At 39.8% G+C, this 144,179-nt stretch overlaps 4 protein-coding genes and 1 pseudogene across 7 annotated transcripts in view; 2 read left to right on the forward strand and 3 right to left on the reverse strand.

Annotated features, from left to right (window-relative positions):
- The first annotated feature begins 10,170 nt into the window (after window positions 1-10,170).
- On the forward strand, window positions 10,171-61,970 carry LOC133639746 (uncharacterized). The gene is made up of 10 exons (XM_062033330.1): window positions 10,171-10,217; window positions 10,323-10,349; window positions 10,468-10,658; window positions 10,861-10,978; window positions 11,132-11,223; window positions 60,465-60,542; window positions 60,632-60,706; window positions 60,806-60,946; window positions 61,151-61,221; window positions 61,897-61,970. The coding sequence occupies exons 3-10, from the start codon at window positions 10,496-10,498 to the stop codon at window positions 61,903-61,905; spliced, it is 747 nt and encodes a 248-aa protein (XP_061889314.1). The 5' UTR covers window positions 10,171-10,217; window positions 10,323-10,349; window positions 10,468-10,495; the 3' UTR covers window positions 61,906-61,970.
- Window positions 21,899-51,635, reverse strand: LOC133639728 (oocyte zinc finger protein XlCOF6-like). Of its 4 annotated transcripts, none has more exons than XM_062033294.1 (5): window positions 50,705-51,625; window positions 46,904-47,100; window positions 30,503-30,700; window positions 24,941-25,225; window positions 21,899-21,989 (listed from the first exon to the last, which is right to left on the reverse strand). In XM_062033294.1, the coding sequence occupies exons 1-5, from the start codon at window positions 50,734-50,736 to the stop codon at window positions 21,949-21,951; spliced, it is 753 nt and encodes a 250-aa protein (XP_061889278.1). In that variant the 5' UTR covers window positions 50,737-51,625; the 3' UTR covers window positions 21,899-21,948. The 4 variants fall into 4 exon arrangements, with proteins under 4 accessions (XP_061889278.1, XP_061889276.1, XP_061889275.1 ...); XM_062033292.1 differs by lacking the exon at window positions 21,899-21,989 and adding an exon at window positions 22,223-23,527 and having other exon boundaries at window positions 23,612-25,225; window positions 50,705-51,635; XM_062033291.1 differs by lacking the exon at window positions 21,899-21,989 and having other exon boundaries at window positions 22,224-25,225; window positions 50,705-50,789; window positions 51,077-51,626.
- Window positions 61,971-68,942: 6,972 nt separating the features above from the next.
- On the reverse strand, window positions 68,943-99,597 carry LOC133639726 (zinc finger protein 14-like; annotated as a pseudogene).
- Window positions 99,598-121,709: 22,112 nt separating this feature from the next.
- LOC133639737 (gastrula zinc finger protein XlCGF57.1-like) lies at window positions 121,710-133,352 on the forward strand. The gene is made up of 3 exons (XM_062033319.1): window positions 121,710-122,110; window positions 123,157-123,423; window positions 131,460-133,352. Exons 1-3 carry the CDS (start codon window positions 122,017-122,019, stop codon window positions 132,602-132,604), a joined length of 1,506 nt encoding a protein of 501 aa, XP_061889303.1. The 5' UTR covers window positions 121,710-122,016; the 3' UTR covers window positions 132,605-133,352.
- Window positions 133,353-141,567: 8,215 nt separating this feature from the next.
- The window catches only part of LOC133639742 (gastrula zinc finger protein XlCGF48.2-like), a 13,784-nt gene continuing 11,172 nt past the window's right edge, over window positions 141,568-144,179 (reverse strand). The window contains exon 3 of the mRNA XM_062033325.1: window positions 141,568-143,447. Within this exon, the coding sequence (XP_061889309.1) occupies window positions 142,693-143,447 (755 nt within the window). The 3' untranslated portion in view covers window positions 141,568-142,692. The remainder of the gene's footprint in view (window positions 143,448-144,179) is intronic.

The raw sequence follows: 144,179 nt of genomic DNA on the forward strand, positions 1-144,179 counted from the left end.
CCCAATACGGGCCAGTCCCCCTGCAAGGCCACAGTGTCCAAATCTCAGCCGTGTCATAATGACTTGCTCCCTTCTGTTTCCCAGGGTGATGCTTCCTCCCCTAACACTATTTTGAATATTAAAATAAAACCTTCCTCTTGTTTCCCCCTCCCATTCTCTTTGCCACCTGATATTTAACTCCTCCTTTATTATGGAGCGGTACTCTGAAATACCCAGGGCGACGCCCACATCCACCTCCTCCCTGCTCAGGGCCTCTTTGGCAGCACCATCAGCAGCCTCGTTGCCCTCAACCCCCACATGAGCTGGAACCCACATGAAACCCACTCTACTTCCAGCTTGGTTTACTCTGTAGAGTGCGGTCAGCAGCTCACAGACCAGATCTGGTCTGACCTGTGACCTCCCCCCCTGCAGAGCCATCAGCGCAGCCGCCGAGTCCGAGCAGATAACTGCCTGCTGCGGTCTCACCTCCTCAACCCAATTTACTGCCCATATCAACGCCACCATTTCTGCCGTAAAGACTGAAACCCCATTTGGCAGCCGTCTGCTCTGGGTGATCTGCAGGCAGGGAATGTGAACTGCAAACCCCACCCTTTTACTATTTGGGTCCATGGAGCCATCTGTATAGATCTGCACATGGTCTGCCCATTCCTGCTGCATCCTCTCCCTCACCAACTCATCTGGGTCTCCACTACCCTTCTCCCTCTTCCTCTCTGCTATCGTGAAGTCAACCTCCACACTTGGTAGCAGCCATGGTGGAACAGAAGGCCAGACCACAGCCGTACCCCTGCGCACCCCACTCAAGCCGAGCTCCTCTTCCTCTGCTCTGATTTTATGGACAAAACTCCTGCTTTCCCCACCTCCCAGTTCCCAGCACTCCTCCAGCAGCTGCTTGCCTGGATGGACTTGGTCATGCCCATATAGTTTAGCTATGTGGTGTAAGGCCAGCTTCCTTCTCCTTAAACTTAGGGGTATCTCTCCCATCTCCACCAGCAAAGCTGGGATTGGAGTTGTGCAAAAAGCCCCACTACATACTCTTAACGCATTTGCCTGCACCCTATCCAGTGAGCACTAGGACCATGTGGAGGGCACTAGGACCGCTCTTTGTGGCCGCAGGAAGAGAAGCAGGAAGTTTCCCTGGAGAAAGAAATAGGTGAGTAACTAAGCTTTTTATTGTATTTTTATTTTGTATTTTATTTATATATATATATATATATATATATATATATATATATATATATTATATATATATATATATATATATATATATATATATATATATATATATATATATATATATATATATATATATATATTTATTTTTTAATTTAAATTTATTCATTTACTTTTTCCCCAATGGCTGTGCTTCGAACATACTCCTAATACGTTTTTCCTATTGTTCTTCTTTTCTTTCTCATCAATCAGAAGTGTCGCCAGGATGTCCCCTGGCCCTAACACTCCATGAAGGACATTTACGGGCATTGACTTCCATCTTATATGGACATTCACATGGACATTGTTAACATCCATATTATTAACCTTTCTGTTTGGTCCTTGTGTGCCAGCTCTTTAATGGCAAATGTTTTTGAAGAAACTGCACATTTTCTGTTTTGCACATTTTACATTGATCAGGTCCGCCCGATTGTAGCTGAGATAGGCTCCAGCGCCCCCGCGACCCCAAAGGGAATAAGCGGTAGAAAATGGATGGATGGATGGAGGATTTATTTTATTTAAGTATGACGTTTCGAGCAAGCGCTCTTTTTCCCACTGCTGTGGCGGTGTGTGCGGATCTTTCTTTCTTTCTTGTTCTTGTAAGTGTTCCTTTTTTGATCCAGCACCCATCCCAATTGGGATTTTTGATTTTTTTCCCCCTCTGTTTTGCACATTTTGAAAAAACAAATGTATGGTTGAAGAATACAATTGTGTTGTGATTATGGTATGAATAGGACTTACAGTAAGTGCAACAGTGGTCTAGTGGAGGTGTAAAGTTCATTTTTCTAAGCATTTTGGCATTTTTAAAGCATTTTCCAAGCATTTTTTCAGGCCCGGACTGCTAGGGGACACCCAAATTTTGTAAGTGACACCAAAAATGTTCCGACCGCCCACGATATGTCCCTTATTTCAAAGTCTGGGTGTTGGCAACCCTAATGGTTTGAAATAGGCATTTGGTCGCTGATGCACTTACTGAGTGATAAAAGTATTATAATATTTTAAGATTTCATTAAGTACGACCTGCAAATAGACAAAAATATTTTAAAAAATATATAAAGGCTTTCGTTCAAAATATTCTAAATACAGCATATCATCTTTTTCAGAACTCTTTTCTAACCTTTCTGGGCTTTTGGTGGATGGACACAATATTACAGATTTGAAACTCTGACATTAGACATCCATCCATTTTCTACTGCTTGTCCCTTTTTGGACACAATTATTATACTATTTCTTATTTGCTGTATTTTCTCTGGAACAAAACAAACAAACAAAAAATACTCATAACTTGAAAGAATCCATTCTTCCAAAGGCAAAGGCGTTCATAAAAAATAAAAAAAATTACCACTTAAAATAATCTCAGGATGTTGTTTTACAATTGATGACAACACTTGTTCTTTCTGTGATAAGAAATAAAATAGTTTATTTTATGAATGTATGCAACGTAAATCTCTGTGGGATGATGTACAACATTCGCTTTTGCCTGACACTCCACACTTGTTTTCTGAAATGTATATTGTTTTGGGGATGTTAAAAAAGAAAAAAAAAACATACAAAATGTTTAAAACACAATAATGAACATTTTTGTTTTATCCATAAATGTAAGTTTGTAAAAACAAAACCATCCTTCCACAAACAAATCAGCCATTTTGTCTCACTTTTATATTGCATAAAGGTCTGGGGACATACACTACCGTTCAAAAGTTTGGGGTCACATTGAAATGTCCTTATTTTTGAAGGAAAAGCACTGTACTTTTCAATGAAGATAACTTTAAACTAGTCTTAACTTTAAAGAAATACACTCTATACATTGCTAATGTGGTAAATGACTATTCTAGCTGCAAATGTCTGGTTTTTGGTGCAATATCTACATAGGTGTATAGAGGCCCATTTCCAGCAACTATCACTCCAGTGTTCTAATGGTACAATGTGTTTGCTCATTGGCTCAGAAGGCTAATTGATGATTAGAAAACCCTTGTGCAATCATGTTCACACATCTGAAAACAGTTCAGCTCGTTACAGAAGCCACAAAACTGACCTTCCTTTGAGCAGATTGAGTTTCTGGAGCATCACATTTGTGGGGTCAATTAAACGCTCAAAATGGCCAGAAAAAGAGAACTTTCATTTGAAACTCGACAGTCTATTCTTGTTCTTAGAAATTAAGGCTATTCCACAAACTTTTGAACGGTAGTGTACATATAAAACAATCACAACACAATCATCATATTACAAAAGAGAGTAATAAAGATAATTAATCAAATGGATTATAGAGACCCAACAAATAATTTATAAAGTCACACATTTTAAAATTGTATAAAAGACAACTGCTCAAATGATGTATAAAGTAAATAATAATATGCTTCCTGAAGTGGTCCAGAAGATGTTTCAGATGTGAACCAGTACATATGTATATCATATAAAGGTGCTAATCTATGGGATCATTAACAATTAGAAATACAAATATGCCACACTTCAATATTTCTAACACCTATAAAAAAAACACTATTATGAACAGTGTTGGGACTAACGCGTTACAAAGTAATGCGTTACTGTAACGCCGTTAGTTTCGGCGGTAACTAGTAATCTAACGCGTTATTTTTTATATTCAGTAACTCAGTTACCGTTACTACATGATGCGTTACTGCGTTATTTTACGTTATTTTTTATGTAGTATCGGCTAGAAACAGAAGATCTGAGTGTGTTTTATTGGAGCGCTGCGGTGTCGTCCTTCTGAATGTTCTTGTGTCACAAGGAAGAGACGCGCTGTGTGTGTGTGTGTGTGTGTGTGTGTGTGTGTGTGTGTGTGTGTGTGTGTGTGTGTGTGTGTGTGTGTGTGTGTGTGTGTGTGTGTGTGTGTGTGTGTGTGGTCTAAAGGGAACACAGTGTGTGTGGTCTAAAGGGAACACATACAAAGAAGATACATTTAGGCAATATAACATAACAGGATATGTATAATGTTATATAATATACCCTACAATGTGTTATAAAACAAATATACAAACAAATGTACATGGACTATTAAATACTTTTTATCAGTCATATTGTGAGAGTTTGTATTGTGTGTTTAGCTTCTACGCTTTTCTACTGCATTTGCAACTTACACATGTTTAAAGTCTTCCTTAAAAAAGGGAAGCAGGCACACATACAGCAGAATGTGTGGCATTTTCTACAGACAGAAATAAAAGAATAAGACCAGGACATACTTTCACACATTCATCAGTCAGTCACTCTGTTACTGCAGTTATCATGCCATATAAACACTATGATTGCTGTGTGTATTTACTTGTGATGAACAGGACTTTCAACGTGTCTTGGAACAATTGGAGCCACGCCAACGGCAGGTGGTGGAGGCCAAAATAAATGCTAATAATTACAGCAGCAAAAAGGCCTCTCTCCAGGCTGCCAAGGTCTGATGGCGTCTTCTGAGGAGTTTATTTAAGCTAAAGCGAGAAGTTACAAATTCCTCAAGGAACGTTTCGAAGCTGAGATGTGCACCTATCGACGTAGAATGTAAGGAACGTAGATTCTACAATCTGACATTACAATATTGTTAAGTTTAAGCCATCTCCTGCAGTGAAGTTGCTGCAGACAGAGCGAGAGCTTCAAATTGAGAACGCGCTGCGGACAAAGCGAGAGCGAGAGCATCAAATTGAGAACGCGCTGCGGACAAAGCGAGAGCGAGAGCATCAAATTGAGATAGCAGAACTCAAGGAAAAGGTATGACTAGAGTGGGCTGATAATGAACTTTAATTTGTAACTTGTATTTCTGTATCTTGCCTTAACCGAAACAACGGCAACAACTTGAACTCCAAACATAGCTTAGAAAAGGCGGACCGCCGCTCGTGAGTATTTGTTTTCTTATACTTCAACCTGGAGAAGCATTTTGTGATAACTTTGTTCTCCACAGCTCAAGTTCCCGGAGAGAGAAAGAAAGATGGTGGTGAAGGTACCAGCCAGGATCTGGAGGCCAAAATGCTGGACAATTTGTACAGCAGCAAAAAGACCTATCTCCAGCTTACCAAGGACTCTCTCCGAGCTCTGATGGAGTCTATCGAGGAGACTAGCGAAGCTGAAAAGGAACGTTACAAATTCCTCAAGGAACGTTTCGAAACTCAGATGTGCAAGCTCGATTTTAAATGTAAGGAACGATGATTTAGGACTTTCAACGTGTCTTGGAACAATTGGAGCCACGCCAACGGCAGGTGGTTGAGGCCAAAACAAATGCTAATAATTACAGCAGCAAAAAGGTCTCTCTCCAGGCTCTGATGGCGTCTTGCGAGGAGATTATTGAAACTAAAGCGAGAAGTTACAAATTTCTCAAGGAACGTTTCGAAGCTGAGATGTGCAAGCTCGATTTTAAACCTAAGGAACGTAGATTCTTCAATTTGACATTACAATATTGTTAAGTTCAAACCATCTCTTGCAGTGGAGTCGCTGCAGACAGCCCGAGAGCTTCAAATTGAGAACGCGTTGCGGACAGAGCGAGAGCTTCAAATTGAGAACGCGCTGCGGAAACAGCGAGAGCAAGAGCTTCAAACTTAGATCGCAGAACTCAAGGAAAAGGTATATCAAGATACAGGTGATGGAATTCCTGCTGGGCATTGCTGCCTGACGCACCTCCTCCAGTGCCTTTTGACAGGTGTGCTGTGACACCTCACCGAACACCTCTGTGGGCATAAACGGGTCATCAGCTGGGGACCACCATTCATCAACGTTTCGCTCCTTTAACCCCAGAACGTCTCATGGTGGCGGAGCGATGGCAGGGATGTCTCCCTGCCACCCCCTGCTGATGTCCTAGGTGTTTGCCCCCCAACTCTTATGCTTCCTCCTCCTTAGCCACAGCCAGAAGCTGCCTTTGTCCGCCTCCTCGGCCAGCTCTTTCATGGCTTTCCGATGCCCCGCTCCTGTGCATCCAATGTCTCGGAGTAGGCGGGCAGTTGAGGAACCCACGAAGCCCCTACACCCCACTTCCACAGGGCAGATGACGGCTTTCCAGCCAGCCTCCCTGCACTCTGCTGCCAGGTCAGAGTACTTGGCTCGCTTCCGCTCATAAGCAGCCTCCAACCCCCCCTCCCATGGGACAGTAAGCTCGACCAGAAGAACCGTCCTGCAAGCCTCTGACCAGAAGACCAGGTCTGGCCGTAGCGATGTTTCGACGATCTCCCTGGGGAACTGGAGCTGCTTCCCCAGGTCAACCCTCATGCTCCACTCATTTCCTGGTGAGAGGAGTCTCGCTGTAGCTCTCTGGTGGGGGTGTTTGGCACCATCCCCAGCCCTCGCGAATTGGATGAGATGTCTGGCTGGAGCGGAAGGTCTGCTATTAGCCTCCTTTCTGCAGGTCTCTGACACCTCTGCCAACTTTTTCAAGACTTGGTCGTGTCGCCATCTGTACCGGCCTTGCGACAACGCTGTCGAGCAGCCCGACAGGATGTGCTGGAGGCTTGCGTTGATGGTGTTGCAGAGGGGACAGGTCTCCTCGGCACCAAACCATTAGTGGAGGTTTCGGGGACAAGGCAAGGTGTCGTACGTTGCTCTGATCAGGAAGCTGAGCCTGGCTTGGGGGATCTTCCACAGGTCAGACCATGACATCGTCCTGTCTGTGAGACCTTCCCACAATGTCCAACGACCTTGCTGGCCCTGGGACACCGCTTTGATGTTTAGGCGTTCCTGCTCATTTCTTGCCACTTCTGCCACCACCATGGCTCTCCGGTCTTCTTTGGAAGCCTTTGACCAGAACAAGGGAGCCTCGCCCCTCCCAAGGCCTGCTCGACCTTCCTGAACTCTGCTGACCACTTCACGGTGCTTCAGCCTGCTGATCGCCGTGTCAACCTTTTCTTGGGCTTTCCACTTTCTTCCTGTTCTTATCTGGGTGCCCGCTGCTCTCACCAGCTGGTCAGTGGATTCCCTCAGCTCCAGCACCAGCCGAGCCTTCTCTTGCTTGTATCCCAGGCTGATGGATCGCAGTGGTAGTTGAAGAGCATTCCTACCAAAGAGGCCTACGTCTGAGAGGCACCTTGGTAGTCCCAGCCACTTTCTGATGAACGAGTTTGCCACCCCGTCCATCTTGCTTACCACTGAGGAGGGGATTTCGCTCATCTTCAGTGGCCACATCACCCTTTGGTACAGTATGAACTGGTAGCACCATACTTTGTACTTCCCAGGGAGTTGGCTTTGATTGATCTTGGCCAGGCCATCTGCGAGCTGCTTCCTCACCCTCTCCCCCATCTGCCTGTCAGAGAGCTCTGTTGTGTAGGTGCGACCCAGGCTACGAACAGGTTGATCTGCCAGCAATGGAATGTTCTCACCGCCTGCGACAAAGATGGTGTTGTCACTTCTGACTCCTTTCCTGATAGACAGACTGCGTGATTTGGGGGGTTTGATCTTCATCCTCGCCCAGCCCACAAGCTCGTCGATCCTCTTCAGCAGTCTTGTTGTACATGCTGCTGTCTGAAGTATGGTGGTGATATCATCCACGTAGCCTCTCACTGCTGGTAGCCTCTGTCCTGAAGGCAGTTTCACTCCTCCGACCATCTTCCTACCCACACAGCAGAAGACTGCTATACGGATCAGCCTTCAAGTCGCCCAACCCGCGTTACTGTCACATTCGTTTTGGCTCCGCCTAGAGGATACAGCTCCGCCTCTGAAAATTGTACGGTCAGACAGCTGATCCTGAGCGGACTCGTGTCTGATTCGCATACGCGGACGCGACAAACTAAACCGGCGCGCGCCGCCTAGAGTTATAGGCTCCGCCTACGCGCGCTGAGCCGACCAATGTCTGCATCCGCAGACGTGGACGCGCCTACTAGCGTGTACGCGCATGAGCCAAGATCTCTGGACTTTCTTTGCTGGAACACGAACGTAAGTATAGATTTATTGATTTATTGCTACATTCGCAGTAAAGATCGGCCTTTGTGTTTCCATCATCATTTATGTATGATTGTAATGACGTTGTTTGATATTTGGACTAGCAGTAAAACTTTATATTCTGTAAAAAAAGGCTTTTATTTCCAGCGCCGCCTCCCAGAATGCTTTGCATGGGGACGTGCGTCTGACGTCACGTATTCAGAAAATTCGAAATGGCTGCACGCGGGAGGTGAGGCCCGAGCGAAGAAAAGTGGAAAAGAGTGTTATTCGTCAAAAAACCCACACAACGACGGTCATTTTTTCGCCGTGCTATTGTAAAATTGTTTTTTATCTGTGTTTTGTGAAGCCGGTGAGTAACGTTCAATACAGTTAACTTAGGCTATCTTTTGTTAGACGCTGTGAATGTGTGTAGGTTACATGCTACGACATTCCACATATTTCCAACTGGTTGAAACGAAAGCGTATTACTTTATTGTCAGTGTTGTTTAGGCCCAGGTCGCTATTACTTCGTTATAACAACGTAACGTTAACAGAGTGGAAACAGCCGTTCTTTGCTATTAATATGAGTGTGTATTATTTCTTTCTTTGTTCTTTAGTGGAGCTCGAGATCCTGTTTACTGTGGACTAGCTGTGTGTGACGCCATGTTGTTTTTGTTTCCATTACAAAAAAAAAGGTATGTCTACGTGTTTTTTGGCATAGTTAATTGTAGAAAAAATACATAAAACGAGGTGATGTGAGTGGGAAAAATTGCTGCACATATTAAGGATCCTTTTTCTTGATCTATATTTTTGTTATTTGCTGATGTATATATTTTATATGCTGTTTTTTATTTAATTAATTTATTAGAGACTATTTTATGCTTTATTTACCTTTTTTTATTATTGTTATTTTATTTACTATTATTATTATTTCCACATGTAAGCATAAATAATTGATCATATTAGTACATTGTTTGATTGCTTTGCTTAATGCATTCCATAATTTAATTCCACATATTGATATACTGAAGGTCTTAAGTGTTGTACGTGCGTACAAATGTTTTAAATTACATTTCTCTCTAAGATGATTTTTCTCCTCTTTTTTTGAGAAGAATTGTTGTATATTCTTGGGTAGCAGGTTATAGTTTGCTTTGTTTATAATTTTAGCTGTTTGCAAATTCACTATGTCGTGGAATTTCAGTATCTTTGATTCAATAAATAAAGTGTTTGTATGTTGTCTATATCCAACATGATGTATTATTCTAACTGGTCTTTTTTGTAACACCGTTAATGAATGAAGTGTACTTTTGTAATTATTTCCCCATATTTCTACACAATAACTCAGATATGTAACACTAGTGAGCAGTAGAGAATATGAAGTGATTTTTTTGTCTAGAACATGTTTTGCTTTATTCATTATTGACGTGTTTCTTGCTACTTTATGTTGTATAGTTTTTACTTGAGATTTCCAGTTCAATTTATCATCAATCATTATACCTAGACATTTGGTTTCATTTACTCTTTCAATTTCTATTCCGTCTATTTGTATTTGTGTTTGACTTTCTCTTCTACTGTTACCAAATAGCATTATTTTAGTTTTACTGAGATTCAAAGATAGTCTGTTTTTGTCAAACCATCTTTTTAATTTGTTAATTTCTTCTGTTATTATTTGTATTATCTTCTGTGTGTTCTCTCCTGAACAAAACGCTGTTGTATCATCCGCAAATAATACTAACTTTAAATCTTTTGTAACTTTACAAATGTCATTTATCTAGACATTGAATAATTTAGGTCCTATATTGATCCCTGAGGTACACCACAGGATATACTTAGCGATGTAGACGAAACCACCACATTAATATTAAAGATATGGTTAACATTCTTAGTGCTAAAGATATTCCCCTCTCCTTGTATCCCTTCTCCCAGCTCCACCGTCTCGCCGAGTGCCAGCAAGAGTCATGAGTACTTGTCAACTCGACTCCTTAACTGGAGATAACTTTCTAGGTAAAGACTGATCTCCAAAATAATATCTCAGCATCCAGTAACCATGGTTAACAGATCACAACCATTTAATACCAATTTATCTCCCTTAGCACCTCACCATGGGGAAGGATGTATTCATATGCCTTCACCAGCACCTGCATTAAACATGCAGAGAGTTACACAAGGTAGGGACTGATCTCTGTATACACTACACCCATCATTTCAAACCCTACTTTACGATTGAGCTGAAGTTCTGACTATTATGACCTGTACTTTTACCTTTCTTATAGTTCTTACCACCTTGGGGCACCATTCAGGTAAAATCTCAGCTCATCTTACTTGCTTATTTGTATACACTAACACCTGTGCATGCTTTTGTCCACGTTGTTCCTTTGACGATGAATAAATACCCCTTTTCTTTCTTTCTACAATAAGGGTGCCTTTTCATCTGATTAAGTTTATAATGAACAGGGACATTGCGGTTGTCCCAAGTGGATGGTATGATGATAGGATGGTTTTCTGGCCCAGCTATAAAAACACCGACAGAATTGAAAGGGCCGCTTTAAATGAGGAGCAGCATGAGCCAAACTGGCCAAGATTTGACGTTTCTGTTGTCCGAACTTGTGGTATGCAAATTCATAATCTTCTTGTTTAAAAATAACGTCATAGTTGCTTCTCTTTATGCTTGGAATAACCTATTGTGTCTATGTTCTGACCAGGTCTCTTGTAAGAGAGAGACCTGATTTATCATCATCAATAATAATAATATCCTGTTCAGCTCTACAGCTAATTTGAAACTCATGTTCATTTTAACATATTCAATTTTAGACAACTACAAAGACGCATTAAAAATAATGCAACAATATGGAAAGGGCTGCGACACCTCAGACCTGCAATCTGAGGCAGAGAACGAGGAGCTGCCAGAAAAAAGGAACAGGAAGCCAGTGTAAGTGTGTTCCGTCTTGTTTTTGTCATGTTTCTACAGTAATAGGAAGGTTATTTCCGGTAGCATTCAAAAATAGACCAGAGATGCTTGTACTATATGTATATTTGGCAATTTTGGTATTGCAATAATCCTAATGATATGGTTACCCAACAGCCATCGTCTCGGGGACTCAGATGATAGCGAAGAAGACCCGGGAAATAGTGACCTCACATCTCTGGGGTTGGCAAGCCAATTGCACAGGCAGAGTAAGGAATAATCTCTTAACATCGAAAACAACAAAACCACCAAAAGATATGGTTAACATACTTAGTGCTAAAGATATTCCCCTCTCCTTGTATCCCTTCTCCCAGCTCCACCATCTCGCCGAGTGCCAGCAAGAGTCATGAGTACTTGTCAACTCGACTCCTCAACTGGAGATAACTTTCTAGGTAAAGATTGATCTCTGAAATAATATCTCAGCATCCAGTAACCATGGTTAACAGATCACAACCATTTAATACCAATTTATCTCCCTTAGCACCTCACCATGGGGAAGGATGCATTCATATGCCTTCACCAGCACCTGCATTAAACATGCAGAGAGTTACACAAGGTAGGGACTGATCTCTGAAATATTAGTGTATAGATAGGCCCCTTGGGTATTACCAGTCATGGTTAACTGATGGCTCTCTCACAATGCCCACCTGAGTAGGAACGGCAGTCCCTCCTCGACTCCCTCCACCCCCCTCACCAGCAGCCCTCAACATGTGGCAGACAGAGGAGCCTGGATCCAGCCTGGCCTACAGGCCAACATGGCGAGGGGGAAGAATGGCCGACAACATTTCCTGCTCTGGTGAGCAATAACTGACAAATACCGGATGGTCATTCTGTGCCACAAATTTTGGAAAAAATTCAAATTCACAAGCAATCACATATTTTCTTCAAACTTTGTCAATAACTTTTGTCATTAACTAAGGTCAATAGCTAATGTGAGGATTATGAGTAATGAGGATAAACACTGAAACATGTTAATTTTATACTGCTGTTTGTCAACAGCGCCTGAGGTAATCCACATCCTTAGCCTGCTGGAAACTATTAAGCACAACCAAGACCAGCTGATTGCGAAGGTAAACTTCGTAAGCCTTGAATAGGTCAATATTTCATAACGACATTGATTTTGATTCATTATTATTTTTTAAAGAAAGAAACAGCCTACATGGCAGCTTTGTGTGATTAGAGTAAACATTGCTACATTTTCTTGTTACATTTCACCTGTTTGCTCTTTAAATACCACTTTTAATGTTTTTTATTTATTTCGATCATATTTTTTAAAAATGTGCCCTGGGGCCGTTAAAAAATGACCTGCAGCCCGCAAATGGCCCCCGGGCCGCACTTTGGACACCCCTTGCCTACACGAATACAAACATAGAATGATAGTACAAATATAATAAGAAAACAATGTCAACCTCCCAAAGTTGGGTTATGGATATTTATTTATGCCCCCCACCCCCAACCCCCCGCCGTCGTCATCCAACAGAGCCAAACAAGTACTCTGATCAAGGAACCAAATAACCATATTGTTTAAACATGTTGGATGTCTTGCACACCTATACCCTGATCACAAATTCATAGTTTACGCACCTTATTTTAACCACCTCCAGTAACTTTAAGTCATGTTTTTTTTTTCAAATGTAATCTCCTTAATACCTATCACATATTTTGTATTGTGTAAGCATACTTGGCTTTGGATGCTTCCTACCATAAACATAAACATATCTGTCTTGTAATCTTGTTTGATTACAGTTGCTGTGAGTAAAAATGTGTTGACAAGGTCAGCCACGGACGCCGAGGTCACCAAACACGCCATCAGGTGGTTCAATTATACATGGTAAGTACACACACACAAGTGTCTTTTTTTAGTAATAATCTTTTTTTTTTTATTCCATTTTTTCAGTAAGTTTTTCTTTTTTTGGTGACGTATCTTAGCAAGAATGTCATTTGTTCCACATTGTAAATAATCTCATTTGTTGTTCCCATTCTGCAATTGTTGGGGCTTCTTTTGACAGACATTTATTAAATGATTGCCTTCATACTACTAGTCAGTAGTACAGTATCTTCATACTACTAGTCAGTAGTACAGTATCTTCATATTACTAGTCAGTAGTACAGTATCTTCATATTACTAGTCAGTAGTACAGTATCTTCATACTAATAGTCAGTAGTACAGTATCTTTATATTACTAGTCAGTAGTACAGTATCTTCATACTAATAGTCAGTAGTACAGTATCTTCATATTACTAGTCAGTAGTACAGTATCTTCATACTAATAGTCAGTAGTACAGTATCTTTATATTACTAGTCAGTAGTACAGTATCTTCATATTACTAGTCAGTAGTACAGTATCTTCATACTACTAGTCAGTAGTACAGTATCTTTATATTACTAGTCAGTAGTACAGTATCTTCATATTACTAGTCAGTAGTACAGTATCTTTATATTACTAGTCAGTAGTACAGTATCTTCATATTACTAGTCAGTAGTACAGTATCTTCATACTACTAGTCAGTAGTACAGTATCTTCATACTACTAGTCAGTAGTACAGTATCTTTATATTACTAGTCAGTAGTACAGTATCTTCATACTAATAGTCAGTAGTACAGTATCTTTATATTACTAGTCAGTAGTACAGTATCTTCATACTACTAGTCAGTAGTACAGTATCTTCATACTACTAGTCAGTAATATCTTCGATAAATATCTCTCCCCTCTTTTTTCATTTGGTATACTCCCTAGCAACATTAAACTCACACATTTGAATGATCTTGTATAAAACACCACTGCTCAAGTGATGTATAAAGTCAATAATAATATGCTTCTAGAAGATGTTTCACATGTGAAGCAGGAAATATGAACTAAGAGGGATTTATGTGTACTCTAAAGTATGAACACATGTAAAACAAACATGTATAACAACTAGGGATGTCCGATAATGGCTTTTTGCCGATATCCGATATGTCGATATTGTCCAACTCTTTAATTACCGATACTGATATCAACCGATACCGATATCAACCGATATATACAGTCGTGCAATTAACACATTATTATGCCTAATTTGGACAACCAGGTATGGTGAAGATAAGGTACTTTTTTTTAAAAATGAACCAAATAAAATAAGATAAATAAATTAAAAACATTTTCTTGAATAAAAAAGAAAGTAAAACAATATAAAAACAGTTACATAGAAACTAGTAATTAATGAAAATTTGTAAAATCAAATGCAGATACTTTTTCTTATGCCTTCTGATCTCTCTCTCTCTCTCTCTCTCTCTCTCTCTCTCTCTCTCTCTCTCTCTCTCTCTCTCTCTCTCTCTCTCTCTCTCTCTCTCTCTCTCTCTCTCTCTCTATGTCCACTACTTGATGTCCATATCCTACCCCCCCCCCCACCCTCCTCCACACCCCTGATTGTAAATAATGTAAATAATTCATTGTGATTATCTTGTGTGATGACTGTATTATGATGATAGTATATATGATAGTATATATCTGTATCATGAATCAATTTAAGTGGACCCCGACTTAAACAAGTTGAAAAACTTATTGGGGTGTTACCATTTAGTGGTCAATTGTACGGAATATGTACTTCACTGTGCAACCTACTAATAAAAGTCTCAATCAATCAATCAACTGTCAAAGGTTAGTACTATTAGTGGAGCAGCAGCACGCACAATCATGTGTGCTTACGGACTGTATCCCTTGCAGACTGTATTGATATATATTGATATATAATGTAGGAAGCAGAATATTAATAACAGAAAGAAACAACCCTTTTGTGTGAATGAGTGTAAATGGGGGAGGGAGGTTTTTTGGCTTGGTGCACTAATTGTAAGTGTATCTTGTGTTTTTTATGTGGATTTAATAAAAAATAAAAAATAAACGATACTGATAATTAAAAAAACTGATACCGATAATTTCCGATATTACATTTTAACGCATTTATCGGCCAATAATATCGGCAGACCGATATCGGACATCTCTAATAATAACTTCATTAGCTGCAACCTTTACATCAAAGGAAACATGAGTTATGGTAGTAGTTAAGTTGACTTATGATAGTAGTACAGGTTGAGTTATGGTAGTAGTTAAGTTGACTTATGGTAGTAGTACAGGTTGAGTTATGATATTAGTACAGGTTGAGTTATGGTAGTAGTTAAGTTGACTTATGGTAGTAGCACAGGTTGAGTTATGGTAGTAGTTAAGTTGACTTATGGTAGTAGTACAGGTTGAGTTATGATATTAGTACAGGTTGAGTTATGGTAGTAGTTAAGTTGACTTATGATAGTAGTACAGGTTGAGTTATGGTAGTAGTACAGGTTGACTTATGGTAGTAGTTACGTTGACTTATGATAGTAGTACAGGTTGAGTTATGGTAGTAGTTAAGTTGACTTATGGTAGTAGTACAGGTTGAGTTATGATAGTAGTACAGGTTGAGTTATGGTAGTAGTTAAGTTGACTTATGGTAGTAGTACAGGTTGAGTTATGATATTAGTACAGGTTGAGTTATGGTAGTAGTTAAGTTGACTTATGATAGTAGTACAGGTTGAGTTATGGTAGTAGTACAGGTTGACTTATGGTAGTAGTTACGTTTAAGGCTGCAGCTAACGATTATTTTTCTATCGATTAATCTATAGATTATTTTTTCGATTAATCGGTTAATCTATAGATTATTTTTTCGATTAATCTATAGATTATTTTTCCTTTTACCGATTAATTTTTTTATTCAAAATGAAGATGAAAAAATAAATGTAGGCCCGTTTTTTCAAAAGGCATGGCTTTTATTTACAAAAAAAAAGAAGTATGGCCACTCAGTCAACATTGACAACAACATGACTAAATATTCTGTAACAATGTAAACATTTAAAACTTTTAACATTTAACAAAATTAAAAGTAGCTTATTTGCTTTTTAATGTGCAAATATAAAAGTCAACATCCAGTGCAAATCTTAATATTCTGCAATAGTATAAGCATTTCAAAAGTAAAAGTATTGCTTATTTTGCTTTAAAATGTGCAAAAATAAAGATAAACATTCAATACAAAAAAGTGCAAAACGAAATATTCTGTAACAACAGTGTAAACATTTCAACAAAAGTGAAAGTATTGCTTATTTGCTAAAATGTGCAAAAATAAAGATAAACATCCAATACAAAAAAGTGCCAATCTAAATATTCTGGAGCACTGTAAACATTAAGTATTGCTTTTAAAATGTGCAAAATAAACATCCAGTCCAACACAGTACACAATAACCAATTCTACTCATTCCAGTGAGTGACTAACAGTTGTAATGAAGAAAGGTTAGCATGTTTACATGCTCTGGTTCTTTTCTTGTTTACAATATTCCCAGCAGCTGAAAATAGGCGCTCAGAAGGGGTCGATGTGGCTGGAACTGAGAGGTAATTAGCCTTCACCTCAAGCCAGGACTGCGAGTGAGCTGAGCTGCAGTTTATATTTCTAGAAGGTCAACGGGCTCATAGTGATGTTACTAGTAGTTGACTGGGAGGTGTTTATTATCATTTGGGGAGAGTCCGCTGCCTGATGCTCACCTGCTAAACACCTATCTGCTCCACGCTGAAGCGCTGACTACATGCGCTCTGAATACGCACTGCTGATTGGCTGATAATGGTTCGTGTGTACCAATCAGATGGTTGTGTGGGTGGGACAATGCTGCGTGTGTACCAATCAGATGGTTGTGTGGGTGGGACAATGCTGCGTGTGTACCAATCAGATGGTTGTGTGGGTGGGACAATGCTGCGTGCTGAGACAGACGCAGAGGAGCGAAGCAGCTTGTTAAGACTTTAGCAGCTAAAGTTAGCTTTAGCTTAGAAACTCGTTCGGTACACCCCCGTGCCGAACCGAAAGCCCCGTACCGAAACGGTTCAATACAAAACACGTACCGTTACACCCCTAGCAGATATAAATGACACATTCATGTTTTTGTGTAATGATGACAACGTATGCTGGCGCGGACGATTGACTAGTTGATGGTTTTCTTTTCAAATGTTCGTTCATAGCCGTTGTGCTGCTATGATAGGCCATTTCCGCTCGACACAGTGTGCATACAACAACATTATTAGGCCGTTTATTGAAATACTCCCACACTTTTGGCCACTTTTGGCATGCTTTTCCCCCCTCGCTCGCACCGCTCGCATCGTCTTCTTTGATCGTCTGCATTGCGGTCCGCCATGACGGTAGTGTGACGTAAATATGCGACGCGTCGACGCACAAAAACGGCGTCGACGTATTTACGTAACCGATGACGTCGACTACGTTGACGCGTCGTTTCAGCCTTAGTTACGTTGACTTATGATAGTAGTACAGGTTGAGTTATGGTAGTAGTTAAGTTGACTTATGGTAGTAGTACAGGTTGAGTTATGATAGTAGTACAGGTTGAGTTATGGTAGTAGTTAAGTTGACTTATGGTAGTAGTACAGGTTGAGTTATGGTAGTAGTTAAGTTGACTTATGGTAGTAGTACAGGTTGAGTTATGGTAGTAGTTAAGTTGACTTATGATAACAGTACAGGTTGACTTTTGATAATAGTACAGGTTGACTTATGGTAGTAGTACAGGTTGAGTTATGGTAGTAGTTAAGTTGACTTATGATTAGAGATGTCCGATAATGGCTTTTTTGCCGATATCCGATATTACGATATTGTCCAACTCTTAATTACAGATTCCGATATCAAGCGATACCGATATATACAGTGGTGGAATGAGCACATTATTATGCCTAATGTTGTTGTGATGCCCCGCTGGATGCATTAAACAATGTAACAAGGTTTTACAAAATAAATCAACTCAAGTTATGGAACAAAATGCCAACATGGCACTGCCATATTTATTATTGAAGTCACAAAGTGCATTCTTTTTTTTAACATGCCTCAAAATAAGCAGCTTGGAATTTGGGACATGCTCTCCCTGAGAGAGCATGAGGAGGTTGAAGTGGGCGGGGTTGAAGTGGGGGGGGGGGTATATTGTAGCGTCCCGGAAGAGTTACCATGAATTGATTTACGTGGACCCCGACTTAAACAAGTTGAAAAACTTATTGGGGTGTTACCATTTAGTGGTCAATTGTACGGAATATGTACTGTACTGTACAATCTACTAATAAAAAAGCTTCAGTTAGTGCTGCAAGGGGTTCTGGGTATTTGTTCTGTTGTGTTTATGTTGTGTTATGGTGCGGATGTTCTCCCGAAATGTGTTTGTCATTCTTGTTTGGTGTGGGTTCACAGTGTGGCGCATATTTGTAACAATGTTAAAGTTGTTTATACGGCCACCCTCAGTGTGACCTGTATGGCTGTTGACCAAGTATGGATCGCATTCACTTGTGTGTGTGAAAAGCCGTAGATGTTATGTGACTGGGCCGGCACGCAAAGGCAGTGCCTTTAAGGTTTATTGGCGCTCTGTACTTCTCCCTACGTCCGTGTACACAGCGGCCTTTTAGAAAGTCAATCAATCAATCAATCAATGTTTATTTATATAGCCCTAAATCACAAGTGATACATTTTACTTTTTGAAACTGATACCGATAATTTTGAAACCGATACCGATAATTTCCAATATTACATTTTAAAGCATTTATCAGCTGATAATATCGGCAGTCCGATATTATCGGACATCCCTACTTATGATAGTAGTACAGGTTGAGTTATGGTAGTAGTTAAGTTGACTTATGATAGTAGTACAGGTTGAGTTATGGTAGTAGTTAAGTTGACTTATGATAGTAGTACAGGTTGAGTTATGGTAGTAGTTAAAGGCCTACTGAAAGCCACTACTACCGACCACGCAGTCTGATAGTTTATATACCAATGATGAAATCTTAACATTGCAACACATGCCAATACGGCCAGGTTAACATATAAAGTGCAATTTTGAATTTACCGCTAAACTTCCGTCTATGTATGATGACGTTTGCGTGTGACGTCAATGGTTGAAACGGAAGTATTCGGACGCCATTGTATCCAATAAAAAAAGTTTGGTTTTCATCGCAAAATTCCACAGTATTCTGGACATCTGTGTTGGTGAATCTTTTGCAATTTGTTTAATGAACAATGGAGACGGCAAAGAAGAAAGCTGTAGGTGGGATCGTTGTATTAGCGGCTGGCTGCAGCAACACAAACAGGAGGACTTTGAGGTGGATAGCAGACGCGCTATCCAACGCTAGCCGCCGACCGCATCTATGATCGGGTGAAGTCCTTCGTCGCTCCGTCGATCGCTGGAACGCAGGTGAGCACGGGTGTTGATGAGCAGATGAGGGCTGGCTGGCGTAGGTGGATAGCTAATGTTTTTAGCATAGCTCTGTGAGGTCCCGTTGCTAAGTTAGCTTCAATGGCGTCGTTAGCAACAGCATTGTTAAGCTTCGCCAGGCTGGACAGCATTAACCGTGTTTTTACAGGCCCATGGTTTAATAGTATTGTTGATTTTCTGTCTATCCTTCCAGTCAGGGGCTTATTTTTTTGGTTTCTATATGCATTTAAGCACGATGCTATCATGTTAGCTCCGTAGCTAAAGTGCTTCGTCAATGTATTGTCGTGGAGATAAAAGTCACTGTGAATTTCCATTTTGCGTTCTTGACTCTCATTTTCAAGAGGATATAGTATCCCAGGTGGTTTAAAATACAAATCCGTGATCCACAATAGAAAAAGGACAAAGTGTGGCATCCAATGAGACCTTGTACCTAAGTTACGGTCAGAGCGAAAAAAGAAAGTCCTGCACTGCACTCTAGTCCTTCACTCTCACGTTCCTCATCCACGAATCTTTCATCCTGGCTCAAATTAATGGGGTAATCGTCGCTTTCTCGGTCCGAATCTCTCTCGCTGCTGGTGTAAACAATGGGGAATGTGAGGAGCCTTTCAACCTGTGACGTCACGCTACTTCCGGTACAGGCAAGGCTTTTTTTATCAGCGACCAAAAGTTGCGAACTTTATCGTCGATGTTCTCTACTAAATCCTTTCAGCAAAAATATGGCAATATCGCAAAATGATCAAGTATGACACATAGAATGGATCTGCTATCCACGTTTAAATTTAAAAAATGTCATTTCAGTAGGCCTTTAAATTGACTTATGGTAGTAGTACAGGTGGAGTTATGGTAGTAGTTAAGTTGACTTATGATTAGAGATGTCCGATAAAAGCCTTTACCTTTAAGCTGATACTGAGGGCGACTGTGTTGACTAGTTTGACGCGTGCAAATGATTGAATGTCCAGTACTGTGTAAATACACTGCTCAAAAAAATTAAAGGAACAGCTTTTTATCAGGGTATGGCATGAATTCAATTGCACTTTTCTGATAAGGTTTTGGTCAGGTATGTGGCAGAGGGGGTTGTTAATCAGTTTCAGCTGCATTGGTGTTGATGGAATTAACAACAGGTGCACTAGAGGGGCAACAACGAGATGGCCCCCAAAACAGGACTGGTTTTGCAGGTGGAGGCCATTTCAAGTTCCTCCCTCTCGATCTTTTTTAACTGTTTTTCCACAAGTGTTGGCTTTAGCTAGAGTCATTATCACGACTGGGAACATGAGGCGATTTCTTAACCCTCCTGAAGTTGGCAGATTGTCCTACTCCTCCAGGATGGCACGTCCATGCGTGCTGTTGCAAGAAGATTTGATGTGTCTCCCAGTACAATCTCCAGAGCATGGAGGAGATTCCAGGAGACAGGCAGTTACTCTAGGAGAGCTGGACAGGGCCGTAGACGGTCCTCATCCCATCAGCAGGACCAATATTTGCTGCTTTGTGCAAGGAGGAACAGGTTGAGCACTGCCCGAGCCCTACAGAATGACCTCCAGCAGGCTACTGGTGTGAATGTCTCTGCCCAAACAGTCAGAAACAGACTTCACGAGGGTGGCCTCAGGGCACGACGTCCTGTAGTGTGCCCTGTGATCACCGCTCAGAACCGTGGAGCTCCATTGGCATTTGCCATAGAACACCAGAATTGGCAAGTCCGCCACTGGCGCCCTGTGCTTTTCACAGATGAGAGCAGGTTTACCCTGAGCACCTGTGATAGACGTGAAAGGGTCTGGAGAAGCCAAGGAGAGCGCTATGCTGCCTGCAACATCATTCAGCATGACCCGTTCGGTGGTGGGTCAGTGATGGTCTGGGGAGGCATTTCCATGAAGGGACCAACAGACATCTACAGGCTAGAGAACGGCAGTCTGACTGCCATTAGGTATCGGGATGAAATCCTTGCACCCATGGTCAGACCCTACGCTGGTGCAGTAGGTCCTGGGTTCCTCCTGGTCCACGGCAATGCCCAGCTTCATGTGGCAAGAGTATGCAGACAGTATCTGGAGGATGAAGGAATTGACACAATTGAATGGCCCTCACGATCACCTGATCTAAACCCGATAGAACACCTCTGGGACATAATGTTTCGGTCCATCAGACGCCGCCAGGTTGCTCCTCAGACTTTACAGGAGCTCACTGATGCCCTTAGACAGGTCTGGGAGGACATCCCACAAGACACCATCCGTGGTCTCATTAGGAGCATGTTGTCAAGCATGCATACAAGCACGTGGGGGCCACACAAGATATTGAAAAGAATTTTGAGTTGCAGAAATTGAATTTAGGCAAAATGGACGAGCCTGCCACATCATTTTTTCACTTTGATTTTTGGGGTGTCTATATACTGAGCCCTCTGGAGGCTGAAAACTTGTATTTCCATCTAAAGATGTGGCATCCTTTTGTTCCTGAGACATTAAACTGTCCATATCAGTATAGATATCCGACCTTTTTTTTTTCACCATTGAAATCGGATGTGTTTTTAAAGTGTTCCTTTAATTTTTTTGAGCAGTGTATGTTTGGATATGACAATCCCTTTATTTTAAGCTATGCAAATGAAATGTAGGCTATAGAACATAATGTATGCTGACCTTGAATGGAACATTGTCACGGCACACACGGCCGAAAACTGTTTGTGTCCTCCATGCCATCCCTGTCAACACTTCCTGGTTCTCAAGAGGAAGTGGGCGGAGCAATCTGCCGAAAAAGAATTTCAGCATGAACAGAGGCCAGCAATCAATTAGAGAAAACAAAATAAAAACAATATAAACAAATAAGGACATTTGGCTCCTACAGTATGCAAAGTAAATGTCTGTGGGATGATGTACAATATTGGCTTTTGCCTGACACTCCGAACTTTGATTGATATTGATGTTGTGTTGGGGATGTTTAAAAAGAAACTACATTAAAAATGTTTAAAACCCAATAATGGGAATCTTTGTTTAATCCACGAATGTAAATTTGTAAAAAAATAAAATAAAACATCCTTCCACAAACAATTCAGCCATTTTCTCTCACTTTTATATTGCATAAAGGTCTGGGGACATACATATAAAACAATCACAACACAATCATCATATCACAAAAAAAGAGTAATAAAGATCATTACTAAAATGGATTATAGAGACCCAACAAATAATTCATAAAGTCACACATTTTAAAATGGTATAAAAGACAAGTGTTCAAATGATGTATAAAGTAAATAATAATATGATAAGATGTTTCAGATGTGAACCAGTAAATATGTATGTTATAAATAGGGGCTAATCTATGGGATTATTAACAATTAGAAATACAAATATGTAATATTTCCATATTTCAAACCATCTAATCTATAAATGTAGTAGCATATTAAAAAGATAGTTACACAAACAACAATGTCACACATGTTATATGTGCTGATGTTAGAAAGTAAAATAAATAAATGGTTGTACTTGTATAGCGCTTTTCTACCCCTTTTTAAAGGAGCCCAAAGCGCTTTGACAGTATTTCCACATTCACCCATTCACACACACATTCACACACTGATGGTGGGAGCTGCCATGCAAGGCGCTAACCAGGACCCATCAGGAGCAAGGGTGAAGTGTCTTGCCCAAGGACACAACGGACGTGACTAGGATGGTAGAAGGTGGGGATTGAACCAGTAACCCTCAGATTGCTGGCACGGCCACTCTCCCAACTTCGCCACGCCGTCCCTTGACGGCAAAGTCAACATTAAAGTCTTGACAGTTTATTTCAAATCCTGCAGTTTCATTTGCTGCTGCTGTTCTCACCAGCACACTTGTGTTTCTTACACTGGTACTTATAAGAGAATCTTTCACCACACACACTGCAACTCAACACTTTCTCTCCTGTGTGTGCTCTCATGTGTGCTTTCATATGTTGTCTTTGTGTAAAACCTTTACCACAGGTTGAACAGGAAAAAGGTTTTACACCAGTGTGTGTTCTCACGTGTGCTTTCATATGTTGACTTTGTGTAAAACCTTTACCACAGGTTGAACAGGAAAATGGTTTTACACCAGTGTGTGTTCTCATGTGTACTTTCAAATGTTGACTTTGTGTAAAACCTTTACCACAGGTTGAACAGGAAAAAGGTTTTTCACCAGTGTGTGTTCTCATGTGTACTTTCAAATCTTGACTTTGTTTAAAACCTTTACCACAGGTTGAACAGGAAAAAGTTGTTTTACCAGCGTGTGTTCTCATGTGTGTTTTCAAAGATTGCCTAAGTGTAAAACCTTTACCACAGATTGAACAGGAAAAAGGTTTTTCTCCAGTGTGTCTTCTCATGTGTACTTTCAAACAGTGACTTCGTGTAAAACCTTTACCACAGTTTGAACAGGAAAAGGGTTTTTCACCAGTGTGTGTTCTCATGTGTACTTTCAAATCTTGACTTTGTGTAAAACCTTTACCACAGATTGAACAAGAAAAAGGTGTTTCACCAGTGTGTGCTCTCATGTGTACTTTCAAATTTTGACTTTGTGTAAAACTTTTACCACAGATTGAACAAGTAAAAGGTTTTTCACCAGTGTGTGTTTTCATGTGTACTTTCAAATGTTGACTTCGTGTAAAACTTTTACCACAGATTGAACAAGTAAAAGGTTTTTCACCAGTGTGTGTTTTCATGTGTACTTTCAAATATTGACTTCGTGTAAAACCTTTACCACAGATTGAACAGGAAAAAGGTTTTTCACCAGTGTGTGTTCTCATGTGTAATTTCAAAACTTGACTTTGTGTAAAACCTTTACCACAGGTTGAACAGGAAAAAGGTTGTTCACCAGTGTGTGTTCTCATGTGTACTTTCACATCTTGACTTTGTGTAAAACCTTTACCACAGGTTGAACAGGAAAAGGGTTTTTCACCAGTGTGTGTTCTCATGTGTCTTTTCAAACCTTGACTTTGTGTAAAACCTTTACCACAGGTTGAACAGGAAAAAGGTTTTTCACCAGCATGCGCTCTCTTGTGCACTTTCAAATATTGACTATGTGTAAAACCTTTACCACAGGTTGAACAGGAAAAAGGTTTTTCTCCAGTGTGTCTTCTCATGTGTACTTTCAAATATTGACTTTGTGTAAAACCTTTACCACAGTTTGAACAGGAAAAGGGTTTTTCACCAGTGTGTGCTCTCATGTGTATTTTCAAATATTGACTTTGTGTAAAACCTTTACCACAGATTGAACAAGAAAAAGGTGTTTCACCAGTGTGTGTTCTCGTGTGTTTTTTCAAATTTTGACTCTGTGTAAAACCTTTACCGCAGATTGAACAAGAAAAAGGTTTTTCACCAGTGTGTGTTTTCCTGTGTACTTTCAATTTGTGACTTTCTACAAAACCTTTACTACAGATTGAACAGATAAAAGTTTTTTCACCAGTGTGTCTTCTTGTGTTTGTTTTCAGATCACTATGGTATTTAAAAGTTTTGTGACAGTGAGAACATGTGAAGTGAGTGTTGTCAGTGTGACATGTCTTATCATCTTTAGAGTGTTCATCATCAGTGTCAGGAGAGTGTGACGTTGTGTCCTCACTATCTGATAGTGGAGCTAACATCTTGTCTGCTTGTGATCCTCCACAGTGGTCTCCATCACCTTCTGTTGTCATGTGTTGTGTTGAGCTGCTGCTTGGAGGCTCCGCCTCTCTCTTCTCCTCACGCTCACCTTTGACCTCATCATCTTCACTCTTCACAGGGACACCAGTCACTGGGAACTCCACCAGTCCTTCAATATGATCTCCCTCCTGACTGATGCTGTGTTCCTCCTCTTCCTCTTTAATGTGGGGGGTCAGTGAGTCTTCCTCTTCTTTTTTACAGGGAAGGGTCTGTGTCAAAGAGGAAAAGAATACACCAGAGGGTCCGTGGTGCCTGGTCTTCCTCTTTGGTGGATCCTCCAACATCCTGAAGCTACTCTCCTGTTTTTCAGGCAGAAGTTGTTCTTTACAGACATCTGCAGGACACAAAATGACAAACATGCTTGAAAAATGTCCAGATTTGCTCAGTCACATGAGGCATTCAGTAAGTTTACATGTACTTCAAATAACAAGTTAATGTACGAATTGGCCTGAAAACAAACACACTGCTGTTTACAACATTATTCACAGGAAAAGAAGACCACTTTTTATGAGGGGTGGGCAATATGGCCTAAAATCTGTCTTGCCATAAATTCCCTTCTGCCTGAGGTATGATGTATAAACTTGGAGAAAAGATTAGGTCGTTTACAGTGTAAATCTGTATTCCGTATTGTTAGCTCTGCTATGGCGCTATCTTGTGGTCGAGTTCGCTCACTGCGAGTGCAGTGGGTTGAAAGTGCATTTCCTTTTGCTACGTGCCATAAACCCGAAGTATGGTTTCTTCATTTATCTCGCCAAGCAACGTTTGTAAGTGTAACCGGGGATTTCCACTGGATGTGGAACGGCGGCACCACGGTGACAGACTCGTTCCATTTTTTGTTTTTAAGTCAGTGTGTCAGTTTCCACCACCTGGCTTCTATATTTAGTGGTCGACACAACAAGGCGATTCAATTGAGCTAAAATCTGCTCGTGTGGGACAAGAAGTCATGCATATACACAAAATAAATGATCCAATGTACTTTCAAAGTAGAATATTCTGTTTAAGGTGGATGGTATTCTACACTCCATTGCAAGTGGACTTTTATTTACATTTATGAGTTAGAATTAGGTCTGGGCGCGATATCGAATATACTCGAAATATCGTGGGTTTGTCTCTGTGCGATATAGAAATGGACTATATGGTGATATTGGAGTATATGTTCTCACGCAGTTGCTTTTAGCTGCAGGCATTACACTACAGGCTCTTCTCACTTTCTTGTCTCTCCTTCTCACAGAGACATAAAACAAGTGCACCTTCTTACATACGTCACATACTGTCACGTGTGCAACGTCATACACTCTCACGGAGCAGACAGGTAGTGGCATGGTAACGTTAGCTGTGGTGCTAGTGGTAATACGAGAGAAAGAAGGGAATCTGGTAACAAATGAAGGAATAATTAATTCCCAAGACAAACAGCAGTGAGTCCATCATCTGGCGGTGGTTTGGCTTCAAGGGGTAGATGGTGAACAAGTATGCTGCAAAAGCGTTGCTACAAAAAGTAGTAGCACTACTAATGTGTAGCATCATTTGAAAAGTCACCCGCTAGAGAATGAAGAGTGCTTGAAACTCTGCATGTCAACATCTCCGTTCGGTGCCACACCCACAAAATGCCCAAGCAACCATTTCCAGATCAACAACGTATGAAACAAATAGTCAACAACAGAAGGAGATAACGTCCGCAGGAACCTACCACATAGTGAAGGACATACACTATTTGATTTCCTATTATGCAGCTCATTTTTATTTGACACTTATTGAAATATCTTGTGTGACATCATGCACAAAAGTGCACTTTATTTGTTTTAAACTATTGTAGTGGCGTTCTGTACAAAAAGCGCACTTTAATTTAGTGTTGTTTTGATATGTCATCTTAGTGACATCATGCACAAAAGTGCACTAATAGCTTGTTTTAAAATGTCTCTGACAATCTTGCACTTTCTGTTTTGAAATGACATGAATGTTTGTGTCACTGCTTAATAACTGTTTAATAAATACACTTTTGCTAAATTGACTTAGTTGTGATTTCCCTCTCTGTATGAAAGTTTAAAAGTAGCATATATTAATGCAGTATGAAGAACAATGTTTTAATGTAGACTAGGGATGTCCCGAGACAGGTTTTTGCACTTCTGATCCGATACAGATGTTTTTGCACTTCCGATCTGATACCGATACTGGCCTATCCGAGCATGTATTAAAGTTTAAAGTTATTTAGCCTACTTAGTTGTGATTCATGTTGAAAAGGGTTTTAGTACTCTTGATAAAAACTAGCCAGCTGAATTAGGTGAGTTTGAATAATGGTTGGTAACAAGAAACTGACATGTTTATTCAAGGATAAACACAAAATAGACACAATTATACATGACAAACAGAAATGGCATCATTGAACAGTATAAAGTGCAAATAATGCTGTAAACATTATTAAAAAAAAGCAAAACACACAACCTGAGTGGGATAAAATGTCTATAACTCAGCATCAATACTTGCTCTTGAACAAGTGTAAACTTAAAAGAAAAAAGATCTACACAATCCCTTCAATTGTTTGCCCCCCCCCAGACTGCAGTCTGAGCATAATGGGGAGATTCTTTCTAACAAAGACGAGCACTTCAAGATGCTCAGGTGTCAGCCTGCTCCTGTGTTCATCAATGATGAGTGAGGCTGTGCTAAAAAGCCTCTCACTCTCAACACTGGTGCAAGGAGCACTGAGGAACTTGGCTGCTGTTGCTGCCAGGGCGGGTAGTCGAGACTGATTGTCTCTCCGGTAATGAAAAGGATTGCTCTAACGCCCAGCTGGAGGCTCACTGAGGTAGCTCTCCAGCTGAAACACTGCCCCTGGGGTGATCTGCTGCTCAGATGGAGCTGCTGTGCAGCTCTCCTCCAGTATCTCGTCAAAGTAGCTGCCGAGGCTGCTGGTTGAGCTTCCAGCCTCCATTCCTGGTGTTGGCCTTGCTGTCTCAGCCTCAGCCACACCTTCTCCAGAGGGCGTGGTCTTCAGTTCTTGTTCCATTTTCATCACCTCTACCTTTAGTGCCTCCTTTGCCTGATCCAGGTTGGTAGCATTAGTGAAGAACCTTAACATTTGGATCAAATGTAATAAAGATATATCAATTATTTTATATTGTTTCAGCCAGTCTCCACATATTCATGTTCAATGACAACAAGTAACACACAAAATAGATCACAAATGATCAACAGTGACCTTCATTTCCTCACCCATCATATAACTGAAGGAAAATAAGAATAATAACAATAATAATAAATAATATTATAATAATAATAACAATAATAATACATTCCCATCACCTTATATCTATGAAACATTAGGCTACTGAAATACTGACAAAGAAATAAATGCCAGCTGTAGAGTAAAATATTGTCAATATAGTACTGAAGCTTATAACATGCTCAAATAATTATAAAGCACTTACTTGTCTTTGTAGCGTGGATCTAGCATTGTTGCCACGGCATAGAGGGGTTCAGTTTCCACATGGTCATAACGTGTGTGCACCGCATCGAGTAAGGTGGCCTTCATGGTTTGAATCCCTCTGTGTTCTTCGCTCTCACTGTCTAGAAAGCGTGTCAGGACACGGACAGATGGGATAACATCGGCTGCTGTGGCGGAGGCGTCGAAAGCCCACTTTACTCACGAGAGATAACGGCTCATCATCCAGAATTATTTCCTCGGCAATGACTAGTTATCCCCTGGGCTTTAGCACTGTTCAGTGGGAGTATGTCACGCTTCGCCAACGTTTCTGTCAGAGTTAGTTGGGTAGGACCTTTCTTTTTCTTTTCGTCAGTTTTCTTTAGAAATTCTTCATATTCTTTACGGTGGGATTTCGCTAAATGCTTGATCAGATTTGTTGTATTAAAATGTCTTACAACTTTACCACCACGCTTGACTTTATTGTGGCAGGTTTTGCACTCCACCTCTTCATCTTTTTCGTTTTGTAGGGTAAAATAATCCCACACAGCTGACATTTTTACCGGTAACTTCCGCTCGCCTTTCGGAACCATGAACCGGCCTCCCTTTCCGATTAGGACGGTTAGGACACAGACCTGTGGATGTGTTGAAGGTGTGCTGGCAAATGCGGAACGGAAATTAGGGAGCAGCAGAAAAGTGGAATGTATTATTTAAATTGGTGCGTTGGAAAACACGGACCGGAATTTAAAAAAAAAACTGGATCTGGATCGGCATTTTCCCATGCCTTGCGGATACGCATTTTTTGGCAAATATCGGTGGCCGCTCCGATCCAAATATCGGATCGGGAAATCCCTAATGTAGACACATAGAATCATCATACTGCTGTGATTATATGCATCAAGTGTTCATTCAAGGCTAAGGCAAAATATCCAGATATATATGGTGTATCGTGACATGGCCTAAACATATCCACATATATATGGTGTATCGTGACATGGACTAAATATATCCACATATTTATTTATTTATTATTTATCATATATATGGTGTATCGTGACATGGACTAAACATATCCACATATATATGGTGTATCGTGACATGGCCTAAAAATATCCACATATATATGGTGTATCGTGACATGGCCTAAACATATCCACATATATATGGTGTATCGTGACATGGCCTAAATATATCCACATATATATGGTGTATCGTGACATGGCCTAAACATATCCACATATATATGGTGTATCGTGACATGGACTAAACATATCCACATATATATGGTGTATCGTGACATGGACTAAACATATCCACATATATATGGTGTATCGTGACATGGACTAAACATATCCACATATATATGGTGTATCGTGACATGGACTAAACATATCCACATATATATGGTGTATCGTGACATGGCCTAAACATATCCACATATATATGGTGTATCGTGACATGGCCTAAACATATCCACATATATATGGTGTATCGTGACATGGACTAAACATATCCACATATATATGGTGTATCGTGACATGGACTAAACATATCCACATATATATGGTGTATCGTGACATGGCCTAAACATATCCACATATATATGGTGTATCGTGACATGGACTAAACATATCCACATATACATGGTGTATCGTGACATGGCCTAAACATATCCACATATATATGGTGTATCGTGACATGGCCTAAACATATCCATATATATATGGTGTATCATGACATGGCCTAAACATATCCACATATATATGGTGTATCATGACATGGCCTAAACATATCCACTTATATATGGTGTATCGTGACATGGCCTAAACATATCCACATATATATGGTGTATCGTGACATGGCCTAAACATATCCACATATATATGGTGTATCGCAATATGGCCTAAAAATATAGAGATATTAATAAAAGGCCATATCGCCCAGTCCTAGCTAGAATGTGATTTTTTTATTTATTTTTTATATATCCACCGTTGTGTCTTTTATAATGATTGTGAACGATAGAACAATTCCCCCCAAAAAAGTGCAGTTCCCCTCTAAATTCCAATGATTAGATTTAAGACTTGAAGTGTATGAGCATGAAGTGATGAAGCCTACTTGGATGAGTCCTCTAAGACAAAGTGAACAGTCCAGTTGTGATGGATTGAATGCCCTGAGAATAAAATGATATGTGCTTACTTGGACTGTGATGAAGCTGTGAGGACTCAGGTGCTTTGTCTTCATGCTCTTCAGTCTTCACAGAGACAACAGTCAGTGGAAACTTGCTGACATCATCCTCCTCCTGCCCTACAGGACACCCTCCCTCCTCTTCCTCTTTCATGTGGGGGGGCTGTGGATCCTCCTCTTCCTCTTTCATGTGGGGGGGCTGCTGGACGTCTGTTGGGTAAATAAGTAAATAAGATAAATGATAAGAGATAAAGAGAGAATATAAGTAGTTTTGGACTGACACTGTTAACACAACGAGAGTATTTGTGTTCTTATGTGTGTTGTGTTAAAAGTGTGTAGCAAAACAACCAATAAAAACACAGGAAATACCACCTTTTGTCCTAAAATTAATTAAAAAGTGGTACAGTGAGTACAAAAACAGACTTGGAAATTTGATGGGGGTCAATTTGAAAAGTTTTATAAGTACGAGACAGCATTGATTGAGGCATTCTTAACTTCACTGATGTAAAGTGTGTAAATATTGAGATTGTCATTGCCATAACTTAAATATCATGGAAATTAAAAAAAATCTAATTCCAAAATCACTTAAAAAAACATTCATGGTATGTTTTTGTTATCATGCAGAATACTTTTGGGTGGTCATTTTGTTGGCTGGGCCAAAAGGAACTTTTACCAAAAACATGTTTTACTATGTGGTGTTCTATGGAGTATCTCCATCAACAATTCCTCTTTAGGAATAGGAGACCATCTACAACACGCTGACAGAAAGCCAGTCACCTTTATGTTCTTTTACTAATTCAAGTGTTGAATCACCGGAGTGCTCGTATTTTAATTCTCCGCGGTCGTCCGGCCGAAAGGGAAGAGGATTAGCAGTCGTTTTTAAAAATGACTTTAAATGCCGTCAGATCCGCCTGCAATCCTCCTTTTCAAGCTTCGAACTATGCATGTTTGAACTGGGTCTTTCTGATGTCGTCCTGTGTGCCGTCGTCTATCGACCCCCCATGTACCAAAAAGACTTTATAAATGACTTTTTTGAATTTCTGGCGGAAAATCCTGCCCAAATATGATCGTGTCCTTATTGTTGGTGATTTTAATATTCACACCTGCTGCCCAGACGAACCTCTATCCAGGAACTTCCTGAATTTCATTGACTCATTTAACTTTGTACAGTCTGTGTCTGGTTCGACACATGAACGTGGGCATACACTAGACCTCGTACTGTCTTATGGTTTTAATGTTGACAATGTCGTTGTTGGTGATGCTGTTTTCTGATCACAGTCCTGTTATGTTTAATTTAAGTTTTGATCCTGATGTAAAACCACTTGCCGTGCGTCATGGGCGTGTTATTAGGTCTGACACGGCAGCCACCTTCTCCCCTTTATTCACTGTGTCCATGCAGAGTATACCACACTCTGAACAATTGATGTGCTCTTTTCTTTCCACATGTTCTGAGATTCTGGATAGTGTAGCGCCCCTCAGAGCTATACGTCCAAAGCCAATACAGGAGCCTTGGCTCAATGAAACCACACGCACAGCTTGGCGTGAGTGGCGAAGGGCGGAGCACAAGTGGAAAGGGGATCACTTGGAAGTTTCTTATCAAATTTTAAAAGAAAACTGTCAGAATTATCAAAGTGTGGTTAAAGCTGAGAAAACAAAATATCTGTCAGACCTAATTTCAAATAGTATTAGCAAGCCACGTGTTCTTTTTAAAACTATTAGTTATGTTCTTAATCCGAATCCAACCACTTTACTGGAGATGACAAGTGAAATTGTGAAAAATGTATCTCCTTTTTTAACGACAAGGTTGCTTCTATTCGGGCAAATCTTTCTCGTTCTCCATTGAGTTTTAATGTGGCCACTCATTGCTCGGCTGTGTTTTGTCAGTTTGAGCCTGTGTTTATGCTTGAGCTTACAGGAATAGTTGACAAACTAATACACTCGTCCTGTCCCACAGACCCAGCCCCCCCTCGCTTTTTTAAAGAAATCTGGGACACTATTGACTTGTCTGTTAGGGACATCATCAACAGCAGCTTGATTTCTGGCTGTGTCCCCTCTTTTTGTAAAAGAGCTGTTGTCGAGCCTTTGATTAAAAAAACAGGTCTTGATCCTACAAGTTTGTCAGATTATCGGCCCATTTCCAAATTACCTTTTGTGTCAAAAATTTTGGAGAAATATGTTTTGGCGGAACTGCAGCATTTTTTAGATGAAAATAGCACTTTAGATCCATTTCAGTCTGGATACAAAGCTTTGCACAGTACTGAATCTGCACTTTTAAAGGTTTGTAATGACTTGCTTTTAATGTCTGATTCTGGCAGCTCTGCCATTTTAGTGCTTTTAGATCTTACAGCTGCCTTTGACACAGTCGACCACACAATTCTTTTAGACCGCCTGAGAGACTGTGTGGGTGTCAGGGGGACTGCATTAGAGTGGTTCAGATCCTACCTGTCAGAGAGGTCTTTCTCAGTCAGGCTGGGGGACGCCACCTCTTCTTCTGCTCCGCTTTACTGTGGTGTCCCCCAGGGATCTATTTTAGGCCCCATCCTGTTTTCACTATACAGTCTCCCTCTTGGAGAGATTTTTAAGAGGCATGGAGTGTTCTATCACTTTTATGCAGATGACTGACAAATTTATATGCCAATTTCAAAAGGCCACGGCCCCCTGACACCCCTTCTCAACTGTCTATGCCACGTCAAGGCTTGGTTAGCCCAGAATTTTTTAATAATGAATGAGGGAAAAACGGAAATTTCAGTTTTTGGTCCGGCCGGCCCTCACTGACTTGGGACCATTGCAAAATGATGTGCGTCCCAAAGTCACCAGTCTTGGCGTCACTATAGACAGCGATTTTAAACTTGACAAACAAGTCAATGGCGTTTTAAAATCGTGTTTTTATCATCTTCGTCTTTTAGTAAAGGTATAACCGTTTTTATCTTTTAACCTTTTTTGAACAAATGGTAAAAATGGTAAATGGTTGTACTTGTATAGCGCTTTTCTACCCCTTTTTTTAAGGAGCCCAAAGCGCTTTGACAGTATTTCCACATTCCCCCTTTCACACACACATTCACACACTGATGGCGGGAGCTGCCATGCAAGGCGCTAACCAGGACCCATCAGGAGCAGGGGTGAAGTGTCTTGCCCAAGGACACAACGGACGTGACTAGGATGGTAGAAGGTGGGGATTGAACCAGTAACCCTCAGATTGCTGGCACGGCCACTCTCCCAACTTCGCCACGCCGTCCCCTGTTAGGGGAGAAGAAGATGCTTTTATTTCAAGTGGCCCGGACTACTGCAATGCACTTCATGCTGGCATTAGCCAAAAAGCTCTCTCCCGGTTGCAGTTAGTCCAGAACGCGGCAGCACGACTTTTAACAGGGGCCAGGAAACGCCAGCATATAACCCCAATTCTTCAGAGTTTGCACTGGCTCCCTGTTCATTTTAGAATTGATTTTAAAACCTTGCTGTTTGTTTTTAAAGCTTTACATGGACTGGCACCTCAGTATATCTCGGACCTCATCCAAATTTACACTCCTACGCGCGCTCTGAGGTCCGAGAGCCAGCCCCAGGTCGTGGTGCCCAAGACCAGACTTAAATCCAGGGGAGACAGGGCCTTCTCTGTGGTCGGCCCTAAGCTCTGGAACACTCTGCCCCTCCATGTTCAAACTGCTCCCACAGTGGAGTGTTTTAAGTCTCATCTTAAGACCTACTTTAAGACCTCTTTGGCTTTTAACACTACGTGAGTTGTGTGGTCCTCTGTTGTCCTCTTGTGTTTTTTTTATCAATTTTGATTTACTGTTTTAATTGGTTTTTCCCTTTAAAATCGTTTTTAATCATATTTATTTTTATATTGTTTTGATATTGGTTCTATATGTATTTATTTTTTGCTTTTATTCAGTCATTGGGGGAGCTAAGGATAATATTTGATTATTGTTTTTAATATTGTTGTGCAGCACTTTGGAAACATTTTTGTTGTTTAAATGTTTTATATAAATAAAGTGGATTGGATTGGATTGACTACTTTGGTTATTGAAAATAAATGTTTACTTTCACTTATTGTTGCATGTAAGTCAGAATCAGGAAGTGAAATTATAACTTTAATTAGATTTGATTACAGTGTAAAATATAATTGGTGAGTGTGTGAGGTTGTGTAAACATGTTGATACAGGTTTACATCTTCTTGGGGACTGGAACACAGATATGTCCTGAAAGGATGCACCCATTTTTAAAACCTTCACTAAGCTGTGCCACCAACATTGTCTCACTTAGCTCATTAAGCAAACTACCAAGGTGAGTGAGTCCTTTTAAACCTTCATAGACCTCGTTGTTACTTCTGACCCGTCTAAGATCTCCACAAGTGGAACTACTGTATGCGGCTTAAGTGATCATTCCAGGATTTTCTGTACCCATAAAAAACATAGAACTGAGGCTGAGGAGTTCCGGTGACGTCACCAAGCTGAATGGCAGCTTAGAGTAACATCTCCCCCGTGAGAAAAGTTATTTCGCCCCGTTAGACCGTAAAAAGCCACATTTTTAGATAATCTTTGAACAAACAAAAGGGGCAAGAATGGGGAAAACCAGAGGAAATCGAGGAAATATTGTTGCAGAGCCTGTAAATGAGGAAAGCTCTGTGTCCGAACAGCTCACCTGTAAAGCTACAAGATGGCGGTGCTAATGCTAACCCTCGCTCAAAGGAGGCGGACGCCAAAGGTTTAGTCCAAGTTCTGGAGGAGATTCGGGACTTCCGAAAAGACATAAAAGAACAGCTGAACGATATTAAATCTGAGCTCACCAACATTAAACAACAAATAACAGACACAGAGGAGCAAATTGAGAAGGTGGAGGACCGGATTCAAAACGTGGAGTATGTGTTGAACAACATGACAAAAGTCATTCATCAGCAAGAAAACAAACTACTCGACTATGAAGGGAGATCCTAACGCCAGAACTTGAGGATATACAATGTTCCCGAAGGAGCCGAGGGACCGTACATGCCAGACTTTGTGGAAAAACTACTGCGGGACATGTTGGAGATCCCCGCAACTACGCAACTCGACATCGAAAGGGCGCACCGCGCGCTGGCGCTGAGACCCGCCAGAGACAGAGAAGACAAGCCGCGGTCAATAATAGTCAAATTCCTCCACTACAGGATGAAAGAAGAGGTCTTGCGCAAAGCATGGGGAAAGAAGATTTTTCTGAATGGGAGCCTAATATACTTTGACCAGGATTACCCCCCAGCAGTCCTGCAAAAGAGGAAAGAATATGCTGAAGCGAAGCGAGTGTTAAAGCAAAGAAATATTCACTTCCAGACTCCGTACCCGGCCAAACTACGAGTGTTCTATGAGGACGGCACGCAGCTGTACCGGACAGCAAAGGAGGCGACAAAAGACATGAAGGACAGAGAACTGCCAATCAGCGTGATTACGCCGAGGGAGAGCCTGCTGGATCAGCTGTCCCGCTCCACCTGAGAGACCATGGGAGGAAGGAGCCGGGAGGGGACAGGTGAGGAGCCAGAGAAAAGCATCAAGGAGAGACTACAAGCCTTCAGAAGACAATCATCGCCTTTTCCGGAGGACCTGTTAATTCTGACTGACTTCTTAAAGTGTTGGTAAGATGAACAGAACCAAAACAGGTGACTTTAAATTCACTCCAAGACATTTGTGTTTATATAATAACCCCAGCTAGATGAGAATATATACAAATGAGGGATGTATCTATGTAATGAACAGAGATTTTTTTTCTCTTTCTACCAAGTGCCATGATGGGGGCCCTCAGCCCATAGTTGGGAGAGGATTTCCCCCACAGCTAGACGTTTTATCTAGCCTAACTCAGGGTCATCTATTAGAGACACCTGCCTTGGAACTACACTTTTCTTTTTTAATTTTCTTTAGTTATTTTGCTTTGTTTTATTTATGTTATTTCAGTTGTTTTCGTTATGGGAGTAGACTTACTAGGTTTTATTTTGAATATTTTATTGGTACACTTACAAGTAAATACATATGGTTAGTGACAAAGTAAAATGTGTATCGTTTAATGTTAATGGGATATTGAACCCAATTAAATGCAATAAAATATTATCGAAGGTGAGGACAGAATAAACCCACATAGTATATTTACAGGAGACCCATTTGACTGACAAGGAGCATGTAAAACTAAAGAGAATGGGCTTCACTCATTTGTTTTTTTCGTCATATAAATTAGGACAGAGGAGAGGAGTTGCAATCCTCATCTCAAAAAAGCGAAATTTTGAAAAAGTACTGGAATTTGGTGATAAGGAGGGTAGATTTATTGTAGTAAAGGGAAAGATAGATGGGAACTGTGGATAATGCATATGTTTAAGAGCTATTTCTTTATTCATAATCATGTTTGAATCAGCTCATATTTTTCCATGTATACTCTGTATACTAGTTTCTCTTTGTCTTCAGATTGCCTGTTTAGACAGGGTCGTAAACCATCAGGAATGTGAACACAACCCCCAAGTCTCTCTTCTTATCAGTGTTGAGAGGAGGGGTGGGGGGAGATGGGGGCTTTCTTTGTGTGAAAAGAGTTGCTTTTTCCTTTGGAATGCCAGATCAACTTGGGCTACGCATTTGGATGTGTTGTTCGAGGCTGGTCTCTATTCTCAAATATTTGACAATAAATTTCAAAATACCTATTCTGTGCTGGGTGGTACCTCTGAGTTCAGTTATATGTCATCTAGGGAACTTGGGACTGACCAGCGTTTTACATCCTACTTGGAGGAACATCTGGTCAAACGCAACAGAACCCAATCACCTTATTGAATGTCTATGCACCCCCTGGGAGTGATATTAATTACTTCCAAAAAATCACCAATATTATGGTAACGGAAACCGAAGGTCTTTTGATTTGTGGTGGGGATTTAAATATATATTTACAGCCAAAATTGGACTCATTTACTATAAAAATACATAACGTTAAACCCCTTAATAAGAAAAAAAACACACTTTTTGAGGAAGTAGGCTTAATTGACATATGGCGAGACTTTTTCCCAGACAGAAGGGATTATACTTATTTCTCTGCTCCGCATTGTCTTTATACAAGAATAGATTATTTCTAACATTTGGAAAGGATAAAGATAGAATGTGTACCTGTGAAATTGGGACGATAGATCTAAGTGACCATGCACCTATATACCTATCTATTGACTTTAATCTGAGGGCAAAAAATAATACATGGAAACTAAACTCAAGTCTGCTGAATGACCTATCATTTAAAACACAAATTACATCTGAAATTAGTCTCTTCTTGGAGTTCAATGACACAGGAGAGGTTGTCGCCTCCCATGTTATGGGACACCCTGAAGGCTGTTATAAGAGGGAAAATTATAGCAATATCTTCATTTAAGAAAAAAAATGAGAATACAAAATCAAATGGCTTAAAAAAAAAAACTAAGAGAATTAGAAAGAAAACAAACTACATTTGGAACAAGATACATTAAGGGAAATAAGAAATACTAGGAATGAAATTAACAGTTTTGCCACACAACAAATTTTTAAAAATCTAATGTTTTTGAAACAGAGACACTATGAAAGTGGCTCTAAGTCTATGAAAATATTGGCATGGAAACTAAAAAAAAAGATAGCGGAAAACACAATTCATAAAATCGGGGATCCAAGAACAAAAGAGATAAAAACTAAACCAAACGAAATTCAGGAAGCCTTTGAACATTTTTATAAAACTTTATACTCCGAGGTCTCTAGTAGGAGCATAACCCAAATTGACAGCTTCCTGAACTCCCTGGTTTTACCTATTTTAGATGAAAAACAAAACCAAACAATATCTGCAGATATAACTGAAAATGAATTAAAAGTTGTAATTAGTAGGCTTAAATTAAGTAAATCGCCAGGATCAGACGGTTACACGGCTGAGTGGTATAAGGAATTTAAAAAATAATTAATACCTGTTTTACTCCCCACATTGAATTGGGTCTTAAAAAAGGCACAAACACCACTTAGTTGGAGGGAGGCAATTATCTCAGCTATACCAAAAGAAGGCAAGAATAGAATTGAATGTGGATCTTACAGGCCAATATCGGTTCTCAATGTAGATTATAAACTATTTACTTCCATTATGGCCAAACAATTAGAAGATTTCTTACCTATATTGATACATAATGATCAAACAGGTTTTATACATCAACGCCAAACACAAGACAATACCTGTATAAGAAAGACACTACATATTATGGATCACATAAAAAGAAAAAACATCGAAGCAATTGTTATAAGTGTGAAAAGGCCTTTGATTCGGTCAATTGGAATTTTCTTTACAGAGTTCTAAATAAATTTGGCTTTCAGGATACAATCATTAAAACTATACAGGCACTATATAACAATCCTACTGCTAGGATTAAAGTCAATGGATACTTATCAAACAGTTTTAACCTAGAAAGGGGCTCTAGACAGGGATGTGCATGGCAGAAGTGTGGACTCGAGTCACATGACTTGGACTCGAGTCATGAATTTGATGACTTTAGACTCGACTTGACAAAATGTAAAGAGACTTGCAACTGGACTTAGACTTTAACATCAATGACTTGTGACTTTACTTGGACTTGAGCCTTTTGACTTGACAAGCCTTGCTACTTTCCCCAAAACCCAAAGATTAAAAAGTTATTCAGGAGCGCTCCGTATCTTCCATTTTGTACGTCTGTGTCTATCAGCGTGTGTGCTGCCTGTCAGCGTGTGTGCTGCCTGTCAGTCCAACAGCCAATCAAATTACATCCACGTTGTTTTCATCCCACAGCATTCATCCAATCAAATTGCAGGACAACCAACGAAGAATTGCTCTCAAACAACGCGCCAGTGAGGAAAAATTACGCCAAAGATAGTTTCGTTCTGGTATTAAAACTACGACTTGGTCAACAAAAAACTAATCTTCCAACTTCGTTCGACATTTGAAGTTGCACTAACGTTTATTTTCTAAGTAACGTAACTTTTATTTGCTGTGCAGTTAAATCAGTGAGGCTGTAAACTCACTGCTAACGCTATAAGCATTGACATCTTATAAGGGTACGCAGCATCGAGCGCTAATGCCTACTGGCGCTGACGAGATGTGGGGCCGCCATCTTGGAGTGGTGATCCGCTCCACTCAGTGAAATTCATTTGGCAGGAACAATGAACTGTCAGCACATTTAATTCATTTTACCTCACTGAATACCACTGATTTTACACGCTTTTTTGTCATATGTGTAGCTATGATAAAGGACACATGTTTTGGCGTGTTTTATTATTCATAGTTTGCTTAACAGTGATAGAATATTCTTATATGCTATAAGTGACCAGACGTCCGAGATCAAAACTGGGAATATAATCCCAGAGAAGGGGGAAAAAACGGTCAGCTATTTTTAAATTCAAGAAACAATATGATGAGGTTATATATACATGTTACATAAACAATGTATGAATACATTAGATATCTATATATCTTATAGACTGTATCTCTGTTGCAGCAGCAGCAGTCAGTTTATTTTGTCTTGACACTTTGTATTGATATTTTGTATTACATTCTTCCCTTAAATGATCATGTTTACACTGATTGTTTTATATGTATTTTTTATGTATGTCTCTTTGGATAAAAGCGTCTGCCAAATACTTAAAAATAAACATATATAAACACCTGAAAGTTTTTATATCAGCTAAAACCACCAATCTGTTTCACTGGATTCAGAATAAAACCAAATTCTGTCTTACCCAACAATGTTAGTATTTGAATATTGTTACTTGAAGACTTATTCCTGGTTACAATTATACTGTTAAGAAAGTATTGTCTTATATTTTGCCTAAAATGAGAATGCATCATAATCAAAGGCGGCTGGTGAATTTTGTTTTAGGTGGGGCTGAAAGTTTGTAAACAAAACCCCTGTAGGGGCGTCATCCTCCCCCAGAAGATTTCTTTGTGATTTTCACATACAAATATTGAAGATCTTTGCTCCTTCTCAACTCTGTGCTAATATTATTCTCACAAAATACAACCAATAGTACGTTAATGTTCGGCATGTACGTTAATGTTCGGCATGTACAGCATCTTTGTTTTTTACCTGTCAACTGTCAGTTTAGGCTGCTCGCCGGCTCCTCATCACCACTTCAAGATGGCGGCAAAATTGCTCGCGTCACAGCAGCCAATGCTGCGTCTACTTATAACATGTCTATGGTTATAACGTCATTGCAAACACGGCAATCTGTTGCGTCCACTGCAGTTCGCTACCTTATTCATACTTTTTGTCAAATTATTATTTTTAAGCAGGGTTGCATGAGGTACCTATACATAACGTTACGTTAGTCAATGTATCACACACAGTAACGTAACGTTAGACGGCGGTCAGCAGCACCGCGTATTTTAGCCACCTACAAAAAGACAAACAGTCAAATAAAGGTCAGTTAAAATGTATACTATGTTAAAAATATGTGTACATATTGCATAGGGCCCTGACATCTAAAAAGTACAACTCTGTTCATTGTTATGTTCATGTATTTGTTATGTTTTCCATGTGTACGCACACATCAACACACATACAGTATGAGATGAGATCAATGAGATGAGGTAAGAACAGGATAGAAACTGCTGTGGAACTAGTTACAATGCAATATGCCATGGAAATACAATGTTAACTCTTTTGTGCAAATAAGTACAGTTGCACTTGTTTTTTCAAATGTGTTTATTCTGTAAAGGAATGAGTTAAATGTTTAAAATGACTGTTTAATAGTGCTATTATGACGTGCAATGTCAGCACTATTTTTATTCCTGCAATTTCAAATGCACTTGTTGTAATAAATAAATAGAGCGTTTTAAAATCATATACAATCTGTGTAAATATATTAGTCTGTGGTTAAAAGGATTTGAAAGGACTCGAAACTCAAAATGCAGGACTTGGGACTTGACTTTGGACTTGACTCTGGACTTGCCTGTCTTGACTCGGGACTTGAGGGCAAAGACTCGAGACTTACTTGTGACTTGCAAAACAATGACTTGGTCCCACCTCTGGTGCATGGTCACCATTACTCTTTGCATTATATCTGGAGCCATTAGCTCAGTCTATCAGACAAAATGAAGATATTAAGGAAATCATGATTAAAGGAAGAGAGTATAAATTGGCCTGCTATGCGGATGACATTTCGGTCTACCTCGGACACCAAACATACTCGCTCCCTAAATTAATGCAATCATTTGAACTGTATGGTCAACTATCAGGATATAAAATCAATATCGGTAAAACCCATCCACTCTCATATAATTATAACCCACCAGGGGAAATCAGAAGTAGTTACCCTCTGATATGGCAAACAGAGTCTTTTAAATACCTGGGCATTAATTTGTCAAAAGATCTAACAAAATTATCAGAATACAATTATCTACCCATACATAAAAAAATAAAAGATGACATAGCAAGATGGAACTTAATTCCTTTTTTAGCCTTAGTTCTAGAATTGATTCCATTAAAATGAATGTACTGCCAAGACTGCTGTACCTATTTCAAACCCTGCCAATAGAGATTAACCAAAACCAATTCAATGAACTGGACAAAATGCTATCAAGGTATATATGGCAAAGTAAAAGGCCAAGAGTTCGTCTCAAAACTTTACAATTGGTCAAACAAAAGGGAGGATGGGGTTTACCTTGCCTCCGATATTATTATTTTGCAGCCCAGATGAGAGCAGAGATATGCTGGTGCAACCCATCATACATTGCTCAAAGGAAAATGATTGAAGAAGAAATGCCCTCCATCCCCATACAAGCAACCCTGGTGGATAGGAATTTACAAACCCAGATAAATAACACTGATAACCCATGGGTGAAATGGACCCAAAGTGTGGAAAATGATCATAAAGGAATACAAACTCGAGAGTGATATTGCAGTTCTTAAATGGTGTGCCTATGATACAGAGTTTACACCTAATAAATTAGACTCAAGATTTAAGGACTGGATATCTAGGGGTATAAAATCTTTATGTAGTGTAATGAAAGATAAAAAATGCTTAGTTTTGAAATTATTAAAAGAACATATATATTAGAAAACCAAGACTTCTAGCGATATTTGCAGTTGCGACATTTTGTTAATATGAAGGTGAAAAGTGTCACAAAGACGAGTATATGTTTGATTGAACTGTTTACAAAAGCCTACAATTCAGAAATTATTGATAGAATTGTTTCATGCTTGTATAAGGGTCTGTTGAATATGAAATCCTATTCAACTTCATATATTAAAAGAAAATGGGAGAAGGAAGGAGGGATAACTATATCTGAGGAAGAATGGACAATAATATGGAAATATCAATGGACTTGTACCAGCTGTTTCCAGTTTGGCTGGAAAAGTTTGATCAGATTTTTTATTACACCTTCTCAGAAGTGTCACTATGATAACAACTCCCCTGCCTGCAGGAGAAATGGTGGGAATGTAAATGCAAACCACTAGCATGTTTTCTGGGACTGCTCCATCATAAAGGACTATTGGAAAGAGATAAACCAAGCTCTACAGGATATTTTCAAACGTGACATACCCCTTGAAAGTAGGGATGATACTCGAAACCGGTTTTCCCGGTTGTTTGATAAGAAAAGAACCGAGTCCTCGGACTCTAATCCCTTTTTGAGAACCGGTACCCGTTATCGAGACCACTATAGTAAAGAAAAAGAGTTGGTTCTTTATTCGAATCGCTGGGAACGAATCCCGTCCCCACCAGAAATGCCCCTTGAGACATCACAAGAAATTACGTCACGTAGCTCAGTCATTAGCCGCAGATAGGGAAAGCAGAAAGCGCTCCAAGGTGTAATAAAGTTCAAAACAAAAGGTATAATCCAATGAATCACTTTACTGAGAGATATTAGCAGGGTACAAACACATGACCAACACTTTTACCACCAACCGGAAACATAGCAACCAGGCTAGCAGCGCACCTCCTTTACGGCAGCTGTCGCAACGTTCTTACAGCAACCGCAGCACATACATATATATGACATCTCCCTTTTTTAACTTTTGTTTTTCTTTCCTTGTAAACGTTACAAAATCACACTGTATATGTCTTGTCTGTCTAATTATAAATATAGCAGACAAGGCGTGTTGGCTGAGTTCTTGACGTTTACTTTCACAGCGTGCTCATAACCTCATTCTTAGCTGCCGGGTGACGACACTTTTCGGGGCTACTGCACATGCTCGTCACTCCCGTTGCATGCTGGGTAGTGTAGTTGTTATATTCCCTAGCTCATAACATAACATCACATCTATCTATCTATCTACCCTATAAAGAAATAATGTTAACTCAATAAAGTGTATTTCTTTTTTTAGCTTTAACTTTTCATTGTTTAGCATTGTAACCACATTTGCAAACAACTTTTCTCCTCATAGAATTTTCTTTCAATAAAGAAATAAAGTTCAAAAATGTCAAAGCATCATAACAAACAGTTATGTCAAATAGCAGCAGAAGTGCACTTTTTGGAGAGCTGTATTATTTTCAGTTTTGTGCCCATGGGACTGATTTTATTTATACACCTATAGTGATCACAGAGACAGGTTGTTTTTGTGTTGCTGTATATATTTGTTTTTCTGAAAAATCCCACTTAATATACTTTGGGTAACAACAGTCAATATTTATTTATTTTATTTTTTTAGGGGGGTAACAGTCAATATTTATTTATTTAATAGATTTTATTTTTTTCCAGTATCGGTATCGGATCGGAAGTGCAAAAACAACATCGGTATCGGATCGGAAGTGCAAAAACCTGGATCGGGACATCCCTAATGTAGACACATAGAATCATCATACTGCTGTGATTATATGCATCAAGTGTTCATTCAAGGCTAAGGCAAAATATCCACATATATATGGTGTATCGTGACATGGCTTAAACATATCCACATATATATGGTGTATCGTGACATGGACTAAACATATCCACATATATATGGTGTATCGTGACATGGCCTAAACATATCCACAAATATATGGTGTATCGTGACATGGACTAAACATATCCACATATATATGGTGTATCGTGACATTGCCTAAACATATCCAAATATATATGGTGTATCGTGACATGGCCTAAACATATCCACATATATATGGTGTATCGTGACATGGACTAAACATATCCAAATATATATGGTATATCGTGACATGGCCTAAACATATCCACATATATATGGTGTATCGTGACATGGCCTAAACATATCCACTTATATATGGTGTATCGTGACATGGACTAAACATATCCACATATATATGGTGTAATGTGACATGGCCTAAACATATCCACATATATATGGTGTATCGTGACATGGCCTAAACATATCCACATATATATGGTGTATCGTGACATGGCCTAAACATATCCACTTATATATGGTGTATCGTGACATGGCCTAAACATATCCACATATATATGGTGTATCGTGACATGGCCTAAACATATCCACTTATATATGGTGCATCGTGACATGGCCTAAACATATCCACATATATATGGTGTATCGTGACATGGCTTAAACATATCCACATATATATGGTGTATCGTGACATGGACTAAACATATCCACATATATATGGTGTATTGTGACATGGCCTAAACATATCCACAAATATATGGTGTATCGTGACATGGACTAAACATATCCACAAATATATGGTGTATCGTGACATGGCCTAAACATATCCACACATATATGGTGTATCGTGACATGGACTAAACATATCCACATATATATGGTGTATCGTGACATGGACTAAACATATCCAAATATATATGGTGTATCGTGACATGGCCTAAACATATCCACATATATATGGTGTATCGTGACATGGACTAAACATATCCAAATATAAATTGTTGCGTTTGACCAGATGTTCCTCCAAGTGGGATGTAAAACGCTGGTCAGTCCCAAGTTCCTTAGATGACATATAAACTGAACTCAAAGGTACCACCAAGCACAGAATAGGTATTTTGTAATTTATTGTCAAATATTTGAGAATAGAGACCAGCCTCGAACAACACATACAAATGCGTAGCCCAAGTTGATCTGAAAACATCCCGGAATGCACTCTCCTCTTCAATATCTCCCCCCGCCCTCACTTCTCTAACTTCAAACACATTCTCCTTGTCTCTTATCTTGAGTCTGGCCAGGGAAGCAGAACAGGGAGTATTCCTCCTTCTTGTGTTATCTCTACTCTCTGCATTCCACTGCTAGAAGGCCAACACCTTACTATGAGACCCAAAAGAAGGAAGAATACTAGCTATTGTTTATATGACTATAGGAGTTTAGAAAGAAGTAACACTTAAATATGGATATGCTTCCAACAATATGGTGTATCGTGACATGGCCTAAACATATCCACATATATATGGTGTATCGTGACATGGCTTAAACATATCCACTTATATATGGTGTATCGTGACATGGACTAAACATATCCACATATATATGGTGTATCGTGACATGGCCTAAACATATCCACATATATATGGTGTATCGTGACATGGACTAAACATATCCACATATATATGGTGTATCGTGACATGGCCTAAACATATCCACATATATATGGTGCATCGTGACATGGACTAAACATATCCACATATATATGGTGTATCGTGACATGGACGAAACATATCCACATATATATGGTGTATCGTGACATGGCCTAAACATATCCACATATATATGGTGTATCGTGTCATGGCCTAAACATATCCACAAATATATGGTGTATCGTGACATGGACGAAACATATCCACATATATATGGTGTATCGTGACATGGACGAAACATATCCACATATATATGGTGTATCGTGACATGGCCTAAACATATCCACATATATATGGTGTATCGTGACATGGCCTAAACATATCCACATATATATGGTGTATCGTGACATGGCCTAAACATATCCACATATATATGGTGTATCGTGTCATGGCCTAAACATATCCACAAATATATGGTGTATCGTGACATGGACTAAACATATCCACATATATATGGTGTATCGTGTCATGGCCTAAACATATCCACAAATATATGGTGTATCGTGACATGGACTAAACATATCCACATATATATGGTGTATCGTGACATGGACTAAACATATCCACATATATATGGTGTATCATGACATGGCCTAAACATATCCACATATTAATAAAAGGCCATATCGTCCAGCCCTAGTTAGAATGTGATTTTTTGTTTATATATATATCCACCGTCATGTCTTTTATAATGATTGTGAACGATAGAACAATTCCCCCCAAAAAAGTGCAGTTCCCCTCTAAATTCCAATGATTAGATTTAAGACTTGAAGTGTATGAGCATGAAGTGATGAAGCCTACTTGGATGAGTCTTCTAAGACAAAGTGAACAGTCCAGTTGTGATGGATTGAATGCCCTGAGAATAAAATGATATGTGCTTACTTGGACTGTGATGAAGCTGTGAGGACTCAGGTGCTTTGTCTTCATGCTCTTCAGTCTTCACAGAGACAACAGTCAGTGGAAACTTGCTGACATCATCCTCCTCCTGCCATACAACACACTCTTCCTCCTCTTCCTCTTTAATGTGGGTGGGCTGTGGATCCTCCTCTTCCTCTTTAATGTGGGGGGCTGCTGGACGTCTGTTGGGTAAATAAGTAAATGATAAGAGATAAAGAGTGAATATAAATAGTTTTGGACTGACACTGTTAACACAATGAGATTGTGTTCTTTTGTGTGTTGTGTTAAAAGTGTGTAGCAAAACAACCAATAAAAACACAGGAAATACCACCTTTTGTCCTCAAATTAATTAAAAAGTGGTACAGTGAGTACAAAAACAGACTTGGACATGTGATGGGGGTCAATTTGAAAAGTTTTATAAGTACGAGGCAGCATTGATTGAGGCATTCTTAACTTTACACTCACTGATGTAAAGTGTGTAAATATTGAGATTGTCATTACCATAACTTAAATATCATGGAAATAAAAAAATATATAATTCCAAAATCACTTAAAAAAACATTCATGGTATGTTTCTGTCATCATGCAGAATACTTTTGGGTGGTCATTTTGTTGGCTGGGCCAAAAGGAACTTTTACCAAAAACATGTTTTACTATGTGGTGTTTTATTGAGTATCTCCATCAACAATTCCTCTTTAGGAATTGGAGACCATCTACGACACGCTGACAGAAAGCCAGTCACTTTTATGCTCTTTTAATAATTCAAGTGTTGACTACTTTGGTTATTGAAAATAAATGTTTACTTTCACTTATTGTTGCATGTAAGTCACAATCAGGAAGTGAAATTATAACTTTAATTGGATTTGATTACAGTGTAAAATGTATTTGGTGAGTGTGTGAGTTTTGTGTAAACATGTTGATACAGGTTTACATCTTCTTGGGGACTGGAACACAGATATGTCCTGAAAGGATGCACCCATTTTTAAAACCTTCACCAAGCTGTGCCAACAACATTGTCTCACTTAGCTCATTAAGCAAACTACCAGGGTGAGTGAGTCCTTTTAAAGGCCTACTGAAATGTGATTTTCTTATTTAAACGGGGATAGCAGGTCCATTCTATGTGTCATACTTGATCATTTCGCGATATTGCCATATTTTTGCTGAAAGGATTTAGTAGAGAACATCGACGATAAAGTTTGCAACTTTTGGTCGCTGATAAAAAAGCCTTGCCTGTACCGGAAGTAGCAGACGATATGAGCGTGACGTCACAGGTTGTGGAGCTCCTCACATCTGCACATTGTTTACAATCATGGCCACCAGCAGCGAGAGCGATTCGGACCGAGAAAGCGACGATTACCCCATTAATTTGAGCGAAGATGAAAGATTCGTGGATGAGGAAAGTGAGAGTGAAGGATTAGAGGGCAGTGTGAGCGATTCAGATAGGGAAGATGCTGTGAGAGGCGGGTGGGACCTAATATTCAGCTGGAAATGACTAAAACAGTAAATAAACACAAGACATATATATACTCTATTAGCCACAACACAACCAGGCTTATATTTAATATGCCACAAATTAATCCCGCATAACAAACACCTCCCCCCTCCCGTCCATATAACCCGCCAATACAAATCAAACACCCGCACAACACACATCCCACAGCCCAAAGCACCGTTCACCTCCTCAAAGTTGATACAGCACATATATTTCCCCAAAGTTACGTACGTGACATGCACATAGCGCCGTGCACGTACGGGCAAGCGATCAAATGTTTGGAAGCCGCAGCTGCGTATTGCGTTACACATATGAATTAAACAAAATGCTTATGGCAACATTCTGGTTGCGTACTCACGGTACAGCGTCTGCGTACCCAACTCAAAGTCCTCCTGGTAAGAGTCTCTGTTGTCCCAGTTCTCCACAGGCCAATGGTAAAGCTTGACTGTCATCTTCCGGGAATGTAAACAATGAAACACCGGCTACGTGTTTGTGTTGCTGCAGCGGGCCGAAATACACCGCTTCCCACCTACAGCTTTCATCTTTGCTGTCTCCATTGTTCATTGAACAAATTGCAAAAGATTCACCAACAAAGATGTCCAGAATACTGTGGAATTTTGTGATGAAAACAGACGACTTAATAGCTGGCCACAATGCTGTCCCAAAATATCCTCTACAATCCGTGAGGTCACGCGCAGAGGTCATCATACGGAGATGTTTTCAGCAGGATATTTCGCGCAAAATTTAAAATTGCACTTTAGTAATCTAACCCGGCCGTATTGGCATGTGTTGCAATGTTAAGATTTCATCATTGATATATAAACTATCAGACTGCGTGGTCGGCAGTAGGCCTTTAAACCTTCATAGACCTCGTTGTTACTTCTGACCAGTCCAAGATCACCACAAGTGGAACTACTGTATGCGGCTTAAGTGATCATTCCATCATTTTCTATACCTGTAAAAAAAATAAAACCAAAGCTGACGGCCACAAAACAAGCAAAGCTACAATCCTTAAGACCTAGACTAGCAAGGCTTTCAATGACAAACTGGCAAATTAAGACTCGCCTGGTACTTGCAAGTACACAGGTCTTTGGGTCAATTCCTAACCTCAGAAAAGTAGATAAGTTCACAGTCAAAGTGGGTGACAATATTATAATATTGGTGTATATATAGCTCAGTCACAGCTCTTTTTATACCAAATATGTGTTATATGTGTTTTATGTCGTACGTTTGCACCAAGAAAAATTCCTAGTTTGTGAACCCGTTCTCAAACAATGGCAATAAAACTATTCTGATTCTGATAACAAACAAAAATGAGATGACCTATCTTGGCTGCATCGTAGAGACTAATCTCTCCAGTGAAAAAATTACTACTAAGGTAGTCAAAGAATCAGCCGACAAATTCTGTTCTTACATAGTAGGATCGCCCCGCTGGTGGGTAGAAATACACTTAAGACTCTAACACGAGCACTCATTTAACCCCACTTTGACTACAGAGTTCATGTTTGCTACCATGACGCCTTAACAGCCCTGAAAAACAAACTCGACATACCCAAAACAAAGTCCATCTCGGGCTCACATTTCCGCCAACCATTTCCTTAATGCTCTTAGTCGCCGACAGAGTACAGCTCCTTGCAGTTGGTCTGGTGTACAAGATACACCATACCACTAAAATACCCATGTGCCTGTCTAGATACTTCAGAAATGTAAAAAATGTTCACCATTATAACACCAGAAGTAGATGTACAAATCAAATTCAACCCAGATTTCACTCCAAAAAAGTTTCTAATTAGTTTGCCTGCTATACCACCAACATGTGGATCTTCCTATCAATAGCCACAAAGGAGTGTAAGTCCCTTACTTCTTTCAAAGTGGCTTTGAAAAGACGACACAGGTTGTCGCTACCCGTATGGGAATAGACAAAGCCTTTTTGCTTTAATTTTATTTTAATTTACTTTCTAGCAGTATTTTTGTCTACTTTCTACATAGTACTGTGTTCTGTGTGAGTTAAAAAAAAAAATTCAACTGAAACCATCTCAGGCTTTGTTGTAGCAGTGAATGTGTACCGTGATGAAAGTGTAGCCTTCCTATGCAAACTTCTCATAACTCCTCCAATCAATCAATCACACATTGTTACAAACTGAGAGGAACATCAACCTCAAACTGTCTCCTTTTCATGAAGAATGTAAATGAAAGCATTGCATCATCCCCACAAGACAACGCATCTATTGAAGAAAAGTGTTAATAATCAAATATAAAGTTAGTAAAGATGTGAGAGTAAGAAGTCAACAAACCTGACTTGATGTTTCTTGAAAATAGCGTCCATAGTTGATGTTGTCGCTCCTTCTCCTCTTTTGTTGGACAAAGTTCCTCCTCATACTTTCACACAATCACAACAATTTACACTCACATGTTCACACAATCACAACACTTTACACTCACATGTTCACACAATCACAACAATTTACACTCACATGTTCACACAATCACAACACTTTACACTCACATGTTCACACAATCACAACACTTTACACTCACATGTTCACACAATCACAACACTTTACACTCACATGTTCACACAATCACAACACTTTACACTCACATGTTCACACAATCACAACACTTTACACTCACATGTTCACACAATCACAACACTTTACACTCACATTTGATGTCTACTTAGCGATGTGTTGATAACGTCCGCGTCTCTTTGTTAGCAGCTAACAAGCTAAGCTAAGTAGCAAGCTAAGACTTGATAAAGTGCGCTCCGACTAATGTATCCGGATACAAACAATGTTTCATCTACTACACGACATATATGCGTACATGTATGCACTAAATACAAATAGAGAAACAATAATGGCCAGTGGCCACGTTTAGGCCTTCTTTGTCAAACGCCATTTTGCTTTTTACTCCTTCGTCTTCTTTGGATTTCCAGCAGACTAGTAGAGCATCTTAGGCCTCCACGGCTTCTTAACGTCCTGTCCTATGGTCCATACTACATTCTACAGTACAGGAGGTCTTCGTCCTGTCCTATGGTCCATACTACATTCTACAGTAGAGGAGGTCGCGCTATCAACCTTTTAATGGACCACTTCCAACTTGGCTTCGTCGTTCTTTTTGTTGTTGTTTAATGGCGGTTAGGGAATGAGGAGGGCACTAGGACCATGTGGAGGGCACTAGGACCGCTCTTTGTGGCCGCAGGAAGAGAAGCAGGAAGTTTCCCTGGAGAAAGAAATAGGTGAGTAACTAAGCTTTTTATTGTATTTTTATTTTGGATTTTATTTATTTATATATATATATATATATATATATATATATATATATATATATATATATATATATATATATATATATATATATATATATATATATATATATATATATATATATATATATATATATATATATATATATATATATATATATTTATTTATTTTTTAATTTAAATGTATTCATTTACTTTTTCCCCAATGGCTGTGCTTCGAACATACTCCTAATACGTTTTTCCTATTGTTCTTCTTTTCTTTCTCATCAATCAGAAGTGTCGCCAGGATGTCCCCTAGCTGGCCCTAACACTCCATGAAGGACATTTACGGGCATTGACTTCCATCTTATATGGACATTCACATGGACATTGTTAACATCCATATTATCAACCTTTCTGTTTGGTCCTTGTGTGCCAGCTCTTTAATGGCAAATGTTTTTGAAGAAACTGCACATTTTCTGTTTTACACATTTTACATTGATCAGGTCCGCCCGATTGTAGCTGAGATAGGCTCCAGCGCCCCCGCGACCCCAAAGGGAATAAGCGGTAGAAAATGGATGGATGGATGATTTATTTTATTTAAGTATGACGTTTCGAGCAAGCGCTCTTTTTCCCACTGCTGTGGCGGTGTGTGCGGATCTTTCTTTCTTTCTTGTTCTTGTAAGTGTTCCTTTTTTGATCCAGCACCCATCCCAATTGGGATTTTTGATTTTTTTCCCCCTCTGTTTTGCACATTTTGAAAAAACAAATGTATGGTTGAAGAATACAATTTTGTTGTGATTATGGTATGAATAGGACTTACAGTAAGTGCAACAGTGGTCTAGTGGAGGTGTAAAGTTCATTTTTCTGAGCATTTTGGCATTTTTAAAGCATTTTCCAAGCATTTTTTCAGGCCCGGACTGCTAGGGGACACCCAAATTTTGTAAGTGACACCAAAAATGTTCCGACCGCCCACGATATGTCCCTTATTTCAAAGTCTGGGTGTTGGCAACCCTAATGGTTTGAAATAGGCATTTGGTCGCTGATGCACTTACTGAGTGATAAAAGTATTATAATATTTTAAGATTTCATTAAGTACGACCTGCAAATAGACAAAAATATTTTTAAAAATATTTAAAGGCTTTTGTTCAAAATATTCTAAATACAGCATATCATCTTTTTCAGAACTCTTTTCTAACCTTTCTGGGCTTTTGGTGGATGGACACAATATTACAGATTTGAAACTCTGACATTAGACATCCATCCATTTTCTACTGCTTGTCCCTTTTTAGACACAATTATTATACTATTTCTTATTTGCTGTATTTTCTCTGGAACAAAACAAACAAACAAAAAATACTCATAACTTGAAAGAATCCATTCTTCCAAAGGCAAAGGCGTTCATAAAAAATAAAAAAAATTACCACTTAAAATAATCTCAGGATGTTGTTTTACAATTGATGACAACACTTGTTCTTTCTGTGATAAGAAATAAAATAGTTTATTTTATGAATGTATGCAAAGTAAATCTCTGTGGGATGATGTACAACATTCGCTTTTGCCTGACACTCCACACTTGTTTTCTGAAATGTATTTTGTTTTGGGGATGTTAAAAAAGAAAAAAAAAAAACATACAAAATGTTTAAAACACAATAATGAACATTTTTGTTTTATCCATAAATGTAAGTTTGTAAAAACAAAACCATCCTTCCACAAACAAATCAGCCATTGTCTCTCACTTTTATATTGCATAAAGGTCTGGGGACATACACTACCGTTCAAAAGTTTGGGGTCACATTGAAATGTCCTTATTTTTGAAGGAAAAGCACTGTACTTTTCAATGAAGATAACTTTAAACTAGTCTTAACTTTAAAGAAATACACTCTATACATGGCTAATGTGGTAAATGACTATTCTAGCTGCAAATGTCTGGTTTTTGGTGCAATATCTACATAGGTGTATAGAGGCCCATTTCCAGCAACTATCACTCCAGTGTTCTAATGGTACAATGTGTTTGCTCATTGGCTCAGAAGGCTAATTGATGATTAGAAAACCCTTGTGCAATCATGTTCACACATCTGAAAACAGTTTAGCTCGTTACAGAAGCTACAAAACTGACCTTCCTTTGAGCAGATTGAGTTTCTGGAGCATCACATTTGTGGGGTCAATTAAACGCTCAAAATGGCCAGAAAAAGAGAACTTTCATTTGAAACTCGACAGTCTATTCTTGTTCTTAGAAATGAAGGCTATTCCACAAACTTTTGAACGGTAGTGTACATATAAAACAATCACAACACAATCATCATATTACAAAAGAGAGTAATAAAGATAATTAATCAAATGGATTATAGAGACCCAACAAATAATTTATAAAGTCACACATTTTAAAATTGTATAAAAGACAACTGCTCAAATGATGTATAAAGTAAATAATAATATGCTTCCTGAAGTGGTCCAGAAGATGTTTCAGATGTGAACCAGTACATATGTATATCATATAAAGGTGCTAATCTATGGGATCATTAACAATTAGAAATACAAATATGCCACACTTCAATATTTCTAACACCTATAAAGAAAACACTATTATGAACAGTGTTGGGACTAACGCGTTACAAAGTAATGCGTTACTGTAACGCCGTTAGTTTCGGCGGTAACTAGTAATCTAACGCGTTATTTTTTATATTCAGTAACTCAGTTACCGTTACTACATGATGCGTTACTGCGTTATTTTACGTTATTTTTTATGTAGTATCGGCTAGAAACAGAAGATCTGAGTGTGTTTTATTGGAGCGCTGCGGTGTCGTCCTTCTGAATGTTCTTGTGTCACAAGGAAGAGACGCGCTGTGTGTGTGGGTGTGTGTGTGTGTGTGTGTGTGTGTGTGTGTGTGTGTGTGTGTGTGTGTGGTCTAAAGGGAACACAGTGTGTGTGGTCTAAAGGGAACACATACAAAGAAGATACATTTAGGCAATATAACATAAGAGGATATGTATAATGTTATATAATATACCCTACAATGTGTTATAAAACAAATATACAAACAAATGTACATGGACTATTAAATACTTTTTATCAGTCATATTGTGAGAGTTTGTATTGTGTGTTTAGCTTCTACGCTTTTCTACTGCATTTGCAACTTACACATGTTTAAAGTCTTCCTTAAAAAAGGGAAGCAGGCACACATACAGCAGAATGTGTGGCATTTTCTACAGACAGAAATAAAAGAATAAGACCAGGACATACTTTCACACATTCATCAGTCAGTCACTCTGTTACTGCAGTTATCATGCCATATAAACACTATGATTGCTGTGTGTATTTACTTGTGATGAACAGGACTTTCAACGTGTCTTGGAACAATTGGAGCCACGCCAACGGCAGGTGGTGGAGGCCAAAATAAATGCTAATAATTACAGCAGCAAAAAGGCCTCTCTCCAGGCTGCCAAGGTCTGATGGCGTCTTCTGAGGAGTTTATTTAAGCTAAAGCGAGAAGTTACAAATTCCTCAAGGAACGTTTCGAAGCTGAGATGTGCACCTATCGACGTAGAATGTAAGGAACGTAGATTCTACAATCTGACATTACAATATTGTTAAGTTCAAGCCATCTCCTGCAGTGAAGTTGCTGCAGACAGAGCGAGAGCATCAAATTGAGAACGCGCTGCGGACAAAGCGAGAGCGAGAGCATCAAATTGAGAACGCGCTGCGGACAAAGCGAGAGCGAGAGCATCAAATTGAGATAGCAGAACTCAAGGAAAAGGTATGACTAATTGAGTGGGCTGATAATGAACTTTCATTTGTAACTTGTATTTCTGTATCTTGCCTTAACCGAAACAACGGCAACAACTTGAACTCCAAACATAGCTTAGAAAAGGCGGACCGCCGCCGCTCGTGAGTATTTGTTTTCTTATACTTCAACCTGGAGAAGCATTTTGTGATAACTTTGTTCTCCACAGCTCAAGTTCCCGGAGAGAGAAAGGAAGATGGTGGTGAAGGTACCAGCCAGGATCTGGAGGCCAAAATGCTGGACAATTTGTACAGCAGCAAAAAGACCTATCTCCAGCTTACCAAGGACTCTCTCCGAGCTCTGATGGAGTCTATCGAGGAGACTAGCAAAGCTGAAAAGGAACGTTACAAATTCCTCAAGGAACGTTTCGAAACTCAGATGTGCAAGCTCGATTTTAAATGTAAGGAACGATGATTTAGGACTTTCAACGTGTCTTGGAACAATTGGAGCCACGCCAACGGCAGGTGGTTGAGGCCAAAACAAATGCTAATAATTACAGCAGCAAAAAGGTCTCTCTCCAGGCTCTGATGGCGTCTTGCGAGGAGATTATTGAAACTAAAGCGAGAAGTTACACATTTCTCAAGGAACATTTCGAAGCTGAGATGTGCAAGCTCGATTTTAAACCTAAGGAATGTAGATTCTTCAATTTGACATTACAATATTGTTAAGTTCAAACCATCTCTTGCAGTGGAGTCGCTGCAGACAGCCCGAGAGCTTCAAATTGAGAACGCGTTGCGGACAGAGCGAGAGCTTCAAATTGAGAACGCGCTGCGGAAACAGCGAGAGCAAGAGCTTCAAACTGACATCGCAGAACTCAAGGAAAAGGTATATCAAGATACAGGTGATGGAATTCCTGCTGGGCATTGCTGCCTGACGCACCTCCTCCAGTGCCTTTTGACAGGTGTGCTGTGACACCTCACCGAACACCTCTGTGGACATAAACGGGTCATCAGCTGGGGACCACCATTCATCAACGTTTCGCTCCTTTAACCCCAGAACGTCTCATGGTGGCGGAGCGATGGCAGGGATGTCTCCCTGCCACCCCCTGCTGATGTCCTAGGTGTTTGCCCCCCAACTCTTATGCTTCCTCCTCCTTAGCCACAGCCAGAAGCTGCCTTTGTCCGCCTCCTCGGCCAGCTCTTTCATGGCTTTCCGATGCCCCGCTCCTGTGCATCCAATGTCTCGGAGTAGGCGGGCAGTTGAGGAACCCACGAAGCCCCTACACCCCACTTCCACAGGGCAGATGACGGCTTTCCAGCCAGCCTCCCTGCACTCTGCTGCCAGGTCAGAGTACTTGGCTCGCTTCCGCTCATAAGCAGCCTCCAACCCCCCCTCCCATGGGACAGTAAGCTCGACCAGAAGAACCGTCCTGCAAGCCTCTGACCAGAAGACCAGGTCTGGCCGTAGCGATGTTTCGATGATCTCCCTGGGGAACTGGAGCTGCTTCCCCAGGTCAACCCTCATGCTCCACTCATTTCCTGGTGAGAAGAGTCTCGCTGTAGCTCTCTGGTGGGGGTGTTTGGCACCATCCCCAGCCCTCGCGAATTGGATGAGATGTCTGGCTGGAGCGGAAGGTCTGCTATTAGCCTCCTTTCTGCAGGTCTCTGACACCTCTGCCAACTTTTTCAAGACTTGGTCGTGTCGCCATCTGTACCGGCCTTGCGACAACGCTGTCGAGCAGCCCGACAGGATGTGCTGGAGGCTTGCGTTGATGGTGTTGCAGAGGGGACAGGTCTCCTCGGCACCAAACCATTAGTGGAGGTTTCGGGGACAAGGCAAGGTGTCGTACGTTGCTCTGATCAGGAAGCTGAGCCTGGCTTGGGGGATCTTCCACAGGTCAGACCATGACATCGTCCTGTCTGTGAGACCTTCCCACAATGTCCAACGACCTTGCTGGCCCTGGGACACCGCTTTGATGTTTAGGCGTTCCTGCTCATTTCTTGCCACTTCTGCCACCACCATGGCTCTCCGGTCTTCTTTGGAAGCCTTTGACCAGAACAAGGGAGCCTCGCCCCTCCCAAGGCCTGCTCGACCTTCCTGAACTCTGCCGACCACTTCACGGTGCTTCAGCCTGCTGATCGCCGTGTCAACCTTTTCTTGGGCTTTCCACTTTCTTCCTGTTCTTACCTGGGTGCCCGCTGCTCTCACCAGCTTGTCAGTGGATTCCCTCAGCTCCAGCACCAGCCGAGCCTTCTCTTGCTTGTATCCCAGGCTGATGGATCGCAGTGGTAGTTGAAGAGCATTCCTACCAAAGAGGCCTACGTCTGAGAGGCACCTTGGTAGTCCCAGCCACTTTCTGATGAACGAGTTTGCCACCCCGTCCATCTTGCTTACCACTGAGGAGGGGATTTCGCTCATCTTCAGTGGCCACATCACCCTTTGGTACAGTATGAACTGGTAGCACCATACTTTGTACTTCCCAGGGAGTTGGCTTTGATTGATCTTGGCCAGGCCATCTGCGAGCTGCTTCCTCACCCTCTCCCCCATCTGCCTGTCAGAGAGCTCTGTTGTGTAGGTGCGACCCAGGCTACGAACAGGTTGATCTGCCAGCAATGGAATGTTCTCACCGCCTGCGACAAAGATGGTGTTGTCACTTCTGACTCCTTTCCTGATAGACAGACTGCGTGATTTGGGGGGTTTGATCTTCATCCTCGCCCAGCCCACAAGCTCGTCGATCCTCTTCAGCAGTCTTGTTGTACATGCTGCTGTCTGAAGTATGGTGGTGATATCATCCATGTAGCCTCTCACTGCTGGTAGCCTCTGTCCTGAAGGCAGTTTCACTCCTCCGACCATCTTCCTACCCACACAGCAGAAGACTGCTATACGGATCCGCCTTCAAGTCGCCCAACCCGCGTTACTGTCACATTCGTTTTGGCTCCGCCTAGAGGATACAGCTCCGCCTCTGAAAATTGTACGGTCAGACAGCTGATCCTGAGCGGACTCGTGTCTGATTCGCATACGCGGACGCGACAAACTAAACCGGCGCGAGCCGCCTAGAGTTATAGGCTCCGCCTACGTGCGCTGAGCCGACCAATGTCTGCATCCGCAGACGTGGACGCGACTACTAGCGTGTACGCGCATGAGCCAAGATCTCTGGACTTTCTTTGCTGGAACACGAACGTAAGTATAGATTTATTGATTTATTGCTACATTCGCAGTAAAGATCGGCCTTTGTGTTTCCATCATCATTTATGTATGATTGTAATGACGTTGTTTGATATTTGGACTAGCAGTAAAACTTTATATTCTGTAAAAAAAGGCTTTTATTTCCAGCGCCGCCTCCCAGAATGCTTTGCATGGGGACGTGCGTCTGACGTCACGTATTCAGAAAATTCGAAATGGCTGCACGCGGGAGGTGAGGCCCGAGCGTATAAAAGTGGAAAAGAGTGTTATTCGTCAAAAAACCCACACGACGACGGTCATTTTTTCGCCGTGCTATTGTAAAATTGTTTTTTATCTGTGTTTTGTAAGCCGGTGAGTAACGTTCAATACAGTTAACTTAGGCTATCTTTTGTTAGACGCTGTGAATGTGTGTAGGTTACGACATTCCACATATTTCCAACTGGTTGAAATGAAAGCGTATTACTTTATTGTCAGTGTTGTTTAGGCCCAGGTCGCTATTACTTCGTTATAACAACGTAACGTTAACAGAGTGGAAACAGCCGTTCTTTGCTATTAATATGAGTGTGTATTATTTCTTTCTTTGTTCTTTAGGGGAGCTCGAGATCCTGTTTACTGTGGACTAGCTGTGTGTGACGCCATGTTGTTTTTGTTTCCATTACAAAAAAAAAGGTATGTCTACGTGTTTTTTGGCATAGTTAATTGTAGAAAAAATACATAAAACGAGGTGATGTGAGTGGGAAAAATTGCTGCACATATTAAGGATCCTTTTTCTTGATCTATATTTTTGTTATTTGCTGATGTATATATTTTATATGCTGTTTTTTATTTAATTAATTTATTAGAGACTATTTTATGCTTTATTTACCTTTTTTATTATTGTTATTTTATTTACTATTATTATTATTTCCACATGTAAGCATAAATAATTGATCATATTCGTACATTGTTTGATTGCTTTGCTTAATGCATTCCATAATTTAATTCCACATATTGATATACCGAAGGTCTTAAGTGTTGTACGTGCGTACAAATGTTTTAAATTACATTTCTCTCTAAGATGATTTTTCTCCTCTTTTTTTGAGAAGAATTGTTGTATATTCTTGGGTAGCAGGTTATAGTTTGCTTTGTTTATAATTTTAGCTGTTTGCAAATTCACTATGTGGTGGAATTTCAGTATCTTTGATTCAATAAATAAAGGATTTGTGTGTTGTCTATATCCAACATTATATATTATTCTAACTGATCTTTTTTGTAACACCGTTAATGAATGAAGTGTACTTTTGTAATTATTTCCCCATATTTCTACACAATAAGTCAGATATGGTAACACTAGTGAGCAGTAGAGAATATGAAGGGATTTTTGGTCTAGAACATGTTTTGCTTTATTCATTATTGACGTGTTTCTTGTTACTTTATGTTGTATATTTTTTACTTGAGATTTCCAGTTCAATTTATCATCAATCATTATACCTAGAAATTTGGTTTCATTTACTCTTTCAATTTCTATTCCGTCTATTTGTATTTGTGTTTGACTTTCTCTTCTACTGTTACCAAATAGCATTATTTTAGTTTTACTGAGATTCAAAGATAGTCTGTTTTTGTCAAACCATCTTTTTAATTTGTTAATTTCTTCTGTTATTATTTGTATTATCTTCTGTGTGTTCTCTCCTGAACAAAACGCTGTTGTATCATCCGCAAATAATACTAACTTGAAATCTTTTGTAACTTTACAAATGTCATTTATCTAGACATTGAATAATGTAGGTCCTATATTGATCCCTGAGGTACACCACAGGATATACTTAGCGATGTAGACGAAACCACCACATTAATATTAAAGATATGGTTAACATTCTTAGTGCTAAAGATATTCCCCTCTCCTTGTATCCCTTCTCCCAGCTCCACCGTCTCGCCGAGTGCCAGCAAGAGTCATGAGTACTTGTCAACTCGACTCCTCAACTGGAGATAACTTTCTAGGTAAAGATTGATCTCTGAAATAATATCTCAGCATCCAGTAACCATGGTTAACAGATCACAACCATTTAATACCAATTTATCTCCCTTAGCACCTCACCATGGGGAAGGACGCATTCATATGCCTTCACCAGCACCTGCATTAAACATGCAGAGAGTTACACAAGGTAGGGACTGATCTCTGAAATATTAGTGTATAGATAGGCCCCTTGGGTATTACCAGTCATGGTTAACTGATGGCTCTCTCACAATGCCCACCTGACTAGGAACGGCAGTCCCTCCTCGACTCCCTCCACCCCCCTCACCAGCAGCCCTCAACATGTGGCAGACAGAGGAGCCTGGATCCAGCCTGGCCTACAGGCCAACATGGCGAGGGGGAAGAATGGCCGACAACATTTCCTGCTCTGGTGAGCAATAACTGACAAATACCGGATGGTCATTCTGTGCCACAAATTTTGGAAAAAAATTCAAATTCACAAGCAATCACATATTTTCTTCAAACTTTGTCAATAACTTTTGTCATTAACTAAGGTCAATAGCTAATGTCAGGATTATGAGTAATGAGGATGAACACTGAAACATGTTCATTTTATACTGCTGTTTGTCAACAGCGCCTGAGGTAATCCACATCCTTAGCCTGCTGGAAACTATTAAGCACAACCAAGACCAGCTGATTGCGAAGGTAAACTTCTTAAGCCTTGAATAGGTCAATATTTCATAACGACATTGATTTTGATTCATTATTATTTTTTAAAGAAAGAAACAGCCTACATGGCAGCTTTGTGTGATTAGAGTAAACATTGCTACATTTTCTTGTTACATTTCACCTGTTTGCTCTTTAAATACCACTTTTAATGTTTTTTATTTATTTCGATCATATTTTTTAAAAATGTGCCCTGGGGCGGTTAAAAAATGACCTGCAGCCCGCAAATGGCCCCCGGGCCGCACTTTGGACACCCCTTGCCTACACGAATACAAACATAGAATGATAGTACAAATATAATAAGAAAACAATGTCAACCTCCCAAAGTTGGGTTATGGATATTTATTTATGCCCCCCACCCCCAACCCCCCGCCGCCGTCATCCAACAGAGCCAAACAAGTACTCTGATCAAGGAACCAAATAACGATATTGTTTAAACATGTTGGATGTCTTGCACACCTATACCCTGATCACAAATTCATAGTTTACGCACCTTATTTTAACCACCTCCAGTAACTTTAAGTCATGTTTTTTTTTCAAATGTAATCTCCTTAATACCTATCACATATTTTGTATTGTGTAAGCATACTTGGCTTTGGATGCTTCCTACCATAAACATAAACGTATCTGTCTTGTAATCTTGTTTGATTACAGGTGCTGTGAGTAAAAATGTGTTGACAAGGTCAGCCACGGACGCCGAGGTCACCAAACACGCCATCAGGTGGTTCAATTATACATGGTAAGTACACACACACAAGTGTCTTTTTTTAGTAATAATCTTTTTTTTTTTATTCCATTTTTTCAGTAAGTTTTTCTTTTTTTGGTGACGTATCTTAGCAAGAATGTCATTTGTTCCACATTGTAAATAATCTCATTTGTTGTTCCCATTCTGCAATTGTTGGGGCTTCTTTTGACAGACATTTATTAAATGATTGCCTTCATACTACTAGTCAGTAGTACAGTATCTTTATATTACTAATCAGTAGTACAGTATCTTTATATTACTAGTCAGTAGTACAGTATCTTCATACTACTAGTCAGTAGTACAGTATCTTTATATTACTAGTCAGTAGTACAGTATCTTCATATTACTAGTCAGTAGTACAGTATCTTCATACTAATAGTCAGTAGTACAGTATCTTTATATTACTAGTCAGTAGTACAGTATCTTCATACTACTAGTCAGTAGTACAGTATCTTTGTATTACTAGTCAGTAGTACAGTATCTTCATACTACTAGTCAGTAGTACAGTATCTTCATACTACTAGTCAGTAATATCTTCGATAAATATCTCTCCCCTCTTTTTTCATTTGGTATACTCCCTAGCAACATTAAACTCACACATTTGAATGATCTTGTATAAAACACCACTGCTCAAGTGATGTATAAAGTCAATAATAATATGCTTCTAGAAGATGTTTCACATGTGAAGCAGGAAATATGAACTAAGAGGGATTTATGTGTACTCTAAAGTATGAACACATGTAAAACAAACATGTATAACAACTAGGGATGTCCGATAATGGCTTTTTGCCGATATCCGATATGCCGATATTGTCCAACTCTTTAATTACCGATACTGATATCAACCGATACCGATATCAACCGATATATACAGTCGTGGAATTAACACATTATTATGCCTAATTTGGACAACCAGGTATGGTGAAGATAAGCCGGTACTTTTTTTAAAAATTGAACCAAATAAAATAAGATAAATAAATTAAAAACATTTTCTTGAATAAAAAAGAAAGTAAAACAATATAAAAACAGTTACATAGAAACTAGTAATTAATGAAAATTTGTAAAATCAAATGCAGATACTTTTTCTTATGCCTTCTGATCTCTCTCTCTCTCTCTCTCTCTCTCTCTCTCTCTCTCTCTCTCTCTATGTCCACTACTTGATGTCCATATCCTACCCCCCCCCCACTCCCACCCTCCTCCACACTCCTGATTGTAAATAATGTAAATAATTCATTGTGATTATCTTGTGTGATGACTGTATTATGATGATAGTATATAAGATAGTATATATCTGTATCATGAATCAATTTAAGTGGACCCCGACTTAAACAAGTTGAAAAACTTATTGGGGTGTTACCATTTAGTGGTCAATTATACGGAATATGTACTGTACTGTGCAACCTACTAATACAAGTCTCAATCAATCAATCAACTGTCAAAGGTTAGTACTATTAGTGGAGCAGCAGCACGCACAATCATGTGTGCTTACGGACTGTATCCCTTGCAGACTGTATTGATATATATTGATATATAATGTAGGAAGCAGAATATTAATAACAGAAAGAAACAACCCTTTTGTGTGAATGAGTGTAAATGGGGGAGGTTTTTTGGCTTGGTGCACTAATTGTAAGTGTATCTTGTGTTTTTTATGTGGATTTAATAAAAAAATAAAAAATAAACGATACTGATCATTAAAAAAACTGATACCGATAATTTCCGATATTACATTTTAACGCATTTATCGGCCAATAATATCGGCAGACCGATATCGGACATCTCTAATAATAACTTCATTAGCTGCAACCTTTACATCAAAGGAAACATGAGTTATGGTAGTAGTTAAGTTGACTTATGATAGTAGTACAGGTTGACTTATGGTAGTAGTTAAGTTGACTTATGGTAGTAGCACAGGTTGAGTTATGGTAGTAGTTAAGTTGACTTATGGTAGTAGTACAGGTTGAGTTATGATATTAGTACAGGTTGAGTTATGGTAGTAGTTAAGTTGACTTATGATAGTAGTACAGGTTGAGTTATGGTAGTAGTACAGGTTGACTTATGGTAGTAGTTACGTTGACTTATGATAGTAGTACAGGTTGAGTTATGGTAGTAGTTAAGTTGACTTATGGTAGTAGTACAGGTTGAGTTATGATAGTAGTACAGGTTGAGTTATGGTAGTAGTTAAGTTGACTTATGGTAGTAGTACAGGTTGAGTTATGGTAGTAGTTAAGTTGACTTAGGATAACAGTACAGGTTGACTTTTGATAATAGTACAGGTTGACTTATGGTAGTAGTACAGGTTGAGTTATGGTAGTAGTTAAGTTGACTTATGATTAGAGATGTCCGATAATGGCTTTTTTGCCGATATCCGATATTACGATATTGTCCAACTCTTAATTACCGATTCCGATATCAAGCGATACCGATATATACAGTGGTGGAATGAGCACATTATTATGCCTAATGTTGTTGTGATGCCCCGCTGGATGCATTAAACAATGTAACAAGGTTTTCCAAAATAAATCAACTCAAGTTATGGAAAAAAATGCCAACATGGCACTGCCATATTTATTATTGAAGTCACAAAGTGCATTCTTTTTTTTAACATGCCTCAAAATAAGCAGCTTGGAATTTGGGACATGCATGAGGAGGTTGAAGAGGGCGGGATTGAAGTGTGGGGGGGGGGGGGGGTGGTGGGGGGTTAGCGGGGGGTGTATATTGTAGCGTCCCGGAAGAGTTACCATGAATTGATTTACGTGGACCCCGACTTAAACAAGTTGAAAAACTTATTGGGGTGTTACCATTTAGTGGTCAATTGTACGGAATATGTACTGTACTGTACAATCTACTAATAAAAAAGCTTCAGTTAGTGCTGCAAGGGGTTCTGGGTATTTGTTCTGTTGTGTTTATGTTGTGTTACGGTGCGGATGTTCTCCCGAAATGTGTTTGTCATTCTTGTTTGGTGTGGGTTCACAGTGTGGCGCATATTTGTAACAATGTTAAAGTTGTTTATACGGCCACCCTCAGTGTGACCTGTATGGCTGTTGACCAAGTATGGCTCGCATTCACTTGTGTGTGTGAAAAGCCGTAGATGTTATGTGACTGGGCCGGCACGCAAAGGAAATGCCTTTAAGGTTTATTGGCGCTCTGTACTTCTCCCTACGTCCGTGTACACAGCGGCCTTTTAGAAAGTCAATCAATCAATCAATCAATGTTTATTTATATAGCCCTAAATCACAAGTGATACATTTTACTTTTTGAAACTGATACCGATAATTTTGAAACCGATACCGATAATTTCCAATATTACATTTTAAAGCATTTATCAGCTGATAATATCGGCAGTCCGATATTATCGGACATCCCTACTTATGATAGTAGTACAGGTTGAGTTATGGTAGTAGTTAAGTTGACTTATGATAGTAGTACAGGTTGAGTTATGGTAGTAGTTAAAGGCCTACTGAAAGCCACTACTACCGACCACGCAGTCTGATAGTTTATATATCAATGATGAAATCTTAACATTGCAACACATGCCAATACGGCCGGGTTAACTTATAAAGTGACATTTTAAATTTACCGCTAAACTTCCGGTTGAAAACGTCTATGTATGATGACGTTTGCGCGTGACGTCAATGGTTGAAACGGAAGTATTCGGACGCCATTGTATCCAATAAAAAAAGTTTGGTTTTCATCGCAAAATTCCACAGTATTCTGGACATCTGTGTTGGTGAATCTTTTGCAATTTGTTTAATGAACAATGGAGACGGCAAAGAAGAAAGCTGTAGGTGGGATCGGTGTATTAGCGGCTGGCTGCAGCAACACAAACAGGAGGACTTTGAGGTGGATAGCAGACGCGCTATCCAACGCTAGCCGCCGACCGCATCTATGATTGGGTGAAGTCCTTCGTCGCTCCGTCGATCGCTGGAATGCAGGTGAGCACGGGTGTTGATGAGCAGATGAGGGCTGGCTGGCGTAGGTGGATAGCTAATGTTTTTAGCATAGCTCTGTGAGGTCCCGTTGCTAAGTTAGCTTCAATGGCGTCGTTAGCAACAGCATTGTTAAGCTTCACCAGGCTGGACAGCATTAACCGTGTTTTTACAGGCCCATTGTTTAATAGTATTGTTGATTTTCTGTCTATCCTTCCAGTCAGGGGCTTATTTTTTTGGTTTCTATATGCATTTAAGCACGATGCTATCATGTTAGCTCCGTAGCTAAAGTGCTTCGTCAATGTATTGTCGTGGAGATAAAAGTCACTGTAAATGTCCATTTTGCGTTCTTGACTCTCATTTTCAAGAGGATATAGTATCCCAGGTGGTTTAAAATACAAATCCGTGATCCACAATAGAAAAAGGACAAAGTGTGGAATCCAATGAGACCTTGTACCTAAGTTACGGTCAGAGCGAAAAAAGAAAGTCCTGCACTGCACTCTAGTCCTTCACTCTCACGTTCCTCATCCACGAATCTTTCATCCTGGCTCAAATTAATGGGGTAATCGTCGCTTTCTCGGTCCGAATCTCTCTCGCTGCTGGTGTAAACAATGGGGAAATGTGAGGAGCCTTTCAACTCGTGACGTCACGCTACTTCCGGTACAGGCAAGGCTTTTTTTTATCAGCGACCAAAAGTTGCGAACTTTTTCGTCGATGTTCTCTACTAAATCCTTTCAGCAAAAATAAGGCAATATCGCAAAATGATCAAGTATGACACATAGAATGGATCTGCAATCCCCGTTTAAATAAAAAAAATGTCATTTCAGTAGGCCTTTAAATTGACTTATGGTAGTAGTACAGGTGGAGTTATGGTAGTAGTTAAGTTGACTTATGATTAGAGATGTCCGATAAAAGCCTTTACCTTTAAGCTGATACTGAGGGCGACTGTGTTGACTAGTTTGACGCGTGCAAATGATTGAATGTCCAGTACTGTGTAAATACACTGCTCAAAAAAATTAAAGGAACAGTTTTTTATCAGGGTATGGCATGAATTCAATTGCACTTTTCTGATAAGGTTTTGGTCAGGTACGTGGCAGAGGGGGTTGTTAATCAGTTTCAGCTGCATTGGTGTTGATGGAATTAACAACAGGTGCACTAGAGGGGCAACAACGAGATGGCCCCCAAAACAGGACTGGTTTTGCAGGTGGAGGCCATTTCAAGTTCCTCCCTCTCGATCTTTTTTAACTGTTTTTCCACAAGTGTTGGCTTTAGCTAGAGTCATTATCACGACTGGGAACATGAGGCGATTTCTTAACCCTCCTGAAGTTGGCAGATTGTCCTACTCCTCCAGGATGGCACGTCCATGCGTGCTGTTGCAAGAAGATTTGATGTGTCTCCCAGTACAATCTCCAGAGCATGGAGGAGATTCCAGGAGACAGGCAGTTACTCTAGGAGAGCTGGACAGGGCCGTAGACGGTCCTCATCCCATCAGCAGGACCAATATTTGCTGCTTTGTGCAAGGAGGAACAGGTTGAGCACTGCCCGAGCCCTACAGAATGACCTCCAGCAGGCTACTGGTGTGAATGTCTCTGCCCAAACAGTCAGAAACAGACTTCACGAGGGTGGCCTCAGGGCACGACGTCCTGTAGTGTGCCCTGTGATCACCGCTCAGAACCGTGGAGCTCCATTGGCATTTGCCATAGAACACCAGAATTGGCAAGTCCGCCACTGGCGCCCTGTGCTTTTCACAGATGAGAGCAGGTTTACCCTGAGCACCTGTGATAGACGTGAAAGGGTCTGGAGAAGCCAAGGAGAGCGCTATGCTGCCTGCAACATCATTCAGCATGACCCGTTCGGTGGTGGGTCAGTGATGGTCTGGGGAGGCATTTCCATGGAGGGACCAACAGACATCTACAGGCTAGAGAACGGCAGTCTGACTGCCATTAGGTATCGGGATGAAATCCTTGCACCCATGGTCAGACCCTACGCTGGTGCAGTAGGTCCTGGGTTCCTCCTGGTCCACGGCAATGCCCGCCTTCATGTGGCAAGAGTATGCAGACAGTATCTGGAGGATGAAGGAATTGACACAATTGAATGGCCCTCACGATCACCTCATCTAAACCCGATAGAACACCTCTGGGACATAATGTTTCGGTCCATCAGACGCCGCCAGGTTGCTCCTCAGACTTTACAGGAGCTCACTGATGCCCTTAGACAGGTCTGGGAGGACATCCCACAAGACACCATCCGTGGTCTCATTAGGAGCATGTTGTCAAGCATGCATACAAGCACGTGGGGGCCACACAAGATATTGAAAATAATTTTGAGTTGCAGAAATTGAATTCAGGCAAAATGGACGAGCCTGCCACATCATTTTTTCACTTTGATTTTTGGGGTGTCTATATACTGAGCCCTCTGGAGGCTGAAAACTTGTATTTCCATCTAAAGATGTGGCATCCTTTTGTTCCTGAGACATTAAACTGTCCATATCAGTATAGATATCCGACCTTTTTTTTTTCACCATTGAAATCGGATGTGTTTTTAAAGTGTTCCTTTAATTTTTTTGAGCAGTGTATGTTTGGATATGACAATCCCTTTATTTTAAGCTATGCAAATGAAATGTAGGCTATAGAACATAATGTATGCTGACCTTGAATGGAACATTGTCACGGCACACACGGCCGAAAACTGTTTGTGTCCTCCATGCCATCCCTGTCAACACTTCCTGGTTCTCAAGAGGAAGTGGGCGGAGCAATCTGCCGAAAAAGAATTTCAGCATGAACAGAGGCCAGCAATCAATTAGAGAAAACAAAATAAAAACAATATAAACAAATAAGGACATTTGGCTCCTACAGTATGCAAAGTAAATGTCTGTGGGATGATGTACAATATTGGCTTTTGCCTGACACTCCGAACTTTGATTGATATTGATGTTGTGTTGGGGATGTTTAAAAAGAAACTGTACATTAAAAATGTTTAAAACCCAATAATGGGAATCTTTGTTTAATCCACGAACGTAAATTTGTAAAAAAATAAAATAAAACATCCTTCCACAAACAATTCAGCCATTTTCTCTCACTTTTATATTGCATAAAGGTCTGGGGACATACATATAAAACAATCACAACACAATCATCATATTACAAAAAAAAGAGTAATAAAGATCATTACTAAAATGGATTATAGAGACCCAACAAATAATTCATAAAGTCACACATTTTAAAATGGTATAAAAGACAAGTGTTCAAATGATGTATAAAGTAAATAATAATATGATAAGATGTTTCAGATGTGAACCAGTAAATATGTATGTTATAAATAGGGGCTAATCTATGGGATTATTAACAATTAGAAATACAAATATGTAATATTTCCATATTTCAAACCATCTAATCTATAAATGTAGTAGCATATTAAAAAGATAGTTACACAAACAACAATGTCACACATGTTATATGTGCTGATGTTAGAAAGTAAAATAAATAAATGGTTGTACTTGTATAGCGCTTTTCTACCCCTTTTTAAAGGAGCCCAAAGCGCTTTGACAGTATTTCCACATTCACCCATTCACACACACATTCACACACTGATGGTGGGAGCTGCCATGCAAGGCGTAAACCAGGACCCATCAGGAGCAAGGGTGAAGTGTCTTGCCCAAGGACACAACGGACGTGACTAGGATGGTAGAAGGTGGGGATTGAACCAGTAACCCTCAGATTGCTGGCACGGCCACTCTCCCAACTTCGCCACGCCGTCCCTTGACGGCAAAGTCAACATTAAAGTCTTGACAGTTTATTTCAAATCCTGCAGTTTCATTTGCTGCTGCTGTTCTCACCAGCACACTTGTGTTTCTTACACTGGTACTTATAAGAGAATCTTTCACCACACACACTGCAACTCAACACTTTCTCTCCTGTGTGTGTTCTCATGTGTGCTTTCATATGTTGACTTTGTGTAAAACCTTTACCACAGGTTGAACAGGAAAAAGGTTTTACACCAGTGTGTGTTCTCATGTGTACTTTCAAATGTTGACTTTGTGTAAAACCTTTACCACAGGTTGAACAGGAAAAGGGGTTTTCACCAGTGTGTGTTCTCATGTGTACTTTCAAATTGTTACTCTGTGTAAAACCTTTACCACAGGTTGAACAGGAAAAAGGGTTTTCACCAGTGTGTGTTCTCATGTGTACTTTCAAATCTTGACTTAGTTTAAAACCTTTAGCACAGGTTGAACAGGAAAAGGGGTTTTCACCAGTGTGTGTTCTCATGTGTACTTTCAAATTGTTACTTTGTGTAAAACCTTTACCACAGGTTGAACAGGAAAAAGGTTTTTTACCAGCGTGTGTTCTCATGTGTGTTTTCAAAGATTGCCTAAGTGTAAAACCTTTACCACAGATTGAACAGGAAAAAGGTTTTTCTCCAGTGTGTCTTCTCATGTGTACTTTCAAATAGTGACTTCGTGTAAAACCTTTACCACAGTTTGAACAGGAAAAGGGTTTTTCACCAGTGTGTGTTCTCATGTGTACTTTCAAATCTTGACTTTGTGTAAAACCTTTACCACAGATTGAACAGGAAAAAGGTTTTTCACCAGTGTGTGCTCTCATGTGTACTTTCAAATGTTGACTTTGTGTAAAACTTTCACCACAGATTGAACAAGTAAAAGGTTTTTCACCAGTGTGTGTTTTCATGTGTACTTTCACATTATGACTTTGTGTAAAACCTTTACCACAGGTTGAACAGGAAAAAGGTTTTTTACCAGCGTGTGCTCTCATGTGTACTTTCAAATATTGACTTCCTGTAAAACCTTTACCACAGATTGAACAGGAAAAAGGTTTTTCACCAGTGTGTGTTCTCATGTGTACTTTCAAATCTTGACTTCGTATAAAACCTTTACCACAGGTTGAACAGGAAAAAGGTTTTTCACCAGTGTGTGTTCTCATGTGTACTTTCACATTATGACTTTGTGTAAAACCTTTACCACAGGTTGAACAGGAAAAGGGTTTTTCACCAGTGTGTGTTCTCATGTGTACTTTCAAAACTTGACTTTGTGTAAAACCTTTACCACAGGTTGAACAGGAAAAAGGTGTTTCACCAGTGTGTGTTCTCATGTGTACTTTCAAATCTTGACTTAGTGTAAAACCTTTACCACAGATTGAACAAGAAAAAGGTGTTTCACCAGTGTGTGTTCTCGTGTGTTTTTTCAAATATTGACTCTGTGTATAACCTTTACCACAGATTGAACAAGAAAAAGGTTTTTCACCAGTGTGTGCTCTCATGTGTATTTTCAAATATTGACTTTGTGTAAAACCTTTACCACAGATTGAACAAGAAAAAGGTGTTTCACCAGTGTGTGTTCTCATGTGTTTTTTCAAATTTTGACTCTGTGTATAACCTTTACCACAGATTGAACAGGAAAAAGGTTTTTCACCAGTGTGTGTTCTCATGTGTACTTTCAAATCTTGACTTCCTGTAAAACCTTTACCACAGGTTGAACAGGAAAAAGGTTTTTCACCAGTGTGTGTTCTCATGTGTACTTTCACATTATGACTTTGTGTAAAACCTTTACCACAGGTTGAACAGGAAAAGGGTTTTTCACCAGTGTGTGTTCTCATGTGTACTTTCAAAACTTGACTTTGTGTAAAACCTTTACCACAGGTTGAACAGGAAAAAGGTGTTTCACCAGTGTGTGTTCTCATGTGTACTTTCAAATCTTGACTTAGTGTAAAACCTTTACCACAGATTGAACAAGAAAAAGGTGTTTCACCAGTGTGTGTTCTCATGTGTTTTTTCAAATATTGACTCTGTGTATAACCTTTACCACAGATTGAACAAGAAAAAGGTTTTTCACCAGTGTGTGCTCTCATGTGTATTTTCAAATATTGACTTTGTGTAAAACCTTTACCACAGATTGAACAAGAAAAAGGTGTTTCACCAGTGTGTGTTCTCATGTGTTTTTTCAAATTTTGACTCTGTGTATAACCTTTACCACAGATTGAACAAGAAAAGGTTTTTCACCAGTGTGTGTTTTCCTGTGTACTTTCAATTTGTGACTTTCTACAAAACCTTTACTACAGATTGAACAGATAAAAGTTTTTTCACCAGTGTGTCTTCTTGTGTTTGTTTTCAGAGAACTATGGTATTTAAAAGTTTTGTGACAGTGAGAACATTTGAAGTGAGTGTTGTCAGTGTGACATGTCTTATCATCTTTAGAGTGTTCATCATCAGTGTCAGGAGAGTGTGACGTTGTGTCCTCACTATCTGATAGTGGAGCTAACATCTTGTCTGCTTGTGATCCTCCACAGTGGTCTCCATCACCTTCTGTTGTCATGTGTTGTGTTGAGCTGCTGCTTGGAGGCTCCGCCTCTCTCTTCTCCTCACTCTCACCTTTGACCTCATCATCTTCACTCTTCACAGGCACACCAGTCACTGGGAACTCCACCAGTCCTTCAATATGATCTCCCTCCTGACTGATGCTGTGTTCCTCCTCTTCCTCTTTAATGTGGGGGGTCAGTGAGTCTTCCTCTTCTTTTTTACAGGGAAGGGTCTGTGTCAAAGAGGAAAAGAATACACCAGAGGGTCCGTGGTGCCTGGTCTTCCTCTTTGGTGGATCCTCCAACATCCTGAAGCTACTCTCCTGTTTTTCAGGCAGAAGTTGTTCTTTACAGACATCTGCAGGACACAAAATGACAAACATGCTTGAAAAATGTCCAGATTTGCTCAGTCACATGAGGCATTCAGTAAGTTTACATGTACTTCAAATAACAAGTTAATGTACGAATTGGCCTGAAAACAAACACACTGCTGTTTACAACATTATTCACAGGAAAAGAAGACCACTTTTTACGAGGGGTGGGCAATATGGCCTAAAATCTGTCTTGCCATAAATTCCCTTCTGCCTGAGGTATGATGTATAAACTTGGAGAAAAGATTAGGTCGTTTACAGTGTAAATCTGTATTCCGTATTGTTAGCTCTGCTATGGCGCTATCTTGTGGTCGAGTTCGCTCACTGCGAGTGCAGTGGGTTGAAAGTGCATTTCCTTTTGCTACGTGCCATAAACCCGAAGTATGGTTTCTTCATTTATCTCGCCAAGCAACGTTTGTAAGTGTAACCGGGGATTTCCACTGGATGTGGAACGGCGGCGCCACGGCGACAGACTCGTTCTGTTTTTTGTTTTCAAGTCAGTGTGTCAGTTTCCACCACCTGGCTTCTATATTTAGTGGTCGACACAACAAGGCGATTCAATTGAGCTAAAATCTGCTCGTGTGGGACAAGAAGTCATGCATATACACAAAATAAATGATCCAGTTTACTTTCAAAGTAGAATATTCTGTTTAAGGTGGATGGTATTCTACACTTTGAAAATACCTAATGGACATGAAGTCCACTTGTCAAAGGTTTTCAGACCTAATTTCACCTCCTTGACACAAATGGACGAAGACATGCTGATTCTAAAAGGCCCAAAATTAAAGAATCATATAACATGCATATCCCGGTCAGCTATATGGGGGCCTGTACTTCAGCGTTGTATTAAAATGGCCATCTCTAACATTAAAGTGAGTGTCGCCAACACTAGGAAAATGTGTAGAGGAGAATTGCAAGTAGCCGAACCAAAGGTTGTGAATAACTGACAAGAGGCTCACTTTGTTCATGTAAATCTGCTGTGGAATTAACATGCTCAGGTGCTGAGAGCCATGCACAGAGTGAAACCTCTTAGTCCAGTTTAAAATCCAGAGACCAAGAAGGAAACACACGGACAAAGCAATTTATTGATGACAGCAAGAATTGAGTTATTAGGTTTATTTTCATTTATATCAGTCCCGGCCTACGATTACATGAATATTTTAATGCCTCTGGACATCGTATTTAATGCTTTTTAATACCTTTTAAGGCCTTAATTTATGCAAAGTCCATTAAATGCCTGTAATGCTTTTTAATAACCCACAGAAACCCTCTTAAATTTAAAAAAATGTGGTCTGATCGATACAAAAATTTACAGTAACAATACCAAGTATAATATCAGTATAAGGTCGATACAGTGGTTTGATCAATTGTTTGTATTATATATATTTTGATGATTTTGTGATTGTTTACAGAAAATAAGTCTTTGGACACAGGAAGACTTTAAGGGCATAAACCAAATTATTTTATTCAGAGCCATCCTGTTTTTTTTTCTTATTCGGGTTATTCAAGTCATGCAACCACATGCTACTTTGATATCTTGCACTTCCGCCCACTATAATCTCTATAGCTTAGGCATCGATCTACATTTCTGCCAGTGGATGCTCGGACGGGCAGTAAATCTGACGCTACTTTTCTGAGCATGTGTGGTTTTTGCTTGGTGGTGACTCACCACTGGTTTCACATTTCAAATGCAGTATGTGTGTGTTTTCATCTCAAACATGGTATGATGGCAAAATGAACATTGATCACTATTATGCATGCAAAGAATGCAATGAACTGTATAGCATTCTTAAAATGTAAAACTGTTGTCGTCATTATTAAGTGGTTTGTCTTTTTTATATTGTTCGCAGGTTGAAAACAGCTTAGCGGATTTGTGTGGAGAAACCACCATTTAAACAGCACCGTATAATAATAATCAAAAACGCATGAGAGACAATTACTTTTTTATGTGATCACACCACACAGCACATAGGGCTGTGAGCGCACCTGTTTTTATTAGCACACACAAATTGGCTTGCATTTTAGCTCTGCAGGTCAGCCTTCAATAATGAAAACAGGTGTTTAGGAAATAAAAGACAATTAGGACAAACGCAATAATAGAGGGCACAACATGTATAATTAAACCTTAATTAAGCAAAAATATTGCTCCGGCCAGGCTGCACCAAATGATAATATAAATCAATTTAATCAAGTCAAAATACAAATAAGGCAACAAGAGAAGTATCCCACACTTCTCTTTTGTAAAGTAAATGTGTACAGACGATATCGGCATCTCCATCAACTATATGGTTTGCCTGAGAAGCTGGACCGGACAAAATATATATATTTTTTTTTTAAGCAAAAATATCCATCCATCCGGCGGAGGAAACTCATTTCGGCCGCTTGTACCCGTGATCTTGTCCTTTCGGTCATAAACCAAAGTTCATGACCATAGGTGAGGATGGGAACGTAGATCGACCGGTAAATTCAGAGCTTTGCCTTCCGGCTCAGCTCCTTCTTCACCACAACGGATCGATACAGCGTCCGCATTACTGAAGACGCCGCACCGAGCCACCTGTCGATCTCACGATCCACTCTTCCCCCACTCGTGAGCAAGACTCCTAGGTACTTGAACTCCTCTACTTGGGGCAAGATCTCCTCCCCAACCTGGAGATGTAACTCCACCCTTTCCCGGGCGAGAACCATGGACTCGGACTTGGAGGTGCTGATTCTCATCCCAGTCGCTTCACACTCGGCTGCGAACCGATCCAGTGAGAGCTGAAGATCCTGGCCAGTTGAAGCCATCAGGACCACATCATCTGCAAAAAGCAGAGACCTAATCCTGCAGCCGCCAAACCGGATCCCCTCAACGCCCTGACTGCGCCTAGAAATTCTGCCCATAAAAGTTATGAACAGAATCGGTGACAAAGGGCAGCCTTGGCGGAGTCCAATCCTCACTGGAAATGTGTCCGACTTACTGCCGGCAATGCGGACCAAGCTCTGACACTGATCATACAGGGAGCGGGCCGCCACAATCAGACAGTCCGATACCCCATACTCTCTGAGCACTCCCCACAGGACTTCCCGGGGGACACGGTGGAATGCCTTCTCCAAGTCCACAAAGCACATGTAGACTGGTTGGGTAAACTCCCATGCACCCTCAAGGACCCTGCCAAGAGTATAGAGCTGGTCTACCATTCCACGACCAGGACGAAAACCACACTGTTCCTCCGGAATCCGAGGTTCAACTATCCGGAGTAGCCTCCTCTCCAGTACACCTGAATAGACCTTACCGGGAAGGCTGAGGAGTGTGATCCCACGATAGTTGGAACACACCCTCCGGTTCCCCTTCTTAAAGAGAGGAACCACTACCCCGGTCTGCCAATCCAGAGGTACCGCCCCGATGTCCATGCGATGTTGCAGAGTCTTGTCAACCAAGACAGCCCCACAGCATCCAGAGCCTTAAGGAACTCTGGGCGGATCTCATCCACCCCCGGGGCCTTGCCACAGAGGAGCTTTTTAACTACCTCGGCAACCTAAGCCACAGAAATAGGAGAGCCCACCACAGATTCCCCAGGCACTGCTTCCTCATAGGAAGATGTGTTGGTGGGATTGAGGAGGTCTTCGAAGTATTCCCTCCACCGATCCACAGCAGCCGCACTAGAGGTCAGCAGCACACCATCCTCACCATACACGGCGTTGACAGTGCACTGCTTCACCCCCCCCCCCCCCCCCTCTGAACGGCAGATGGTGGACCAGAATCGCTTCGAAGCCGTCCGGAAGTCGTTTTCCATGGCTTCCCCAAACTCCTCCCATGTCCGAGTTTTTGCCTCCGCGACCGCTGAAGCCGCACTTCGCTCGGCCTGTCGGTACCTGTCCGCTGCCCCTGGAGTCCCATGAGCCAAAAGGACCCGATAGGACTCTTTCTTCAGCTTGACGGCATCCCTCACTGCTGGTGTCCACCAGCGGGTTCTAGCATTACCGCCACGACAGGCACCAACCACCTTGAGGCCACAGCTCCAATCAGCCGCCTCGACAATAGAAGCACGGAACATGGTCCACTCGGACTCAATATCCAGTGCCTCCCTCGTGACATGTTCAAAGTTCTTCCGGAGGTGGGAATTGAAACTCTCTCTGACAGGAGACTCTGCTGGACGTTCCCAGCAGACCCTCACAATGCGTTTGGGCCTGCCAGGTCCGTCTGCATCCTCCCCCTCCATCGGAGCCAGCTCACCACCATGTGGTGATCGGTAGAAAGCTCCGCCCCTCTCTTCACCCGAGTGTCCAAAACATGAGGCCGCAAATCCGATGACACAACTACTAAGTCAATCATGGAACTGCAGCTGCACCAAATAATAAGATAAATCCATTTAATAAAGTCAAAATACAAATAAGGCAACAAGAGAAGTATCCCACACTTCTCTTTTGTAAAGTAAATTTGTACAGCCGATATAGGCATCTACATCAACTATATGATTTGCCTGAGAAGCTGGACAGGAAAAAACATATCTTGTTTTTAAGCAAAAATATGATTTAATGAATTACTCGATTAATCGATCGGGATTTCTTATAGAATACTCGATTACTAAAATATTCGATAGCTGCAGCTCTACAATGCAGACTTCATAAGAGCCAACAAACATAATAAAACATCACTTACTATACAAGGTCTGTTGTCACTATGACGCAGACTGATAGAATGTTGTTATATTCTCGTTTAGATAAAGAACAATTCATAATCCTCGCACGGAAAAGGGGGGTGAAGCCAAGCGTCTTTTCGTGTCGTTTGCCATTGCCGGGTCTAAATTGGCTGTCAAATGGTACCAACTTGTGAGAGTACGTCCTCATCCTTCTACTATCCAGGTGAAAGGCGCGATTCATGAACTGGAATAATCTTTCACAGCACCAAGGTGAGGAAGAAGCTCACCAGCCGGTGATGTCAACATAGACACACAAGCTATAAATAGTTTGTCTGCGTTAGCACTTATAACAATATCACTAATACTTGCTTGCTATTCAAGCCACAAAATGCAAATGGAGTATTGTTGGTGTATTTTGGATGGTTATAGAGGACCTCCCATTGGCTCCATTGCAAGTGGACTTTTATTTACATTTATGAGTTAGAATTAGGTCTGGGCGCGATATCGAATACACTCGAAATATCGTGGGTTTGTCTCTGTGCGATATAGAAATGGACTATATGGTGATATTGGAGTATATGTTCTCACGCAGTTGCTTTTAGCTGCAGGCATTACACTACAGGCTCTTCTCACTTTCTTGTCTCTCCTTCTCACAGAGACATAAAACAAGTGCACCTTCTTACATACGTCACATACTGTCACGTGTGCAACGTCATACACTCTCACGGAGCAGACAGGTAGTGGCATGGTAACGTTAGCTGTGGTGCTAGTGGTAATACGAGAGAAAGAAGGGAATCTGGTAACAAATGAAGGAATAATTAATTCCCAAAACAAACAGCAGTGAGTCCATCATCTGGCGGTGGTTTGGCTTCAAGGGGTAGATGGTGAACAAGTATGCTGCAAAAGCGTTGCTACAAAAAGTAGTAGCACTACTAATGTGTAGCATCATTTGAAAAGTCACCCGCTAGAGAATGAGGAGTGCTTGAAACTCTGCATGTCAACATCTCCGTTCGGTGCCACACCCACAAAATGCCCAAGCAACCATTTCCAGATCAACAACGTATGAAACAAATAGTCAACAACAGAAGGAGATAACGTCCGCAGGAACCTACCACATAGTGAAGGACATACACTATTTGATTTCCTATTATGCAGCTCATTTTTATTTGACACTTATTGAAATATCTTGTGTGACATAATGCACAAAAGTGCACTTTATTTGTTTTAAACTATTGTAGTGGCGTTCTGTACAAAAAGCGCACTTTAATTTAGTGTTGTTTTGATATGTCATCTTAGTGACATCATGCACAAAAGTGCACTAATAGCTTGTTTTAAAATGTCTCTGACAATCTTGCACTTTCTGTTTTGAAATGACATGAATGTTTGTGTCACTGCTTAATAACTGTTTAATAAATACACTTTTGCTAAATTGACTTAGTTGTGACTTCCCTCTCTGTATGAAAGTTTAAAAGTAGCATATATTAATGCAGTATGAAGAACAATGTTTTAATGTAGACTAGGGATGTCCCGAGCCAGGTTTTTGCACTTCTGATCCGATACAGATGTTTTTGCACTTCCGATCTGATACCGATACTGGCCTATCCGAGCATGTATTAAAGTTTAAAGTTATTTAGCCTACTTAGTTGTGATTCATGTTGAAAAGGGTTTTAGTACTCTTGATAAAAACTAGCCAGCTGAATTAGGTGAGTTTGAATAATGGTTGGTAACAAGAAACTGACATGTTTATTCAAGGATAAACACAAAATAGACACAATTATACATGACAAACAGAAATGGCATCATTGAACAGTATAAAGTGCAAATAATGCTGTAAACATTATTAAAAAAAGCAAAACACCCAACCTGAGTGGGATAAAATGTCTATAACTCAGCATCAATACTTGCTCTTGAACAAGTGTAAACTTAAAAGAAAAAAGATCTACACAATCCCTTCAATTGTTTGCCCCCCCCCCCCCCCCCAGACTGCAGTCTGAGCATAATGGGGAGATTCTTTCTAACAAAGACGAGCACTTCAAGATGCTCAGGTGTCAGCCTGCTCCTGTGTTCATCAATGATGAGTGAGGCTGTGCTAAAAAGCCTCTCACTCTCAACACTGGTGCAAGGAGCACTGAGGAACTTGGCTGCTGTTGCTGCCAGGGCGGGTAGTCGAGACTGATTGTCTCTCCAGTAATGAAAAGGATTGTTCTAACGCCCAGCTGGAGGCTCACTGAGGTAGCTCTCCAGCTGAAACAGTGCCCCTGGGGTGATCGGCTGCTCAGATGGAGCTGCTGTGCAGCTCTCCTCCAGTATCTCGTCAAAGTAGCTGCCGAGGCTGCTGGTTGAGCTTCCAGCCTCCATTCCTGGTGTTGGCCTTGCTGTCTCAGCCTCAGCCACACCTTCTCCAGAGGGCGTGGTCTTCAGTTCTTGTTCCATTTTCATCACCTCTACCTTTAGTGCCTCCTTTGCCTGATCCAGGTTGGTAGCATTAGTGAAGAACCTTAACATTTGGATCAAATGTAATAAAGATATATCAATTATTTTATATTGTTTCAGCCAGTCTCCACATATTCATGTTCAATGACAACAAGTAACACACAAAATAGATCACAAATGATCAACAGTGACATTCATTTCCTCACCCATCATATAACTGAAGGAAAATAAGAATAATAATAAATAATAATATTATAATAATAATAACAATAATAATACATTCCCATCACCTTATATCTATGAAACATTAGGCTACTGAAATACTGACAAAGAAATAAATGCCAGCTGTAGAGTAAAATATTTTCAATATAGTACTGAAGCTTATAACATGCTCAAATAATTATAAAGCACTTACTTGTCTTTGTAGCGTGGATCTAGCATTGTTGCCACGGCATAGAGGGGTTCAGTTTCCACATGGTCAAAACGAGTAAGGTGGCCTTCATGGTTTGAATCCCTCTGTGTTCTTCGCTTTCACTGTCTAGAAAGCGTGTCAGGACACGGACAGATGGGATAACATCGGCTGCTGTGGCGGAGGCGTCGAAAGCCCACTTTACTCACGAGAGATAACGGCTCATCATCCAGAATTATTTCCTCGGCAATGACTAGTTATCCCCTGGGCTTTAGCACTGTTCAGTGGGAGTATGTCACGCTTCGCCAACGTTTCTGTCAGAGTTAGTTGGGTAGGACCTTTCTTTTTCTTTTCGTCAGTTTTCTTTAGAAATTCTTCATATTCTTTACGGTGGGATTTCGCTAAATGCTTGATCAGATTTGTTGTATTAAAATGTCTTACAACTTTACCACCACGCTTGACTTTATTGTGGCATGTTTTGCACTCCACCTCTTCATCTTTTTCGTTTTGTAGGGTAAAATAATCCCACACAGCTGACATTTTTACCGGTAACTTCCGGTCGCCTTTCGGAACCATGAACCGGCCTCCCTTTCCGATTAGGACAGTTAGGACACAGACCTGTGGATGTGTTGAAGGTGTGCTGGCAAATGCGGCACGGAAATTAGGGAGCAGCAGAAAAGTGGAATGTATTATTTAAATTGGTGCGTTGGAAAACACGGACCGGAATTTTTAAAAAAAACTGGATCTGGATCGGCATTTTCCCATGCCTTGCGGATACGCATTTTTTGGCAAATATCGGTGGCCGATCCGATCCAAATATCGGATCGGGACATCCCTAATGTAGACACATAGAATCATCATACTGCTGTGATTATATGCATCAAGTGTTCATTCAAGGCTAAGGCAAAATATCCAGATATATATGGTGTATCGTGACATGGCCTAAACATATCCACATATATATGGTGTATCGTGACATGGCCTAAACATATCCACATATATATGGTGTATCGTGACATGGACTAAATATATCCACATATTTATTTATTTATTATTTATCATATATATGGTGTATCGTGACATGGACTAAACATATCCACATATATATGGTGTATCGTGACAAGGCCTAAACATATCCACATATATATGGTGTATCGTGACATGGACTAAACATATCCACATATATATGGTGTATCGTGACATGGACTAAACATATCCACATATATATGGTGTATCGTGACATGGACTAAACATATCCACATATATATGGTGTATCGTGACATGGCCTAAACATATCCACATATATATGGTGTATCGTGACATGGCCTAAACATATCCACATATATATGGTGTATCGTGACATGGCCTAAACATATCCACATATATATGGTGTATCGCAATATGGCTTAAAAATATAGAGATATTAATAAAAGGCCATATCGCCCAGTCCTAGCTAGAATGTGATTTTTTATTTATTTTTTATATATCCACCGTTGTGTCTTTTATAATGATTGTGAACGATAGAAAAATTCCCCCAAAAAGTGCAGTTCCCCTCTAAATTGCAATGATTAGATTTAAGACTTGAAGTGTATGAGCATGAAGTGATGAAGCCTACTTGGATGAGTCTTCTAAGACAAAGTGAACAGTCCAGTTGTGATGGATTGAATGCCCTGAGAATAAAATGATATGTGCTTACTTGGACTGTGATGAAGCTGTGAGGACTCAGGTGCTTTGTCTTCATGCTCTTCAGTCTTCACAGAGACAACAGTCAGTGGAAACTTGCTGACATCATCCTCCTCCTGCCCTACAGGACACCCTCCCTCCTCTTCCTCTTTCATGTGGGGGGGCTGTGGATCCTCCTCTTCCTCTTTAATGTGGGGGGGCTGCTGGACGTCTGTTGGGTAAATAAGTAAATAAGATAAATTATAAGAGATAAAGAGAGAATATAAATAGTTTTGGACTGACACTGTTAACACAACGAGAGTATTTGTGTTCTTTTGTGTGTTGTGTTAAAAGTGTGTAGCAAAACAACCAATAAAAACACAGGAAATAGCACCTTTTGTCCTAAAATTAATTAAAAAGTGGCACAGTGAGTACAAAAACAGACTTGGAAATTTGATAGGGGTCAATTTGAAAAGTTTTATAAGTACGAGACAGCATTGATTGAGGCATTCTTAACTTCACTGATGTAAAGTGTGTAAATATTGAGATTGTCATTACCATAACTTAAATATCATGGAAATTAAAAAAAAATCTAATTCCAAAATCACCTAAAAAAACATTCATGGTATGTTTTTGTTATCATGCAGAATACTTTTGGGTGGTCATTTTGTTGGCTGGGCCAAAAGGAACTTTTACCAAAAACATGTTTTACTATGTGGTGTTCTATGGAGTATCTCCATCAACAATTCCTCTTTAGGAATAGGAGACCATCTACAACACGCTGACAGAAAGCCAGTCACCTTTATGTTCTTTTACTAATTCAAGTGTTGAATCACCGGAGTGCTCGTATTTTAATTCTCCGCGGTCGTCCGGCCGAAAGGGAAGAGGATTAGCAGTCGTTTTTAAAAATGACTTTAAATGCCGTCAGATCCGCCTGCAATCCTCCTTTTCAAGCTTCGAACTATGCATGTTTGAACTGGGTCTTTCTGATGTCGTCCTGTGTGCCGTCGTCTATCGACCCCCCATGTACCAAAAAGACTTTATAAATGACTTTTTTGAATTTCTGGCGGAAAATCCTGCCCAAATATGATCGTGTCCTTATTGTTGGTGATTTTAATATTCACACCTGCTGCCCAGACGAACCTCTATCCAGGAGCTTCCTGAATTTCATTGACTCATTTAACTTTGTACAGTCTGTGTCTGGTTCGACACATGAACGTGGGCATACACTAGACCTCGTACTGTCTTATGGTTTTAATGTTGACAATGTCGTTGTTGGTGATGCTGTTTTCTGATCACAGTCCTGTTATGTTTAATTTAAGTTTTGATCCTGATGTAAAACCACTTGCCGTGCGTCATGGGCGTATTATTAGGTCTGACACGGCAGCCACCTTCTCCCCTTTATTCACTGTGTCCATGCAGAGTATACCACACTCTGAACAATTGATGTGCTCTTTTCTTTCCACATGTTCTGAGATTCTGGATAGTGTAGCGCCCCTCAGAGCTATACGTCCAAAGCCAATACAGGAGCCTTGGCTCAATGAAACCACACGCACAGCTTGGCGTGAGTGGCGAAGGGCGGAGCACAAGTGGAAAGGGGATCACTTGGAAGTCTCTTATCAAATTTTAAAAGAAAACTGTCAGAATTATCAAAGTGTGGTTAAAGCTGAGAAAACAAAATATCTGTCAGACCTAATTTCAAATAGTATTAGCAAGCCACGTGTTCTGTTTAAAACTATTAGTTATGTTCTTAATCCGAATCCAACCACTTTACTGGAGATGACAAGTGAAATTGTGAAAAATGTATCTCCTTTTTTAACGACAAGGTTGCTTCTATTCGGGCAAATCTTTCTCGTTCTCCATTGAGTTTTAATGTGGCCACTCATTGCTCGGCTGTGTTGTGTCAGTTTGAGCCTGTGTTTATGCTTGAGCTTACAGGAATAGTTGACAAACTAATAAACTCGTCCTGTCCCACAGACCCAGCCCCCCCTCGCTTTTTTAAAGAAATCTGGGACACTATTGACTTGTCTGTTAGGGACATCATCAACAGCAGCTTGATTTCTGGCTGTGTCCCCTCTTTTTGTAAAAGAGCTGTTGTCGAGCCTTTGATTAAAAAAACAGGTCTTGATCCTACAAGTTTGTCGGATTATCGGCCCATTTCCAAATTACCTTTTGTGTCAAAAATTTTGGAGAAATATGTTTTGGCGCAACTGCAGCATTTTTTAGATGAAAATAGCACTTTAGATCCATTTCAGTCTGGATACAAAGCTTTGCACAGTACTGAATCTGCACTTTTAAAGGTTTGTAATGACTTGCTTTTAATGTCTGATTCTGGCAGCTCTGCCATTTTAGTGCTTTTAGATCTTACAGCTGCCTTTGACACAGTCGACCACACAATTCTTTTAGACCGCCTGAGAGACTGTGTGGGTGTCAGGAGGACTGCATTAGAGTGGTTCAGATCCTACCTGTCAGAGAGGTCTTTCTCTGTCAGGCTGGGGGACGCCACCTCTTCTTCTGCTCCGCTTTACTGTGGTGTCCCCCAGGGATCTATTTTAGGCCCCATCCTGTTTTCACTATACAGTCTCCCTCTTGGAGAGATTTTTAAGAGGCATGGAGTGTTCTATCACTTTTATGCAGATGACTGACAAATTTATATGCCAATTTCAAAAGGCCATGGCCCCCTGACACCCCTTCTCAACTGTCTATGCCACGTCAAGGCTTGGTTAGCCCAGAATTTTTTAATAATGAATGAGGGAAAAACGGAAATTTCAGTTTTTGGTCCGGCCGGCCCTCACTGACTTGGGACCATTGCAAAATGATGTGCGTCCCAAAGTCACCAGTCTTGGCGTCACTATAGACAGCGATTTTAAACTTGACAAACAAGTCAATGGCGTTTTAAAATCGTGTTTTTATCATCTTCGTCTTTTAGTAAAGGTAAAACCGTTTTTATCTTTTAACCTTTTTGAACAAATGGTAAAAATGGTAAATGGTTGTACTTGTATAGCGCTTTTCTACCCCTTTTTTTAAGGAGCCCAAAGCGCTTTGACAGTATTTCCACATTCACCCATTCACACACACATTCACACACTGATGGCGGGAGCTGCCATGCAAGGCGCTAACCAGGACCCATCAGGAGCAAGGGTGAAGTGTCTTGCCCAAGGACACAACGGACGTGACTAGGATGGTAGAAGGTGGGGATTGAACCAGTAACTCTCAGATTGCTGGCACGGCCACTCTCCCAACTTCGCCACGCCGTCCCCTGTTAGGGGAGAAGAAGATGCTTTTATTTCAAGTGGCCCGGACTACTGCAATGCACTTCATGCTGGCATTAGCCAAAAAGCTCTCTCCCGGTTGCAGTTAGTCCAGAACGTTATGGGAGTAGACTTACTAGGTTTTATTTTGAATATTTTATTGGTACACTTACAAGTAAATACATATGGTTAGTGACAAAGTAAAATGTGTATCGTTTAATGTTAATGGGATATTGAACCCAATTAAATGCAATAAAATATTATCGAAGGTGAGGACAGAACAAGCCCACATAGTATATTTACAGGAGACCCATTTGACTGACAAAGAGCATGTAAAACTAAAGAGAATGGGCTTCACTCATTTGTTTTTTTCGTCATATAAATTAGGACAGAGGAGAGGAGTTGCAATCCTCATCTCAAAAAAGCGAAATTTTGAAAAAGTACTGGAATTTGGTGATAAGGAGGGTAGATTTATTGTAGTAAAGGGAAAGATAGATGGGAACCCAATCACCTTATTGAATGTCTATGCACCCCCTGGGAGTGATATTAATTACTTCCAAAAAATCACCAATATTATGGTAACGGAAACCGAAGGTCTTTTGATTTGTGGTGGGGATTTAAATATATATTTACAGCCAAAATTGGACTCATTTACTATAAAAATACATAACGTTAAACCCCTTAATAAGAAAAAAAACACACTTTTTGAGGAAGTAGGCTTAATTGACATATGGCGAGACTTTTTCCCAGACAGAAGGGATTATACTTATTTCTCTGCTCCGCATTGTCTTTATACAAGAATAGATTATTTCTAACATTTGGAAAGGATAAAGATAGAATGTGTACCTGTGAAATTGGGACGATAGATCTAAGTGACCATGCACCTATATACCTATCTATTGACTTTAATCTGAGGGCAAAAAATAATACATGGAAACTAAACTCAAGTCTGCTGAATGACCTATCATTTAAAACACAAATTACATCTGAAATTAGTCTCTTCTTGGAGTTCAATGACACAGGAGAGGTTGTCGCCTCCCATGTTATGGGACACCCTGAAGGCTGTTATAAGAGGGAAAATTATAGCAATATCTTCATTTAAGAAAAAAAATTAGAATACAAAATCAAATGGCTTAAAAAAAAAACTAAGAGAATTAGAAAGAAAACAAACTACATTTGGAACAAGATACATTAAGGGAAATAAGAAATACTAGGAATGAAATTAACAGTTTTGCCACACAACAAATTTTTAAAAATCTAATGTTTTTGAAACAGAGACACTATGAAAGTGGCTCTAAGTCTATGAAAATATTGGCATGGAAACTAAAAAAAAAGATAGCGGAAAACACAATTCATAAAATCGGGGATCCAAGAACAAAAGAGATAAAAACTAAACCAAACGAAATTCAGGAAGCCTTTGAACATTTTTATAAAACTTTATACTCCGAGGTCTCTAGTAGGAGCATAACCCAAATTGACAGCTTCCTGAACTCCCTGGATTTACCTATTTTAGATGAAAAACAAAACCAAACAATATCTGCAGATATAACTGAAAATGAATAAAAGTTGTAATTAGTAGGCTTAAATTAAGTAAATCGCCAGGATCAGACGGTTACACGGCTGAGTGGTATAAGGAATTTAAAAAATAATTAATACCTGTTTTACTCCCCACATTGAATTGGGTCTTAAAAAAGGCACAAACACCACTTAGTTGGAGGGAGGCAATTATCTCAGCTATACCAAAAGAAGGCAAGAATAGAATTGAATGTGGATCTTACAGGCCAATATCGGTTCTCAATGTAGATTATAAACTATTTACTTCCATTATGGCCAAACAATTAGAAGATTTCTTACCTATATTGATACATAATGATCAAACAGGTTTTATACATCAACGCCAAACACAAGACAATACCTGTATAAGAAAGACACTACATATTATGGATCACATAAAAAGAAAAAACATCGAAGCAATTGTTATAAGTGTGAAAAGGCCTTTGATTCGGTCAATTGGAATTTTCTTTACAGAGTTCTAAATAAATTTGGCTTTCAGGATACAATCATTAAAACTATACAGGCACTATATAACAATCCTACTGCTAGGATTAAAGTCAATGGATACTTATCAAACAGTTTTAACCTAGAAAGGGGCTCTAGACAGGGATGTGCATGGCAGAAGTGTGGACTCGAGTCACATGACTTGGACTCGAGTCATGAATTTGATGACTTTAGACTCGACCTGACAAAATGTAAAGAGACTTGCAACTGGACTTAGACTTTAACATCAATGACTTGTGACTTTACTTGGACTTGAGCCTTTTGACTTGACAAGACTTGCTACTTTCCCCAAAACCCAAAGATTAAAAAGTTATTCAGGAGCGCTCCGTATCTTCCATTTTGTACGTCTGTGTCTATCAGCGTGTGTGCTGCCTGTCAGCGTGTGTGCTGCCTGTCAGTCCAACAGCCAATCAAATTACATCCACGTTGTTTTCATCCCACAGCATTCATCCAATCAAATTGCAGGACAACCAATGAAGAATTGCTCTCAAACAACGCGCCAGTGAGGAAAAATTACGCCAAAGATAGTTTCGTTCTGGTATTAAAACTACGACTTGGTCAACAAAAAACTAATCTTCCAACTTCGTTCGACATTTGAAGTTGCACTAACGTTTATTTTCTAAGTAACGTAACTTTTATTTGCTGTGCAGTTAAATCAGTGAGGCTGTAAACTCACTGCTAACGCTATAAGCATCGACATCTTATAAGGGTACGCAGCATCGAGCGCTAATGCCTACTGGCGCTGACGAGATGTGGGGCCGCCATCTTGGAGTGGTGATCCGCTCCACTCAGTGAAATTCATTTGGCAGGAACAATGAACTGTCAGCACATTTAATTCATTTTACCTCACTGAATACCACTGATTTTACACACTTTTTTGTCATATGTGTAGCTATGATAAAGGACACATGTTTTGGCGTGTTTTATTATTCATAGTTTGCTTAACAGTGATAGAATATTCTTATATGCTATAAGTGACCAGACGTCCGAGATCAAAACTGGGAATATAATCCCAGAGAAGGGGGAAAAAACGGTCAGCTATTTTTAAATTCAAGAAACAATATGATGAGGTTATATATACATGTTACATAAACAATGTATGAATACATTAGATATCTATATATCTTATAGACTGTATCTCTGTTGCTGCAGCAGCAGTCAGTTTATTTTGTCTTGACACTTTGTATTGATATTTTGTATTACATTCTTCCCTTAAATGATCATGTTTACACTGATTGTTTTATATGTATTTTTTATGTATGTCTCTTTGGATAAAAGCGTCTGCCAAATACTTAAAAATAAACATATATAAACACCTGAAAGTTTTTATATCAGCTAAAACCACCAATCTGTTTCACTGGATTCAGAATAAAACCAAATTCTGTCTTACCCAACAATGTTAGTATTTGAATATTGTTACTTGAAGACTTATTCCTGGTTACAATTATACTGTTAAGAAAGTATTGTCTTATATTTTGCCTAAAATGAGAATGCATCATAATCAAAGGCGGCTGGTGAATTTTGTTTTAGGTGGGGCTGAAAGTTTGTAAACAAAACCCCTGTAGGGGCGTCATCCTCCCCCAGAAGATTTATTTGTGATTTTCACATACAAATATTGAAGATCTTTGCTCCTTCTCAACTCTGTGCTAATATTATTTTCACAAAATACAACCAATAGTACGTTAATGTTCGGCATGTACGTTAATGTTCGGCATGTACAGCATCTTTGTTTTCTACCTGTCAACTGTCAGTTTAGGCTGCTCGCCGGCTCCTCATCACCACTTCAAGATGGCGGCAAAATTGCTCGCGTCACAGCAGCCAATGCTGCGTCTACTTATAACATGTCTATGGTTATAACGTCATTGCAAACACGGCAATCTGTTGCGTCCACTGCAGTTCGCTACCTTATTCATACTTTTTGTCAAATTATTATTTTTAAGCAGGGTTGCATGAGGTACCTATACATAACGTTACGTTAGTCAATGTATCACACACAGTAACGTAACGTTAGACGGCGGTCAGCAGCACCGCGTATTTTAGCCACCTACAAAAAGACAAACATAGTCAAATAAAGGTCAGTTAAAATGTATACTATGTTAAAAATATGTGTACATATTGCATAGGGCCCTGACATCTAAAAAGTACAACTCTGTTCATTGTTATGTTCATGTATTTGTTATGTTTTCCATGTGTACGCACACATCAACACACATACAGTATGAGATGAGATCAATGAGATGAGGTAAGAACAGGATAGAAACTGCTGTGGAACTAGTTACAATGCAATATGCCATGGAAATACAATGTTAACTCTTTTGTGCAAATAAGTACAGTTGCACTTGTTTTTTCAAATGTGTTTATTCTGTAAAGGAATGAGTTAAATGTTTAAAATGACTGTTTAATAGTGCTATTATGTCAGCACTATTTTTGTTCCTGCAATTTCAAGTGCACTTGTTGTAATAAATAAATAGAGCGTTTTAAAATCATATACAACCTGTGTAAATATATTAGTCTGTGGTTAAAAGGATTTGAAAGGACTCGAAACTCAAAATGCAGGACTTGGGACTTGACTTTGGACTTGACTCTGGACTTGCCTGTCTTGACTCGGGACTTGACTCGAGACTTGAGGGCAAAGACTCGAGACTTACTTGTGACTTGCAAAACAATGACTTGGTCCCACCTCTGGTGCATGGTCACCATTACTCTTTGCATTATATCTGGAGCCATTAGCTCAGTCTATCAGACAAAATGAAGATATTAAGGAAATCATGATTAAAGGAAGAGAGTATAAATTGGCCTGCTATGCGGATGACATTTCGGTCTACCTCGGACACCAAACATACTCGCTCCCTAAATTAATGCAATCATTTGAACTGTATGGTCAACTATCAGGATATAAAATCAATATCGGTAAAACCCATCCACTCTCATATAATTATAACCCACCAGGGGAAATCAGAAGTAGTTACCCTCTGATATGGCAAACAGAGTCTTTTAAATACCTGGGCATTAATTTGTCAAAAGATCTAACAAAATTATCAGAATACAATTATCTACCCATACATAAAAAAATAAAAGATGACATAGCAAGATGGAACTTAATTCCTTTTTTAGCCTTAGTTCTAGAATTGATTCCATTAAAATGAATGTACTGCCAAGACTGCTGTACCTATTTCAAACCCTGCCAATAGAGATTAACCAAAACCAATTCAATGAATGGGACAAAATGCTATCAAGGTATATATGGCAAAGTAAAAGGCCAAGAGTTCGTCTCAAAACTTTACAATTGGTCAAACAAAAGGGAGGATGGGGTTTACCTTGCCTCCGATATTATTATTTTGCAGCCCAGATGAGAGCAGTGATATGCTGGTGCAACCCATCATACATTGCTCAATGGAAAATGATTGAAGAAGAAATGCCCTCCATCCCCATACAAGCAACCCTGGCGGATAGCAATTTACAAACCCACATAAATAACACTGATAACCCATGGGTGAAATGGACCCTAAGTGTGGAAAATGATCATAAAGGAATACAAACTCGAGAGTGATATTGCAGTTCTTAAATGGTGTGCCTATGATACAGAGTTTACACCTAATAAATTAGACTCAAGATTTAAGGACTGGATATCTAGGGGTATAAAATCTTTATGTAGTGTAATGAAAGATAAAAAATGCTTAGTTTTGAAATTATTAAAAGAACATATATATTAGAAAACCAAGACTTCTAGCGATATTTGCAGTTGCGACATTTTGTTAATATGAAGGTGAAAAGTGTCACAAAGACGAGTATATGTTTGATTGAACTGTTTACAAAAGCCTACAATTCAGAAATTATTGATAGAATTGTTTCATGCTTGTATAAGGGTCTGTTGAATATGAAATCCTATTCAACTTCATATATTAAAAGAAAATGGGAGAAGGAAGGAGGGATAACTATATCTGAGGAAGAATGGACAATAATATGGAAATATCAATGGACTTGTACCAGCTGTTTCCAGTTTGGCTGGAAAAGTTTGATCAGATTTTTTATTACACCTTCTCAGAAGTGTCACTATGATAACAACTCCCCTGCCTGCAGGAGAAATGGTGGGAATGTAAATGCAAACCACTAGCATGTTTTCTGGGACTGCTCCATCATAAAGGACTATTGGAAAGAGATAAACCAAGCTCTACAGGATATTTTCAAACGTGACATACCCCTTGAAAGTAGGGATGATACTCGAAACCGGTTTTCCCGGTTGTTTGATAAGAAAAGAACCGAGTCCTCGGACTCGAATCCCTTTTTGAGAACCGGTACCCGTTATCGAGACCACTATAGTAAAGAAAAAGAGTTGGTTCTTTATTCGAATCGCTGGGAACGAATCCCGTCCCCACCAGAAATGCCCCTTGAGACATCACAAGAAATTACGTCACGTAGCTCAGTCATTAGCCGCAGATAGGGAAAGCAGAAAGCGCTCCAAGGTGTAATAAAGTTCAAAACAAAAGGTATAATCCAATGAATCACTTTACTGAGAGATATTAGCAGGGTACAAACACATGACCAACACTTTTACCACCAACCGGAAACATAGCAACCAGGCTAGCAGCGCACCTCCTTTACGGCAGCTGTCGCAACGTTCTTACAGCAACCGCAGCACATACATATATATGACATCTCCCTTTTTTAACTTTTGTTTTTCTTTCCTTGTAAACGTTACAAAATCACACTGTATATGTCTTGTCTGTCTAATTATAAATATAGCAGACAAGGCGTGTTGGCTGAGTTCTTGACGTTTACTTTCACAGCGTGCTCATAACCTCATTCTTAGCTGCCGGGTGACGACACTTTTCGGGGCTACTGCGCATGCTCGTCACTCCCGTTGCATGCTGGGTAGTGTAGTTGTTATATTCCCTAGCTCATAACATAACATAACATCACATCTATCTATCTATCTACCCTATAAAGAAATAATGTTAACTCAATAAAGTGTATTTCTTTTTTTAGCTTTAACTTTTCATTGTTTAGCATTGTAACCACATTTGCAAACAACTTTTCTCTTCATAGAATTTTCTTTCAATAAAGAAATAAAGTTCAAAAATGTCAAAGCATCATAACAAACAGTTATGTCAAATAGCAGCAGAAGTGCACTTTTTGGAGAGCTGTATTATTTTCAGTTTTGTGCCCATGGGACTGATTTTATTTATACACCTATAGTGATCACAGAGACAGGTTGTTTTTGTGTTGCTGTATATATTTGTTTTTCTGAAAAATCCCACTTAATATACTTTGGGTAACAACAGTCAATATTTATTTATTTTATTTTTTTAGGGGGGTAACAGTCAATATTTATTTATTTAATAGATTTTATTTTTTTCCAGTATCGGTATCGGATCGGAAGTGCAAAAACAACATCAGTATCGGATCGGAAGTGCAAAAACCTGGATCGGGACATCCCTAATGTAGACACATAGAATCATCATACTGCTGTGATTATATGCATCAAGTGTTCATTCAAGGCTAAGGCAAAATATCCACATATATATGGTGTATCGTGACATGGCTTAAACATATCCACATATATATGGTGTATCGTGACATGGACTAAACATATCCACATATATATGGTGTATCGTGACATGGCCTAAACATATCCACAAATATATGGTGTATCGTGACATGGACTAAACATATCCACATATATATGGTGTATCGTGACATTGCCTAAACATATCCAAATATACATGGTGTATCGTGACATGGCCTAAACATATCCACATATATATGGTGTATCGTGACATGGACTAAACATATCCAAATATATATGGTATATCGTGACATGGCCTAAACATATCCACATATATATGGTGTATCGTGACATGGCCTAAACATATCCACTTATATATGGTGTATCGTGACATGGACTAAACATATCCACATATATATGGTGTATCGTGACATGGCCTAAACATATCCACATATATATGGTGTATCGTGACATGGCCTAAACATATCCACATATATATGGTGTATCGTGACATGGCCTAAACATATCCACTTATACATGGTGTATCGTGACATGGCCTAAACATATCCACATATATATGGTGTATCGTGACATGGCCTAAACATATCCACTTATATATGGTGTATCGTGACATGGCCTAAACATATCCACATATATATGGTGTATCGTGACATGGCTTAAACATATCCACATATATATGGTGTATCGTGACATGGACTAAACATATCCACATATATATGGTGTATTGTGACATGGCCTAAACATATCCACAAATATATGGTGTATCGTGACATGGACTAAACATATCCACAAATATATGGTGTATCGTGACATGGCCTAAACATATCCACACATATATGGTGTATCGTGACATGGACTAAACATATCCACATATATATGGTGTATCGTGACATGGACTAAACATATCCAAATATATATGGTGTATCGTGACATGGCCTAAACATATCCACATATATATGGTGTATCGTGACATGGACTAAACATATCCAAATATAAATTGTTGCGTTTGACCAGATGTTCCTCCAAGTGGGATGTAAAACGCTGGTCAGTCCCAAGTTCCTTAGATGACATATAAACTGAACTCAAAGGTACCACCAAGCACAGAATAGGTATTTTGTAATTTATTGTCAAATATTTGAGAATAGAGACCAGCCTCGAACAACACATACAAATGCGTAGCCCAAGTTGATCTGAAAACATCCCGGAATGCACTCTCCTCTTCAATATCTCCCCCCGCCCTCACTTCTCTAACTTCAAACACATTCTCCTTGTCTCTTATCTTGAGTCTGGCCAGGGAAGCAGAACAGGGAGTATTCCTCCTTCTTGTGTTATCTCTACTCTCTGCATTCCACTGCTAGAAGGCCAACACCTTAGTATGAGACCCAAAAGAAGGAAGAATACTAGCTATTCTTTATAGGACTATAGGAGTTTAGAAAGAAGTAACACTTAAATATGGATATGCTTCCAACAATATGGTGTATCGTGACATGGCCTAAACATATCCACATATATATGGTGTATTGTGACATGGCCTAAACATATCCACTTATATATGGTGTATCGTGACATGGACTAAACATATCCACATATATATGGTGTATCGTGACATGGCCTAAACATATCCACATATATATGGTGTATCGTGACATGGCCTAAACATATCCACATATATATGGTGTATTGTGACATGGCCTAAACATATCCACTTATATATGGTGTATCGTGACATGGCCTAAACATATCCACATATATATGGTGTATCGTGACATGGCCTAAACATATCCACATATATATGGTGTATCGTGACATGGACTAAACATATCCACATATATATGGTGTATCGTGACATGGACTAAACATATCCACATATATATGGTGTATCGTGACATGGACTAAACATATCCACATATATATGGTGTATCGTGACATGGCCTAAACATATCCACATATATATGGTGTATCGTGACATGGCCTAAACATATCCACATATATATGGTGTATCGTGACATGGACTAAACATATCCACAAATATATGGTGTATCGTGACATGGCCTAAACATATCCACATATATATGGTGTATCGTGACATGGACTAAACATATCCACATATATATGGTGTATCATGACATGGCCTAAACATATCCACATATTAATAAAAGGCCATATCGCCCAGCCCTAGTTAGAATGTGATTTTTTGTTTATATATATATCCACCGTCATGTCTTTTATAATGATTGTGAACGATAGAACAATTCCCCCCAAAAAAGTGCAGTTCCCCTCTAAATTCCAATGATTAGATTTAAGACTTGAAGTGTATGAGCATGAAGTGATGAAGCCTACTTGGATGAGTCTTCTAAGACAAAGTGAACAGTCCAGTTGTGATGGATTGAATGCCCTGAGAATAAAATGATATGTGCTTACTTGGACTGTGATGAAGCTGTGAGGACTCAGGTGCTTTGTATTCATGCTCTTCAGTCTTCACAGAGACAACAGTCAGTGGAAACTTGCTGACATCATCCTCCTCCTGCCATACAACACACTCTTCCTCCTCTTCCTCTTTAATGTGGGTGGGCTGTGGATCCTCCTCTTCCTCTTTAATGTGGGGGGCTGCTGGACGTCTGTTGGGTAAATAAGTAAATGATAAGAGATAAAGAGTGAATATAAATAGTTTTGGACTGACACTGTTAACACAATGAGATTGTGTTCTTTTGTGTGTTGTGTTAAAAGTGTGTAGCAAAACAACCAATAAAAACACAGGAAATACCACCTTTTGTCCTCAAATTAATTAAAAAGTGGTACAGTGAGTACAAAAACAGACTTGGACATGTGATGGGGGTCAATTTGAAAAGTTTTATAAGTACGAGGCAGCATTGATTGAGGCATTCTTAACTTTACACTCACTGATGTAAAGTGTGTAAATATTGAGATTGTCATTACCATAACTTAAATATCATGGAAATAAAAAAATATATAATTCCAAAATCACTTAAAAAAACATTCATGGTATGTTTCTGTCATCATGCAGAATACTTTTGGGTGGTCATTTTGTTGGCTGGGCCAAAAGGAACTTTTACCAAAAACATGTTTTACTATGTGGTGTTTTATTGAGTATCTCCATCAACAATTCCTCTTTAGGAATTGGAGACCATCTACGACACGCTGACAGAAAGCCAGTCACTTTTATGCTCTTTTAATAATTCAAGTGTTGACTACTTTGGTTATTGAAAATAAATGTTTACTTTCACTTATTGTTGCATGTAAGTCACAATCAGGAAGTGAAATTATAACTTTAATTGGATTTGATTACAGTGTAAAATGTATTTGGTGAGTGTGTGAGTTTTGTGTAAACATGTTGATACAGGTTTACATCTTCTTGGGGACTGGAACACAGATATGTCCTGAAAGGATGCACCCATTTTTAAAACCTTCACCAAGCTGTGCCAACAACATTGTCTCACTTAGCTCATTAAGCAAACTACCAGGGTGAGTGAGTCCTTTTAAAGGCCTACTGAAATGTGATTTTCTTATTTAAACGGGGATAGCAGGTCCATTCTATGTGTCATACTTGATCATTTCGCGATATTGACATATTTTTGCTGAAAGGATTTAGTAGAGAACATCGACGATAAAGTTTGCAACTTTTGGTCGCTGATAAAAAAGCCTTGCCTGTACCGGAAGTAGCAGACGATATGAGCGTGACGTCACAGGTTGTGGAGCTCCTCACATCTGCACATTGTTTACAATCATGGCCACCAGCAGCGAGAGCGATTCGGACCGAGAAAGCGACGATTACCCCATTAATTTGAGCGAAGATGAAAGATTCGTGGATGAGGAAAGTGAGAGTGAAGGATTAGAGGGCAGTGTGAGCGATTCAGATAGGGAAGATGCTGTGAGAGGCGGGTGGGACCTAATATTCAGCTGGAAATGACTAAAACAGTAAATAAACACAAGACATATATATACTCTATTAGCCACAACACAACCAGGCTTATATTTAATATGCCACAAATGAATCCCGCATAACAAACACCTCCCCCCTCCCGTCCATATAACCCGCCAATACAAATCAAACACCCGCACAACACACATCCCACAGCCCAAAGCACCGTTCACCTCCTCAAAGTTGATACAGCACATATATTTCCCCAAAGTTACGTACGTGACATGCACATAGCGCCGTGCACGTACGGGCAAGCGATCAAATGTTTGGAAGCCGCAGCTGCGTACTGCGTTACACATATGAATTAAACAAAATGCTTATGGCAACATTCTGGTTGCGTACTCACGGTACAGCGTCTGCGTACCCAACTCAAAGTCCTCCTGGTAAGAGTCTCTGTTGTCCCAGTTCTCCACAGGCCAATGGTAAAGCTTGACTGTCATCTTCCGGGAATGTAAACAATGAAACACCGGCTACGTGTTTGTGTTGCTGCAGCGGGCCGAAATACACCGCTTCCCACCTACAGCTTTCATCTTTGCTGTCTCCATTGTTCATTGAACAAATTGCAAAAGATTCACCAACAAAGATGTCCAGAATACTGTGGAATTTTGTGATGAAAACAGACGACTTAATAGCTGGCCACAATGCTGTCCCAAAATATCCTCTACAATCCGTGAGGTCACGCGCAGAGGTCATCATACGGAGATGTTTTCAGCAGGATATTTCGGGCAAAATTTAAAATTGCACTTTAGTAATCTAACCCGGCCGTATTGGCATGTGTTGCAATGTTAAGATTTCATCATTGATATATAAACTATCAGACTGCGTGGTCAGTAGTAGTGGGTTTCAGTAGGCCTTTAAACCTTCATAGACCTCGTTGTTACTTCTGACCAGTCCAAGATCACCACAAGTGGAACTACTGTATGCGGCTTAAGTGATCATTCCATCATTTTCTATACCTGTAAAAAAAATAAAACCAAAGCTGACGGCCACAAAACAAGCAAAGCTACAATCCTTAAGACCTAGACTAGCAAGGCTTTCAATGACAAACTGGCAAATTAAGACTCGCCTGGTACTTGCAAGTACACAGGTCTTTGGGTCAATTCCTAACCTCAGAAAAGTAGATAAGTTCACAGTCAAAGTGGGTGACAATATTATAATATTGGTGTATATATAGCTCAGTCACAGCTCTTTTTATACCAAATATGTGTTATATGTGTTTTATGTCGTACGTTTGCACCAAGAAAAATTCCTAGTTTGTGAACCCGTTCTCAAACAATGGCAATAAAACTATTCTGATTCTGATAACAAACAAAAATGAGATGACCTATCTTGGCTGCATCGTAGAGACTAATCTCTCCAGTGAAAAAATTACTACTAAGGTAGTCAAAGAATCAGCCGACAAATTCTGTTCTTACATAGTAGGATCGCCCCGCTGGTGGGTAGAAATACACTTAAGACTCTAACACGAGCACTCATTTAACCCCACTTTGACTACAGAGTTCATGTTTGGTACCATGACGCCTTAACAGCCCTGAAAAACAAACTCGACAGCCCAAAACAAAGTCCATCTCGGGCTCACATTTCCGCCAACCATTTCCTTAATGCTCTTAGTCGCCGACAGAGTACAGCTCCTTGCAGTTGGTCTGGTGTACAAGATACACCATACCACTAAAATACCCATGTGCCTGTCTAGATACTTCAGAAATGTAAAAAATGTTCACCATTATAACACCAGAAGTAGATGTACAAATCAAATTCAACCCAGATTTCACTCCAAAAAAGTTTCTAATTAGTTTGCCTGCTATACCACCAACATGTGGATCTTCCTATCAATAGCCACAAAGGAGTGTAAGTCCCTTACTTCTTTCAAAGTGGCTTTGAAAAGACGACACGGGTTGTCGCTACCCGTATGGGAATAGACAAAGCCTTTTTGCTTTAATTTTATTTTAATTTACTTTCTAGCAGTATTTTTGTCTACTTTCTACATAGTACTGTGTTCTGTGTGAGTTAAAAAAAAATTCAACTGAAACGATCTCAGGCTTTGTTGTAGCAGTGAATGTGTACCGTGATGAAAGTGTAGCCTTCCTATGCAAACTTCTCATAACTCCTCCAATCAATCAATCACACATTGTTACAAACTGAGAGGAACATCAACCTCAAACTGTCTCCTTTTCATGAAGAATGTAAATGAAAGCATTGCATCATCCCCACAAGACAACGCATCTATTGAAGAAAAGTGTTAATAATCAAATATAAAGTTAGTAAAGATGTGAGAGTAAGAAGTAAACAAACCTGACTTGATGTTTCTTGAAAATAGCGTCCATAGTTGATGTTGTCGCTCCTTCTCCTCTTTTGTTGGACAAAGTTCCTCCTCATACTTTCACACAATCACAACAATTTACACTCACATGTTCACACAATCACAACAATTTACACTCACATGTTCACACAATCACAACACTTTACACTCACATGTTCACACAATCACAACACTTTACACTCACATGTTCACACAATCACAACACTTTACACTCACATGTTCACACAATCACAACACTTTACACTCACATGTTCACACAATCACAACACTTTACACTCACATGTTCACACAATCACAACACTTTACACTCACATTTGATGTCTACTTACCGATGTGTTGATAACGTCCGCGTCTCTTTGTTAGCAGCTAACAAGCTAAGCTAAGTAGCAAGCTAAGACTTGATAAAGTGCGCTCCGACTAATGTATCCGGATACAAACAATGTTTCATCTACTACACGACATATATGCGTACATGTATGCACTAAATACAAATAGAGAAACAATAATGGCCAGTGGCCACGTTTAGGCCTTCTTTGTCAAACGCCATTTTGCTTTTTACTCCTTCGTCTTCTTTGGATTTCCAGCAGACTAGTAGAGCATCTTAGGCCTCCACAGCTTCTTAACGTCCTGTCCTATAGTCCATACTACATTCTACAGTACAGGAGGTCTTCGTCCTGTTCTATGGTCCATACTACATTCTACAGTACAGGAGGTCGCGCTATCAACCTTTTAAAGGACCACTTCCAACTTGGCTTCGTCGTTCTTTTTGTTGTTGTTTAATGGCGGTTAGGAAATGAGGAGGGCACTAGGACCATGTGGAGGGCACTAGGACCATGTGGAGGGCACTAGGACCGCTCTTTGTGGCCGCAGGAAGAGAAGCAGGAAGTTTCCCTGGAGAAAGAAATAGGTGAGTAACTAAGCTTTTTATTGTATTTTTATTTTGTATTTTATTTATTTATTTATATATATATATATATATATATATATATATATATATATATATATATATATATATATATATATATATATATATATATATATATATATATATATATATATATATATATATATATATATATATATATATATATATATATATATATATATTTATTTATTTATTTATTTTTTAATTTAAATTTATTCATTTAATTTTTCCCCAATGGCTGTGCTTCGAACATACTCCTAATACGTTTTTCCTATTGTTCTTCTTTTCTTTCTCATCAATCAGAAGTGTCGCCAGGATGTCCCCTAGCTGGCCCTAACACTCCATGAAGGACATTTACGGGCATTGACTTCCATCTTATATGGACATTCACATGGACATTGTTAACGTCCATATTATCAACCTTTCTGTTTGGTCCTTGTGTGCCAGCTCTTTAATGGCAAATGTTTTTGAAGAAACTGCACATTTTCTGTTTTGCACATTTTACATTGATCAGGTCCGCCCGATTGTAGCTGAGATAGGCTCCAGCGCCCCCCGCGACCCCAAAGGGAATAAGCGGTAGAAAATGGATGGATGGATGATTTATTTTATTTAAGTATGACGTTTCGAGCAAGCGCTCTTTTTCCCACTGCTGCGGCGGTGTGTGCGGATCTTTCTTTCTTTCTTGTTTTTTTAAGTGTTCCTTTTTTGATCCAGCACCCATCCCAATTGGGATTTTTGATTTTTTTCCCCCTCTGTTTTGCACATTTTGAAAAAACAAATGTATGGTTGAAGAATACAATTTTGTTGTGATTATGGTATGAATAGGACTTACAGTAAGTGCAACAGTGGTCTAGTGGAGGTGTAAAGTTCATTTTTCTAAGCATTTTGGCATTTTTAAAGCATTTTCCAAGCATTTTTTCAGGCCCGGACTGCTAGGGGACACCCAAATTTTGTAAGTGACACCAAAAATGTTCCGACCGCCCACGATATGTCCCTTATTTCAAAGTCTGGGTGTTGGCAACCCTAATGGTTTGAAATAGGCATTTGGTCGCTGATGCACTTACTGAGTGATAAAAGTATTATAATATTTTAAGATTTCATTAAGTAAGACCTGCAAATAGACAAAAATATTTTAAAAAATATATAAAGGCTTTCGTTCAAAATATTCTAAATACAGCATATCATCTTTTTCAGAACTCTTTTCTAACCTTTCTGGGCTTTTGGTGGATGGACACAATATTACAGATTTGAAACTCTGACATTAGACATCCATCCATTTTCTACTGCTTGTCCCTTTTTGGACACAATTATTATACTATTTCTTATTTGCTGTATTTTCTCTGGAACAAAACAAACAAACAAAAAATACTCATAACTTGAAAGAATCCATTCTTCCAAAGGCAAAGGCGTTCATAAAAAATAAAAAAAATTACCACTTAAAATAATCTCAGGATGTTGTTTTACAATTGATGACAACACTTGTTCTTTCTGTGATAAGAAATAAAATAGTTTATTTTATGAATGTATGCAAAGTAAATCTCTGTGGGATGATGTACAACATTCGCTTTTGCCTGACACTCCACACTTGTTTTCTGAAATGTATTTTGTTTTGGGGATGTTAAAAAAGAAAAAAAAAACATACAAAATCTTTAAAACACAATAATGAACATTTTTGTTTTATCCATAAATGTAAGTTTGTAAAAACAAAACCATCCTTCCACAAACAAATCAGCCATTTCTCTCACTTTTATATTGCATAAAGGTCTGGGGACATACACTACCGTTCAAAAGTTTGGGGTCACATTGAAATGTCCTTATTTTTGAAGGAAAAGCACTGTACTTTTCAATGAAGATAACTTTAAACTAGTCTTAACTTTAAAGAAATACACTTTATACATTGCTAATGTGGTAAATGACTATTCTAGCTGCAAATGTCTGGTTTTTGGTGCAATATCTACATAGGTGTATAGAGGCCCATTTCCAGAAACTATCACTCCAGTGTTCTAATGGTACAATGTGTTTGCTCATTGGCTCAGAAGGCTAATTGGTGATTAGAAAACCCTTGTGCAATCATGTTCACACATCTGAAAACAGTTTAGCTTGTTACAGAAGCTACAAAACTGACCTTCCTTTGAGCAGATTGAGTTTCTGGAGCATCACATTTGTGGGGTCAATTAAACGCTCAAAATGGCCAGAAAAAGAGAACTTTCATTTGAAACTCGACAGTCTATTCTTGTTCTTAGAAATGAAGGCTATTCCACAAACTTTTGAACGGTAGTGTACATATAAAACAATCACAACACAATCATCATATTACAAAAGAGAGTAATAAAGATAATTAATCAAATGGATTATAGAGACCCAACAAATAATTTATAAAGTCACACATTTTAAAATTGTATAAAAGACAACTGCTCAAATGATGTATAAAGTAAATAATAATATGCTTCCTGAAGTGGTCCAGAAGATGTTTCAGATGTGAACCAGTACATATGTATATCATATAAAGGTGCTAATCTGGGATCATTAACAATTAGAAATACAAATATGCCACACTTCAATATTTCTAACACCTATAAAAAAAACACTATTATGAACAGTGTTGGGAGTAACGCGTTACAAAGTAATGCGTTACTGTAACGCCGTTAGTTTCGGCGGTAACTAGTAATCTAACGCGTTATTTTTTATATTCAGTAACTCAGTTACCGTTACTACATGATGCGTTACTGCGTTATTTTACGTTATTTTTTATGTAGTATCGGCTAGAAACAGAAGATCTGAGTGTGTTTTATTGGAGCGCTGCGGTGTCGTCCTTCTGAATGTTCTTGTGTCACAAGGAAGAGACGCGCTGTGTGTGTGTGTGTGTGTGTGTGTGTGTGTGTGTGTGTGTGTGTGTGTGTGTGTGTGTGTGTGTGTGTGTGTGTGTGTGTGTGTGTGTGTGTGTGTGTGTGTGTGTGTGTGTGTGTGTGTGGTCTAAAGGGAACACAGTGTGTGTGGTCTAAAGGGAACACATACAAAGAAGATACATTTAGGCAATATAACATAAGAGGATATGTATAATGTTATATAATATACCCTACAATGTGTTATAAAACAAATATACAAACAAATGTACATGGACTATTAAATACTTTTTATCAGTCATATTGTGAGAGTTTGTATTGTGTGTTTAGCTTCTACGCTTTTCTACTGCATTTGCAACTTACACATGTTTAAAGTCTTCCTTAAAAAAGGGAAGCAGGCACACATACAGCAGAATGTGTGGCATTTTCTACAGACAGAAATAAAAGAATAAGACCAGGACATACTTTCACACATTCATCAGTCAGTCACTCTGTTACTGCAGTTATCATGCCATATATACACTATGATTGCTGTGTGTATTTACTTGTGATGAACAGGACTTTCAACGTGTCTTGGAACAATTGGAGCCACGCCAACGGCAGGTGGTGGAGGCCAAAATAAATGCTAATAATTACAGCAGCAAAAAGGCCTCTCTCCAGGCTGCCAAGGTCTGATGGCGTCTTCCGAGGAGATTATTTAAGCTAAAGCGAGAAGTTACAAATTCCTCAAGGAACGTTTCGAAGCTGAAGGAACGTAGATTCTACAATCTGACATTACAATATTGTTAAGTTTAAGCCATCTCCTGCAGTGAAGTTGCTGCAGACAGAGCGAGAGCATCAAATTGAGAACGCGCTGCGGACAAAGCGAGAGCGAGAGCATCAAATTGAGATAGCAGAACTGAAGGAAAAGGTATGACTAGAGTGGGCTGATAATGAACTTTCATTTGTAACTTGTATTTCTGTATCTTGCCTTAACCGAAACAACGGCAACAACTTGAACTCCAAACACAGCTTAGAAAAAGCGGACCGCCGTCCCGTGAGTATTTGTTTTCTTATACTTCAACCTGGAGAAGCATTTTGTGATAACTTTGTTCTCCACAGCTCAAGTTCCCGGAGAGAGAAAGGAAGATGGTGGTGAAGGTACCAGCCAGGATCTGGAGGCCAAAATGCTGGACAATTTGTACAGCAGCAAAAAGACCTATCTCCAGCTTACCAAGGACTCTCTCCGAGCTCTGATGGAGTCTATCGAGGAGACTAGCGAAGCTGAAAAGGAACGTTACAAATTCCTCAAGGAACGTTTCGAAACTGAGATGTGCAAGCTCGATTTTAAATGTAAGGAACGATGATTTAAGACTTTCAACGTGTCTTGGAACAATTGGAGCCACGCCAACGGCAGGTGGTGGAGGCCAAAACAAATGCTAATAATTACAGCAGCAAAAAGGTCTCTCTCCAGGCTCTGATGGCGTCTTGCGAGGAGATTATTGAAACTAAAGCGAGAAGTTACACATTTCTCAAGGAACGTTTCGAAGCTGAGATGTGCAAGCTCGATTTTAAACCTAAGGAACGTAGATTCTTCAATTTGACATTACAATATTGTTAAGTTCAAACCATCTCTTGCAGTGGAGTCGCTGCAGACAGCCCGAGAGCTTCAAATTGAGAACGCGTTGCGGACAGAGCGAGAGCTTCAAATTGAGAACGCGCTGCGGAAACAGCGAGAGCAAGAGCTTCAAACTTAGATCGCAGAACTCAAGGAAAAGGTATATCAAGATACAGGTGATGGAATTCCTGCTGGGCATTGCTGCCTGACGCACCTCCTCCAGTGCCTTTTGACAGGTGTGCTGTGACACCTCACCGAACACCTCTGTGGGCATAAACGGGTCATCAGCTGGGGACCACCATTCATCAACGTTTCGCTCCTTTAACCCCAGAACGTCTCATGGTGGCGGAGCGATGGCAGGGATGTCTCCCTGCCACCCCCTGCTGATGTCCTAGGTGTTTGCCCCCCAACTCTTATGCTTCCTCCTCCTTAGCCACAGCCAGAAGCTGCCTTTGTCCGCCTCCTCGGCCAGCTCTTTCATGGCTTTCCGATGCCCCGCTCCTGTGCATCCAATGTCTCGGAGTAGGCGGGCAGTTGAGGAACCCACGAAGCCCCTACACCCCACTTCCACAGGGCAGATGACGGCTTTCCAGCCAGCCTCCCTGCACTCTGCTGCCAGGTCAGAGTACTTGGCTCGCTTCCGCTCATAAGCAGCCTCCAACCCCCCCTCCCATGGGACAGTAAGCTCGACCAGAAGAACCGTCCTGCAAGCCTCTGACCAGAAGACCAGGTCTGGCCGTAGCGATGTTTCGACGATCTCCCTGGGGAACTGGAGCTGCTTCCCCAGGTCAACCCTCATGCTCCACTCATTTCCTGGTGAGAAGAGTCTCGCTGTAGCTCTCTGGTGGGGGTGTTTGGCACCATCCCCAGCCCTCGCGAATTGGATGAGATGTCTGGCTGGAGCGGAAGGTCTGCTATTAGCCTCCTTTCTGCAGGTCTCTGACACCTCTGCCAACTTTTTCAAGACTTGGTCGTGTCGCCATCTGTACCGGCCTTGCGACAACGCTGTCGAGCAGCCCGACAGGATGTGCTGGAGGCTTGCGTTGATGGTGTTGCAGAGGGGACAGGTCTCCTCGGCACCAAACCATTAGTGGAGGTTTCGGGGACAAGGCAAGGTGTCGTACGTTGCTCTGATCAGGAAGCTGAGCCTGGCTTGGGGGATCTTCCACAGGTCAGACCATGACATCGTCCTGTCTGTGAGACCTTCCCACAATGTCCAACGACCTTGCTGGCCCTGGGACACCGCTTTGATGTTTAGGCGTTCCTGCTCATTTCTTGCCACTTCTGCCACCACCATGGCTCTCCGGTCTTCTTTGGAAGCCTTTGACCAGAACAAGGGAGCCTCGCCCCTCCCAAGGCCTGCTCGACCTTCCTGAACTCTGCCGACCACTTCACGGTGCTTCAGCCTGCTGATCGCCGTGTCAACCTTTTCTTGGGCTTTCCACTTTCTTCCTGTTCTTATCTGGGTGCCCGCTGCTCTCACCAGCTGGTCAGTGGATTCCCTCAGCTCCAGCACCAGCCGAGCCTTCTCTTGCTTGTATCCCAGGCTGATGGATCGCAGTGGTAGTTGAAGAGCATTCCTACCAAAGAGGCCTACGTCTGAGAGGCACCTTGGTAGTCCCAGCCACTTTCTGATGAACGAGTTTGCCACCCCGTCCATCTTGCTTACCACTGAGGAGGGGATTTCGCTCATCTTCAGTGGCCACATCACCCTTTGGTACAGTATGAACTGGTAGCACCATACTTTGTACTTCCCAGGGAGTTGGCTTTGATTGATCTTGGCCAGGCCATCTGCGAGCTGCTTCCTCACCCTCTCCCCCATCTGCCTGTCAGAGAGCTCTGTTGTGTAGGTGCGACCCAGGCTACAAACAGGTTGATCTGCCAGCAATGGAATGTTCTCACCGCCTGCGACAAAGATGGTGTTGTCACTTCTGGCTCCTTTCCTGATAGACAGACTGCGTGATTTGGGGGGTTTGATCTTCATCCTCGCCCAGCCCACAAGCTCGTCGATCCTCTTCAGCAGTCTTGTTGTACATGCTACTGTCTGAAGTATGGTGGTGATATCATCCATGTAGCCTCTCACTGCTGGTAGCCTCTGTCCTGAAGGCAGTTTCACTCCTCCGACCATCTTCCTACCCACACAGCAGAAGACTGCTATACGGATCCGCCTTCAAGTCGCCCAACCCGCGTTACTGTCACATTCGTTTTGGCTCCGCCTAGAGGATACAGCTCCGCCTCTGAAAATTGTACGGTCAGACAGCTGATCCTGAGCGGACTCGTGTCTGATTCGCATACGCGGACGCGACAAACTAAACCGGCGCGCGCCGCCTAGAGTTATAGGCTCCGCCTACGCGCGCTGAGCCGACCAATGTCTGCATCCGCAGACGTGGACGCGACTACTAGCGTGTACGCGCATGAGCCAAGATCTCTGGACTTTCTTTGCTGGAACACGAACGTAAGTATAGATTTATTGATTTATTGCTACATTCGCAGTAAAGATCGGCCTTTGTGTTTCCATCATCATTTATGTATGATTGTAATGACGTTGTTTGATATTTGGACTAGCAGTAAAACTTTATATTCTGTAAAAAAAGGCTTTTATTTCCAGCGCCGCCTCCCAGAATGCTTTGCATGGGGACGTGCGTCTGACGTCACGTATTCAGAAAATTCGAAATGGCTGCACGCGGGAGGTGAGGCCCGAGCGAGTAAAAGTGGAAAAGAGTGTTATTCGTCAAAAAACCCACACAACGACGGTCATTTTTTCGCCGTGCTATTGTAAAATTGTTTTTTATCTGTGTTTTGTGAAGCCGGTGAGTAACGTTCAATACAGTTAACTTAGGCTATCTTTTGTTAGACGCTGTGAATGTGTGTAGGTTACATGCTACGACATTCCACATATTTCCAACTGGTTGAAACGAAAGCGTATTACTTTATTGTCAGTGTTGTTTAGGCCCAGGTCGCTATTACTTCGTTATAACAACGTAACGTTAACAGAGTGGAAACAGCCGTTCTTTGCTATTAATATGAGTGTGTATTATTTCTTTCTTTGTTCTTTAGTGGAGCTCGAGATCCTGTTTACTGTGGACTAGCTGTGTGTGACGCCATGTTGTTTTTGTTTCCATTACAAAAAAAAAGGTATGTCTACGTGTTTTTTGGCATAGTTAATTGTAGAAAAAATACATAAAACGAGGTGATGTGAGTGGGAAAAATTGCTGCACATATTAAGGATCCTTTTTCTTGATCTATATTTTTGTTATTTGCTGATGTATATATTTTATATGCTGTTTTTTATTTAATTAATTTATTAGAGACTATTTTATGCTTTATTTACCTTTTTTATTATTGTTATTTTATTTACTATTATTATTATTTCCACATGTAAGCATAAATAATTGATCATATTCGTACATTGTTTGATTGCTTTGCTTAATGCATTCCATAATTTAATTCCACATATTGATATACCGAAGGTCTTAAGTGTTGTACGTGCGTACAAATGTTTTAAATTACATTTCTCTCTAAGATGATTTTTCTCCTCTTTTTTTGAGAAGAATTGTTGTATATTCTTGGGTAGCAGGTTATAGTTTGCTTTGTTTATAATTTTAGCTGTTTGCAAATTCACTATGTGGTGGAATTTCAGTATCTTTGATTCAATAAATAAAGGATTTGTGTGTTGTCTATATCCAACATTATATATTATTCTAACTGATCTTTTTTGTAACACCGTTAATGAATGAAGTGTACTTTTGTAATTATTTCCCCATATTTCTACACAATAACTCAGATATGTAACACTAGTGAACAGTAGAGAATATGAAGTGATTTTTTGTCTAGAACATGTTTTGCTTTATTCATTATTGACGTGTTTCTTGCTACTTTATGTTGTATATTTTTTAATTGAGATTTCCAGTTCAATTTATCATCAATCATTATACCTAGACATTTGGTTTCATTTACTCTTTCAATTTCTATTCCGTCTATTTGTATTTGTGTTTGACTTTCTCTTCTACTGTTACCAAATAGCATTATTTTAGTTTTACTGAGATTCAAAGATAGTCTGTTTTTGTCAAACCATCTTTTTAATTGGTTAATTTCTTCTGTTATTTGTATTATCTTCTGTGCATAGGTGGATTAATGACCGGGCCTACCGGGCCCAGGCCCAGGGGGCCAGAGGCCCCAAGGGGCCAGGCCAACTTGGCCCCGCGGCCGCGACCCAAGCAAAACTACTTTTGCAAAAATAATAATCTTAAGCCCCAAGGGGCCAGGCCAACTTGGCCCCGCGGCCATGATCCATAGAGGGTAAGAGGCCCCAAGGGGCCAGGTCAACTTGGCCCCGCGGCCGCGACCCACAGAGGGCCAGAGGCCCCAAGGGGCCAGGCCAACATGGCCCCGCGGCCATGATCCATAGACGGTCAGAGGCCCCAAGGGGCCAGGCCAACTTGGCCCCGCGGCCACGATCCATAGAGGGTCAGAGGCCCCAGGGGGCCAGGTCAACTTGGCCCCGCGGCCACGATCCATAGACGGTCAGAGGCCCCAAGGGGCCAGGCCAACTTGGCCCCGCGGCCACGACCCACAGAAGGCCAGAGGCCCCAAAGGGCCAGGCCAACTTGGCCCCGCGGCCGCGAGCCACAGAAGGCCAGAGGCCCCAAGGGGCCAGGTCAACTTGGCCCCGCGGCCACGATCCATAGAGGGTAAGAGGCCCCAAGGGGCCAGGTCAACTTGGCCCTGCGGCCGCGACCCACAGAGGGCCTGAGGTCCTAAGGGGTCAGGCCAACTTGGCCCCGCGGCCATGATCCATAGAGGGCCAGAGGCCCCGAGGGGTCAGGCCAACTTGGCCCCGATCCATAGAGGGTCAGAGGCCCCAAGGGGCCAGGCCAACTTGGCCCCGCGGCCACGACCCACAGAGGCCCCAAGGGGCCAGGCAAAATTGGCCCCGCGGCCATGATCCACAGAGGGCCAGAGGCTCTCAATCATTATTATCAAAGCTAATTCTCAAATTGGATGGATCACACAACCTCACTCACATATTCTTTATCAATTATTAAAGGTTGTTTCTGAATTTTGATCACAGAACTTAATGCAAATATTCTTGATTGATTGACAAAGCTCATTCTCAAATTTTGATTACACAACCTTACTCTGACAAATTATCATTATCAAAAAGCTCTATCTCGAATTTGGATCACAGAATCTCACTCAAGTATTCTTAGCTGTGCCCCTCCCCCATCAAGTCTTTCATAAACCGGTCTGTTCTTTTAGAATCTCCTCATTTGGTATTTTGAACTCGTGAGAGACTGCTCAAAATTTGGTTTCCTTTCCCTCAGTTCAGACTCAGAGATAATTTGAAATCATTCAACAAGAAGTTTAACGCGCGCACACACACACACACACACACACTTGAGTTGAGCATTACTTGGAAATTCTTATATTTTCCATTTTGCTGTTATTATCAGCATCTTCCCATTTTGTCCTTTTCTTTCGAGAAAGTTTACAGTCTGACATTTGTCACTGCTGTCAGTTAATAACTTTTTGGTCTTTGACCCATTTTGTCATTTTCTCGATTCGATCGTCACTGACCACTCTCTCCTGTCTGGCAGACATCGTTGCTGCCATCATAGCTAGCAAGCTGCCTGCAGCGGGTCATCCCTATGTTCCCCGTCCCTATGTTACCCGGGTCCTATGTTCCCCTCTACCGGGGAACTAAGGACCCTTTTTAAAAAAAAGGGTTCTATGTTCCCCGCTGCGGGGAACGTACAACACTTTTTCCAGAAAAGGGTTCTATGTTCCCCGCTGCTTCCAATGCGCGACTAAGTAAGACGCACGCAGACACGCATGACAGAGACGCGTTTAAGTTGTCGAAGGAAGGAAGTTCGCGTTTGAGTTGCTCTATCTGCTGCCGCACGCCCTGTGACAGGTTAGGTTTAGGGATGGTTTTGGTCAGGGCACAATTTCGCCAAAAAAGTGCTCCACAACGCCCTGTGACAGGTTAGGTTTAGGGATAGTTTTGGTCAGGGCACAATTTCGCCAAAAAAAAGTGCTCCACAACGCCCTGTGACAGGTTAGGTTTAGGGATGGTTTTGGTCAGGGCACAATTTCGCAATTTCGCCAGATACAATGCAGGGAACATAGGACCCTTTTTTAGAAAAAGGGTCCTAAGTTCCCCGGTCGCATACAAAGACCCAGGAACAACCGGGGAACATAGGACCCTTTTTTAGAAAAAGGGTCCTAAGTTCCCCGGTCGCATACAAAGACCCAGGAACAACCGGGGAACATAGGACCCGGGGAACATAGGACCCGGGGAACATAGGCACGCTCCCGCCTGCAGATAGCAACATTTTGGTGTCCTTTGGGAAAATATTTAGAAAGAAGACAAAAGTACACACAGTTGTACAACTATTATCTTTATGATCTTTTTTTTGTTAGTTTCTCTGTTACTGTGTGTGGCCAATTAAGCGACTTTTGGCCATACCTGGCTGGTGACATTTAGCGACTTTCTGGTTGATGTTAAGATTAATAATAGCAACAGTTCTCTTCATCTTAATGCAATTTATTGTGTCTGTCTCTCCACATTTTGCCATTAGGTACTTTGAGCTCTTGTTGGTCAGTCACTCTAAGGTACATTGTTGCTGCCATCATAGCTAGCAAGCTGCCTGCAGATAGCGACATTTTGGTGTCCTTTGAGAAATATTAAGAAAGAAGACAAAAGTACAAGACATTGTACGATTACTATCTTTTTAAAATTATTTGTTTCACTGTGTGATTGACCGACTTTGCCGCTAGATTTCGCGTCTTTTGGCCATACCTGGCTAGCGACTAAAAACATCATTTAGCGACTTTTTGGTTGTGAAGATAAGTGGTAAAAGCAGATCTTCCTGTTGGTCTTCCCACATTTTGCCATTTGGTACTTTGCACTCTTCTTGGTCACTCCAAGGCATTTGTCCCTGCCTTCAGCTAGTCACTTGGCTCTTTTGGAATATATTTCACTGTAATTGTCTCTCTCTCTCTCTTTCTCCTCAGTACAAATCAGCCTGTTCCCTTGCCATTCATCACTGACCACTCTGCTCTCCTGTCTGTCAGACATTATTGCTGCTTGCAGATAGCTTGGGGTCCTTAGAGAAAATATCAGAAGAGAAAAGTACACAATTATCTTAATTATCTTTTTTATTCAGTCAGTCCTTCAGTGAGTCCCAGTGTGTTGGCGATTAAGCAACGTTGGCATTCAATTAGCGACTTTTGGCCATACATGGCTGGCGACTCAAAAAACTAGAAAAAAAGTACAAAAAGTTGTACAATTAATATCTTTATTATCCTTAATTCCCCTGAATCCTAGAGTGTGTTGCAATTAAGCAACTTTGCTGCTAGGTTTAGCGACTCTTGTTTTGGGCATACCTGGCTAGCGACTACAAACATTATTCAGCAACTTTTTGGCTGTTAAGATTAACGTTAATAAATTAAATCCTAATACAATTTATTGTGTTGGTCTCGCCATCTTGCTATTAGGTACTTTGAATTCTTGTTGGTCTCTGCTAAGGTATCTGGCTGTTGTCTTTGCCTTCAGTTAGTCACTTGGCTCTGGAATATATTTAACTGTACTTGGCTCTCTCTTTCTCCTCAGTACAAATCAGTCTGTTCCCTTGCCATTTAGACATTTTCTTGATTGGATCATCACTGACCACTCTGCTCTCCTGCTGTCTATCAGACATTGTTGCTCCCATCATAGCTAGCAAGCTGCCTTGGTGTCCTTTGTGAAAATATTTAGATAGAAGACTAAAGTGCACAAAGGTGTACAATTATTATCTTTTCAAAATATTTGTTTCACTGTCAGTGTGATTGACCGACTTTGCCGCTAGATTTCGCGTCTTTTGGCCATACCTGGCTAGCGACTGAAAACATCATTTAGCAACTTTTTGGTTGTGAAGATAAGAGGTAAAAGCAGATCTGCCTGTTGGTCTTTCCACATTTTGCCATTTGGTACTTTGCACTCTTGTTGGTCACTCCAAGGCATTTGTCCCTGCCTTCAGCTAGTCACTTGGCTCTTTTGGAATATATTTCACTGTAATTGGCTCTCTCTCTCTTTCTCCTCAGTACAAATCAGTCTGTTCCCTTGCCATTTAGACATTTTCTTGATTCGATCATCACTGACCACTCTGCTCTCCTGCTGTCTATCAGACGAATCAGTTGATTCTCTGCTCTCAATTGTCTATGCTAGTAAGCTGTTATTCTCTGCTTTGGAGTGTTGATGCTGGGTTGCTAGTTTTCTAAATCACCTCACACACTTGAAGGAAGCAGCACCGATCATAAACACACAAACAAACTCACACACACACACACACACACACACACACACACACACACACACACACACACACACACACACACACACACACACACACACACATAGTTGGTTTATCTGTTGTGATAGGCAAAGAGCCAATGTGCAAAGAAAGAAGGGAAATATGGATCATAAACGTTTAACTGGAGGAGCTAGAAAAAAAATTCAGCAAGAAAAGAAAAAAAAGGAATCAGTTTTACTTGAGAGTGTTCCAAATATCTCCAGCTTCTTCAGTACAAAGACATCTGCTGAAAGCAATTCTATAAATGCTACTGCAAATTCAGCTAAGGTTAGCAATGCACCTGAGCTAGCATGTAGCTCCCAAGATCCTGAGACCACTACAAGTGTAGACACTGAACCAAATGCTTCTGATGCTTATGATTCAACCAATTCAGCAGTAGCCAGTTGCTCGGATGAATGTGAGGTCACTGCACCTCTGGACAGCATAGAAAATGAGCTGAATCTTTCTTCAACACCATCTACAGTGACAACTCTACCTAGTGATCCCGCTAAATGGGCTGAGACCCTCACTGAGTCAATGAAGGAAGTTCTTATTCAAAGAGGTGCAAAATCATTTCACAACCGTCACAGCCATTATCCAGCTTCTGTGAGGAACAGTGGGCTAGGAGGCAAAACCCGATGCCTAAACAATGAACATTTTACTTCACACTTGCCCAATGGACAACGAGTACAAAGAGAGTGGCTGATGTACTCTCCCTCTACTGGTAATGTTTACTGCTTTGCATGCAAACTGTTTTCCCCAAAAACGCATTCTTTTGTGACAGGCTATTGTGATTGGAAACACTCAGAAAGATTTGGTGAACATGAGCGAAGTGCTGAGCACATAACCTGCATGCAAGCAGTCTTGAACCGCGCCAAAGGTGCCACAGTTGATGCAGACCTGTTCAAACAGTTTCAGGCAGAGAGCAGCTATTGGAGGCAGGTGTTACAAAGAGTTGTTGCAGTCATTAAATTCCTTGCAGAAAGGGGCCTTGCATTTAGGGGTAAAAATGAATCGTTAGGGTCTCCTCTCAATGGGAACTACCTTGGTATTCTGGAGGTCCTGGCTGAATTTGATCCCTTTCTAAAGGATCACATCAGAAAGTTTGGGCAGATGGGTCGAGGTAATACCTCATATCTGTCCTCCACCATTTGTGAGGAATTCATTGAATTGATGGGTGCAAAAACCAAACAGGCTATAGCAGATGAACTGCAAGCAAGCAAATACTACTCTATCATTGTGGATTCAACCCCAGATTTATCTCATGTGGACCAATTGACATTCATATTCCGTTTTGTTAGCAAAGAGGGCAGTGTTGTTGAACGCTTTGTGGGTTTTGAGCCCATTACTAGCCATACAGGTGAAAGTTTGGCTAACTGTGTCATGTCTGTGTTGGAAAATCTAGGGTTAGAGCTGTCAAATTGCAGGGGGCAGGCTTATGATAATGCCAGCAACATGTCAGGGAGGTATAATGGGTTGCAGGCTCACTTAAAGAAAAGCAACCCATTAATACACTATATTCCATGTGCAGCTCACTCTTTGAATTTGGTGGGAGTCAACAGCATTGACAGATGTGGAAATGAAGTCTCTAAGTATTTTGACTTGATTCAGTCTATTTACAACTTCACAACTGCATCCACACACCGATGGGACAGGGTATTTGGCAATTCCAACATAGATCTCACACTTAAAGCTTTATCCAACACGCGTTGGAGTTGCCGTGCAGAATCTACCAAAGCACTGTGGCAGAACTACAGTAAAATAAAAGCAGCACTACAGGTTATTTCCACTGATGACACAGAGAAACGAGACACACGAACTGAAGCTGACAGTCTAGTGCGGAAGCTGGATTCACTTGAGATGGCCTTCATGGCAGGCTTTTGGGACACTGTTCTGTCCAGATTTCAGGCCACAAGTCTGCAACTTCAAAAAGCAGACATGGACCTTGGTACAGCAGTTAGATTGCTGGAATCTCTGCGCACCTTTGTTCTCTCCCAAAGAGATCTATTTGATCATTTTGAGCAGAAAGCCTTAAACATGTTGGGTGGCACCCCATCTTACAGGGCTGAACGGACGAGGAAACGTAAAAAGTTTGCTGATGAATCAGCATCCCCAGATGTTGTGCTTGAGGGAAGGCAACTGTTTCAAATAGAGACATTTATTGCCTCTATTGATCAACTGAGTTCAAGCCTTAATCACCGTCTGGAGGCCTACAAACATCTGAACAATTTGTTCAGTGTCCTTTTCTCTTTGGATACAGAGTCCAATGCTTCAGTCCTTCACAAGGCCAAGATTCTCACTGAATCATACCCATCTGACCTCAATGAAAGTCTTGGACAGGAGCTTATACAGTTCAAATCTTTTATACAGCTCAACAACACTGATGAGGAGAGGACCCCTTCAGGACTGCTCAAAACAATAATACATTTTGGACTACAGCCTACGTTTCCTAATACATACATTGCGCTACAGATTTTTCTCACTCTACCGGTCAGTAACTGTGAGGGAGAACGCTCATTCTCTCTTTTGTCAAGAGTAAAAAATGAGCTGCGCACAAGAATGACTCAGAAAAGATTAAATGCGTTATCTCTAATGGCAATTGAGAGTGAGCTGACAAGAGAGTTGGACTTCAATGATGTGGTGGATGATTTTGCAAAATTGAAAGCACGAAAGAAACCCCTTGCTTAAAGGTGCACTGTGTAAGATTTTTAGGTTATTTCCAGAATTCACCCATTCACTAATGTTAGGCTACCTGTTTTCATGAATACTTACCACCACCATAAAATTCTAAGTATCCATTATGACTTGGAGAATTGCACTTTTGCCATTTCTGGGAAGTGTCACCTGGATTGTGAAGATAGGATTGACTTTAGGCAGAAGCTTGGTGCTTTCTCTGGCAAACTGAACCTCAAGCTTCATTCTCTGCAGCTTTGCATTCTTGTGCAGACTTTCATCCACAAGGAACTTTTCAACTTCCCCACTATCGTGAAGGGGCCATCAAAAGATTTCAGTGTGTCCAGCATGTCTAGTCTCTTACTCTCCTTTCTTTGAGCCATCTCTTGTTTCTCATCTGCCCTACTCTCGAATTTTGCCTTCATGAATTTACTCCAGTTGAGTTCAACCTCCCTTTTTGCTTGTGCTGCTGCCTTGAAACCTCTGAAGCTCCTGGCTCTTCTGTAAAATTATTGACCTATTGACTGCGTTCAGTGTGCCCAACTTCTTCAGTTTGTAGTCCACCTTGCCACATTGTCTCTCCATCCCAATGTTGTGCACAGGGGTGCCATCAATGTTACTAGCCTGTTCACTGACAGGGTCCATTGGGAAGGTCTCCTCATCCATCCTCTGCCTGGCCAGGACAGTCTTCAGATGGGGCAGCATGAGATCTGTCAGCTGCTTCACTTCATCCAAGTATTCGGCAGCCACGTCTGACACTGAGTTCAGGACATGTCCAGTGCCTGTCCAGCCACTATAGCATTCTTGGAAATGGGCTATCTTGACCTGCATGCAGCCCTTGTACCATGAACTGGCCTACACCTTTCTTTGTGGTGCTCTCCGATGCATGTTATCATTTTACCTTTCTCCTTCTCCTCAAGCTTAACCACAAATAGATACAGACTTTGAGCCTCAATTTGCTGCACAGCTGCCGTTATGCCAATGTGTTTTCCTAAGATATTATTTTATTTTTAATGATAGAAGGGAGGAAAAGGGGGCAAAAATCATGTCCGATTTAGTTTTTTGGGTGGGTTGGGGGGTTTATTTCATGATAGCTACCAACTTCCAATACATAATATCTCTCAAATGACCCAATGCACCATCACTGAAGTGGGCGTAATCATTTTCAAAAATGTTTATTTTTAGGCCATTTATCCCCTCCCCCTGTGTCTGTGTGAAACCTGTGCTTGTCAGTGTCTGTGTGGTATACCTAATAGTGTGTGTGCAGTATGTGCACTCTTCTGTACAGTACAGTGTGCATGTCTGTTCACAGTATACAGTATTTCTTGCATAGTGCGTGCGTGTGTGTGCGCCCACACGCGCGGGGGGTTGAGGGGCCAAGACCATGTCAGGCCCAGGGGGCCAAAATTTCTTAATCCGCCCCTGCCTATAAGTGACCAGACTTCCGAGATCAAAACTGGGAATATAATCCCAGAGAAGGGGGAAAAAAACGGTCAGCTATTTTTAAGTTGAAGAAACAATATGATTATGTTATATATACATGCGTATATCCTACATAAACAATGTATGAATACATTAGATATCTATATATCGTATAGACCGTATCTCTGTTGCTGCAGCAGCAGAGAGTTTATTCTGTCTTGACACTTTGTATTGATATTTTGTATTACATTCTTCCCTTAAATGATCATGTTTACAGTGATTGTTATATATGTATTTTTTATGTATGTCGCTTTGGATAAAAGCGTCTGCCAAATACTTGAACATATATAAACACCTGAAAGTCTTTATATCAGCTAAAACCACCAATCTCTTTCACTGGATTCAGAATAAAACCAAATGCTGTCTTACCCAACAATGTTAGTATTTGAATATTGTTACTTGAAGACTTATTCCTGGTTACAGTTATACTGTTAAGAAAGTATTGTCTTATATTTTGCCTAAAATGAGAATGCATCATAATCAGTGGCGGCTGGTGAATTTTGTTTTAGGTGGGGCTGAAAGTTTGTAAACCAAACCCCTGTAGGGGCGTCATCCTCCCCCAGAAGATTTCTTTGTGATTTTCACATACAAATATTGAAGATCTTTGCTCCTTCTCAACTCTGTGGTAATGTTATTTTCATAAAATACAACCAATAGTACATTAATGTTAAATCTTACTTGTGAAAAGTAATCCCCCGATTCCTATTTTCAACAGTCCGCTCATTTGAGCAGGAAAACGCTGAACACCAGCCCGGCATCTTTGTTTTCTACCTGTCAACTGTCAGTTTAGACTGCTCGCCGGCTCCTCATCACCACTTCAAGATGCAATTTGCTTGCGTCACAGCAACCAATACTGCGTCTACTTATAAGATGTCTATGGTTATAACGTCATTTCAAACACAGCAATATGTTGCGTCCACTGCAGTTTGCTACCTTATTCATACTTTTTGTCAAGTGATTTTTTTAAGCAGGGTTGCATGAGGTACCTATACTTAACGTTACGTTAGTCAATGTATCACACACAGTAACGTAACATTAGACGGCGGTCAGCAGCACCGCGTATTTTAGCCACCTACAAAAAGACAAACATAGTCAAATAAAGGTCAGTTAAAATGTATACTATATTAAGAATATGTGTACATATTGCATAGGGCCCTGACATCTAAAAAGTACAACTCTGTTCATTGTTATGTTCATGTATTTCTTATGTTTTTCATGTGTACGCACACATAAACACACATACAGTATGAGATGAGATCAATGAGATAAGGTAAGAACAGAATAGAAACTGCTGTGGAACTAGTTACAATGCAATATGCCATGGAAATACAATGTTAACACTTTTGTACAAATAAGTACAGTTACACTTGTTTTTGCAAGTGTCTTTATTCTGTAAAGGAATGAGTTAAATGTTTAAAATTGTTTAAACTATTAAAATGACTGGTTAATAGTGCTATTATGAATTGCAATGTCAGTACTATTTTTTTTCATGCTATTTCAAATGCACTTGTTTTAATAAATAAATACAGCGGTTTAAAAGCATACACAATCTGTGTAAAAATATTAATCTGTGGTTAAAAGGACTTGAAAGGACTCGAAACTCAAAATGCAGGACTTGTGACTTGACTTGAGACTTTCCAGTCTTGACTTTGGACTTGACTCGGGACTTGAGGGCAAAGACTTGAGACTTACTTGTGACTTGCAAAGCAATGACTTGGTCCCACCTCTGGAATACACCCTCTGACGGGAGCGCTGCGGCCACACCAAACAAAGCCCACACCCAAACCCTCCACGTGCAAGACCGAATCCACCCAAAAAAAGTCACTTAACAAGAAGCCAAAAAGCGCAAAAACAACAATGCTCGCGCCGGAGGAGCCGCAAACGACCGCAGGGACACAACATTAGGTACACCTGCAGACTGCAGCACGGATTTCATATTTCATTCATTCACAACTCCTCCAACACGAACACCACTGTTCCCGCACTTATAAGTAAAGGTAAGACCATAATAACGTTGTTTTTATTAAATGTGCTTTTTTGTGTGCTACAGTTTGTAAGTGTAAAGTTAAAGTTAAGTTCAAGTACCAATGATTGTCACACACACACTAGGTGTGGTGAAATTTGTCCTCTGCATTTGACCCATCCCCTTGCTCACCCTCTGGGAGGTGAGGGGAGCAGTGGGCAGCAGCGGCGCCGCTCCCGGGAATCATTTTTGATGATTTAACCCCCAATTCCAACCCTTGATGCTGAGTGCCAAGCAGGGAAGAATGCTGATATGAGCTTTTAAACATAACCCGTTAACTGCTGCCAATCAAATGGTGAATAAGATACTCTTTAGGGTTCATATGTTTGTAAATCTGACTGTGATGAAGTCAGTGCCTCACCAGACATTAACCTCACCGCACGCCACTGGTATATATATATACAGTATATATATATATATATATATATATATATATATATATATATATATATATATATATATATATATATATATATATATATATATAATTTTTTTTATTTTTTATTTTTTTCCCCCGTAATTATATTGAAATATTTAACATTGTATTGAAATAACAGTAGCATAAGGAAAGACAAAAACCCCAAAAGAAACAAAATAAATATTACGCACATGATATTATTTTTTTTCTTTGATGCTAATCGTTTTTAGAAAGTATTTTAGAATGTGGGGTGTATTTTATATATATATATATATATATATATATATATATATATATATATATATATATATATATATATATATATATATATATATATATATATATATATATATATATATATATATATAAATATATATATATAACTCCATAAAATCAATATACAGTATATATATATATATATATATATATATATATATATATATATATATATATATATATATATATATATATATATATATATATATATACTTTTTTTTTCCCCCGTAATAATATTGAAATATTTAACAATGTATTGAAATAACAATAGCGTAAGGAAAGACAAAAACCCCTAAAGAAACACAATAAATATTACACACATGATATATATTTTTTTCTTTAATGCTAATAGTTTTTAGAATGTATTTTAGAATATATATATATGTATATATATATATATATATATATATATATATATATATATATATATATATATATATATATATATATATATATATATATATATATATATATATATATATATATATATATTTGCATATATATATATGAGAGAAAGAAAAAGAAAAATATATATATATTTGCATAGATATACTGTATATAGATATATATAGATATATATAAAATACATATATATATATATATATATATATATATATATATATATATATATATATATATATATATATATATATATATATATTTGCATATATATACAGTATATATATTTATATATATATGGATATATATATATATATATATATATATGAGAGAAAGAAAAAAATATATATATATAGATATTTGCATAGATATACTGTATATATATATATATATATATATATATATATATATATATATATATATATATATATATATATATATATATATATATAATTCAATCCACTTTATTTATATGGCACATTTAAACAACAAAAATATTTCCAAAGTACTGCACCACAATATTAAAAACAATATTAAAAACAATATTCAAATATTATCCTTAGATCCACCAATGACTGAATAACAACCAAAAATAAATAAATATAAAAACAATATAAAAATAAATATGATTAAAAACGATTTTAAAGGGTAAAACCAATTAAAACAGTAAGTAGTAATCAAAATTTATAAAAAATACAGAGGACCACACAACTCACGTAGTGTTAAAAGCCAAAGAATAAAAGTTGTTCTTAAGACGAGGCCTAAAACACTCCACTGTGGGAGCAGTTTGAACATGGAGGGGCAGAGTGTTCCAGAGCTTAGGGACGACCACAGAGAAGGCCCTGTCTCCCCTGGATTTAAGTCTGGTCCTGGGCACCACGAGCTGGAGCTGGCTCTCGGACCTCAGAGCGCGCGCAGGAGTGTAAATTTGGATGAGGTCCGAGATATACTGAGGTGCCAGTCCATGTAAAGCTTTAAAAACAAACTGCAAGGTTTTAAAATCAATTCTAAAATGAACAGGAAGCCAGTGCAAACTCTGAAGAATTGGGGTTATGCTGGCGTTTCCTGGCCCCTGTTAAAAGTCGTGCTGCCACGTTCTGGACTAACTGCAACCGGGAGAGAGCTTTTTGGCTAATGCCAGCATAAAGTGCATTGCAGTAGTCCAGGCCACTTGAAATAAAAGCATGCAGCGTACTTGTTCAAAAAGGTTAAAAGATAAAAACGGTTTTATCTTTACTAAAAGACGAAGATGATAAAAACATGATTTTAAAATGCCATTGACTTGTTTGTCAAGTTTAAAATGGCTGTCTATGGTGATGCCAAGGCTGCTGACTTTGGGACGCACATAATTTTGCAATGGTCCCAAGTCAGTGAGGGCTGGACTAAAAACTGACATTTCCGTTTTTCCCTCATTCATTATTAAAACATTCTGGGCTAACCAAGCCTTGACATCGCATAGACAGTTGAGAAGGAGTGTCAGGGGGCCGTGCATGGCCTTTTGAAATTGGCATATAAATTTGTCAATCATCTGCATAAAAGTGTAATATATATATAAATATAATGCCAAAGGAAATTTAAAAAGAACATGAAAACCTCCCACATTCTAAAATACATTATAAAAACGATTAGTATCAAAGGCAAATAAATATCATAAGTGTAATATTTTTTTTTTCTTTTTTTTTTTCTTTCCTTATGCTACTGTTGTTTCAATACATTGTTAAATATTTGAATATGTTTACGAAAATAAGTGGACAAGTTTACTTTTATTTTCAGAATAAGTAAATAGTATATAATAAAATAGTTTTACCGGGGGTGGGAGCTGGTTGTACTTATTTCTCTCGCGAGATCTGGAAAAGAGCTGGTTACTTGTTTCTCTCGCGAGATCTGGAAAAGAGCTGGTTACTTTTTTCTCTCGCGAGATCTGACAAGACTGCGCGCGAACCAAACACGGCGAGGATAAAGCAAGATGGCGTCTGACGGTGAAGACGTTATTGCAGTGGTCACAGTTCAGTGTTCCTAATATGTGCGTCCATGTACACATATATGTCCTTTATTACACTTTATTAATTAATAACTGTTTGTATATTAGTCTGAGCGCACTTTGATGCTTCTCCAGCTAGTTTAGCTTGCTAGTTAGCTTAGCTTGTTAGCTGCTAACAAAGAGAGGCGGAAGTGATGAAAACACATCGCTAAGCAGAGATCAAGTGTGAGTGTAAAGTGTTGTGATTGTGTGAAAATGTGCGAAAGAACCATAGCAGAGTACGAGGAGGAACTTTGTCCAACAAAAGAGGAGAAGGATCAAAAACATCAAGTTGTGTTACACAGAACAGGTTTGTTTACTTCTTACTCTCACATCTTTACTAACTTTAGATTTATTATTAACACTATTCTTCAATAGATTGTCTATAGGAAGATGAATTGTCATGTGAGGATGATGCACTGATTGTTTTATGTTGTTCATAAAAACCAGACAATATTTATGAGAGGTTGATGTTCCTCTCAGTTTGTAACAATGTGTATCAACATGTTTACATAAAACTCACACAGTCACCGGGGGAATATTCCAGAGAGCAGGCTAAGTGCAAACTCCTGAGTAAGTAAAGCTCGAGAGTTTGACCTCCAAAAATAAGAGGTAAGACAAAGTCTTGGTAACTGACGCTGTAAACCTAGCCTGCTAGCTGGCAGGTTTGACAAGTTATTTATGTGTGTAAAAGCTATACTGAGCTGTTATTTCCTTCATATTGGTGCAGCCATTAACCTACTACAACACCTACTACATCCACCTACTCAGTGGCCTAGTGGTTAGAGTGTCCACCCTGAGATGGGTAGATTGTGACTTCAAACCCCGACTGAGTCACACCAAAGACTATAAAAATGGGACCCATTACTTCCCTGCTTGGCACTCAGCATCAAGGGTTGGAATTGGGGGTTAAATCACCGAAAAAATGATATCCCGGGCGCGGCCACCGCTCCTGCTCACTGTTCCCCTCACCTCCCAGGGGGTGATCAAGGGTGATGGGTCAAATGCAGAGAATAATCTGGCCACACCTAGTGTGTGTGTGACAATCATTGCTACTTTAACTTTTTAATGTGGCAGTGATTGTGGAAAAAACAAAGCCTGATCTAAAGATGACATCTTGATCTCATACCATCTCAAACCAATTGGCCGTTCATTATTAAGTGAAATGTCTTAAAGTCGCTTAAATTCGTCTTTAACCAAGCAACACTATGTTTTATCCAGTTACTCGATTAATCGAAAACATTTCCAGTAGAACACTTGATTAAAAACATTTTCAATAGCCACAGCCCTATATTTCATGTACGATTTAATATTTAGCATGTAGGAGTTAAAATGTGTTTTGTTTGTGTCCTGTAGACATCCATCAGCTGATTGGACACCAAAAAGAATGTCACCCACATCTCCAGGGGGACAGTTTCACTTTAGAGGATCCACAGCCCTCACATTTTAAAGGGGACGAGGAGGATCCACAGCCCCCTTATTTTAAAGAGGAAGAGGAGGGAGAGTGTGTTGTAGGGCAGGAGGAGGATGATGTCAGCAAGTTTCCACTGACTGTTGTCTCTGTGAAGACTGAAGAGCATGAAGACAAAGCACCTGAGTCCTCACAGCTTCATCACAGTCCAAGTAAGCACAACATCCACATATCATCTAATACAATGTTTGTGACACATGTTCATCCGGGGGCCACATTTATGACTAAAGATGGAGATATACTTGCTTTTTAACACCACCATTTAAAAATGAATGCTCATCAATCATCAACAGTGTAATTGCTGGGGTGTAACCATGTGACCTAGAGGCCGTCCTCCTTACCTCACGTGGTCAAATGAAGGCAAACATTCAATATGGCTACTGTTTATTTACCTTTAGCAGCACATATGTCAGCATATTTCAAAGATTTAGTGGTGAAGATTAGGGATGTATACCAAGAACCATTTTTTTGTAGTACTGGTTCCTAATTATGTCGTCCATGAGGACTGTGAAGATTCTGGACTAACGACACAAATATTTGTATTTTTAATTCCAGCTGACTGACGTAACTATGACACATTGTCACATTGAGTTCAGCTGCCGCTGCTACACATTAAAATCAGCTTTGAATAATGACTAATAAGGAAGCAACAACACACAAAAGTGTGATGTGTGTGTTATTGACAAGAAGATGACATAACTGCATTTCACCTTGCACTGCTCACATAGTTGACTTCTTTAAGACTTCAAATAAACAGCTGTTGATAAAAGACTTCCCTGCTCTGAGATGTTACAGAACATCATGTTGGAGGTGTTCAACCTCTTGTGCTAATAGCAATGCTATTTAAAATGCCTTTTTTACACTTTTTTATTTCCACAAATTACATGTAGTACTGATAAGAGTACCGATGAATACCGCTAATACACCGATCCCACCTACAACGTTCTTCTTTGCAGTCTCCATTGTTCATTAAACAAATTGCAAACGATTCACCAACACAGATGTCCAGAATACTGTGGAATTATGAAATTAAAACAGAGCTTTTTGTATAGGATTCTACGGGCTTCGAATACTTCCCTTGCCCTCCTGACGTCACACGCATACGTCAGCATAATAAAAAGTTTTCAACCGGAAGTGTGGCGGGAAATTTAAAATTGCACTTTATAAGTTAACCCGGCCGTATTGGCATGTGTTGCAATGTTAAGATTTCATCATCGATATATAAACTATCAGACTGCGTGGTCGCTAGTAGTGGCTTTCAGTAGGCCTTTAATAATCCCAGAGGGGAAATTAAGATTTTCCGCACAATCCCATTCAAGAGCAGACAAACATTACAGGGAGACAGAACAGGATCGCTGACGGGTCTGCCAACTTCCGGCACCCCTTACAAAAAAGGTGAGAAACAGGTAAATGCTGGGGAGGGGGGAGGAGGGCTGAGAAAAAAAATTCAGTCTCATCCTGGGTCCCTGGAGAGGGGGTCCAGACTGAGGCCAAAGAGAAAAACAAACTCATAGCCATAGCACACATAAACATGAGAGTAAGAGGGAAACATCAAAGAACACAAAGGACATTAAAGACATTAAAAGAACAGTCACTTCTACACACAGCCACAAAAGTAAAACAACAACAACAAAAACATATACACTGTGGTGGCCTCTGCGGTGTTATAAATAATGATAAATGGGTTATACTTGTATAGCGCTTTTCTACCTTCAAGGTACTCAAAGCGCTTTGACAGTATTTCCACATTCACCCATTCACACACTGATGGCGGGAGCTGCCATGCAAGGCGCTAACCAGCAGCCATCAGGAGCAAGGGTGAAGTGTCTTGCCCAAGGACACAACGGACGTGACTAGGATGGTAGAGCCATCGTCTGCTGGGGTGGGGGGAGCATGGCCAGAGACAGGAGCAGACCCAACAAAGCAACCAAGGGAGCCGACTCCACCCTTGGCCGCCCACCAACTCTCGGCCAGTGTCCAGTCTGCACGCATGAGCGAGGATACGTCCAAGGAGACCGAGGTGTCCGATACCTGCTCATTCAGCCAAGACACTGTGAAGCTTGTCCGTCCCGGCTCTCAGCACCAGCTCCAGTCCTGTCTCTTCATCCACATCTCCTCCAGTCTCTCCAAACTCTGCAGTCCTGTCTCTTCATCCACATCTCCTCCAGTCTCTCCAAACTCTGCAGTCCTGTCTCTTCATCCACATCTCCTCCAGTCTCTCCAAACTCTGCAGTCCTGTCTCTTCATCCACATCTCCTCCAGTCTCTCCAAACTCTGCAGTCCTGTCTCTTCATCCACATCTCCTCCAGTCTCTCCAAACTCTGCAGTCCTGTCTCTTCATCCACATCTCCTCCAGTCTCTCCAAACTCTGCAGTCCTGTCTCTTCATCCACATCTCCTCCAGTCTCTCTAAACTCTGCAGTCCTGTCTCTTCATCCACATCTCCTCCAGTCTCTCTAAACTCTGCAGTCCTGTCTCTTCATCCACATCTCCTCCAGTCTCTCTAAACTCTGCAGTCCTGTCACTTCATCCACATCTCCTCCAGTCTCTTTAAACGGACTCTGGTGTGGCAGAGACCCAGCAGCTGGTCTCCATGGCCAAAAGGCTCCCGGGAGGCAGATCCAGAAGTTCACAAAAAAAGCACCGCAGAAGTCACCAAAGTGCCACCCCTTGTCACACAGTCCCAAAGGGTCCCCAACCAAAAGGCAAAAAAACCCCACATGAAAACAAGAAGGAAACATCCGGAACACAAAAGGATGACACAAGAGCACAGAGCTCCTGCCACCAGCAGCCACTACAGCGGCGCCATCTTGAAGGGAAAAAAACCGGGGATGGAAATTTGACCCGGTTATCTTCTCCAAGTCACGACACTGACATTGTCTTTGTGACAGCACGCTTGCTCCCTCAAGTGACGGCGTGATAAGAGCGCACCGTCACAATAAACAAAACAAAACACAGGCGGAGAGCGATAATCCATTAAAAAAAAACAATCAAACTGGAGTTTTGACCCGGAGAAGGCAGGTCTGTTAAAAAAACAAAAACTCTGCATCCCAGGGACGCGCGGACTTACGGAAATACACGTCCTTTTTGATTTCAATGCGTAAAAAGACATAAAAAGTGTGTTGACGCCAACACTGGTTATTAATGTGATTATCACACAGCAGTCATTTCCATTAGACAATATTCAAATATAGGTGGTAGTGTTGTAACCATACCAATATTTTGGTACTGCTACTAAAATTATGTTGGTACTTTTCTAAATAAAGGGGACCACAGAAATGGCATTATTGGCTTTATTTTAACAAAAAAACTTAGGGTACATGAAACATTTGTTTATTATTGACCCTTCTGTTCCACTGAATTTCTCTTCTGTTTTCCATCAGTTTGAGCCGGTGTCCTTTTCTTTTTGAAATGACACAGTTAGTCATATGAAGCCCTCTGGTTCTCCTGCAGACTCCCTCCCACCTCACCTGTTTAAGGAGGTACTTGCTACTATTGGATCAAGTGTCCTTAACATTATCAATAGTAGCCTCTCTTCTGGAATAGTTCCAGTAGAGTTTAAACATGCAGTGGTACAACCTTTACTTAAAAAACCAAGCCTCAACCCCTCTCTCCTCTCTAACCTTAGACCTAACTCTAATCTTCCATACATTTCTAAAATATTAGAGAAGGTTGTCTACAGTCAGTTGTTGCCCTTCTTAGAGGATAATGGTATCACTGAGCTGTTCCAGTCCGGTTTTAAAGCCCTCCACAGCACAGAGTCAGCGCTTCTAAAAGTTTTTAACGATATCCTCCTGTCAACTGATTCTGGTAAATATGTTGTCCTGGTGCTTTTAGATCTGTCTGCTGCTTTCGACACCGTCGACCACGCCACCTTAATCACTCGTCTTGAGAACTGTGTGGGCATTAAGGGCGATGCCCTCAACTGGTTCCGGTCGTACTTAACCGACAGGAGTTTTTGTGTAAAAATAGACAGTTTTATGTCTTCCACAGCTCCTTTACCACATGGGGTTCCCCAGGGCTCAATCCTTGCCCCAATCTTATTTGCGCTTTACCTTCTCCCCCTTGGTTCTATTTTTAGGAAGTACGATATTGCATTTCATTTTTATGCCGATGGTTGCCAGATTTATTTTCCCATGGCACAAAATAACACGGGTCAACGTCTTATAGACTGCCTGCACGATATCAAAGCCTGGCTTTCAGCTAACTTCCTGAGCCTAAATGAAGACAAAACAGAAGTTATGTTGTTCGGTCCAAGTCGCTCTCCCTCCCCCAACGTTGACCTCGGCACTCTGACCCCATATCTCAGCGACTGTGTCACAAACCTGGGGGTAAAGTGCGACTCAGATTTTAAATTCGAAAAACAAATCAGCAGCGTCGTACAAAAAAGCTTTTATCAACTACGCCAAATAGCGAAAGTGAAACCGCTTCTATCAGGACATGATCTCGAGAAATTAATCCACGCCTTTATCTCGACTCGTTTAGACTACTGCAATGCCTTGTATGTAGGCATTAGCCAGGCCTCCCTCGCCCGCCTGCAGCTCGTGCAGAACTCTGCTGCTCGTCTGCTAACACAGACCCGCAGACGTGAGCACATCACCCCTATATTAGCGTCCCTTCACTGGCTCCCTGTGTGTTACAGAATCAATTTTAAACTCCTTTTATTTGTTTTTAAATGTCTAAACAACCTCGCGCCAACATATCTCTCCGACCTCCTTCAGCCTTACTGCCCCACCCGATCCCTAAGATCAGCCGATCAGCTGCTACTGACGGTCCCGGACACAAGGCTGAAGCTTAGAGGTGACAGAGCTTTCGCTGCTGCTGCTCCCAAGCTCTGGAACGACCTACCTCTGAGTGTTAGACAAGCCTCCTCTCTTCCTGTTTTTAAATCTCTCTTAAAATCATACTTTTATTCCATGGCTTTTAACACTGAGTGATATCCATCCTGCAATGGCGGCCCATAATACACCTGCTGTCAACCTGTTTTTATGTTTTTATATTTTATTTATTTATTTTTTATCGTGTTCTGTTTGTGTTGTGTTTGCTCGGTTCTCGTATTATTTTTAACCTGTCCATTGTACAGCACTTTGGCTACCCCTGTGGTAAATTTTAAATGGGCTTTATAAATAAAGTTGATTTGATTTGATTTGATTGCAGTTAAGTCCTTAAATAAAATAGTGAACATACTAGACAACTTGTCTTTTAGTAGTAAGTAAACAAACAAAGACTCCTAATTAGTCTGCTGACATATGCAGTAACATATTGTGTCATTTATACACCTATTATTTTGTACACATAATTAAGGACAAGTGGTAGAAAATGAATTATTAATCTACTTGTTCATTAATTGTTAATATCTGCTTACTTTGTCTTTTAACATGTTCTGTCTACACTTCTGTTAAAATTTAATAATCACTTATTCTTCTCTTCTTTGATACTTTACATTAGTTTTTGGATGATACCACAAATTTGGCTATCAATCCGATACCAAGTCGTTACAGGATCATACATTGGTCATCTTCAAAGTCCTCATGTGTCCAGGGACATATTTCCTGACTTTATAAACATAATATACAAAACGGGCCCAGAGCATAATACTACCACCACCATGCTTGACGGTAGGTATGGTATTCCTGGGCTTAAAGGCCTCACCTTTTCTCCTCCAAACATATTGCTGGGTATTGTGGCCAAACAGCTCCATTTGTATTTCATCTGACATCACATGGACAATGATAAGACCTTCTGGAGGAAAGTTATGTGGTCAGATGAAACAAAAATGTATATATATATATATATATATATATATATATATATATATATATATATATATATATGTATATAAATATTCATATCTGTTTTTTTATTCATTAATTATATATACCAACTTGTCAGCTTTTTGTCATTACATGATGCCTTTAGTTCTATTTTTACATTTTGACAGAGGGAGGTATTTAAAAAAAAAAGTATTTATGTTTTTAAGTGATGTACATGTATGTGTACATGTAGATGATGTACCGGGACAGATCCATTAACAGTTTGAGCAGAAATATGTCCCATAGGAATTAACTATACACAATAAAACATTGACAAAATGATGTGTCACATGAATGGTTTTCGAAGTAACACTTTTGTGACATGAAAAAAGCACAACAAATGTAAATAAATCATGGCGTTTACTTTTTGATATTAATATAAAAGTCAAAGCAGTTTGGCTAATGAAGATGAAGTCTCATAAACAAGCTTTGTTCTTCTCCAACAACGCCTCCTTGTAGTTCAGTGCAACACTTTGGCCAACAAAAATAAAGACTAGTGACACCTCTCACATCGAATACACAATCTTCACAGCCAGCGTTTAATTCAATGAGATGACAAAACATTTGAGCTAGTATTGATGTTAATTGAACACTGATACAGTTTGCAGTTAAATAAAGGAGAAGTGAACATCCCAGCAGGAAAGGTGTAAAACAGTACTTGCAACGCGGTGCCTCCCTGTTTAAAGTGTCACCTTTTATTGTTAGTTTTGAAGCCCAAATACCTCCATATTGTACTTCACACCCTCTTTATTAACCTGTAGAATTGTAGTTTTCTGCCTTTCTTCCTCTTCAAGATGTTATTGCTTGTGTGCACTTTGTGTGTGCGCCTCGACCCTGTAGTCACTCGGGTGAAAGAGCGGAAGCGGTGCTTTGCAAAGGTGGTATCGTACCGATTTCTATTGATTGTAATGTATATAATGTAATGTATTGTGGCCAAACAGCTCCATTTTTGTTTCATCTGACATCACATGGACAAAGATAAGACCTTCTGGAGGAAAGTTCTGTGGTCAGATGAAATAAAAATGGAGCTGTTTGGCCACAATACCCAGCAATATGCTTGGAGGAAAAAAGGTGAGGCCTTTAATCCCAGGAACACCATACCTACCATCAAGCATGGTGGTGGTAGTATAATGCTCTGGGCCTGTTTTGCTGCCAATGGAACTGCTACTTTAAATGGGACAATGAAAAAGGAGGATCAGCTCCAAATTGTTCAGGACAAGCTAAAATCATCAGCCCGGAGGTTGGGTCTTGGGCGCAGTTGGGTGTTCCAACAGGAACATTTGCTCACATTTTCAGTAGAGCCATAATAAATTCATAAAAGAAGCAAACTTCATGAATGTTTTTAGTGAGCAACAAGTATGTGCTCCAATCACTACATCACAAAAATATAAGAGTTGTAGAAATGATTGGACACTCAAGACAGCCATGACATGATGTTCTTTACAAGTGTATGTATACTTTTGATCACGACTGTATATATGCATGTGTATATGTATATATATCCATCCATCCATCCATTTTCTACCGCTTATCCCTTTCGGAGTGGCGGGGGGTGCTGGAGCCTATCTCAGCTACAATGGGGTGGAAGGTGGGGTATGTACAGTATAAATATATATATATATATACTGTATATTTATGTATATATATATTTATGTATATATGTTATATGTATGTATATATATATATACTGTATATTTAGGGGACGGCGTGGCGAAGTTGGGAGAGTGGCCGTTACTGGTTCAATCCCCACCTTCTACCATCCTAGTCATGTCCGTTGTGTCCTTGAGCAAGACACTTCACCCTTGCTCCTGATGGGCCTGGTTAGTGCCGTGCATGGCAGCTCCCGCCATCAGTGTGTGTGTGTGAATGTGGAAAATAGTGTCAAAGCGCTTTTGAGTTCCTCAAAAAGGTAGAAAAGCGCTATAAAAGTATGACCCATTTACCATTTATGTATATATGTTGAGTTTAACAGTCCAGTTGTGATTGATTGAATGCCCTGAGAATTATACTGGACATTCTTTTGTAATTGCCACAAAATAACGTGTAGTATTTTGTTAATTCCTTGCCAAAAATATTTTTATTTTATAGATATTTTCAAAGCAGAATATTGTCCTTAGGGCCCTCTGGCACCTCATGGGGGACCCGTCAAATCTGTGCCTCTTAAGACCTCACTGTTGGCTTTGTACGCTCATGTTACTTCTCAACTAGTCAAAGTTGATGCTAATCGACCTGTTTCTTCTCCTTTTTACTAAATGTGAAAGCAAAAGTGAGTCCACAAATAACCGAATCATAAAGCAGAATCGAAAATGAAATCTGAATTGGTAAAATCTTACCTATTTCCATCCCAGCATGTGTTTGTCTTCTTGTGTCCTGCAGGCGTCTGTGAAAAATATCGTCCACCTGAGCAGCAGGAGGGGTCCTCCAGTATGGAGCAGAAGAGGTCAATGCACCTCCACATGAAAGAAGAGGAGCCACAGCCCCCCCACTTTAAAGATGAAGACAAGAGACACCTCATCAGTGTGAAGAGTGAAGATGATGAGGTCAAAGGTGAGAGTGAGGAGAAGAGAGAGGCGGAGCCTCCAAGCAGCAGCTCAACACAACACATGACAACAGAAGCTGATGGAGACCACTGTGGAGGATCACAAGCAGACAAGATGTTAGCTCCACTATCAGATAGTGAGGACACAACGTCACACTCTCCTGACACTGATGATGAACACTCTAAAGATGATAAGACATGTCACACTGACAACACTCACTTCACATGTTCTCACTGTCACAAAACTGTTAAATATCCTGGTAATTTCAAAAGACACATGAGAATACACACTGGAGAGAAACCTTTTTCATGTTCAATCTGCGGTAAAGATTTTATTCAAAAGCACCATTTGAATGCACACATGAGAATACACACTGGAGAAAAACCTTTTTCATGCTCAGAATGTGGTAAAAGTTTTGTATTAAATCAAACTTTAAAATTACACATGAGAACACACACTGGAGAAAAACCTTTTTCATGTTCAATCTGTGGTAAAGATTTTACTCAAAGGGCCCATTTCAAAGTACACATGAGAACACACACTGGTGACAAACCTTTTTCATGTTCAATCTGTGGTAAAGATTTTACTCAAAGGGCCCATTTCAAAGTACACATGAGAATACACACTGGTGAAAAACCTTTTTCCTGCTCAGAATGTGGTAAAAGTTTTGTAATAAATCAAAGTTTAAAAGTACACAAGAGAACACACACTGGTGAAAAACCTTTTTCATGTTCAATCTGCGGTAAAGATTTTACTCTAAGGCACCACTTAAAAGAACACAAGAGAACGCACTCTGGTGAAAGACCATACTCCTGTTCAAGCTGCAACAAAAGCTTTCGTCACCTAAACACTCTTAGAGCACACATGAGAGCACACACAGGAGTTAAAGTGTTGAGTTGCAGTGTGTGTGGTGAAAGATGGTCTTCTAGGTACCAGAGTAAGAAACACAAGTGTGCTGGTGAGAACAGCAGCAGCAAATGAAACTGCAGGATTTCAAATAAACTGTCAAAAGTTTAACTTTGACTTTCTAACAACATCAGCACATATAACATGTGTGACATCATTGTGTGTGTAACACAATCTTGTTATTATGATTCCAACATTTATAGATTAGACACTTCAGATTAGTGCTTTTATTTCAGTCAAGTTCATGAGTTAATATACACATTTGTGTACTTTAAAATGAACAGAACAATTGGACTGAAAAGGTGTGAATAAACAGTACATAAAATATGTTACATACAATAAACATTTTAAGTGTAGATATTCATAATTCACTTTTATACTTATTCATAATAGTGTTTTATATATGTTTTTTGAAATAATGAAGTGTTACATATTTTATTTTCTAATTGTAGATGATTCCATAGATGAACTCCTTTATATGATATACATATTTGTTTTACATGTGTTCATACCTTTGCTTTTGAGTACACATAAATCCCTCTTAGTTCATATTTACTGGTTCACATCTGAAACATCTTCTGGACCACTTCTGGAAGCATATTATTTACTTTATACATCATTTGAACACTTGTCTTATATTAACTTTTAAAATGTGTGACTTTATGAATCATTTGTTGGGTCTCTATAATCCATTCTATTAATTATCTTTATTACTCTCTTGTGTAATATGAATATTGTTGTGTGATTGTTTTATATGTATGTCCCCAGACCTTTATGCAATAAACAATGTATGCTTCAACTGAAGTTGGGTACAATAATTGTACTTAATATTTGTAAGTATGTACTTTATTCTATTTAGTATTGCACTCCCTTTTTTAAATATTTTCTTTATATGACTTCCATGTAGTTTCCAGCTTACTTCATCATGTAGACTAAGTCAGCCTGGAGGATGTGTGTAATGTTGAGATGTATTGGAGATGCCTTGGTTTGTTTGGATGTTGTCAACCTGTCAATTGTTCTATTTAAAATGTTGTCAGATCTCGCGAGAGAAACAAGCAACCAGCTCTATTACTTCTTCTTCTTACTGGCAGTTTGCAGCCATGACTTGAAAGGTTCATACTGCCACCTACTGGACTGTAGAATGTAGTGAGCAATACACTTAACACCGCTGTCCATGAGATGACTGGTTCAAAATAAATTGCCAGTCACAGTTAACTTGTGCTCAGCTGGGAAAATAAATATATATATACTTATTAGGTCATCCATTTACTTATTATAAACTGTTGCAGGTGTATTTAATAATCCTGTTAATATTAAATATGTACGTAAATAATATGTGGGGATATAAAAGGCATCCGGTTCTATCAGACCGGGCGGAAGCGGAAAGTGACGTCACTAACCACCTGGAGCACCTGTCAGACACAGCGTTTTTTTACCACGGAGCCACTTCATGGATTAATCCTCCTTTTTGACATTTTTGGTGTGCTTTCCATTGGCCTGTGGAGAACCGGGAGAACAGAGACTCTTTCCAGGAGGACTTTGAGTTGGATGCGCAGTCTCGGTACCGTGACGTGAGTACACTGCTGCGGCTTTCAAACATTTCATCGCTTGCCCGTACGTGCATGTCACGCTACGTGCATGTCACGTACGTAACTTTTGGGACTTTGGGGAAATATATGTGGTATACGAACTTTGGGCTGTGGGATTGAGTGTGTTGTGTAGGTGTTTGGTTTATATTGGCGGGTTATATGGACGGGAGGGGGGAGTTGTTTGTTATGCGGGATTAATTTGTGGCATATTAAATATAAGCCTGATCGTCTTGTGGCTAATAGTTGTACATGTCTTGTGTTTATTTAATGTATTAATCATTCCCAGCTGAATATCAGGTCCCACCCGTGACTCCTTAATTGCGTAGTGGCAAAGACACCCGGGGAACTTGGGTGCGTTTGTTACAAATGTAGTCCCGTCGTCCCGGGGACGGTAAAAAAAATGCACGGGATGAAATGAAATGCTCCCCGGGACGATGGCTTTTAACCATTTTTTTCTTTTTCTTTTTATGTATTTATTCATTTTATATTAAATGTCTTGGTTTTTCCTCCCTCTGAAAATCCTATGAAATGTTTTAACAAGCATCCTATAATAATACAACAGCTATTAATGTAACAATACAATAAAACAAATATATTTAATGATGCTTTTTTCATTATTTTAACAACAGGCTAATGTATATTACTTTATACAGATTCTACAAGAAACACAAAGCTTAAAAACTAAATTATTTACAATTGCAGACACAAGGTTTCGTGCAGCTTCACTCATTGTAAAGGAAGACGGAAGTCCACGCAGGAGAAAAAGGACTACAAAGATGGTGTCTGGGTTTTTCTTATATATATATATATATATATATACACTACCGTTCAAAAGTTTGGGGTAACCCAAACCTTTTGTGGAATAGCCTTCATTTCTAAGAACAAGAATAGACTGTCGAGTTTCAGATGAAAGTTCTCTTTTTCTGGCCATTTTGAGCGTTTAATTGACCCCACAAATGTGATGCTCCAGAAACTCAATCTGCTCAAAGGAAGGTCAGTTTTGTAGCTTCTGTAACGAGCTAAACTGTTTTCAGATGTGTGAACATGATTGCACAAGGGGTTTCTAATCATCAATTAGCCTTCTGAGCCAATGAGCAAACACATTGTACCATTAGAACACTGGAGTGATAGTTGCTGGAAATGGGCCTCTATACACCTATGTAGATATTGCACCAAAAACCAGACATTTGCAGCTAGAATAGTCATTTACCACATTAGCAACGTATAGAGTGTATTTCTTTAAAGTTAAGACTAGTTTAAAGTTATCTTCATTGAAAAGTACAGTGCTTTTCCTTCAAAAATAAGGACATTTCAATGTGACCCCAAACTTTTGAACGGTAGTGTATATATATGAAAGACTTAAAGGCCTACTGAAATTATTTTTTTTTATTTCAACGGGGATAGCAGATCCATTCTATGTGTCATACTTGATCATTTTGTGATATTGCCATAATTTTGCTGAAAGGATTTAGTAGAGAACATCGACGATAAAGTTCGCAACTTTTGATCGCTGATAAAAAAAAGCCTTGCCTGTACCGGAAGTAGCGTGACGTCACAAGTTGAAAGGCTCCTCACATTTCCCTATTGTTTACAATGCAGCGAGAGCGATTCGGACCGAGAAAGCGACGATTACCCCATTAATTTGAGCGAGGATGAAAGATTTGTAGATGAGTAACGTGAGAGTGAAGGACTAGAGTGCAGTGCGGGACGTATCTTTTTTTGCTCTGACCGTAACTTCGGAACAAGGGTTCATTGGATTCCACACTTTCTCCTTTTTCTATTGTGGATCACGGATTTGTATTTTAAACCACCTCGGATACTATATCCTCTTGAAAATGAGAGTCGAGAACGCGAAATGGACATTCAAAGTGACTTTTATCTCCACGACAATACATCGGCGAAGCTCTTTAGCTACGGTGCTAACGTGATAGCATCGTGCTTAAATGCAGATAGAAACAAAAGAAATAAATCCCTGACTGGAAGGATAGACAGAAGATCAACAATACTATTAAACCGTGGACATGTAACTACACGGTTAATGCTTTCCAGCTTGGCGAAGCTTAACAATGCTGTTGCTTACAACACCATTGAAGCTAACTTAGCTACGGGACCTCGACAGAGCTATGCTAAAAACATTAGCTATCCACCTACGCCAGCCAGCCCTCATCTGCTCATCAACACCCGTGCTCACCTGCGTTCCAGCGATCGACGGAGCGACGAAGGACTTCACCCGATCATAGATGCGGTCGGCGGCCCGGAGACGAAGGAAGTCAAGGTGAGGTCGGCGGCTAGCGCGTCTGCTATCCATTTCAAAGTCCTCCTGGTTGTGTTGCTGTAGTCCGCCGCTAATACACCGATCCCACCTACAGCTTTCTTCTTTGCAGTCTTCATTGTTCATTAAACAAATTGCAAAAGATTCACCAACACAGATGTCCAGAATACTGTGGAATTATGTGGTGAAAACAGAGCTTTTTGTATTGGATCCAATGGGGTCCGAATACTTCCATTCACTCCGTGACGTCACGCGCATACGTCATCATACATAGACGTTTTCAACCGGAAGTTGCGCGGGAAATTTAAAATTGCACGTTATAAGTTAACCCGGCCGTATTGGCATGTGTTGCAATGTTAAGATTTCATCATTGATATATAAACTATCAGACTGCGTGGTCGCTAGTAGTGGCTTTCAGTAGGCCTTTAAAGGTATACTAGAGGATGTTGTGGATCATGTTGACTATTGGTCCTCCTAATTGTCAATCATTCTGGTGATGTTACGTAAGGACATATATATATATATATATACATATCAAATAAAACAAATGGCTTATCGATAAGCCATTTTTTATTTGTTTATTTATTACAACGCCAAAAGAGGCCTAACAACGCCAATGGTTGTAATTATGTAGCACTTTGAGATTTGGAATCAAATGTAAAGTAGATTACAAATACAATCTATTATATAAATAAATTATATATATATATATATATATATATATATATATATATATATATATATATATATATATGTATATATATGTATATATATGTATGTATATATATATATATATATATATATATATATGTATATATATATATATGTATGTCCTTACGTAACATCACCAGAATGATTGACAATTAGGAGGACCAATAGTCAACATGATCCACCCAGAAATAAATAAAACAAATGGCTTATCGATAAGCCATTTAAAAAACAATTAGTTTTAATATTTATTTATATGTATCATTATTCTCCTACTCACCTTTCCAGTAGAGGCCTCTCCCCTCTCACTTTCTGTGCTCCTCTGCCCTGACTCCTACAGGTCAATAGGGGTTGTGGAGTGATTATTATTATTATCTACTGATGATAGTCATACGTGAATGAGCTCAGCTCCTGTTCTCCTCCATGTGTAAAGTGAGAAACAGCTGATGCTCCAGAACGAAGTAACCCCAAAGATAGCAAATGGTAAAAAAGAGTGCACATTTAACTATAAATAACCGGGACCTCCATGATGCATTTCAGGCTAACTAGCTAACTAAGTAGCAGCATTGTTTTAGAGCGGGAATGTAACTTATTGTCAAACAGGAGCTAGCATAACAAACACCTAGGTTTTTGTTATGCAGGATTAATTTGTGGCATATTAAATATAAGCCTGGTTGTGTTGTGGCTAATAGAGTATATATATGTCTTGTGTTTATTTACTGTTGTAGTCATTCCCAGCTGAATATCAGGTCACCCCCGGCTCTCACAGCATCTTCCCTATCTGAATCGCTTCCACTGCCCTCTAATCCTTCACTTTCACTTTCCTCATCCACAAATCTTTCATCCTCGCTCAAATTAATGGGGAAATTGTCGCTTTCTCGGTCCGAATCTCTCTCACTTCATGCGGCCATCATTGTAAACAATAGGGAACTTTGCGGAAATGTTCAACTGACTACGTCACGCTACTTCCGGTAGGTGCAAGCCTTTTTTTTTTTTGTCAGATACCAAAAGTTGCGATCTTTATTGTCGTTGTTCTCTACTAAATCCTTTCAGCAAAAATATGGCAATATCGCGAAATGATCAAGTATGACACATAGAATAGATCTGCTATCCCCGTTTAAATAAAAAAAATTCATTTCAGTAGGCCTTTAAGTTCTGTTATTGATCGTTCTGTTGTGGCTCTTGGATAATATTCACTATTTACAGGTTTGGATGTTTTGCAGTTAATGTTGTACACGGTAAATGATCACTGACGTCACTCACTAACAAGCCTCCAGTTCCAGTCTGATCTACAATGTTACACAACATGTTGTCAATAAGTGTGGTGCTGTGTGTTGTGATTCTACAATGTTACACAACATGTTGTCAATAAGTGTGGTGCTGTGTGTTGTGATTCTACAATGTTACACCACATGTTGTCAATAAGTGTGGTGCTGTGTGTTGTGATTCTACAATGTTACACCACATGTTGTCAATAAGTGTGCTGCTGTGTGTTGTGATTCTACAATGTTACACCACATGTTGTCAATAAGTGTGCTGCTGTGTGTTGTGATTCTTGTGTTACACAACATGTTGTCAATAAGTGTGCTGCTGTGTGTTGTGATTCTACAATGTTACACAACATGTTGTCAATAAGTGTGCTGCTGTGTGTTGTGATTCTACAATGTTACACAACATGTTGCCAATAAGTGTGCTGCTGTGTGTTGTGATTCTACAATGTTACACAACATGTTGTCAAGTGTGCTGCTGTGTGTTGTGATTCTACAATGTTACACCACATGTTGTCAATAAGTGTGCTGCTGTGTGTTGTGATTCTTGTGTTACACAACATGTTGCCAATAAGTGTGCTGCTGTGTGTTGTGATTCTTGTGTTACACAACATGTTGTCAATAAGTGTGCTGCTGTGTGTTGTGATTCTTGTGTTACGCAACATGTTGTCAATAAGTGTGCTGCTGTGTGTTGTGATTCTTGTGTTACACAACATGTTGCCAATAAGTGTGCTGCTGTGTGTTGTGATTCTTGTGTTACACAACATGTTGTCAATAAGTGTGCTGCTGTGTGTTGTGATTCTACAATGTTACACCACATGTTGTCAATAAGTGTGCTGCTGTGTGTTGTGATTCTACAATGTTACACAACATGTTGTCAATAAGTGTGGTGCTGTGTGTTGTGATTCTACAATGTTACACAACATGTTGTCAATAAGTGTGCTGCTGTGTGTTGTGATTCTTGTGTTACGCAACATGTTGTCAATAAGTGTGCTGCTGTGTGTTGTGATTCTTGTGTTACACAACATGTTGCCAATAAGTGTGCTGCTGTGTGTTGTGATTCTTGTGTTACACAACATGTTGTCAATAAGTGTGCTGCTGTGTGTTGTGATTCTTGTGTTACGCAACATGTTGTCAATAAGTGTGCTGCTGTGTGTTGTGATTCTTGTGTTACACAACATGTTGCCAATAAGTGTGCTGCTGTGTGTTGTGATTCTTGTGTTACACAACATGTTGTCAATAAGTGTGCTGCTGTGTGTTGTGATTCTACAATGTTACACCACATGTTGTCAATAAGTGTGCTGCTGTGTGTTGTGATTCTACAATGTTACACAACATGTTGTCAATAAGTGTGGTGCTGTGTGTTGTGATTCTACAATGTTACACAACATGTTGTCAATAAGTGTGCTGCTGTGTGTTGTGATTCTTGTGTTACGCAACATGTTGTCAATAAGTGTGGTGCTGTGTGTTGTGATTCTACAATGTTACACCACATGTTGTCAATAAGTGTGGTGCTGTGTGTTGTGATTCTACAATGTTACACCACATGTTGTCAATAATTGTGCTGCTGTGTGTTGTAATTCTTGTGTTACGCAACATGTTGTCAATAAGTGTGCTGCTGTGTGTTGTGATTCTACAATGTTACACCACATGTTGTCAATAAGTGTGGTGCTGTGTGTTGTGATTCTACAATGTTACACCACATGTTGTCAATAAGTGTGCTGCTGTGTGTTGTGATTCTTGTGTTACGCAACATGTTGTCAATAAGTGTGGTGCTGTGTGTTGTGATTCTTGTAGGTGGTGTGATCAGTGGGAATAAGCCCATGGAGAACATGGTGTCAATACATTCTGCTGTGTGTGTTTGTGTTTATTAGGATTCAAAAGGTTGATATTAAAGTCACCACATACTATATATATTTTTTGTTTCTCTTAAATAATTTCCCCATGCATTCATTAAATATCTCCAAGTGGGATCCTGGTGTCCTATAAACGCAGCCTACAATAATTTGTTTCCTATTTGAAAATGATCATTCCACAGTGACGCATTGGAAGAGTTCCTCAACAGCTAAACACGTATCATTTACGATACTACAGCTGATATTTTTGTCCACATAGAGAACCACACCTCCTCCTCTCTTATTTTTACGGTTGGTGCAAAACATTTCATACCCATTTAATTCAAAGTCATTACTTGTATTGTCATTCATCCATGCCTCTGAAACACCTATAATATTACATGGAGATTTGAATTGATTCAAATAGTCCTGGATATCATCAAAATGAGAGTATAGACTCCTGCTAGTAAAATGTACTAGAGATATGTTATTATCTTGCAAATGTGAGGTCAGTATAATATAAACAATCATTGTTAGTGTTTTGAGGAGCATTTCTATCTGGATCCATTTCGCTCATAAATCTTTGTTCATACAAACAATATTACACATCCCCAAATGTACCACTTTATTATGGTATTAATAACATATATTATTACATTGAATATTCACATGTTTATAACAGCGCTGAACATTTTAATTTCCCCTCTGGGATTAATAAAGTATTTCAGATTCTGATTGTGATAATTACATCACTCTCATAAAGCCTTTAAAGCTGAATATGTTTTTTACCATAGCTCAGCTTCACAATGTTGGAATATTGACTGCTGATATTAATATTCTTCTGTTGTTTAGAATATTACACTTTACTCTTTTTCTTTGCTCAAATGAACAGGATGAAAGTGTCTTTAATTGTCACTACCGAGTGTAACTACAGTATATATAATTATGTATATAATAATCTTCCATTCTTCACCTTCGTTACTGCTTGATTTAACTCTCATCTTATTTTATCCAGAGAGAACTTGACCATAAAAAGATGGCTGCACATCAATAAACCGTCACTAAACTTCAATAAAACTAAATATATCATATTTGGAGATTGTAAAAATGTAAAACACGAATTATGATGGATAATATTGAAATTAAAGGAATAAAGGTAATCACATGTTTAGGAGTTAATATAGATGATGAAGTAAGCTGGACACTACATGTAAGTCATATAAATAAAACATTTAAAAAAGGGAGTGCAATACTAAATAGAATAAAGTACATACGTACAAATATTAACTACAATTATTGTACCCAACTTCAGTTGAAGCATACATTGTTTATTGCATAAAGGTCTGGGGACATACATATAAAACAATCACACAACAATATTCATATTACACAAGAGAGTAATAAAGATAATTAATAGAATGGATTATAGAGACCCAGCAAATGATTCATAAAGTCACACATTTTAAAAGTTAATATAAGACAAGTGTTCAAATGATGTATAAAGTAAATAATATGCTTCCAGAAGTGGTCCAGAAGATGTTTCACATGTGAACCAGTAAATATGAACTAAGAGGGATTTATGTGTACTCAAAAGCAAAGGTATGAACACATGTAAAACAAATATGTACATCATATAAAGGAGTTCATCTATGGAATCATCTACAATTAGAACATAAAATATGTAACACTTCATTATTTCAAAAAACATATATAAAACACTATTATGAATAAGTATAAAAGTGAACTATGAATATCTACACTTAAAATGTTTCTTGTATGTAACATATTTTATGTACTGTTTATTCTCACCTTTTCAGTCCAATTGTTCTGTTCATTTTAAAGTACACAAATGTGTATATTAACTCATGAACTTGACTGAAATAAAAGCACTAATCTGAAGTGTCTAATCTATAAATGTTAGAATCATATTAACAAGATTGTGTTACACACACAACAATGATGTCACACATGTTATATGTGCTGATGTTGTTATAAGGTCACAGTTAAAGTTTATTTCCAATCCTGCAGTTTCATTTGCTGCTGCTGTTCTCACCAGCACACTTGTGTTTCTTACTCTGGTACTTATAAGAGAATCTTTCACCACACACACTGCAACTCAACACTTTCTCACCTGTGTGTCTTCTCCTGTGTACTGTAAGAGTGTTTAGGTGACGAAAGCTTTTGTTGCAGCTTAAACAGGAGTATGGTTTTTCACCAGAGTGCCTTCTCTCGTGTAATTGTAATTGCCGTCTTATTACAAAACTTTTACCACATACTGAACATATAAAAGGTTTTTCACCAGTGTGTGTTCTCATGTGTAATTGTAATTGTGTTTTTGTTACAAAACTTTTACCACATTCTGAGCAGGAAAAAGGTTTTTCTCCAGTGTGTATTCTCATGTGCACTTTGAGATGGCCCTTTAGAGCAAAATCTTTACCGCAGGTTGAACATGAAAAATGTTTTTCTCCAGTGTGTATTCTCATGTGTACTTTTAATTGGTCCATTTGAGCAAAATATTTACCGCAGGTTGAACATGAAAAAGGTTTTTCTCCAGTGTGTGTGTTCTTATGTGTGCTTTTAAATGGTGCTTTAGAGTAAAATCTTTACCGCAGACTGAACATGGAAAAGGTTTTTCTCCAGTGTGCTGTCTCATATGTGCTTGGAAATTGCCCCTTTGAGTAAAATCTTTACCGCAGGTTGAACATGAAAAAGGTTTTTCTCCAGTGTGTATTCTCATGTGTACTTTGAAATCATGATTTCTTACAAAATCTCTACCACATTCTGAGCAGGAAAAAGGTTTTTCTCCAGTGTGTATTCTCATGTGTCTTTTCAGGTGCCAATGATCTTTAAAGGTTTTGTCACAGTGAGAACATGTGAAGTGAGTGTTGTCAGTGTGACATGTCTTATCATCTTTAGAGTGTTCATCATCAGTGTCAGGAGAGTGTGACGTTGTGTCCTCACTATCTGATAGTGGAGCTAACATCTTGTCTGCTTGTGATCCTCCACAGTGGTCTCCATCACCTTCTGTTGTCATGTGTTGTGTTGAGCTGCTGCTTCTCTTCTCCTCACTCTCACCTTTGACCTCATCATCTTCCCTCTTCACACTGATGAGGTGTCTCTTGTCTTCATCTTTAAAGTGGGGGGGCTGTGGCTCCTCTTCTTTCACGTGGAGGTGCTGTGACCTCTTCTGCTCCATACTGGAGGACCCCTCCTGCTGCTCAGGTGGACGATATTTTTCACAGACGCCTGCAGGACACAAGAAGACAAACACATGCTGGGATGGAAATAGATAAGATTTCACCAATTCAGATTTCATTTTCGATTCTGCTTTACGATTCGGTTATTTGTGGACTCACTTTTGCTTTCACATTCAGTAAAAAGGAGAAGAAACAGGTCGATTAGCATCAACTTTGACTAGTTGAGAAGTAACATGAGCGTACAAAGCCAACAGTGAGCTCTTAAAGGCCTACTGAAAGCCACTACTAGCGACCACGCAGTCTGATAGTTTATATATCAATGATGAAATCTTAACATTATAACACATGCCAATACGGCCGGGTTAACTTATAAAGTGACATTTTAAATTTGCCGCTAAACTTCCGGTTCGAAACGCCTCTGAGGATGACGTATGCGCGTGACGTAGACCGGCGAACACGGGTATGCCTTCCACATTGAAGCCAATACGAAAAAGCTCTGTTTTCATTTCATAATTCCACAGTATTCTGGACATCTGTGTTCGTGAATCTGTTGCAATCATGTTCATTGCATTATGGAGAAGGAAGCCGAGCAAGCAAAGAAGAAAGTTGTCGGTGCGAAATGGACGTATTTTTCGAACGTAGTCAGCAACAACAGTACACAGCCGGCGCTTCTTTGTTTACATTCCCGAAAGATGCAGTCAAGATGGAAGAACTCGGATAACAGAGACTCTAACCAGGAGGACTTTTGACTTGGATACACAGACGCCTGTAGAGAACTGGG

The sequence above is a fragment of the Entelurus aequoreus genome, linkage group LG22 (genome assembly GCF_033978785.1).
Source record: "Entelurus aequoreus isolate RoL-2023_Sb linkage group LG22, RoL_Eaeq_v1.1, whole genome shotgun sequence".
In the NCBI taxonomy this organism is placed as follows: domain Eukaryota; kingdom Metazoa; phylum Chordata; class Actinopteri; order Syngnathiformes; family Syngnathidae; genus Entelurus; species Entelurus aequoreus.

Excerpts from the sequence above, each read along its gene's own strand:
- LOC133639746 (XM_062033330.1), top strand. The coding sequence starts at position 10,496 with ATGAACAGGGACATTGCGGTTGTCCCAAGTGGATGGTATGATGATAGG. Across the intron at positions 10,979-11,131 it reads AAAAGGAACAGGAAGCCAGT|CCATCGTCTCGGGGACTCAG; the intron begins GTAAGTGTGTTC and ends GTTACCCAACAG. Across the intron at positions 60,543-60,631 it reads AACTGGAGATAACTTTCTAG|CACCTCACCATGGGGAAGGA; the intron begins GTAAAGATTGAT and ends TATCTCCCTTAG.
- LOC133639728 (XM_062033291.1), bottom strand. The coding sequence starts at position 50,736 with ATGGACGCTATTTTCAAGAAACATCAAGTCAG. Across the intron at positions 47,101-50,704 it reads TTCAAGAAACATCAAGTCAG|ACGTCCAGCAGCCCCCCACA; the intron begins GTTTGTTGACTT and ends TTTACCCAACAG. Across the intron at positions 30,701-46,903 it reads ACAGCTTCATCACAGTCCAA|ACGTCCAGCAGCCCCCCCAC; the intron begins GTAAGCACATAT and ends TTTACCCAACAG.
- LOC133639737 (XM_062033319.1), top strand. The coding sequence starts at position 122,017 with ATGTGCGAAAGAACCATAGCAGAGTACGAGGAGGAACTTTGTCCAACA. Across the intron at positions 122,111-123,156 it reads AGTTGTGTTACACAGAACAG|ACATCCATCAGCTGATTGGA; the intron begins GTTTGTTTACTT and ends TGTGTCCTGTAG. Across the intron at positions 123,424-131,459 it reads ACAGCTTCATCACAGTCCAA|GCGTCTGTGAAAAATATCGT; the intron begins GTAAGCACAACA and ends TGTGTCCTGCAG.